This window comes from Neolamprologus brichardi, chromosome 1 (assembly GCF_056152115.1).
Source record: "Neolamprologus brichardi isolate AB-2024 chromosome 1, ASM5615211v1, whole genome shotgun sequence".
Taxonomy (NCBI): Eukaryota; Metazoa; Chordata; class Actinopteri; order Cichliformes; family Cichlidae; genus Neolamprologus; species Neolamprologus brichardi.
Window position 1 is genome coordinate 34,389,718 of NC_142104.1, and position 144,179 is coordinate 34,533,896.

General features: G+C 43.3%; 3 protein-coding genes and 1 pseudogene across 4 annotated transcripts; 1 reads left to right on the forward strand and 3 right to left on the reverse strand.

The window, feature by feature from the left end:
- Positions 1-4,754: 4,754 nt before the first annotated feature.
- LOC102785848 (ras-related protein Rab-11B pseudogene) lies at positions 4,755-5,254 on the reverse strand (annotated as a pseudogene).
- Positions 5,255-31,277: 26,023 nt separating this feature from the next.
- Positions 31,278-49,702, reverse strand: zbtb44 (zinc finger and BTB domain containing 44). Of its 2 annotated transcripts, XM_087841277.1 has the most exons (7): positions 49,648-49,702; positions 49,415-49,553; positions 42,076-43,175; positions 41,487-41,571; positions 40,888-41,039; positions 39,583-39,883; positions 31,278-35,177 (listed from the first exon to the last, which is right to left on the reverse strand). In XM_087841277.1, exons 3-7 carry the CDS (start codon positions 43,139-43,141, stop codon positions 34,772-34,774), a joined length of 2,010 nt encoding a protein of 669 aa, XP_087697403.1. In that variant the 5' UTR covers positions 43,142-43,175; positions 49,415-49,553; positions 49,648-49,702; the 3' UTR covers positions 31,278-34,771. The 2 variants fall into 2 exon arrangements, with proteins under 2 accessions (XP_087697403.1, XP_006807275.2); XM_006807212.2 differs by having other exon boundaries at positions 49,415-49,702.
- A 2,405-nt stretch (positions 49,703-52,107) lies between these two features.
- Positions 52,108-68,139, reverse strand: LOC102782404 (A disintegrin and metalloproteinase with thrombospondin motifs 8-like). Its single transcript, XM_006807214.3, has 9 exons — positions 67,071-68,139; positions 65,124-65,363; positions 61,019-61,151; positions 60,753-60,920; positions 59,670-59,962; positions 56,602-56,788; positions 54,481-54,653; positions 54,040-54,215; positions 52,108-53,688 (listed from the first exon to the last, which is right to left on the reverse strand). Exons 1-9 carry the CDS (start codon positions 67,785-67,787, stop codon positions 52,944-52,946), a joined length of 2,832 nt encoding a protein of 943 aa, XP_006807277.2. The 5' UTR covers positions 67,788-68,139; the 3' UTR covers positions 52,108-52,943.
- Positions 68,140-69,383: 1,244 nt separating this feature from the next.
- Positions 69,384-91,901, forward strand: LOC102786129 (A disintegrin and metalloproteinase with thrombospondin motifs 15-like). Its single transcript, XM_087841281.1, has 8 exons — positions 69,384-70,463; positions 75,322-75,454; positions 78,886-79,053; positions 86,648-86,931; positions 87,026-87,203; positions 88,613-88,788; positions 89,400-89,575; positions 90,008-91,901. The coding sequence occupies exons 1-8, from the start codon at positions 69,510-69,512 to the stop codon at positions 90,783-90,785; spliced, it is 2,847 nt and encodes a 948-aa protein (XP_087697407.1). The 5' UTR covers positions 69,384-69,509; the 3' UTR covers positions 90,786-91,901.
- The last annotated feature ends 52,278 nt before the right edge of the window (positions 91,902-144,179 follow it).

Sequence of the window (144,179 nt, forward strand, 5' to 3'; positions counted from 1 at the left end):
TATCTGAATCTTACAACAAAGGATTGATAGATTGATGCATATATACCATCAGAACAGTGAACATCACTGTCACAACAGCGTTTCTTTGCATTCAAAGGCTTTATGGTTTTTCCTATAATGGCCGGTCTCTGGTCAAAACGCGCGGGCCGATTTTTTGTCCCAGTCCAGCCCTGTATGCAGCTCATCTGCAGTCTGGTGTTACCTACATCTTCCTACTCAGAAGGCAGAATTTCTGAGTTCTGAGTACAATCAAAGCACCACGACTGCAGTTTTTGTGTTGGATGTAAAAAGCGCACATGATGCTGTGACGTAGGCTAGAATCATGGCGGCGGTCGACGACGGTCCAGGCGTGGGATTTCTCTCGTGGAAATATGCACATTATCTTTTCCTTTCTGTTGGTAGGTGGCACAGTGCACTGTGGCAGGATAGTGCTAACATGTAAACAAGCTAGAAGACTGGCAGTGCTGGGTATCCAGTTACAGAAGCAACACATTAACAAGAGAATTCTGAGTAAAACCAAAGTTACTTTCCCCGGAAACTAGTTACTTTGAAAGTAACAAGTAACCTGAAGTAAGTGAGTTACTTTTGATAGAAGTAACTAGTAATGTAACTAAGTTACTAATTTAAAGTAACTTACCCAACACTGGTAATAAACTGAAATAGGGGAAGCTGCCTAAGCAGTTAATCATTAGCTGTAATGATGGAGGCAGACGCAGTGACAGCTCCACAGTAAGTCGTCAGCAGCTCTGTGAATGTTTTTCTTTCTTTTTTATGCAGCACAGAAATCTAATGTGGAAAGCAATAATATATGAAGTGAGACCAAATCGATGTACAGCGTGTGGCCCATTTGTGAATCCTTTTGCTACGGGCACCTTCCTGATGTTGGCCAAGTTGATTTGCAGATGTGTCCTGACTTATGTAAGGTGAGGAGTCTGCACAGCCACTGGCTTCCAGCTTCAATGAAGTTCAAATGTTGGTTCAGTCCCAGTACAGACATTAAGCCTGTCTTTATTCACTGGTGGTGTGTGCGAGTATGAAAAACCACAAACACTCAATGTCTGTTTGCTTTCCCAGCTGACCTCATGAATGAGAACATATATCTCCCTAATGACTGTATTTCTTAACGTTTTGGCCGACAGAAGCAGGTCTGACAACTTCAATTCATTTGTCGTGCAAAAGCACAGAAAGGTGGGCCCGTCCATCGGCTTTCCTCTCTGCAAGAGCTGACACGAAGGATTAAGACAAAACAGAAGCCAGAGTTTGCCTAAATCACTCCTTTATGTGCAACGTCTTCCCTCAGGGCCCAAAAATGTGTGCTTGGTTTACTCACCTGTGTGGACCTGCGAGTGCGCCTCAACAGGTGCTTCTCTGGTCCAGGGTTGTGGTTGTGTATACAGCTGTTTACTTTAATAACAGTGTGGGTTAATCGGGTGTAGCTCCTTGGCACCTCAGCTCTCAGAGATGACATCACTGGTGCGTAGCTGAGATTAGAAGACACGGTACTTTCTTCAAATTCTGACTGAGCAAATGGGAATTAACTGTGCATTAAAATTACATGTTGGTGACTTTGTGAGTGGAAAAACTCACTGAATGAAAATTACTGACAGTTTTATTTACACAATGTCCAATCACAGCTGCCTCAAGAAGCTTTATATTGTAAGGTAGAGCCTACAGTAAAACAGCAGAAACACCAACAATCAAACAAGCACCTACAAGCAATCGCTTGGTGATAGTGGGAAGGAAGAACTCCTCTTAACAGGAAGAAACCTCCAGCAGAACCAGGCTCAGGGAGGGGCGGGGCCATCTGCTGTGATTGGTTGGGGTGAGAGAAGGAAGATGGGAATCCCCGGCAGCCTACGTCTATTGCAGCATAACTAAGGCAGGATTCAGGGTCACCTGGTCCAGCCCTAACTATATGCTTTAGCAAAAAGGAAAGTTTGAAGCCTAATCTTGAAAGTAGAGATAGTGTCTGTCTCCTGAATCCAAACTGGAAGCTGGTTCCACAGAAGAGGGGCCTGAAAACTGAAGGCTCTGCCTCCCATTCTACTTTTAAATACTCTAGGAACAACAAGTAGGCCTGCAGAGCGGGAGCGAAGTGCTCTAATAGGGTGATATGGTACTACAAGGTCATTAAGATAAGATGGGGCCTGATTATTTAAGACCTTGTATGTGAGGAGCAGGATTTTGAATTCTGGATTTAACAGGAAGCCAAAACAGGAGAAATATGCTCTCTCTTTCTAGTCCCTGTCAGGACTCTTGCTGCAGCATTTTGGATTAACTGAAGGCTTTTCAGTGAGTTTTTAGGACATCCTGATAATAATGAATTGCAGTCGTCCAGCCTGGAAGTAATAAATGCATGAACTAGTTTTTCAGTGTCACTCTGAGACAGGATATTTCTAACTTTAGAGATGTTGCGCAAATGGAAGAACGCAGTCTTACATATTTGTTTAATATGTGCGTTGAAGGACATATCCTGGTGTTACAGAAGGCCTCTTTTAATGCTGAACTCTTTTAAGAACATTTCATTTAAAAAGGCTTTCTGTTGAGTTTTATTGAATTATTATTATTGTTTTTATTTATATTGCCTATTATTATTTTTTGTGTACACCACTTGTTTGTCTATGAAAAACTCCTAATAAATAAACTTTACTGACTTTCCTTCAGTTTCAAGCACAACAGTTTTAAATGCAACACATCAGCATGTATAAAGTCACACATTCAAACCAAATTTAAGACCATTTCAGAAGTTTTAAGGCCTTTGAATTGTAAATGTTGATGGCACCATTAATCATCAATATATTGGGCTAATTGTTGGAGAACAGAAAGATCATTATTGTTAGTGTTAGCACAGCCTGGCGGCCTCCGGGGTCCTAAAGAACCATGGGAAAGGGAACTAGACCAGAAACAGCTGAAAATAATTTTCTTTGGATGGAAAAGAAAGTGTGAAGAGTGAAACACCACGTTTACAATAAACCACAAACACACATAAACATTACGGGTGTATGGATGAATCTTCATTGGCGTACAGTTCACTGGGAGTCTTCTTATAAGGAACAGCTCAGCTGTACAGCACAACCTGCCTGTTTCTAATCCAAGGCCACTCCTGACGTCAGCGCTTTTGGAGAGGAACCTGCACACATTCCTGAGATGAGTGGAGATCCACACCTCGGCCCTCAGCCCCATCCACCCACGCCCCTCCTCTGTAATCATCTGTGACAGCGAGCTGAGTCCTCTGCAGACGGGCTGATTGATCGATCAGTTTAACCAAACTTATGTGTGAAAATTATGTAAAACCTTTGCGCTGAGTATGCCTGTAAGACAGCTGTCCTGGCAATAAGAGTCGTTTTTTTCCACGTATCATCCATCTTTACTTGCTGTTTTTAGCCTTGATGTATTTGTGGAGTGCTTTTCTTCCACCTTTCCTCCACAAATCACTGGAAGGCTTCTGCTTTGACACAAAGGGGAAAAAAGTCGCTGTGTTGTTCTCTTAAAAACACCAATGCTCCACAGGTCCACAGAACATGTCCTGTCCTTTATGAAGGACAGAAACATTTTCTTTTGACAGTGAACACTGACACCAAAAGACGCACAGCAGGGACCCAGGTCAGCCTCTGCACTCCAACCATGGGGCATGTGGGGGCCTGCTCGCCCACTGAGCCGAGGCCTTACCCATGAAGGACATAAACATGCACTAAACAGACAAAAACAGCCCAACAGCTAGCTGTCGCATTTGTAGCTCAGACACGTTGCCAACAGTGCCCTCTGGTGGTAAAACGACATAACATCAACACTGATAACATGGCTGAGCGTGGGTCTCTCATCTTTTTAAAAAACTTAATTTATATTCATTGGCCGTTAAAAACAATGACTCTGACAGATGGTCCAATAACCACATTTTTGGGAGCATTTGCTCAGCTGCCAAGAAATATGACGACGAATGAATCGTTTTCTTTTTATTGATTCATGCATATATCATCAGTGAATGCGTCCTTTACAGGTATAGTGCCGAGAGTAATGTGTCTCATGTCAGATTTGATTTTGTGTGGGTGTTAATTCCACCAGTGATTCCACCATTACCGAGGTGCATGTAAAAGTTGCATCCATGTGCTGATTCAGGTGCATTTTTGTAGATCCAGTGAAGAGCTGGGAACTAGATTAGGGCGGCTTTCTGCTTTGGTGAACAATAAGCGTCTTCATGAAGAGCATGTTCCAGGCTAGTGGGCTGTTTGCTGTGACACTGATACACTATCTGTACATGTCTTCCCCTGCTACTCCAAATTTCAGCACTCTCTATAATTCCATTTACAAGTTTCCATGACAAAGTTTGATCCCAGCAAAGCTTTATGCTTGTGATAGATATGCGTACACTGCAGTGTGTGCCATGGGAAAGAAAGAGCACAACATGCACAGTGTGCTTTGCAAAATACTCCACAAGGTAAGGGTAGTGTGGCGGGGCGTGGTCTGGCGTGGGTGTGGTGCCGCTGCAGGGGAGATGGATGCACCTGCACGGTATCTGCCTCGCCGCCATAACAGGCTGTGTGTGTGTGTGTGTTGTTGGTAATGTGTGTGGCTGAGCTGGAAAGCTGCAGCCGTGAGGTGTGTGTTCAGCAACCGAGTGCAAAATAACGACTATGCTGAAAAACATGCAAACATCGTCGGGTCTGCTGCGGCATCGTTACAAGTTTCACATTTTGATTACTGAACATGATTCTATGTATTCAGACTCACGTGACTCTGGGGAAGCAGGTCGGGGGTCACAGGCTTTGGCAGTAGAGGAGTTTGTTGCCCCTCTGCCCATCCATTGTTGGGGGACACTTATGTCCACTACATTGTTGCCTGGAGAATCTTTGTGTGCAGATCTGTCTGATATTTGCTTCTGAGATACGATACGGTAAGTTTCTGTGAGGATGCTCTTGAATGCTTCTTCTACGTTAGTGGAGTCCAAGGCTGAAGTTTCAATAAATGAAAGACTGTTGTTTTCTGCAGATGCTCGGGCCTCGTCAGTGGGCACGGCCCTGACATGTCGAAGGTCGCTCTTGTTTCCAACCAGCATGATGACGACGTTGTTGTCAGCGTGGTCCCTCAGCTCCTTCAACCAGCGGTCCACATTCTTGTATGTCAGGTGCTTTGCAATATCGTAAACTAGGAGAGCCCCAACTGCACCCCGATAATACGCTGAGGTGATGGCTCTGTAGCACTCCTGCTCAGCTGTGTCCCAGATTTGAGCTTTTATCGTCCTGCCATCCACCTGAATGGATGGATACGGATGGGTATCGTTTAGGTTTTATCCAATACCAGTACCAAACCTGTACTTTTGAAACGGTGCCGGTGCTTAAACGGTGCTCAAACCGGTGCTTAAAGAATAGATAAAACACACTTTCTCCAAAAACCTCTCATGTTCAGCTGTTTTTTTTGTAAAAAGATAACAATGTTAGCCTTTTCTGCAGCTATGGGGCATATATGGTATCACTCTTGGCTGGAAGCAGCTTAAACAATGGAAAAAACACAAACTTTGTCCAAAAACTGTTTTCCACTTTTTCTTTGGTCATTTTAGCCTTTTTGGCCAGGGTGAAGGGAGTATCTGCCAAAGAACGTACGTACCTGGACCCGCCTACTACGCTCGCAAAGGTAAAATGATTGGCTAGACTCTAAAGTGTATGACATCTCAGGAAATAAAGCACCGAAATGTGCGCTGCTTTTCGGTCTGGTTACTACCGTTTATGTCAGAACCAGTGCCATCATGGCACCGGATACCAGTACCCATCCCTACTCCAGAGTCTCCAGTGAGTACAACTTTGTCAAGTAGTAGTATTCATCATCTGGAGCTCCCATTTTAGAAAACTTTAACACAAACAACAACAATAAGAACAACAAGCTTCTCCACCAGCAGGTAACAAGCAGCAGGCACCGCCTTCCAAGTGCTGAATTACCAGAAGATGGAGCATCTTTATTTGTGGGATTTTTGTTCTTATCAATATGAATATGGTGCCCTGAGAGAAGCAGCAGACATAGTTAGTGGGTGTTTTCACTGACAGATTCCTGTGGCAGTTACCTTTTGATGATATGTTTTAGTTTTGTTTTAATCAGGTGTGCTATCAGAATAGATCATTGTGAGGGTGTTCTTTTAATTTAAGGCATATTTAGCATTTGCCTTGATAAGTAAAAGAAAGATTCCTCATTGACCTGCTGGGTTGTGTTGTGTGCCACCTGATTCAGGTTTGTAGGTCTGAATTGCAAACTCTATTTACTGTGCTGGAATCTAAAAATCAGAAGAGTCGAGCTCAAGATCTTGGAGACTCCTACATCTGGTACGGCCACACTCCTGAAAGCAGCTCTGAATAATCAGGATCGTTGCTTTTCCTCAGTCGTGGTTTCTTAGCAGCTATTTGACCATAAAGCATCAGACACACAGACTGATACTGGAGCTCTGTGCAGCATCTATCTGGGCTCTGATCTGAGCTGCTGTTAACGATTTCTGAGGCTGGTGACTCGGGTGAATGTATCCTCAGCAGCAGAGGGACTCTTTCCTTTGCTGGGGCGTCCTCATGTGAGACAGTTTCATCGCAGTGCTTGATGCCATAATATGAACCAGTGATATCATTCTAACAGTTGTCAAACAGGCTGTCAGCTGTGAACCAACCCGACTTCTGCACAACACAACTGATGGTCCCAACCACATTTAGAAGGCAAGAAACCAATGAACCCTGGCAGGCTCACCTGTGAGGTGAACCCGTCTCAGGTGACGACCTCACTGAGAGAAGGTCGAGGGTTTGCAGCGCTGTCAGCAAAGAAAAGGTGCCTTTGAGGAATCTAAAATATAAAACATATTTAGAGTTATTTATCATTTTTTTCTTTGCTACATAAGTCATTGTAAACATCACACAGACCCGACTACATGTTTATACTGTTCAGCGTCTTTATTAAGTCCTTTCCTCACGGCTGCTGTTCACACTGTCATGGCTGCACCAGTACACACCAACAACGTCATCATAGTCCGGAGTTCGCTCTTATAGGTGGGCGGGGCTCAGGTGTGTCAGCCTCCCTGCAGATACAAATCAAATTTGACTTTACTTCTGATTTGAGGCTCTATTTTTCAGTATCCAGAGTCGCGTGTGTTCTCACAAGACTTCTGACCTCGTCAGCTATCAGTGTGCACTGTTTGTACTCAGTCCTGGAGCTGTTAGTAAGAAACAGACATGGTGACTCATTCTGAGCATGTTGCTTCAGGTGCACTTTTCACCACTTGTGTTGTTGCAGTTTCACCTTATGCAACAGTTTATCCTGTAAAGTTACACCATGCAGCAGTTTGCAGCTAACTGAGATTATATTGGTATTATATTGTGATGTGAATACAAGTGTGTATGTCCGTCCAGCATATGTGTGTTATATTATGCCCTAAAAATGTAGAAAAGAAGCTGTGTACTCCAGCAGTCCCCAAGCCCCGGGCCACAGACCGGTACCGGTCCGTGGTTTGGTACCGGGCCACGAGAGTCGAGGCTCGGGTGTGAAATTGATGATTTTCAGGGTTTTTAATCGTTAACACCTTAAAGGCCGGTCTGTGAAAATATTGTAAGACGTTAGCTGGTCCGTGGTGCAAAAAAGGTCGAGGACCTCTGCTGTACTCTACAGAAAAGCTTCTGCAATCAAGTTCATAACCCCAGAAGAACAGCCCGGCTCAGGCGTGTACACATGTGCCTTACTGTGATACACAAATAATGAAAATGTTTAACCACCTGTTTCTAAAACTCTCCCACTGCCTGTTTTAAACAAGCCAAATAAACTGAGAAGACATTTTATACCCAAACGTGAGCCGGCAGTTTAGGAATGCATGTAAATAACTGTGATTTAACATCTTAATGACATGCTTTATTATTTTGTCAGCTTTCTTTGTAAAAGTGTATAATTACCATAATTGCTTTTTAGTACTGAAGCAACACAAAGACCATTTTGATCCATGCTGGCAGATTAACCATTACAGGAGACATGACAGTGGTTATTACCAACACTGTTAATTATTGGCTAATAAATTAGTTTATTATGGTTGGAATAAGATAAGATAACCTGTGTTAGTCCCACGCGTGGGAAATTAGTTTTGTTAGAGCAGTGAACAGTGCGAAGTTGCACAGAAAAATTAGAGAAAAACACTGGAATAAGATGTCAATAAGATACTGTACACAATAGAATAACATAGAATACAAATGCTATATACAATATGAGTATAATACAATGATGTCAGAAAAAGAGTTTTGCACTTAGTCTTATTGCACATGTGTGGATGTGTTTGATCAGTTGGAGTCTTTGTTGTGGAGTCTGACAGCCGTGGAAACACCTGTGAAATCTCTCCGTCCCACACCGTGGGTGCTGCAGTCACTGAAGGAGCTGCTCAGTGCTGTCAGAGTCTCCTGCATGGGCTGGGAGATGTTGTCCAACAGGGATGACAGCTTAGCCACCATCCTGTCACTCACCACCTGCACTGGGTCCAGAGGGCAGAACAGAGCTGGCCCTGCGGATCAGCCTGTTCAGTCTCTTCCTGTCCCCAGCAGCACCAGCATAGGACTCACATATAGGGATGGGTACTGGTATCCAGTGCCATCATGGCACCAGTTCTGACATAAATGGTAGTAACCAGACAGAAAAGCAGCGCACATTTCGGTGTTTTTTTTTTCCTGAGCTGTGATACACTTTAGATTCTAGCCAATCATTTTACGTTTCCGAGGATAGTAGGCGGGTCCAGGTACGTACGTTCTTTTAGAGCAGAGCTACAGATTAAAAATGCCCAAGGTGAAGCGGTCAAAGTCTGGCTGTACTTCACAGCAAAAGATGCAAACTCAGCAGCTGCAACAAGTGCTTTAAGCTGATACTGTGATACTGTCAAAGGAGGTAACACCTCAAATCTGATGAAACACCTGGCGACGCATAGCGTTTTTTTTAAAAGCCGAGAAATGCGCCGTATTTGATAGCTTGCTACGAGACCTCACACCGAGCACATCTACTGCGGGTGTGGTGCCTGTTATCGGACCCGGAGTTAGCAACATCCCCCAAAAACCCGAAGAGGAGAGTCCTGGCCCCTAGCCCTGCCAGTGTAGCAGAAATGATGATGATGATGATGCAGCAGCAGCCGTTCTTCTCTGCGTGAGTAGCTTAATGTTGTTCGTGTGTAATTTACGTTGAGTAGGCTAACCACGTTATTACATTAATGCATGTAAGGTGAACTAGCAAACACCATCATAGCTACATGCGGCTGTCTTCTTGTTTGATGGCAGATACTCCCTTCACCCTGGACAAAAAGGCTAAAATGACCAAAGAAAAAGTGGAAAACAGTTAAACATGAGAGGTTTTTGGACAAAGTTTGTGTTTTTTCCATTGTTTAAGCTGCTTCCAGCCAAGAATGACACCATATATGCCCCATAGCTGCAGAAAAGGCTAACATTGTTATCTTTTTACAAAAAAACAGCTGAACATGAGAGGTTTTTGGACCAATTTTGTGTTCTCCATTCTTTAAGCACCAGTTTGAGCACCGTTTAAGCACCGGCACCGTTTCAAAAGTACCGGTTTGGCACCGGTATTGGATAAAACCTAAACGATACCCATCCCTACTCACATATGACCCATGCATGAAGCCTACGCTCTCAAGCGTGCAGCAGGGTTATGGTTTGAGTGTTTGAGTCTGAACTAACGATATGAGTGACTCCTTGTTCTGAGGTTACTCTATGATGAATGATGCTAATCTACAAAATAAATGCAGCCGTCACACTGACCTTCAGTATGCGTGGCTACATGTCGCACATTCTTACTAACATATTATGATTAAAACTAATTTCCTCCATGTTCATATGCAGGTTCTGCCATCCTAAACTTGGCCAGATGTGCTGGCTGACAACAGCACTGCTGGAAAATGTCAGAGGTGTCGTAGGCGCTTTACTGTCGCCGCCGTCAGGTCGGCTTTTCCACGATTTCCCTGAAATGCGATGGAAAGACTCTGTCATGACCGAATGGAAAAAAGTGCTGAGACCCTTTTCTGATGGTTGGTTGGTGGGTTGGACATCGCTGCATCGCTTCAGAAATCCCTCATGTGCTCCAAAAACTGGTCCTAATTGTCTGATATAAATTTCAGCCTTCATGTCAAAATGAAACAGAGTCGTCGCAGACAATGGCTAATGAGGAAAAAGTGAAAGTGTGCGTTTAAAGCCTGCAGCACGTGCCCTGTGTCGCAAATCTGTCATCTTAAGAGCCTCTTTTCAACACGTACGTGAGGAGGTGGAAACAGCTCGGGTCGCAGAGCGTGGCTGAAAGGACGAGCTCGCGCTGAACACACTGTCCAGGCAGCACCTTCTAGATCTCTGGGAAGATTATTAAAGAAGGTGAGAGCACTGTTTGACGTCAGGCTTCCTGTGAAGGAGAGATAGTGTCCTTAGCAACGCCTGAAAACAATGCATCACAAATGTGACAGCAGCCGGGATCATCCCAGCATTGTTACAGGAATAACACATACTTGGAAATGACTTTGAATAGCTCAGCTGTGAATCATCAACACACACACACACACACACACACCTACTGACATAATCTCCTCTGGATTTGGTGGAAGAATCATGTGATGCATCTGATTTCATAATCAACTCATTTGATCAACACAACAACAGGATGTCACAAATACCAAATGTAGCACATCTGTCATGTTTAATTTCCCAAAACTCGAACATTTTTCTTCAGAAACAACCGTGGAAGCATTTCCTCATCCCTGTTTACCAGCTGTCAGCTGTATCTGGGCACATTATGTGAATACTGATCTGCAGGGAAACGGAGTCCATTTTTAAGCGCCTACCACTTTAGTTTGCTAGCTAGCTTAAACTGCATCATGAGTGTTGCTCAGACGATCAGAGAGTGAAACTCGAGAGGGCAACGTGATGCAAAATGAGCAGATGTGTGAGTCAAAGGTTTTAAATGTGAACACATTTATGTTTGTGCTCCTGGTTTAGTCTGACAGCCTGTACCTATAATGTTAGACTCAAACATGCTGCTACAAATAACAACGGCCTCAGTCATTTACACTTATCGAAATCAGCCGCACAGCGCTGATTGTGGCTGTTCCTGTACAGCAAGCAGGCTTTGGGTTTAAATCACCCTCTGAGTCTGTTTTTTATCTGGACACTGGGGCTTCTGTGGGCGTACGGTTATAATAATTATGATAATGGGTGTGAACGGTCTTTATCCTGTCTATGGTCGTGTCCAAATTCATGGGCTGCTTCCTCCTGAGGCCACATTTGTAGATCGATTACGTCACAGCGACGCGCCGAAGGCTGTCCAAATACGTAGACTCCTCCGAATGCAGCCGACAAATGCGTCCTCCTTTTCCCCGAATTTGAAGGATGGGTCGGGCATGTCCTTCGTGGCCCACCATATCCCAGAATTCCTAGCGCGGCCCAGCCAAACTCCAGTTTCCAACAATGACGGCCGCTACTAAGTTTTAATATTACTCTTATTAATCTTTCTGGGTCACAAAATAAACTTTTAACATATTTTCAGGCGAGAAAGTAGCTGTGTAAACATCAAATATCTGCTCGGTTTATCAAGATATCGCATATTTGCAAAAGTGCTTCGACGTTTTCGGAGACGTCTGTTACCCACCAGCTCGATAGCTGACCGGGAGCTCGAGGGTCCTGTTATATTTTAGACAGCAAGGAGCAGACGGCCGAGTTTATTAAACTCCACCGAGACAGCGCTGACGCTAATCTGAAGGCTGGACCGTCCAATTTCACAGCCGTTTACTTCCGGCCTACCCGACCTTCTGAGGACCCGGCCCACGTAGACCGCGAAGGCCGGGTCCTCAGGAGGATGCAGCCCATGAATTTGGACACGACCTATCTCTCCCCAACCAATCACAGCAGATGGCCCCGCCCCTCCCTGAGCCTGGTTCTGCTGGAGGTTTCTTCCTGTTAAAAGGGAGTTTTTCCTTCCCACTGTCTCCAAAGTGCTGCTCATAGGGGGTCATATGATTGTTTTTCTCTGTATGTGTTATTGTAGGATCTACAGTGAAAAGTGATTTGAGGCGACTGTTGTTGTGATTCGGCGCTGAACTGAATCGGTCATGTGTCTCTTGAGGTAAACTTTCTTTACCTCACAGCAAAGCACGGTATGTGTCCAATAAGTCAATTAAATTCCTCCAAAAGCCACCAAAACTACAAACACAGCAGCTCAAACTCTGACGCAGCTTCTATTTGCAGGTCTAGTAACGTGTTAATGCTTTGTTAAAGTGGCCAAAGTTACAATTAATTAGTTAGAATTCGATTAACACAATACGATAAGGTCAGATATGAAATCTCCCTGTAGCCATCCAGGTGCTCGGTATGCTTCTGTCGTGCCAGCTCTCAGCATAACAATTCAATATATGTCGGGGAAAGCTCGCCGAAGCCTCAGCTGGTCCATCGAGCCTTCGGTCCCTGCGACGAGGTTTTATGTCTCTTGCGTGCTGTGTTCTCGTGACCGACTGAGCCGCTAAAGGATGTGAGATAGCAGCCGTGACAGACAGCTCGTCCCTCGGACACATCTCAACATTCATCTGACTGCAGACTGATGCAAAGTAGAAAATAACTTTACAGCTTGTAGTGGCTGCAAACCTTCAGGATGAGGTAATAGCTTTACTTATAATGACTGCAAATTTGTACTTTATATTTATCAGTGCAGCTGGAAATCTTAACACCTAGCCAAGCCAGCACCGAGTCCCTGGTGTCCAGATCAGAAACCCTCAGCAGAAATGCTACACAGCAGGAATGTGGGACTTATTGCCACTTAGAGACCATCCCAGCTATGGCAATGCAAATTGGTGGTGCACTGTTTGTGCTGAAAGCAGCCTCTCTGTTTTTGACATGTTCATATGTTTCCACGTGAGCTTGAAAGGGCACCAAGCTGAACACTGAAACTTTCATACCCCCCCATTGCCTACAGCCTTTCCTCTGCAGCTTATATAATTTTACGTTATTTGCTACCTCCTCACTCCCTTTGGAAAATTGTCTCCCCTCACTGCGTCTAACAGGATCCAAAACTGGATGAACACTTTCATTTCCTTAAGATTTGATTTTTGTTTTAAGCCCTTAATTTAATTTTGTATCTGGAGCCACGACTCATGGCAGACCAACAAAAACAAAGGGTCAGCGCTTTCTCCCAGTTACAGAATTAGCCCTTAAATGCTGAGCATCTCCAAAACAATTATGTTGTAGAGCACGCCAAAATAATACATTTCATTGCTTCTTCTTCTGCATAGCAAGCATGTGACTGAGAACATGAGATTTACGCTCACATGTGTAGACGCATGCCAGCTATCCCCCGTAGTGAAAACATCTGATTCATTTTCTCCAAAATTCACTGTTACGGCTGAGTGTTTGTAGTAGCCAAAGTCAAATAAAAGTTGCACATGTGTACGCCTGTCTCCTTTCACGTGGGTTTTCTTCCTCCAGCCCATCTATTCATCAAACACGCCTGATGTTCGCTCAGCCTTGATAACTGCGCTGCTGTTTATTGCATTCATGCATTCTTTCCATGACAAAAGTGCCAGAGTTTTAATCTCTCTTATGGCTTAAACTTCCTCGACTCCTCGGTGCATTCAGGAACATCAGTAAGAGAGAATGAGAGATCAAATTAGATTTAAAATGTGACCTCAATCTTTCCACATTTTTCCACTTCAGACAAATCTGTGGAGTAACCAGATGATTAAATGGGTAACAAACAAACTAATTCATCATTTGTTTGACACAAATATGTCCACGCCAGGGCCGACACCACCATATGACCTAAGCTGACTGCGGGTGTTTGCTGAATGCATGAACTGCAGGCTAGGGTTGCCAACTCCCTGAGGAATAAATAAGGGACACCTCGTGGCAGGGCCGGGCGACCCAGCTGTCGTCACCCTTCCCAGTGTGGTGAATTTTTTAGCTCTTTTTTGGTGTGTGAAATTTTTTTTTTTAACCATTTGATTTGAATTTGATTTAAGTAGATGCGTATTCTTTGTGATATCAACACAAAAATCATTTAGGCATTTATTTTTAGCTCAAAATGACAACATTAACACAATAAAACAGGTTTTTCTTAAACAGAAGCCTGTCATGCTTAACTTTTGAGAATAAAAGTAAATCTTTCTTTAAAAGAACTTAAAATTATATAAATTAATAGAAAACAATAGAAAGAAAATATTCTTGTAACAGTGCACATTTAGTGCATTTAGTGCAATTGGCTTCAGTAGAGGCATTATTTCAGCTTTTGCTCCCGTTTGTAAACCCACTTGTTCCCATGATTACGCATCATAACTCATCATCATTATTCATCTATGTATTACTTTTATGTATTACTCATCTATTTGTTGTAATCATCTATCCTTGCAGTTGTTTATTACACAAAATAAATTATATTATCACACTTCTGGCCACATAGCGCTGATATTCACTGCACATGCCCATTTTAACCTTAACCAGAGGGTTTAAAAACAAACAAACCAGTGTTTACATACATATCTGCTTCTGCCGTGGCCTGGTGGACAAAAATTGGTTAAGGGTTCCCCGAGCATGTTCTTCATGTACCCACCATTAGAAGCATGCCTATGGAAAAAGTGCGCTTTATAGGTGTTATCTGCACTTTTCCAGCCAGGTGTTTTCCTTTTCCCATTCCTTCCTGTACTTTTGCAGCCCTTTTTCTTTCTCTGAGAGGAACAAACATTGCTGGTCTAATGCCGGGCTCACACTGTGCGATTTGTGGCCCATTTTGAGCCGATTTTTGAGTCGTGCGACCGTTTTGGTGATCGGCCCGATTTTGGCCTTCATCGTGCATCGTGTAGTATACGTGGGGTGACGAGAAGCGATTAACACCTCACGACCAACTCCCGATCATCAATCGCTCGTGAGGGTGTCACCGCAGCCGCTCACACTGCTCACGCGCAAACACGTAAACGTCGGTGAAAAAGACGGACGGCTGTGCAGCGTGTGATCTGGACACAAGCGATGGAGGCACAACTTGTAGAACTTCTGAAAGCTCATCCGAGCCTTTTCGATGTGGCATCACCAAATTATCACGACCACAACAACCGTGAAAATAGTTGGATTTACATCGCTGCTCAATCACAGCTGATCATGTTTTTCATTAGCAATTTAGCAAAGTTGATGGTGGTGTGTGTCTGTGTGAGTGAAAGACAGAGAGGGAGAGCGAGCGACAGATTTTCTGTTATAACCTTCATTTTATGGAGGCACAGTGTGACTCAGGTCGCATCAGAGCATCGGGCGGTATAGTGTGAGACCCTACATCGTGACCTACGAACTTATAACCCCTGCGAGCCAATCGTGCAGTTTGAAAATCGCACAGTGTTTGCCAGCTTCGGGTGTACTGTTGTCTGAGACTTGCACCGCAGTGTCGGCGTTTGTTTCCCCGTTGGCCATGCTTTTTGTTGTGGTCATCTGTTGTCTTCCGGTATTTTCTCCGCAAGCGACCTTTCCTCAACCAATGAGATGAGCGGTAATCTGTAAGTGTGCTGTCAGCTCATTGGTCACAAAGCAGGAGCGGGGCTGGGAATTATGTTTTCAAACAAAGCGTTAATTACATTAAAACTTATAGACTACTTTTGATTCTCACTGTATTACGGGACAGTGCGTCCCTTTTCAGCTCAATACGGGACGTGTACTTTTGTTTCTAAATACGGGACGATTCCGTTTTTTAAGGGACGGTTGGCAACCCTACTGCAGGCTAATGGCTAGCTGTTTGGCTAGCCATTAGCCTGCTAGGCTGGACTGTAGGGTAATGGCTAGCTGTTAGGGTAATGGCTAGCTGCTAGGCTAATGGCTAGCTGTTTGGCTAGCCATTAGCCTGCAGTTGTAAATTTGAAAAGAGCTCAAAATGCATGAAGAAATTTAACAAGAACATTATTGACATAGTGACTCATGTGGCTCATGATCCACCACTATTCTGATCACTGTTTTCTGATCAGCTTTATTACACAAACTAATGGAATCAAAATTCAGTTTGAGTGACAAACGTGACTTTGAGGACAGTCTGAAGACTCAAACTGAAGACTAAGCTGTCACTGTGTTTGATTCAATCCTGAACAGTACAGCGGCCCCTTGTTTATCGCATCAGTTACTTTCTAAAAATTACCCGCAACAGGTGAAATCTGCCAACTTTATTTTTTACAATTATTTTAGATGTTTTAAGGCCATAAAACCCCCACACCACACACTTTATACACTTTTCTCAGACTTTTTCTCTTGTTTAAACACTCTAAAGTTCAACCCTTCGTAGAAAACAAGTCCAGTATTATAGAAGGATACCAAAGGCAACTGCAGGAGCCTTTGACGGTGCAAAATGTTTCATCGGCACTGTCGTGTTTGTTGGGGAGAAAACTTACAAACATACAGTCCAGCACTTCAGAGTCACGCTGATAGGGATCGAAGATTTATGTAAATTTGACAAGCTGAATGCATCCTGTACTGTACAGGAGACACAACACGAGATTGGTTGACAATGGTCTACAGCCAATCAGAACGCAGAACACAATACGCTGTAAAAAACAAACAAAAAAAAGCCATGGACAACTGTACACAAAACAATCTGCGAAACAGCGAGGCCGCGAAAGGTGAACCGCGTCATCGCGAGGGAGCACTGTAGCCTGAAGGATGATCTGATATCGTCGTGTTACAACATAGTAAATGTGATTGGTCACTTGATCAACATTGCAAGTGACCAATCACATTGTTGTGACGTTATTTTTTGGCGCACCAAGCCATTCGTGCATTTATGAAATTCCAATGTTGCACGGACAATATCAGTTCTGCTTAGCGTTTATTAAACGGTCAGGGTCCGTTGATCGGCGGACAGAGGCGGTTTCTCGCAGCTTAAGTACAGTTTTTTGTTTTACGGCGGTTTTTCCCGAAGTCTCAAAAGTATGACATCACAACATTCTGATTGGTCACTTGCAATGTTGATCCTGGAACAACACCAACACGATGATATCAGATCATGCTGAAACACATTCATGTTTCCCAACAACCAAACAAACAGGAATGTTGTGAAGAGCTCTCTAAAAATGAATGTCTGTGTGTTGGTAAAGACTATGGGAATCCCACAGGTGGTGCACATAGGACAGACTGGCTCCCTTCACCCTTACTTTCAGATACCTCTCAGAGTTTTAGCACTAATGGAATTCACTGCTGTGATACTGAGCAGTAGGTCGTAAAATGGCTCTTTATAAATGTCTAAACTCTGCACTTTAATCTAAGTGATACTGCAGAGTAGCCTGGGGGAGATTTACTGGGAAAGGCTCCTCTTACATGGTGGATATCAACACCATGCTGGGAGTATGGTGGTCCTCACAGCACACCAGTAAAACCAAACCATTTATTAGAAATGTATCGTCTCCTACACGTCACAATTATGATTGTTAAAAAAGTGCAGTTTGTATTGCACAATAAACAGTAACAACCATGTTCACAGGCCACAACACTCACCTTAGTCCAGGTCACAAAATAAAGTGGTCCAAGCAGAGAAGACCAAACTGGTTCCCAAGCAAACTGAGAGACAGTTGTCCAGAATGTCCTCTGTTTGTCTCAGTTGGACATGTCCCAGTCTGTTGTCTCCTTTGGATGCAAAGAGAATCAGCTACATGCAAAGTGCTTCGAGTGCTATGTTATAGCAGAGAAGTGCTATATAAGACCCAGTGTATCTATGCTAGGATGTTCTAGCTCTTCACCCAGTCTCTTCACACAAAGGTCTGTGATCTTATTCCACTGGCCAGTATCCACAGCTTATAGCCACATAGCTTTCCTTTACCACACCTGAGCCCTTACTTTTATACCGAGCCATCGGCACAGCAGCCGAGTCACAGCAGTCACTGCCCCAACCTGCCCACGAGTCTCATTTAACAGGACGACATGTATGAACCCTTTCTATCCATATGATGAACGGCCTGGTTCTTATACAGTGCTTTCCTGCTCTAGCTGAGCATTTAGAGCGCTTTACAGAACCTGCCTCAGTCACAGAAGCTTTTTGACATAACTGCTTTCTATATAACATCCACACACAGTCAGTGCAATTAATGCATCCAAGAGATATTTGGCATATGTGTGTTAGCAGGGTTTTAACTAGGGATGGGTACCGGTATCCGGTGCCATGATGGCACCGGTTCTGACATAAACGGTAGTAACCAGACCGAAAAGCAGCGCACATTTCGGTGCTTTTTTTTTCCTGAGCTGTGATACACTTTAGATTCTAGCCAATCATTTTACGTTTCCGAGGATAGTAGGCGGGTCCAGGTACGTACGTTCTTTTAGAGCAGAGCTACAGATTAAAAATGTCCAAGGCGAAGCGGTCAAAGTCTGGCTGTACTTCACAGCAAAAGATGCAAACTCAGCAGCTGCAACAAGTGCTTTAAGCTGATACTGTGATACTGTCAAAGGAGGTAACACCTCAAATCTGATGAAACACCTGGCGACGCATAGCGTTTTTTTAAAAGCCGAGAAATGCGCCGTATTTGATAGCTTGCTGCGAGACCTCACACCGAGCACATCTACTGCGGGTGTGGTGCCTGTTATCGACCCGGAGTTAGCAACATCGGTAGCTTAATGTTGTTCATGTGTAATTTACGTTGAGTAGGCTAACCACGTTATTACATTAATGCATGTAAGGTGAACTAGCAAACATCATCATAGCTACATGCAGCTGTCTTCTTGTTTGATGGCAGATACTCCCTTCACCCTGGCCAAAAAGGCTAAAATGACCAAAGAAAAAGTGGAAAACAGTTAAACATGAGAGGTTTTTGGACAAAGTTTGTGTTTTTTCCATTGTTTAAGCTGCTTCCAGCCAAGAGTGATACCATATATGCCCCATAGCTGCAGAAAAGGCTAACATTGTTATCTTTTTACAAAAAAACAGCTGAACATGAGAGGTTTTTGGACCAATTTTGTGTTCTCCATTCTTTAAGCACCAGTTTGAGCACCGTTTAAGCACCGGCACTGTTTCAAAAGTACCGGTTTGGCACCGGTATTGGATAAAACCTAAACGATACCCATCCCTAGTTTTAACACAATTTGACCTGTCGTTAGTCATCCGAACTTCAGTCAAACACTTTAACTCTGTTTCTATGGAGGCTCTCGCTGAGATGATCAATGCAATGAGGCCCTCATGTGCTCTGGAGAAGCTCCCCGTGAGATTCCTAAAAGAAGCTGCACATTCTGTTTGTAATGAATTCCTCACTCCTGACTGCTTCTGTTTATTTCAAATAAAAACAAGTGTGCGATCTCTTCTGAAAGAATATTCTCTGGATATTAAGTCCTTGGATGATTTTAGAACCTTTTCCAGACTTCCATTTCTCGGCAGGGTTTTAGAAAAGATGGTTGCCAGACAATCGATTGCTGTTTGAAATAGAAATGAACCACAGCACAGACAGAACTGTATTTCATTGCTTTTATCTTATCCCAAACCCCAACATGTCATCTGAAATCCACAACAGGAGTCCACTTTGTGTTTATGGTGGCTTCGGCTCGGGAGCAGAGGGGTCGTGCACCAGCACAAAGGTTAGTGGCTGGATCGTCGACGCATTTGTTGATGTGGGAGATTCTGTGACGTGAAAAGTTCAGTGTGCTTTCTATAGCGCTGTCACGGTGTGAGGATGTGGCTTTGAAGGGTAACGCTTTCTGACCACGACCTGCTATTCAGAGACTCACCCTCGGCACAGCCCCTCTTTTTGCTCACACCCTTTACAGCAGGTGCACACGTGAACACTAGTGAAGTTTGCCCAGGGTAACTCATACCCGCAGAAGCATTGTTGCACACCCTCGTGAGGAGACGCTCTGGCAAATGCCTGGTGACACTTTTGCAAATGAGCAGCCCGAGTCATCAAAACAGAGCGTCGTCTCCAGTTCAGCGTTTCCGAGCTGACTGTGTGCAGACGTCTGGAAATAACTGATAGATAGTGCCGTTATGCTGCAGCGTGCAGTCGCTCCCAGCTTTGCTGTGATGCTTTTGACTGCGTGGACTCCCTTTATGTGGAGCACAAAGTGAATCATCAGGCAGTCAGCCTGCATCCTGGTGATGACAGACCATATAAGGCAGCGGTCTAAAGGGAAATCCAGCCAGTTACCCAGGAGAAGCCCTACAACTTACCCCAGGATTCACACTTACACATTTTTCCGATAACGCTGCTGGCACTACTCGGACAAAAGAGGTTTGATTTCAAGCGTAATCCCGCTAACCAAATTATACAGCGTGACAGCCGACTGCTACATCGACACACGGAGTGCGAGGCCAAATACCTCATTGATAAATTAAGCTTATGTAAGTACGTATGAATGCCATCAGACAACCTCATGAAGCATGTCTTACTCCAAGATGCAAGAACATCACTGCAATGTTCCAAAGACGTCTGATACTTGAGAAGCTTCAGGTGCCCAGCAGCTGCAGAGCAAAGACGTGATGCAGCACCGCTGACGTACAGCGCTTCAGCGGAAGATGAAATCCACTCCACCACTGCTGTCACTGTCAGTTAGGAGTCACGCAGCAGAGAGGCCATTAACTCTGTGAAGAGAAAACAAGTCCGTGTTTACGTCCCTGACACATTTGTAACTAAGGTCATGGAAACTCGAGGTGCTCCTGACACATTTGCTAAACCTTCTATCAGGAACGTTGGGGCGACTTTTGCAGCTTTCACATTAAATCTCTGGTTTGTTCTCACTTTTAACACATCAAGAAATATTGCCAGATGATGTCACGCTCTGGTTTGGAAATTGTTATTGTTATTGTAAAATATTGTTATTTTTCACCACATCTGACTTTTGTAAATGGTAAATGGCCTGTATGTGTATAGCACTTTACTAGTCCCCCCTAGGGACCCCAAAGCGCTTTACACACCCAGTCATCCACCCATTCACTCACATTCACACACTGGTGGAGGCAGCTACAGTTGTAGCCACAGCTGCCCTGAGGCAGACTGACAGAAGCGAGGCTGCCATATCGCGCCATCGCCCCCTCTGACCACCACCAGTAGGCGTTAGGTGAAGCGTCTTGCCCAAGGACACAACGACCAGGACAGAGAGCCCGGGGCTCGAACCGGCAACCTTCCGATTGAAAGGCGAACTCCCAACTCTTGAGCCACGATCGCCCCTAATTGTAATTTATTGTTCACTTGTAAGTTTACATTATGATATCCAACAGGAGTCACTGTATGTTTAAACTGTATGCTACACATACAGGGGGAAAGGTCTCTTTTTCATTTTATGTTAGGCATTCAATTCAATTTTATTTACACAGCACCAAATCACAACAAAAGTCGCCTCAAGGCGCTTCATAGATACAGAGAAAAACCCAACAACCATATGACCCCCTATGAGCAGCACTTTGGCGACAGTGGGAAGGAAAAACTCCCTTTTAACAGGAAGAAACCTCCAGCAGAACCAGGCTCAGGGAGGGGCGGGGCCATCTGCTGTGATTGGTTGGGGTGAGAGAAGGAAGACAGGATAAAGACATGCTGTGGAAGAGAGACAGAGGTTAATAACAGACATGATTCAATACAGAGAGGTCTGTTAATACATAGTGAGTGAGAAAGGTGACTGGAAAGGAAAAACTCAATGCATCATGGGAATCCCCCGGCAGCCTACATCTATTGCAGCATAACTAAGGGAGGATTCAGGGTCACCTGGTCCAGCCCTAACTATATGCTTTAGCAAAAAGGAAAGTTTTAAGCCTAATCTTGAAAGTAGAGATAGTGTCTGTCTCCTGAATCCAAACTGGAAGCTGGTTCCACAGAAGAGGGGCCTGAAAACTGAAGGCTCTGCCTCCCATTCTACTTTTAAATACTCTAGGAACAACAAGTAGGCCTGCAGAGCGAGAGCGAAGTGCTCTGATAGGGTGATATGGTACTACAAGATCATTAAGGTAAGATGGACTATTTATTAAAAGACTAAAACCAGGTTATTGTTTCCTATTCCATAATTATGTGCTTTATAAACTTCTGGTAAAATAAGACTTAAACTATACATGTGGACACAGCTGTTCACAGCTCCACTGTACTGAGTGAAGCAGCCCAGATTCAGCGTCTCGCCTTCCACACGCTCATCGCCGCTACGTCACCCGTCATATGTCCAGTGTAATTTAAAGACGACTGCTTCTGCTTTTCCACATTTTGTCATGTATCTTCTGTTCCAGTCGTGGACGTTCACACTAAACATGAACTCCTTTTTAAGGAATGAAGTCGGCGTGTGTGTGGAAGTAAATGCTGTGAGCCAGTACTGTAGCTCAAGGTTCAGACTGCACTACACATCTGGCATACGGGCCAGTGTCAGCACTTTGTCACAGTACACAGATTTAATCTACATGTCCTAATATCAGGGCACAGGAAGTAATGAAACCTGACAATCTTTCCAGATTCTCTACCTCAGGACACGCAGTAAGTATATTTGTACATGTGCACGGCTGATAATGTATGGTAGGTCATACACTCACCGGTCCCTTCTTTCAGTTTGGACCCTTTTGCTTTCAGAACCGTGGCGCAGCTTAAACAAGGACCTGGAGACATTTCCTCCCAGATTTTGGTCCACAATGACGTGAAAGCCTTGCAGAGTCGCTGCAGATTTGTTGGCTGCACATGCGTGACGTTCTCCGCCGCATCCCAAAGCTGCTCCACTGCACTGAGATCTGGTGACGTTGAGGTCTTCTGACTGCTGTCTACCACATCAACTACTCATCGAACCAGGCGATGCTGGCCACTCTCCTTACGTCGTGAAACTGAGTTGTCACCGGAGTTCCCTGTTCTTACTCGAAATGTGTTTGGTGTGGTTCTTCTTCAGTGTGTAGCCCTCCTGTTTCACGTGTTGTGCATTCAGAGATGCTTGTCTGCATAGCTTGGTTGGTGTTGCGTTTCTGTCAGCTTGAAGCAGTCTGGTCTGTTCTGACACCAACAAAGCATTTTCCCCGGAGAAGTTTTCCCTTCTTCAGACCGTTCTATGGAAACCCTGGAGATGATCGTTCAGGAAAATCTCAGACTAGCTTGTGTGGCACCAACAACAACCACGCCATGTTCAAAGACACTCAAATCACTGAATTCAGGAATCTTAAAGTTTACATCATAAATACGTGCTTTTGAAATCATTTAGTTTGGTGCGCATATTTTCTAATGTCGCTCATCTTCAAACATGTTGAAAGCATTCAGCTTTCAACATGTTTCCTACTCTTGGGTCTATGGTGTTAAAGAGAGGAGCGCAGCCTCGCCTGTAAAGCCCCTCCCACTAGCAGCAAAAAGCTCCTGTCTCTGAGGCACAGCCAATCAGAAGGAATTAGTCGTAAATCAAGCTGCTACCCAAGAATTTAAAAAATGGAGCTGAAATTAGCATATTTAATTTAACGGTCATTTCTTTAAACATTTGTATTTGAGCCTCTGAGGGTCTGTGTAGAAATGTTTTTATTGTTTTATTGTCCAAATATTCTGTTTTCATTACGTCTGCTGGATGTGCCAATCACTAAATCTGTTGCATCTCAGTGTTTCTTGTGCTCTCTCTAAATCAGTAAACCATTAGTAACAACAGGTTCGAGGCTGCATCGTGCAGACAGATTTAAAAAGCTCCCGTTACAGATGGAAGTTATTTTCTGTCACCACATCCAACCGTCGGTGAAAGGACTCCTGTGCATCAGCTGTTATCAGCTGGGACACAGAGTTGGTGTGAATAACGCTGCTGCGAGCGCAGGCAGGCATTACTCAGCGGCACATGTCGTTAGCAGAGCTGAAGGTGAAGACTAACAGCTCCCGTCTACAAAGACTGATGTAAACACGTGGAACCATTTCCTGAAAAGAGCCACACAAAGACTCTCAGCATGACTCAATTACCCCAAAGTGTCCATGCAGAGCAGTTTCACACCGATTCTTCTAAAACAATAAATCTATTTCACATAACCTCAAACAGAAGTATGTAGCATGGCTACAGGCAGCAGCTGCTGCTTGGACAGCTCGGGCTTCTGATGGGAGATGAAACCATACGAGTCCCAGGTGGGCAGGACGCCACCTTCCCAGAGCTTGGATAAGAAGTCAGGACTGCCACTAGGCTGACCAGCCGTACAGTAAATCTTGACTTTATTATGTAACCCACCGGATGGTTTGCTGCTGGAAAATGTGCTCCTAGCCTGAGGATAGACAGGTGGGTGGATAATGTTGGGAAACAGTCACCGTCTGGAACATGTTCATATGAATAAATGTGTTTTACTACTTACTATCGCTCAGCAGTCAGCAAAAGCTTTCAAAGTGACGGCTGCAAATCCAAGCCATCTTCTCTTACCTGCTCCTGTGTGCTTCTGGTAGAACAAACAGAAGAACGTGAGCAGTTTGCATGTGTTACAGTTCACAGTGCGAGAGCAAGGGAGTGCTACACAGAGCTGTGCTGGACTAATGGAGTATCCATGCACTATAATGCTAACTGTGACACAGACAGGAGACAGGGAGAGGTAAGGATACTTCTTCCAGTTATATACCTCCATGAACACATGCTACGGCCTTATAATGGACTCGTGGATACAAAGAAACGTGTTTGAGATGCTCCCAGGCTCACAGAAACATACGATGCAGCCCGGCTAGCTAGCTGATCACATCAACAATATGAACTGTGATTCATTACAGCACTGCTATTTAATTTCTTTAAGCTTGAAGCTCCCGATCATCAGCACTGCATCTACAAATCAAAGCAGCTAGTTTCATCACAAGACGTTAAATTATTTGTCAGAATATTAAAATCTTGTCATACTGGTGGAATAGACCAAGATCATTCGCAGAGGTGACTGAGGGGGGGCCACAAGTGAAACAGGAAATATTTAATCACCTTTAATCACCTCTCTTCAAGAACAAGCACCAGCGTACATCATCGAACTTTTACAGCCCTCTGCCCCTAGTAGGTCCCTGAGGTCCTGTGATCAGGGCTACTTGTTATTCGGTATACAAGACTGAAAACCAAGGGTGATAGAGCTTTTGCTACTGTGGCCGCCAGACTGTGGAATTCTCTTCCTCAGAACTTAAGATCTGCAGACTCAGTGATTACTTTTAAAAAACAGCTAAAAACATCTTTTTAAAATTGCATTTTGTTAACTTTTGACTGTTTTTGTTTTTTTACCTTGTAAAGCACTTTGTGATCTTTTATCTAGAAATGTGCTATATAAATAAAATTTTACTTACTTACAAGTAAGTGTTGAAGTAGCTGGCGCTACTCCATGTCCTCTTTAGAAATCCCTCGGCCACTTCAGTGCCGCTAAGGAACGGTCACAAAATTCACCCACTCAAATACATTATCTGTCATGGCTAACGGAGGGGAGGGGAGGGGAGCGGCGATATATGAAGGATGACAGCAGGGCGAACACACGGTACGTTCACAGAGAGACCAGCGATCAGAACACGAGTTCACACGACTTAAATACATCCTGAAGGACACTGGGAGACACACAGCTGGACCTGATGAGCCTGACGAGACGGGGACCTTCAAAGTAAAACAGGAAACAAACAATTCACAAAGACGCAGACCCCCCCCCCCATTTGCTGTCCTGCACAACACCACTGTGACCTTCTCCAGGTAGACCTAGCATGCCACAAATCTGCCACAACTTTCCAGAGTCATAGGAGAGAAGCTTGGAGTGAAAAAGTAATCAAATAGTTTCACGCTTCGAACGCCAAAAACTCCAAGTTGGTCCATTCACTCTCTGGGAACTCTTAATGACTCATCTTATTGTGTGGCAACCAGTGTTGGTCAAGTTACTTGAAAAAAGTAATCAGTAACTAATTACCAATTACTTCCCCAAAAACTAATCCCGTTACTTTACTGATTACTTATTTTCAAAAGTAATTAATTACTTAGTTACTTAGTTACTTTTTAAAAACACGATTTACAACCTGAATAGGTGATAAAGTGATAGATCTTTCAGCCCAATTCTACTTTTTCTGCATAATCATCATACAAAATCTAATCAAATGGAAAAGTCTCTTTTTAAAACTTGTTTTATTAGTTTTAATCTTTTAACTTTATGCATCAAGCAAACATTTAATTATCTGCAACATTCTCTGACTGGAAGAAATTAGTTTAACATTTAAACCTATTTTCTGCACATTCCAGCACATAAAATAAAATATTTTGTGTGTTTACACTCAGTCTTTCAAATAGATGCAAGTAAAACACAGCAGAAAATAAATAAAGTCAAAGACTAGCGGTCCTGTTGCTCTATTTTCACCTGTAAAGCAGGAGTGCGGTAGGCGGAGGGTTACCCTGGTGCAGGTGTGCCGCGGTCAGTGGAAGAATCCGCGAGTTTCTCTGTGAGTTTCCCATTACGTCGTAGCTACTCGCTGCTTGTTTGGAAGTTTAGGGGTTTTTTCGCTGTAAAAAGAAGTTTTCTTCCCACGCACAACGGACACTAATGTTTTTGTCACTTTTTATGGAATCAAACTCAAAGTAAGGTCAGTACTTCCACGCTTTAAACGCTGCACGCTCATACTCTCTCTGCACTCGATATATGATCCATTGTTGATCTGCACACAGCTGTTGTCACGAACGTCGCACTCGCTTACGTCACTGTCATGAGACATTCTCGCAAAAAAATCACGGTTTTAGTAACGCAGTAACGCAGCGTTCCTACGGGAAAGTAACAGTAATCTAATTACTGTTTTTGCAATAGCAGTAATAATAGTCCCTTACTTTACTCGTTACCTGAAAAAAGTAATCAGATTACTAACGCATTACTGCCCATCTCTGATAGCAACTGCATGAGCCATGGGAGAAGTCACACTAAAGACGTGCTGATGAACTTTGCTAACATCTATCAGCATGTGGGGGCATCACACAAAGAGTTTGAGTCACTTTCTGTACACACAGCATGAAATTAGCTTTAATTTGGATCCTATGAGGTGTTGTTGGGACCAGAAGACAAGGCAACTCATTTTGATCAGTATTATATTATTATATTAACACAAGTGAAGGACAAAGCGTGCACAGCCTCCTGAACCGTGATCACAGTGGCCTTTAGAGGCAGCAAAATGATCAGATTGCTGATATGCTAATAGCAAAGGTTTTCTCTCCTACTACTACAGGATAGATCCATCGGTTCACTGCAACAGGCCCTTTAGGCGGCCATGTTTACCTCCCTTCCTCCGTCTATCCACAGCACTGTGTGCGACATCACGTGAGTTGAAGGAATTCACACTGGAATGAAGTGCCGGGTGCTCCGTGTCTGGCTTTAATGAGGTTTTTCCAACACTAGAGAGCACAATAAATTCTGAGCTGTAGTGGAAAGAATCAGACACTGAGTGAGCCTCTGAGAAGCTCATTAGAAATGAATGGAAATTGACATAATACAGTGGGCAGATGAAGCGATTTTCTTATTGCTTCTATTAGCAGGTATTTAGTGCAGTAGAGCTACTGGTGGACAGACACGAGTGCAGCTGTGGAAAAGGAAGAAATCATTGCGGTCCATCCTTCTCAGACAGCTGTCATCATGGTCCCTGAATCTTTGAACGTAATGGAACAAACCTTTTGCATAACTGCAAGATGTCAACTGCAATGATCACCGGTAACATTACCCAGATCCTCGGGTCGCTTGAAAGACAGAGTTATTATTTTCTGTGGATACAAAGGGCTAATGAATCTGGCAAGGTCAGGATTTGTGGAATATTCCATTGAATCCAACCATTGATTGGGAATGTATGACATGTGTATTAGTCATGCAGTGTGTTTTATTTTTCCTGGCACTGATGCGCGCCACAGCATTATCGCTCAGAAAGCTGCAGTATCCAGTGTGTCTGAGAACCCGCCTCGGGCCGATCGCGACCTGCAGATAAGCCCAGAATGTAAACAAGTCATAAATGCATCTGCAGTAAACGTTTACAAGTCTGAGCCCAGTATTATGCAATGGAAGCAATGCATGTGGGGTGGGAGTGAGCAACTGCTCCGTCACCCATTCATTCATATTCATCCACCTGTGTAATCCAAACGAGGTGTCGTTTATTTGGCAAAGAGAGAAGGATCATCTACTTTAACCCTTTAAGACCTACCATAGAACCAAGTCCGCCAGAGCTTATATTATATGTTTACATGCTGTGGAGCCATTTTTGGGAGCATTTCAAGTTGCTATACATCAATACAACCATTATAACCCAAATTTTAATAATATGTCTGCATTAAGTGCATAGTAATTACATAAATTGCAAAAAAGTGCAATAAACTACAAAAAAATTGAAAATCGTTTTTGTTTTTTTAACATATATTTCTAGTTAGAGAAATTTAAGAGGCTTATCCCTCAAAACTGTAAATACAAAAAAGTTGCACAAAATAGTTTCCCACCACAGGAAATTTATTTTGAGTGTCTTCATAGTTTTATTTTTGAAATACACCAATTTCTATACACTGCAGGAAAAACAAAAATAAATATTATAATGCAAATTTGCAAAAAAGCAGCATATGCATCAAAATAAACTATTTCCAGCAGTGCAATATGAGTCCTAAGCATCCCAGAAACCACACAGAAAGTCATAAAGTCAGAGATAAGTTTTAAAAACACCAGTATAGGCTCATGAGGCCCTGATGGTAAAAAACTACATTTCCGCAAAATGACGTCACTTCCGGTTTCGGGCAGGTCATGGCGGACATGCGATAGTTCGCGCTGATGTACGTAGGAAGTGTTACGAACAGCTGATTGGATCGGCAAAGCGTGTTTCTGGAATATTATGTTTTTGTTGCTGCAAGTGCTTTTTATGCAGTTTTTGCAAAGCTATATGTGGAAGGAAACTGTGACCGAGGACAAGCTGATGGCAGAAGATGTAAGTACATACAAGTTTTATATGCAAAAAAAATTTATTGCGCTAGCTTACGTGGTTGCAGAGCTACCGGGATTTAAAAATTAGTTACGCAAAACAGAGCGTGCTGCTCTGACCGGCTTTAAAGGGTTAACCTCCTAAGACCTGAACTCTTCCACAGCAGCATTTTTAATTTCTCTTTGATATTTGGGCTGATTGGGGCCCGATGAATGTGAAAACAAAGAATTACCAGATTTTTTTTTTTATTCTAATTTTTGTTTCTAAGAAAAATCAGAGCCACATATGAGGATATTCGCTTAAAATGTTGATAGAACAGTAGCAGTATAATGTTGAGTATTTTGGTCTAAATAACCCAAAATGTGATGTCCACACATGTGGACGCAGGTCCTGGGAGGTTAAATCATCCAATGTGCATCTTTAGAAAAACAAACAATTGTGTGTAAAACATTTTAAATATTTAGATCCAACATGAGCCGTGGGAAGAGAAGGACTTCCTGTGATGGGTCTACGATCAGCCAGACGTTCCCAAATGACTCCAGCTTAGCCAAATTTTCATCCACTGGTCATTTCTGCTCCGCTAAATATTCCTGGGAATGACTATGAAAGGCAACTTGTTACCAGAACCAGGGTTTGATATTAATATATATTCATTTCTGTTAAAGAAAAGGTTCTTTAAAAACACTCCAATATTCAGAGCTATGTATTAATGACTCAGTTTTCCCACCCAGTACCAGTACACCAGTCCTGATCATGAATTTTACTGTGACTGTCTACGATGCTGATGTTATGAAATATAAAATGTATGAACCTCTTCATGGTTCGGCTGCTGTTTGTTTGTTCTTCAGTTTTAATTCGACTTGATGAAAGCAGCTTGTAAACTGAGCAGGTTTAAGTTTGCAGCCCGTCAGAAATGAAACTTTCCACTGAAATTCTTTGTTCAAGGTTCAGGCAGCACGTTTGGTTAAAGGTGGAAATTTTGACTGTTTCTCGTCTCCCACAGCAGTAAACATCCATTAAGCTTCAGTATAGGTCCACACAAACAAGTGGTGCGCTCTTCTGCACAGGTGTGTAAACCCGGAGCACCGTGGGTTTGAAGCCAGTCAATCACTTCTACCCTAAAGGTTACTGCGGACGTCCTGCGACACGTGCACACTGGCGAGATGGAGCTGACGAGGTGGAACAACAATCCACTGAAATGTTTTCATTTTGCAGCATCTCGTCTGCCACACGGAGAACGACGCCTCCCACAGTTGTTGCCTTGACAGCAGCTGTGGCTTTTTGTTATAAATGAAACAAAAACACAGCACTGAGCTCTGGTGGCAACCGTCCTCCAGGCCGACAGTGGAAGATCTCACATTTCATCAACACAAATCAAAAGAATGAAACAGCAGATGAACGGCTCGCAGGCTGCTCGCTGTGACAGCGCACGATTAGTTTAAATATTTGGTTTTACCAAAGAGACGGCGATGCCATCACAGAATGACTTCTGTGGGGTCCTCTGAAGTGGGAAGTTTGTTTTTCTATATGTTTCGCAATAGCAGTTTAATAGGCTGGTTTCATTTCAGTTTCGTAAGTATTCTAAGGTCCTGGTTGGTATTTGTAGGCCCGACCAGAAGCACCACAAACAGGGTCTGTTCTCGAGGTAACGTCAGTAACGTGTTACCCTGAGCAGGAGGCAGAGCAGCAGCTGTTATTTAGGTTAGTGGTTTGACCCCTATTAGAGCGAAGTGCTCCAATAGGGTGATATGGGGGTGACTCTGCTGGGGGCTTCCCATGATGCACTGATGCACACACTGTTTCTTCTTCACTTCTCCACCTCTTTTCACTCAATAAGTGTTTACACACCACTCTGTATTTAATCATTAGTTATCATTAAGCTCTGGCTCTCTTCCTCCCCTCCGCCCATCGAGCAGCAGCAGGTGTGTGCTCCTCCCTGAGCCTCGGTCTGCTGGAGGTTTCCTCCTTCAGCTTCTTCATCTGACTGTTGGGATTTTCTCTGTATTGTTGCAGCGTCTTATAATGTAAAGAAGATTGAAGTGACTGCTGTTGTGATTTGGCGCAAAATAAAACTGAGTTGAACCGAATTGTCAAATTTGTAGTTAGACTGAGCCTCCGTCTCAGTTAAGGCTTCATCTGTTCTTCACTATGAGACTGTTGCACAGCCGCAGCTAAAACTGTCACATAAAAAGATGAAATTAATGGAAGAAACTGTAATCAGTCAGATTGTGGTTTTGCTGGTCTGTTTTTAAGTGGGTTCAACTTTAAAAACATGAAGTGGTTTCATTGTCTTTATATTTTCCTAACACTGTCTTATCTGTACTTGTACTTGTCTGCATCTGTGACTGCTTGATAACAGAAAAATGTTCGTATGTTGTATAAATGTTCGGGGTCCAGGTTAAGTGGACGGAGCCTGGCAGGGCCAACAACCCTCGCCTGTTACTCCACACACTCCGAAATAAACCCTCAAAGTTCAGTGACAATCTTTCTGACTTTGATTTTTTTATTTACATTTTAAACTTTTACAAAACAACTATTTTTAAGAACAACAGGACTGCAAAGCCAGAACACTAGCAAAGATTGAGAACAACCATAAACTCTTAAATACAGAGTGGTCTCGTCAGTTTTTAACAGCCAACCGTGGAACATGATCCAGTTAAAACACTCAACACCACCACAAACGTCAGTTCCCCAGATACAGTGTGTGCAGGTTGCATTACTATCTGGGATGTTTTTGTACAGGTTCTCCAAACTACAGTTTAAATACAATATCAAAGACACAAAGTACAACAATCTGTCTCAAAGCAGGTTGTAATCAGGTTGCCTACAGTATAAAGAATATGCAACATAGCATGAGTGTATATCCTGGATATTTATATATATACACACACATTGCAGACAGTCACAAAGTGAAGACTACCGAGGCCCCGCCCACTCCCAGGCTAAGCTGTTCTATTCACATTTAACAAGAATATCCAAAGATGCCATGAAACAGCAACCAGAATAGAAAAATCACCAAAAATATATATATATGCCATTATGAAGAGCTACCAGTTTGGGGGGTACTTTTTGTTTTTTATTATTTTCATCCTTTTAAATAAATGGTATGGACTGGAAAACATATACAACATCAAGTGTACTCGTATAATCAAGATATCTTTTGAAACATTGCACATAAAAAAGGGATAACGTACAGAAAGGAAGAGGGCATGCTGAACAACAGATCGATGAAGAGTCGGCTACAAAATAAGGCCTTGACAGAACATACCACCAGCTCAGCACATGCTCTCTTTCACTTCACGGGACGACACGAACATGCAACCTTCCCAACAAACACAGCTGAACACAACCAGTCGTTTCATGTCAAAGCTCACAGATGTTCACAGATCAAACGGGCTCGCGCCTGCTTTCATTCAGTCACATTAGATTGAAACAAAATGATACATTCTTATCTTCTTTTTCATATATTTATATTTTATATATATATATGTATATTTTTAAAAACGAAAACCTTTAAAACGACACCGGTCCATTTATTGCACACCATTGGTTCACAAAAATATTTTGGGCACTTTGCGTTTCGACAAACAGCAGCATTTCATTATAAAAAAGGTGATCTGAATACACACACCAACACAACAGATGAAAAGCGTGACACACACGTGGAGAATAGAAAACTCTGTCTTTTTTTTTTTCAATTCTGAAATTGTGCAACTAGAGTTAATAGGTCCACTTACTAAGGCTAGCCTCTTCAACGCACATCATACAGTGTTGTAAAGGGCAGAACAGCAGGACCCCTCAGCTAAATAACATGGACCGCTTTCAATGATTATCTCTTTCTTTTAATATGTGCAAGTACTGATTGCCACGGCAAATCCCCAATAAGAGAGAGAACATTTGGTCCTGGAGGAAAAAGCTCAGTTTGCACCCAGAGAAAAAGGGCAAATGGCACGACATTTAAAAAAGGGCTGAACGGATGGCACGGGGCGACGCCGCTGCTTCCTAAGACGGCTCTGATTGGATTCTCAGCAGTATTCAACCTCACGTTTACAATCGAGCTCGTGCTGGAGTGAGCGCGAGAAGGAGCTGTTTGTACGACTTTTGGGGGGCGCACGGTGAACCTAAGCACAACCCAGCTGCAGTCAGTAGCATTCGACTCAAAGTTCAGGCGCAACAAATACAGAATCACAAGCCTGTTGGCACGATGCGGGTAACAGGAAGTCTGACCCGAAAATCCACATTTAAAATAATCAGTAACACGAAGAGCGGCCTGCGTGGGTAACGAAGGTTCAACTCACAGTATTTGCTGTGTTCACACGTTAGCAGGCTGGTTACTTCAAAACAACATGATCACACTCGACAGCCTCGTGATCACACGGATGACTGTCACACTGGGTCACTGGGCTACAGTAACTGTACACTCACTGAGCAGTTTAACCGTTAAGGTAAAAATACTCCTCGTTATTGTGACGTCACATATTAGCTTTAGAGTCTCGACGTTAGCCAGCACAATGCTACTGATGAGGGTGAAGAGCTAATTATCAACTGTTTCTGATAAAACCCTGAAACACGAGCTTCTTTGGCACACAGCCTGTCATGTTGGTCACATACAAATTAATTTAACGCACCAAGGTCAACACCTATATATGTAACAAGCTTCCACAGTCGCCCCCTGTGGCCGTTAGAGGAACTGCAGTTTTTAGCATTGCCACCTGCAGGTTACCGCTCGGTGTAATTCACTGCCAAGCTGTTGTTACAAAGCTTATACATGGTCGTTGTTACAGGGATGTAGTGGATGTGTGCCAGTGGCAAGAATGCAAAAGTTGAATTTATAGCAGAGCTGCTGCGTTCAAAGCAAACGTGTTCCCAGTAAACTGCTCAGTGAGTGTTACTGGTAGTCAGGGAATCGTCCCCTTTGTAAGCTCAGAGTCCCACAGAGCCGCAAAGAAACGCTGTCAGTGTAACGTCGCTCCAAGAGTCAGCTGCTGGCGAGCCACATGAACGTCTATCCAATGAACTGCCTTTGGAAAGAAGGCCGGGATGCTACATTGCCATATCACATTTGGGAATATATAATACTGCAGTCGTTGACGACAATGTAACCATGTGATTTTTTCAGTCTCAATTTGTATCCATTTCGTTGGATTACAAAATAAAAGCTCTAGTGCCGCTCCAATCTTGAGATATTTGACGTCACTAAACAGGAAAATCGTATACTGCACAGATGTGTTCGGGAATACTTTGTCAAGTAGTTTCAAAAAATGAAATGTGTTCATACTGATCAAAGAAATGCACATACACACACCTGACATATCATTTCACAACAACCAACATTCACAGCATTCGAATAGTAAAACTACAGTACAAGCTATTGCAATATAGATAATATTGACATTTAACAGTTTGCCTATAGCAACGGCACTAAAGGAATAACACAGTCTCTGCCAATACAAACTAGCATCAGCACTACAAATGAATACAAACATTTTTGACTTGATTTGTCACTGTTGGCAAAGCAAAGACCTTTTCTTTCTCTACACGGTACTTTGTTAAAACGGAAACTCTCAGGCACTTTCCAAAAGTAGAGCAAGGCTTCGATTGAACAGACCTCGAATTGGCTAAGACAGAAATGACTTTAGCTTGTGCTGCATTCACGTCATATGGGAAAACAACCTTCCTCCTTTAAGTGACTCATAAAAAACTTCTCCTTGGATTTCGAGCGAGATCTTCTGACCCGCTGAAATCTCACATCAACGGTGAAAGTTTATGAAATATTATATTTGAAACAAAAACAACAACAACAACAGCTGACATTGAGTTGCTGGGTTTGGTGTTCAGCATCTGTGTAGAGAAACGCCAGTCGGTCAAAGTATCCTGACAGTTTCACACGATGAGGCGTCAACATCCAGTCGTCCCAACCGATATTCCCATATGACATGACTGCAAAATAAGACATAATGGGCAAGTAGAAGACTCGAATCACTTTATGGTAATGGAAGCCACCTCCTTGGCCTGAGCATGTTGCTGCTGCTCTTCTTCAAACACCTCTGGGGAACTGCCACCCACGCTGTTGTCCATCTTGGTCTCCTCTGTCATGGGCGCCGTGTCGTCGGCGTCCATCTTCGGGGAGGCTGGGGCTTCCAGGGGATCCAGGGGCTCAGGTGACAGGAAGCCAGAGGAACTCTCACAATTCTGGGTGGAGGAGGAGACCTGGGAGATGACGGGCATCTGCACTGAGGAGGAGGACGAGGCGGGGGTGGTGGTGGAAGCGGAGGTGCTGCCCGGGTAGACCGGATGATGCTGGGTCTCCTCCAGCTCGTACTGGACTCCCAGCGCCTCCTCCTCCTCCTGTACCTGGCTCAGGTAGTCGGGCACGAGGAAATCACTGCGTGGACCAAGAGAACACGTTAAGTCACCCGACAGTAACTGCACATGTGCACACAAACACACTGTAACATACTTTTATATACATAAACTGTAACACACAGAACACATGTCCACGTGTCTCCCCATGGAGATGAGTCACTGTGACCACCAAAAATGTACCGATGACACTGCGGCTACTTTAGGGATGAGGTTTGGGTATTTATAGACCCAACGGTAACAGCGAGCCAACAGAGGAGACTATCGAGGGGCAGTGGGTCTGCAGCCAGCAGGGAATGAGCTGAAAAACCTGAAACTAATCTCCAACCAGTTCTATTAATATTTAAGTTCAATATTTATCCCACTGTGCTGCAGTTAGTCCTCTATCTGGAACAAGACTCCCTCTTCTGATTGGTGGCTCTTCGTAAACAGACGAGAGAGAGCCGTGTGCCTGAGATGAGCACGTTAGGGTTGGGGATTGTCTGTGTAACAGCACAAACAGCTCGGTTTAAAACCCGTCTGTGATGTGAAGCCTGAGCTTTGGAGTACTGTGCAGAAGTCTTGAGCCACCCTCAGGCTGACTTTTTTCTGTGACGCTTCTTTTGCTTCTTATTGAGCTGAATCGTCTTGATGCATCTCAATCGTCCAGGAAAATAAATCTCCAAAAGTTGATTCTGTTCATCTGGACGTAGCGTTTTCTGGGAGAAACGATTCGTCATCATCCAAGACTTCTTCAGTTTCAACAGGACATTTGCATAATCATTATGCAAATGTCCTGTTTATAAGATTGGTCCAGATGAACAGAATCAACTTTTGGAGATTGAGCTGAATCATTCCAGCGTTAAAAGGCCCAAACTCAACAGATGACTCAGTGCTAACACCCAGGGTTTAGGTACTTATAGATCAGTAAAGCAGTCAGTGGTGTTGAGCAGTTTGCCATAATTGATGGAACCATGAATGCAGCACCATCAGATTTTATCCAGCATGTGGAAAGCCTCTGCTCGGCAGCAGCGTCATTCTTCAGCATGACAGTGATCCTGCAGGAAAAGCAAACCTGCTTAGACAAACCACACCGAGGACCAGTGAGGCCCAGAGCTCTGTGAAGCAGTGTGGGGTCATCTTCAGAGAGAAGGGAACAAAATGCAGAGCTTTGGGATGTCCTTCCAGAAGAATGGAGAAATGTTCCTGAAGCTCAGCAAGTCACTGTAACAATCTCCTATTTTCCCAGCAGAAAATATATATAAAGGAATCCGCTCAAGACTTTTGCACAGTACATCAAACTCCTTCTTTGAAACTTTGTCCACCTTCAGCATCCAGATAACCAGGAAACTCAAAATCGGGCCGCTAAAAGCTAAAAGCTAAAAGCTAGAAGCTAGAAGCTAAAAGCTAAAAGCTAGAAGCTAAAAGCTAGAAGCTAGAAGCTAAAAGCTAAAAGCTAGAAGCTAAAAGCTAAAAGCTAAAAGCTACTCCACATTTTCCATTGTCAGGGTCACACCTGTAAGGTTTGTTGCTTTCTTTCACATGGTAGCAGATTGAAAACGTCTTCAGGGGTAACTTTCAGTATTTTACAACTGAAAGAAAAACATCGTAAACTGCTGCAGCTCCTGAGCGTTTGGAAACAGACGGCGTCATTGCCCTCTCTTTAGGTAAACGTGGGCGTGATTGGCTCTCCCTCATAAACACTGGGTTTAAACAGCGGCGGTGTGCCTGAGACGACCATATTTACTGACATCATACTGAGCCAAAAGTGGAAAAACTGTCAGAAACTAAATGTTTAGAGCAACCCAAAGCCTGAGGCTTCAGCTTAATTGTACAATCATGGTACAGTAAATATAAAGCAGGCCTTCTATGACAGCACGCTCTATCAGAAATGAGTCAGGACGGGGAAACATGAGTGTTTTTCTGTAATTACAGTTTAAATTTGTTAATAAATTCATCATCTTTGTGATGCACCTTCATCTGCCTCAGTCATTAGTGTAACTGCACTGATTCAGTGTGTGGGATTGGTGGTTCATGCTTTACATGAACATTTGGTACAGGCAAACATACGAGTGCTGTAAACTATCCAAATTCATCAGATACAGAAACTGCTGCCTGAGCCAAAGTGATGCTGAGCTTTCATCACATGGTTTCCATGGATGTTCAAATGTGTCAGTGCCGTCGATCCTGCAGCTGCACGTGTGCAGACTGTCAAACTACGGCTGCCGCAAATTATTATTTTGATAGTCGACTAATCAGATCGTGCATCCATTGGATGTTAAAACTACAGCTGACTGCACCAGCAGCATCTGCTCTAACTGTCATCAGCTTACAGCTGGAAGAGTTTAAGGTGCTCACTAACAATAAAAACAAGATGATCGTTTATTAACTTTAAATGAAATTTAACTTTAATCTCAGCCAAACCGATTTACTCAGGAACAAATAAAATACTAAATAAAAACCAAACAATAACATTTTTAAGTTATCTAAGTGACTTATATATCATGTTTAACCTGAGTAGCGAAAGACGGCGGTGATCTGAAAATTTTCCGTTCTCGCTGGCTTGAGTGACCCTTGACCTCACGGCTAGCTATCGAGCTAGTGGCTAACAGACGTCTCCGAAAACGTCGGCGCGCTTTTGAAAATATGTGGTGTCTTGATAAACTGAGCAGATATTTGAGGTCTACACAGCTACATTCTCGCCTGAAAATATGTTAAACGTTTATTTTGTGACCCAGAAAGAATAATAAGAGTAATATTAAAACTAACTAGCTGAAATGATGAAAACAAATAACCTCCTAGATTTAAAGAAGCAGAGATGACAAAGGCACACACACAGTACCTGCTACAGCACGCTACAGTTCCTCAGGCGTGCTTATTACTACGAGTTATAATTTGGACGGTTAATCTGTGTGTTAAGGAAGCTCTTGTTTGTACTCTCGATACTTCACTTCATCCTCTTACTTCTGGAAATCTTTCAGTCAGAGCTGAAACTAATTTGAGGTATTTGTAATTTCCTCTCAGTGGTAAATGTTAAAGGAACAGTTTGACATTTTGGGAAATGTCTCCACTCACTTTCTTTACTGACACTTAAAAGTTTGAGACCATTCGTGTCTGTGCAGTAAATGCAACGCTACAGCCACGAACTGTTTGCTTAGTGTGGCGTAAGCTGGGCCAGTCGAACGGTAACTAAACTACCAGCAGCAAAGTGAGCTGGTGATGAACTCCAACCGCAGCCTGCAGCAGCTGGGGGACTGGTTCCTCTGCTGCTACACCCAGCTCACATGCTACTATTATTAGCATCCCACCTAGGGCTGCCACGATTAGTCGACTATCAAAATCGTTGATTTAAGAGTGTAATAACGGACTGAAACAGAAGGTGGCAGCACTGCATCTACAAGGACGCCAGCTGCCGTTAAACACCAAAGAAGAAGAAGCTGTGTCCGGTATTGTAGCTGTGTCCAAATTCGAAGACTCCCCCAAATGCGGCTGACAAATGGCAGAATTCACAGCGCAGCTCAGCCAATCCCAGTTTCCAATAATGGCGGCAGCTACTTAGTTTTAATATTACTCTTATTATGAATGTTGTTGTTTGGCTTTCTCAGTGTTTTATTTGTTCCTGAGTAAATCGGTTTGGCTGAGATTAAAGTTATAGTTTTTACACAGCTGAATAAACGTCAAGCAGACAGCTGATTATCAGAAGTGTGAGATGCTCGAGAATTTACTCCGGTGTCCTGTTATATTTTAGATAGCAAGGAGTTTATTAAACTTCACCGAAACAATCTGCAAATTTCATTAAAAGTTAATAAACGATCATCTGTTTTTATTGTTAGTGAGCACCTTAAACTCTTCCAGCTGTAAGCTAATGACAGTTAGAGCAGATGCTGCTGGTGCAGTCAGCTGTACGCTTTACGTCCGATGGATCTGATTAGTCGACTATCAGAATAATAATGTGTGGCAGCCCCATCTACAAGCATATGCATGTAATTGAATGACTGTTGTTTATTCAAAGAGAAACTTAAAATGATATTTTCTGTTTTATTTCATTGCTGGGACCAGTTACGGGGCACGACTCCCAGTTTTCCCATGTTTTGAATCATGTGGCTGCGTTACACAGCAGTGACCGAAACACACAGACAGGCCAAAGTGCTGTGGACGAGGCCTTATGAGGTATTATCAGTATTCACATTTACACCACAGTTATCAGAGCGGTCATGACGTTTTCATTCATCACCTTATTCCCAAAATATAAAACAATTGTGTCAAAGCAGTTAAAGTTCCCCAGTAAACACAGACACACTTGATCTAAGCATTCAAATCATCTGATAAACAGTTGTACAAAGCCAAAGTCACGACAACGAGCCTTCTGTTAGAATCTAAACTCGACTTTTTTCTCATCCAGGTGAGATCTGAGTAAATGATGGGGGCGGCGCCCCCTGACTCCTCACCTGCTCTGGAAGTAGTTTGCTAGTTCGGATGCCTCATGGTTCAGACTCCTCAGGTGTACAATTAAATTGCCAGAGTTGGTGAACATGGCGCCGCACGTTTTGCACTCATAAATCCGCGGCTTGCGGATTATGTGTCGGGAGACCCTCATGTGGTGCTTATATTCACCGAAGGACGTGAATGTGGCGCTACAAATCTGGCACCGGAAACAGCGTTTACCTTCGTGCTTCAGCCGATGCATCTTTAGGGAGTAGGCCCGTGTGAACTTTTTCCCACAGCGGTCACACTGGAAAGGTTTAATGCCTGGAAAAAGAGACAAAACCACGCTTGCTGATCTGTACATTAGCATAACACAAGTGTTTGTGTCCACGCGTGTGAGATGTTAAGCTTTTTTAAATCAGTCTCCTTGAAAGTCTCTTTGTTTCCTGAGGCATTTACAAGAGCAGCAGCTTGTATCGTTTAACCTTTTTATTAGGGATGCACCGATACCGATACTGTAAAATGTGTGTGTACTCATACTCGTAAAAGTTAACCGATACCATGAACCGATACCAACTTATTTCATTAATCAGAGGGTGGCTTGTCATTTCTGTTGTAGTTTTTAGATTGGCCACTAGGGGGCCGATTATTATTTTATTTATTATTTATTTTATAATAATTATTTTGTTTGTTTGTTTATAATATGGACACTCTGCAATAATTTAAACGTTTATTTTATTCTCAAACCTACTCTGTATTTATTTTATTCCAAACAGAAGTGTTTATTTATTATTCTGAAAGCTCGAGACAGTGCCAATAGTTCAGTGATATTCTGTTAAATTACAATGTGGAGCAGAAGTGCTTATTTTTCACTTGAAATTTTTTTGTGGTCATTTTTATTAAGATTTTATTTTTCATCAGCAGAGAATATAATAAAACCTGTCTTCCAATTCATTGTATTTGTGTGTGTGTGTGTGTGTGTGTGTGTGTGTGTGTGTGTGTGTGTGTGTGTGTGTGTGTGTGGTAGAAGTATCATTTTTTGTACTCTGTATCGGCAAGTACTCAGATCCAAGTATCGGTATCGTATCGGTTTGAAAAAATTGGTATCGTTGCATCCCTACTTTTTATTAAAATCTTCATTAGCAACTTCACAACCAAGAAATGTATTGACCCAGTTGTTCTTCTTGTCTCCAAGTAAAAAGACAACAATGTCTCAGAAAAATGTCTCAGAAAACAAAGGCTGCAACATTTTTGTTTACTTCAAAGGGCCGTGGTGCTGTGCATATATGAAGGATCTTGTGATGCACTTGCGTTCATATTTCACCTACCGGAGTGTATGAGCATGTGCTGTTTCAGGTTTTGAATGCGTGTGAACCGGACTCCGCAGGTCGGACACTGAAAGGGCCGGTCAGGGCCGTTGGCGCCAGGCCGTGTAGAAGGACTGATGTAGAGATGGTACGGATACTGAATACCTTCCAACCTGAAACACAAACAGAGGACTAGTCATTGATGCAGTCCAGTCCCAGTCTACAGCCCTCTCTGCCCTTCTTTTATTTTAACAGTGCTGACATCGGATCAGGGTAACAACTCGACAAAAGTGTGCATGAACAAACATGTGCGTGCACCTACACATACCGTTGTTGCATCTGCTGGTTATAATATCAGGAGCTAACAGAAAGCACAGCCCTAACCAAGCATATATGTGTTTATATGTGTGGTGTGATTAGTGACGACAGCGATGTGCGCCACACTGAGGAACGTACTAACACACATCACACAACGACCATTCTTTAGATTAGCGTGAATCATTTAAACACGACGTCTTTATTATCCAACCAGGTGTGGCCCAGACGTTCAGTCTACGACGTCTATATGTTCTTTCCTACTTTATGATTGGTTCACAGCGAGTTTCAACAAATCACGATACCTCTCATCATCTTCCGCATGTCCTCCAGCGTTAGAGGTGCTCTGCATTGACGGTAAGCCCTCTGACACGCCCTCATCCATCGAGCCTGGGAAGAAGGAGGGAAGAAAATGACTCACGGTAGCTGTCGACTGACAATAAAGCCTAAAGACATCTTGGACACGGTTAGACTAACGCACTCTTTGAAGGCTAATCCGCTGCTTCGGGATTGATGCTGCTGGATAACAAAGCACTGTGCCACTGAACAGTTTAGGAAAAAATGACGAATGTTTCCATTTCCTTTTTTTATTTATGGAAAGGCAGAAAAGGCTTTCAAGCTGAATTTGGACCAGTGGACAATAAAACTTTCCACTGAGACAATACAAATAAAAATGCAGTGGGTGGAGGCAGCTCTGGGAGCAGGGCGAGGCAGGTTCGACTGCACACTTTGCAAAGCAGCGCCGTCTTAAGTGGGTCAGGACACAGCCCCGTTACACCAGTGAGAAACACAACATGCACATCGAGGTTTGATCTAAACCGAACGTTTTAACCAAATATAATCGTGCACATGTGATGCAACAATGCACCGTGCAGGTAGGACGAAGACGGTCACCTATGGAGGAGGACTGTGGACTGATGAGGAGCTCCTCTTGGACCTGTTCGCTCCCCGGCACCGTCTGCTGGTCACTCAGCGAGCTCTGAGAGGCACTGACTGGCTGTGACGACGCTTCCTGGACCTCTTCGTCACTGAGACGCTCCACCTTCACCCTTACATCCTCCTCCTCCGCTGCGACAGGTGAAGACACCGTCTTTGAGCTCTCGCACGTTAGGTAGTCGCTGAGCCGACGGCCAACCACTACCTCCGAGGTCCCCGGGGTTCCCTGCTCCAAACAGCGAGGGCTCTCCGGCAGCTTCGATTTGTCCGAGTGAAACCGCCGGTCGATGCCGAAAGGGAAAGTCCAGGGGAAGGCCAGGGAGGACTCCACGGGCTGGGCCGCGCTGTCTGAGAACGAGGGCGAAGGGTTGGGGATCTGAGGGGAGGTGGTGACCATCTGTGTAGTGCATTTGAGCGGACTCTCGGGGGAAGCCATCGACACGAAGCTTTTGCGTTTCCTTCGCGATTCGCGGCAGATGGGAACATTTCTTTCCATCACGCTGCAGTCGGAAGACACCGGCGACACGCTGCCGTCCAGCGGTGTCAGGGCACAGTTCGACGAGGCGCTCTCCGGTGCCGATTCGTGAGGTTTATCCGCTCCCATGTTGTTGTTGTTATTGTTGTTACCCGGAGTCCACAGAATACTTGACTTCATGAACTCTGAACACGTACTAGCCACGGCAAACATCTGCATGTAGCTGGCAGCTGCCAGGACGTCGATGATATTCTCCGTGCTGATGGAAAGAGTCGACGTGTAGGCGTACTCCAGCAGGGGCGCGAAACCGCTAACCGTCACGTGGTGAAGGTCCAACACAAACTTGTCCTCCTCCTCAGGCCGGCCCACCAGCTTGGAGCGGAAGAATTCACTGCAGCAGGCCAGAACCACTTTGTGGGCCAGGAAGAGCTTGTCTTGGACTCGGATGGTGACATCGCATAAATGACCCTCGTTGCGCAAAGCGTTGAGCTTCTCGAGCATCTCCTGGCTGTGCGAGGTCGAGCTGTGGGTGAAGGTTTTCACCCCCATGTTGGAAGTCCTCTTTATCCAAAGGATGCGTGTCCTGCAGAGACAAGAAGTCATAAATAAATGCTTCAGTTTGGAAAAGAGTAGTATTGCCGCGCCAGTCCTTTCTACTGGTAACAGAAACAGATCGCTGTGAATATACTTTGGATATTCTCCAAGATCCTTTTAAACCTGAACCAAACAATGTAAAAATGATACACCGTGTAGCTGCTGGTCAGGTGCACGACTAATTAGACATATTTATACATACATATGTCACATATTCACACACTCCAGTCAACGCATGAGGAGAAACTCTGGTTCTGTATCAGCACGAGGACACTGACGAGCAGACTGGGAGGTCAGGGATCAAACCAGCGACCTCCTGAGCCACAGAGAAAATAGAAAAACACTCATGAAAAGATTCACCTTTCTTGTATTCACTTCTTGAGCTGTTGTTTATTATAAATCAGTCATAACTCAATCGCACCTCATTCCCTCACAGCAGTCTGTCCTCGTAAGCTCAAATTACATCACTGTTGAGTTCAGCTCAGGCCGAGACGCCTAAAACTGATCTTCTTTCTACAAGCTGTTGCATTTGGTCTGGGTCGGAGACCAGTTAGACTCTTCTGTGCTGCGTAACGGTTGGCTGTTAGCTTCAGCAGGTGTAGCTGTGAGCTCGCTGCCGCCCGTCTCCGCCTGCTCTGTATTCACAGACATCCTTCGGTGGAGGTTCAGTACTGTAGGTGTGCAGGGATTAGCTTTCCTTCCAACACAGATCAGACCCAGCGAGAGTCGGGGCTTATCTCGCCTCCGTGCTCACTGCCCTCCTCCCCAACTGTGTGACACGTATCTGGTTTTCACTTCACTTAAATCAGCAATCAACAGGAAAACACTGTAAACAGACACATTTAGGAGCTGAGGAAGTGTAACCTCAATCAAATGAGGTTAGATTACAGCACTGACCAAAATATCACCCTCCTCATGTAGCTGCTGTTATACTATAAACCATACTTGATTGTTGCAGCAGTATGTCGTTACTCATGGCTATGATGACTACTGAACAGTTTATATGTAGTCATCAGGCTGTCTCTGACGCTGCTGTTACACTTCCAAAGGACTAGGCTGGGTTTTAATAATCGATTCTGGCTTGGATAACGTGATATCTATTCATTAAAATCCTGAATCTATTTTTTTATATAAATGTATTTTGCCCAAAATGCCAGAATCTCAGGTGAAACCTCACAACATTTCAACAACCACCAAACAGCTAAGACAGTAAATGAGAGCAGGAACACGGATTCTGCACAGAGACATAAACACAAAGCTCGACCCGCCGACGCATCAGAATCAGTGAGATGTGACTTTCTCACCGACGGCACGGACACGGTCGGGGCTGAAAGCCGACAGCTCGCTGATTCTGATGCGTCGGCGTGTCGGCGCTTTATGTTTACGTCCTTTTTGCGCTGATTCTAAAGCTGTTAGTTTGATGTCTCTCCAAACAATATTGACTGAACCAGCAGCAAAAGACGATCCAAACTAAACTTCACATAAACATCGTCATGAATTCACTCTGACTTTTACTGTTTTGCTTCCACCACGATGAAATCACACTTCATGCACAGCTCTCTCTCTCTCTCTGTACTTCAAGAACAGTTTCCCGTCTAAAAATCTGTTTTCTTCATTATTCTCTTGCTTGTTACGCACCAGTCTACGTTGTTTACAGGCTGTCGGCCGCTGTTTTTTTCCTTTTACTTACTTCCAAAAAGAAAACCTCATTTCTGCTGTTAAATACTGAACAAATTTAAACTAAAATTATACAAAATGCAAAACACTGTGTCTCTAATAAAACTGCTGTAACTTCAGAGGTGATGTTCATGTGTTGATTAATGGTTTTCTTTCGTTTTTGATCTACTGCAGAATATTTTTATAAAATCCCAGAACAGAAAAATCACCTTCATGTTTTTCTGTGTTTATCTTCAGCTGCTTTGACACAAAGGCCTCTGCTGTGAGCTCACACCTTTGATAAAGTCTGGAAAGTGTCAGCTTCATTTTTATAGATACAAAAATATGTAAATGTACTGATCTGAATTATAATATTTCTGACTGTATGAGGCAAAATTTCCCAGATTTAAATCGAAGCGATTCTAGAAATCAGTGGCGATACCAGCCCTACGAAGGACCAGTAGAAGATCATGTGTGTGTCTCACCACATCACTATGTCTTAAAATGACAGTGTATGTGACGACCAAAGAAGAACGACGCCGAGTGAGTAATGTGACAACTTCAAAAAGTAATCGCACTTCGATTTGAACACCAAGAAGCAATAGGACATTGAAGACATTTTAAGAGCCTGTTTTGTCTTTATTTGAGTTTGAGACTTTTCTACTGACCCAAACTTTACATGATTCTTCTTTAAATCATTGTCAATGTGTCAAATCCAGGCCGAGCTGTCAAAGACTCGGGTGTGGAATCACTGACTTACTCAACAATCAAAAGTACAGAAACAAAACGACATGACGTCGAGAGCAGAGACAGAGGGGACAGGCAAGTGCTCGATGTTCAGAGGACAGTGGATAAAGGTAGACAGGAATATAAAGAGGTGCTTTCTGAGGGGAAGGTGAAGGGGGGCTGAAAGCAGGCAGGGGTAGGAACGCAGAGGACCAAATGCCAAGTTATGTAACAACAATCAAAGCAGATGCGCGGCGATGCGAGCCAGACCCATGTGGAGGCCAGCGCACTACAGGACGCTCAAGCAGCTGTCTGCGAGACGTGGATTCTCTGAGGCATGAGATTTTCCATCAAACAAAAGCTCGAGTGAAGGGGCTCTCACAGGGAGAGCGCACTCTCCTTCACACGGCCTCACCAAAGGAAAATACTCTTGGGCCATGTTGGCCCAGTAAAGGCAAAGTGAATTATAGATTGGGGCTGCGGTGGTGCAACAGGAGTCTGAACCAGCAAACAGAGCATATTAGAAAACGAGCTTTATTCCACCACCAGGTTAGACTCCTGTCAGAAGAAGAGATTCCTATTAACCTGTTCAAATCAATGTTCTTCACCATGAAACTGAGATGGCAAACAGACATTTCTAAAGAAAAAAGTCTGTGCTGAGGGAATCATGGAGCTCCAGAGTGCCTCTGCTTCTCTTTATATATTTATATTTGCATTGCTGTGCATTTACCTACGAAGTCAGACGACACAAATCCTTAAGAGTGAATTCAAAATACCCGACAATATTTTTTTCATTCAGACGCAGAAACATAAAATGTTTGTTACGCGCTCTTATTTATTTACCGTCTGCGTGACGTGAATCCGCTGGTTGTTCTCTTTGTAGCATTCACAGTACGTGTTTTCAACAGCGACGCTGCACAATCCTCTTTGGTGGGCAAACTAGGCAATTTGGACACCACAGCCTGGTTGAAGGGTGTCTCTACATTTTAAATTCTTCATTCAACTGTTGTTATAAATGCCAATCTAGCAGTAAATAGTAGGGGTGGGAAAAAATGGATACTGTGTAGCATGGTGATATTTTGTTTGCTAATAATGTATGGATACAGGGACAGCAGAAATCGATATTTTGTTACAAAAAGGTTTTTGTGCTCTGACTTCAGAGCATGTTGATCCTTTTTCTGAGCAAGAATCCTGACATTCCTTCACTGTCCAAATATGTTTAACTTGTTTTTGGCAGCAATAAACATGACAGTTTACTTATTTTAATTTAAGACATGTTTTATTTTAATTAAGTTTAAAACTTTTTATTTAATGTAAAATTATATTTTGTTTTAATTTACTTTCAAATTCTTCAGTTGCTGAAGGGGCTGCATAGTTTTCATAAACTGCATAGTTCAGAATAGCTATAATTGTACCAGATGGTTGATTCAGTTAAGTTGGACTAGACTGTAATACAAACCGTTCAGTTTGTCAACAATCAAACTGAAATGAGAGAAAGACTGAGTGTGAGACTTTGATATTAGAGAAAATGAATATTGATAAAGTTTACCTTTATGTACAGAATCTGAATATCGCAACATATTTTTAAAAAATGCAATAATATCGTATCGTGGGATGCGTGGTGATTCCCACCTCTAGTAAATAGCTAATATTGGCAAATAATGTCAGCAATAAATTGGTCAGGTTTCACAACAGGCATGTCTTAAATCTGTGCAATGTTGCTAAAATGAGAAATATCCTGTTTCAGATTTTCAGGTTCTTCTAAAAACTCCCTGAAAGTCTTGACTTCATCCAAAATGCTGCAGCCAGGTTGGTTCAATCCAGAATTCAGGGTAAAATCCTTCTTCTCTCAAATTTATGAACGATCAGGCGCCGTCCTGTCTTAAACGTCTCTATGGTTTCTCAATAGAGCACTACGCTCTCAGTTGTTTCTAAAAGTAGAACGTGAGGCAGAGCCCGTGGATTCACAAGACAGGCCTGTGATTGGAAGTCATTAGCCAATGATCAAGTGGAAAACACCACAGCTGACCAACGCTTATAAAACAGGCTTCATTTGTTATTTAGTGTGATGTCACTCATAATGGGTGACGAACATAATGAGACAATGAACTCAACAGCAGAGAGCTAAGAAAGCTCTCACCCCGACACACTTCTGTGTGGGAGTCTCTGAACAATCACACCTGTTGCCACCTGGTGGCCTTCAGATTGCAGGATGGTGGAAGCTATGTCCGTCTTTCTTACCGTCGAGATAAAAAACAAGAGAGAAGATATATTTGAAGAAAATAAATAATTGCATCGACTATTCAACTTTCCAAAACGTGTGCAGAAAAATCAATAACAAATGTTATTCCTGCACATATGCAGCATCTGCCCGGTGTGCTAACCCACGATATTACCCGCCTCGTTGAACTTTCCTCTGACAGAGACACTGAAAGAATTTTGAAGTGAAATTCATGGGAGAATCCTGTAATACCATCGATGGCAGACTGTAACGTCCAGAGGAACAAAGTGCTACTACGGGCACTTGGTAAACTTCTGGCTGCTCGCTTATTCACAAGAGATTTTTTTTCTTTACACCAGGAGCTCTTCCTCACTTTGTGTCCTCCTGTGATCAGACCAAGGCCCTTTCACTCATCAGAGGACTATTTAAATCACTGCACTATGGAGGCACTCTAAAGTTAATTTAGAGAACATTTCAAAATGACTTGTTGAACACGCCACAATAACGTTGATCCTCATGTTAAGTTCAAACATTTGGTTTGACACTCTGAAAGAGATTTTTATTTTTAACTCAAATTCTGGAGGAAACATGCATAAATATACTTCTTTGTAACAGCTACTTAAAAGTGAGCATGATTGTTTCCCACATTAGACTCTGGATTTGTTTTGATGCTGTTTATTAGTTTATTAGCAGGTGAATAATAAGACCAATAAGCTTGCATGCAACTAATTAAACGATGACTATATGACAGACGATAGGGTCGAGGGGGCGTGGCCTTCATCCTGTACTTATACTAATTGCATTGCATACAACCAAAGTGAGCAAAAGTGCAGAACTATAACAGCAGAAAGCTGAGAATGTGGATAAAACAAACAAACAAAGAACGACTGTGTGTGTGTGTGTGTGTGTGTGTGTGTGTGTGTGTGTGCATCTCAGTTTCAAGTGGACAAGATGCTCCGCGAACACGATTGCAACAACAATCACAGTTTAGCAAACACTAGCTAACGGTGTCAAACACACGCCGAGTTTGCCAGGAGGCGATTTGAATTTTCAAAATAAAAGCCAAACGAACCTGACAAATCATTTGAAGCAAATGGGGCACGTTAATGTGTGACAGTTACTGGTGTCGTTCAACGGGTTTAAAACACAGTTGTTACCTACAACTTGCACGACGTAAAGTGATTATTTCTATTATATGACTGTAATAGCCATTTATACTAGTCATCATTCATATTCATGTGTTATTCACAACTATTGCTGGTAGACCTGTGGTGTTTTCTTTTAAGTTAGCTTTCTGAACTGCACTGCAGTCTGAGATTTTACCAATCTGCATAAATACTAAGACAGAAATATACAAAATAAGAGAACATTTTTAATTGACTTCATTTATTTTGAAGCCGACGTATTCCCATTTCCGTTTTGACCGCAGACTAGCCGCTGCACTTTGACGCAGCTGCTCCACGGGAGCTAACTGGCATTAGCTGCCAAGCTAGCGATAGCTGAGACAACACGGCGCTCTTAGCTGGTTTGTTTGTCGTTTTCAGTGTCGAGAAAGCAACACAACCAGACAGGAATATACACACCACGGTTAGCGTTATCAGACACAGCGGACGGAGGTAGTTTACCTTCTCGGGTGAGGCCTGTGATAACGGATGGGCCTCGGGTCGCAAACAGCTCAGCTGACAAAGCAGTTGGAGACAGCGGTGTGCCCTGCCGCTCTTCTCCGCTCCCTTCACATTCCTCGCTCTTCTAGCAGTTGTCAGCCTGCCAGCCGCCAAAAGTCGCGCTTTAATTAAAGCTCACATGAATTCACATTACAGCAGGCTGGTGTTAAAAGTTGCCGAGGTGCAGTTTTTACCCCTTTGTGCTCCCCGCTGTCCTTTCTGCGCTGTATTTGTACCCCCACAATGCAACGCGCATCTCCCACTGTACTGTACAGTACTGTCAGAAACAGGAAGTCTCACATTAAGCTGTATACGCACACCTCGGGGCAGCTCGGGGGTCCCCACTGTTTGTATGCATTTGTGTGAAGTTTATATTTTCTCTATGGAGATGTTCATAGAATCACAGCATGTGCAAATCTGCTGTATTTGTACATTTTCTCGTCTTTATATTATCACATCTATTATTTAAAGTAATTTGATAATCTTTTACTTACAATCTGTGATTTTGATTTTTGGAAATTCTGGTTTTAACTATTCTAAATCCTTTTATATTACAACATCCTGTGTTTCTTGATGCCTCTATTTATTGTAACTTTTAAATAAAATGATGGTGTGCAGTTCAGGAGCTCCTGTTAACCATGGAAACCTCAGACTTTCAGTATAACTCGGGCTAATGCCACCTGCAGAAATACTCTTAATGAATCTGCAGTGGTTGGACATTAGTGATGGGCAGGAGTATTGCAGTGGATGATTATATGGAGTCGGAGAAAAGTCTTCTGTATCTGAATAAGACTAGAGATGAAGTAAGAGGACAGCTGCACAACTGGTGAATATCTTGGGACCGGATGTTGATGTGGTGGAAGAGTACATAGACCAACAACAGGCTAAACTCCGAGGAAGCTGAGGTGCTTCTGTCTGTGCAGCACAGTACAGGAGATTTTCTATCAGTCACTTGTGGCTAGTTCAGTATACTTTGCTGGGGGGGAGATGGTGAAGAGCACTGGATCATCTGAGCTCTGGTGAAGAGGATAATCCTGACCACCTTCTGCAATGCAATATAGCATTTTGGCTCAGGTCCATTTTCCCAGAAAAAAAAGCAGAAATAATAATAATAATAATAATAATAATAATAAATCATTTGAACTGGTGTAAGAAGATAATTAAATGATTAACTAAACAAGATGACGACAACCATCATTATGGATGGACTGTAACATATGAACAGCCCCCAACACTCCTACACAGGAGAAAGATTGAACAGGAAGCTTAACAGTTATTTTTTGGTCATCCTTTGACTGAAGTTCAAAAAAGTTTCTCGTTCTTTTAAATAGCTTTCATTTCAGACTTTGAATTTCTTCAGCGTGATAAAGCTCTACGGTCTGCTGAAACATTACAAACCAACTGAAAGTCAAACTGAACTGTGGATAACGTGATTATGGTCATGCTGGTATTTTTGAACTATTATGATGTTAACATCAACCAAGCTCAGAATATAGAACAACAGGCGTTAAAACAGGATGTTGTTAAGTGGCTGGGTTCCTCCCTGACCACAGCTACTGAATATATTCTCATATGGCTGTCTTTGAAATATTTGAGCGGAGAAGTTATTCCAGCGTGGGAGGATTTTTACAGAACTTTGGAAAAGGTTTCGGTTTGTAAAACTTGCCTCACCCAACTTTTCAAAGCTACCAGGCCACCTAAAAGAATTCCACACATCTGTGGCGAGTTTTAGTGTCGTTCAGCCTAAAAATGAACCCTGGAGTATGGAAGCCCACAAAAAAAAGGATCCATAACTCGAAATTTCAAATTATTTTCTCGAAATTTCAAGTTATTAACTGGACATTTTGAGAAAAGTAACTCAAATACTTTTCTCAAAATTTTGAGTTAATAACTTGAAATTTCGAGTTATGGATACTTGTTTTTTTGTTTGTTCTTTTAGTGGCAGAAACGGGCTTCCATACTGGAGATCTTACCTGAAATATTTTGTGAAATTTATGGGTCCTTATCGCTAATGTTCACTCGAAACTTCTATGCGTAGTTAATAGTGCCACTTTCATATGTTTTTAGTGATGTGTTGTGGAGGGTCACTCACAGTACAAGAGATCAACGCATCGACATAAATGTGTTTATTTGACCATTTTATAGACAATTATCTCAAAGACAGCAGCGTCTGCCATGTTACTTACATGTCCAAGGTAAAAACTTTACAAAAATAAATAGCTTAAAAAGGAAGCTGTAATAATAGCATATTCCTTCACTGAAGGGATACAGGCCCAATCCTCCATCTCCTTTATAACATACTGTAAATTAACAACAGGAATGAAGAAATCAAATATACACACATGAGTCTGAAACATCTGTGAACATTTGCATATGATGCATGAACTAAAGGGAAAATGAATAAAATTACTGTTGTTTTTTCATATACATGATAGATAATATGCTTATCACTTAACTTAGTAATAACACCTCCAAAATAAGATAGTGCAGACTGGTTGTACTGCTGTTTTGCTCAACTACACTGTGATGCACGTGGACATGGAACAAGGCTACAGTTACTTTACGGGGTCGAGCGGTCTGTCGTTGGGTTGTCCGATCAGAAAGACCCGACATGATCGAGGCTAATACATGTACAAAGTGTGGGAAATGCTTTTGATGTTGGCTCCAGCAGCCAGTAAATATAGTGAGAGCTATGGGTTTGCTCAACAATGCTAACTCTCCAGATAAAACCATGACGTCCTCGTCACACAAATTTAACACAAATTACATTAATGTGTGTTTGAGAAGACGAAGCAATCACACACAAGTGCCTTGATCGTACGGCCGTACCTTATTTAAGGGCAAGTGGCTCGATCAAAGCTCTATAGGGGCTTGATTCTGTGAATCACAGCTGGAGGAGGTATATTTACACTGTGCTGGTGTCTGACAGCAGGTTCATTGCTCTAGCCCCACCGAACTGCTGTTTATAGCAGACGGCCTCCAAAAACAATCTTTTAATCTGGACTAAATTTCTCATTCTGGAGGAAACACACACACTGCGCCTTCTCTTAGTGACTCTGCATAGCATCACATGTACATCCTGAGGTAGATTTCCATTGTTTCAATAGTGGTTGTCAAATGTCAACAGAGTGACAAAGTAATATTCAGCTAAAAGCCTTTGATGTGATTTGATGCAACCAGTTGATAAGATGGATGGATTATGAGGCAATGGGCCCTGGGATGTAGACGTTTAACCCCCACCCACCACCACTGCCACTCTGCGTAACAACGAGACCCTCCAGATTGAAAGAGGCATAAAAACATCTTGCAGGTGAAAACGAATGGTTATAATTATCATTTCTTTGGTTTTGTGGATCGCTCTGTGTGTTTGTAGTCATACTGTCCCTGATCTAATGGACCCCAGCATTACTCTCGGTGCGTCCGCCTGTTCAGTAATCCATCCATTGTTCATAAGTGCACTATGACCATGAGTCCGCTGTACTCGTGTTCTTCACAAGCAGTCCTGGTTGAAACATTCCCCAGACTCCGGCTCCGGGATCTTTCTTGGATCGCACTGTTCTGCTTCAACAGTCTTGCCAGTGTAGTCTATGCAGAAAACGCTGCGGTGGCGCTCCCCCTGACCACAAGTTCGTGAGCAGGCAGACCAAGGTCCCATCTGCCATATGGGACAGGGCAGATCTGCACAGGGCCTGATGTCCATGGGCTTTAGGTCTTTGTCACACTGACTGGAGAGGAAGCCTTCGTCGTCCATGCATTCAACATTTCTCCTGGACCACCCGGATCCACAGGTCTTGGAGCACGGAGACCACTCGCCCAGCACCCATTCAGGCACGCCAAACGGATGAATCATGTGCAAAGACAGGGACGAGCCCTTCTTCTCCTTGGGTTTGTTCAAAGTCACATCTTTAGGGATGAAAAAAGTATATTTGACCTTGGGAGGGCTACCATCTCCTGCAGTGGCGAGGAGCTGGATGGTGATGGCCTCCTTGAGCTGCCTGAAGCTCTGGATCCTCTCGAGCGTCGTGGAAGAGCCGCTGTACTTCAGTACTGCGCCCAGCACCGGAATGTCCTGCTCGACCGTGGACACGGAGAAGTTACCATTAAGGATGTAACCGCCACTCTCTCTCTTTACAGCCAGGTAGTAGCCGTCGTGCTTGATTCCTCGGTGGCTCCGCTGCTTGATGTCAATGTTAGTAGCGCCAGTGGGAACTGTGACAATGTCACTGTATCCATAGCTGATGGAGAAGAAACAGAACAGATAACAGTTAATATAGAATATCTGTATTGATTAGAACTTCCAGGTGAAAGGAGATGAACTTGGTTTGAAACAGAAGATCAGAATAAATCAGAATACCACAAATGGCCAAAAGTTATGAAGAACCTAAATTGATATTTGGGGTGAATAAATTCTTGTGAATGGGCCTCAAGTACAACATAAGCTTTGTATAATAATGTATTATAACAACACAATCAATTAATCAACTAATCAATTAGTCACAACTACAGTAGAAGGAAAGACTTCCATATATTTGTCCAAGCCTTTCAGTGCTTTATCGTTTTTATTATCGTCGATCCGATCGGCTTACGTTGCTTTGTTGCACGAGCCTGTGATCTTTCTACAGGTGAGCCCACTTCCTCCACACACGCCACACTTGTCCACTCTCTTGTTGGATCCTATCACCTGGTCGCAGCCTGCCTTCACACACTGTCCTTGGACACACACAGATGTGGTGTCAGGGCCACAGGGGGTCCCGTCGATCACCTGCAGGGATGGAGCAAGCATCGGTGGGTCACACATGTCCCATTCAACTTTTGAATATAGCTCAACATCATGTCAGGGTGTTCATCAGTGGATGGAGGTCACGGTTATGATGTTGGAGCTGGTTATAACACTGGCGATGAAGCAGAGCTGGGACTTCAGGAAAAACTACAATGATGATTTTATCTGATCTGATTTTAAAAAACTGAACCAGTGCTTCAGACTTCTGGCTTTCCTTTCATTGAGATTTGCTGTGACGTTATTGTACCTTGGATTCGAACACCTTGAATTCACTGCTGCCCCGGGCCCTGCAGAACAGCTTGCACCTGTCTCTGGGAGAAACACCGGCGTACTTTGGTATCCACTGTTTCACGTTCCCGTTGTGGTCCAGGTAGTTGGGGCTGTTGTACTTCTCACACTGCTCCTCCCTGAAACTTTTACCTAACATGAAGAAACAATAAATGAAGACTTTACCAAAACAATTTTTATAATCCGATCACCTGATCAACTGTACTTTTATATTCAGTAGAGCAATGCAGAAAAATAGATGAACACCAGCAGAGTCTGGTGGACAACAATTAATTATGTAGCATCAAAACATAAAACCTGATTAGAAAACACAACATGGACAAACGTGCTGGGCCAGCTGCACATCACACCTACAGGAGCTCAGCCACGCTCGAAGCTCGCAGTGTTTGTGGCGATGGAGGATGCTTCATGGCCGAGTTGGGGAGATTTCTACAAGCTTCCCCTTTGCAACATTCACGCTCACAGTTAATCTCGTGATATCTAGAAGGGAGGACGTTTCATGAACTGACTTGTTGCAGTGGTGCCATCCTATTACAGCACCACACTGGAATTCAGCGAGCGCTTTGGAACGACCCATTCTTCTACTAATGTTTCTACAGGCAGGCTACACTCAAAGGTTAGGAGGCGTGGCCTGATACATTGGTGCATATAGTGTGTTTTTGCAGTTCTTTTATTGGTTACAGTGATACATTAGTGACTCCTCTGGTCTGCCCTCAGTGAACATGTTTCATTGGAGTCTTTAGTTTCATTAATTTGTAAATCAGAGTCCACACTAGTGTCACTGACATGTCCCTGCTGCATGGGTGGTCGTTTCCGCACTCCCATCCCCCCATCCCTGCTTACAAGATGGCTCAAACCACAGCATCTACATCTGTTTTTATATGCAGGCTGTGGGTCAGTCTAGAAAATGCTGTTTTTCGATTGAGCGTCCCCCTGTTGCCTTCAGTGCCGTCTCCCTGTCGGCCTGTGATTGTCTGAGTGCAAACAGCTGTTCTGGAGTCCGAGCAGATCTGTGCCAGCTGTGCCTCATCACAACAATCAAGCTCTCTGCAAATATCCAACTCTGCCACTACCAGCCTGCCGCGTGCTTATGCAAGTTCTTATTCTGTTGTTACTCGTTACAGACTCCCGACCCTCGTCTCCTCTCGCCTGCAGCTCCATCGGTAATGTCTGCAGCGTCAGACTTTTAGCTTCCAGCTCGTCACCCCTGCCCCCATCCGAGCTTTGCGGCTCAAGTCGGAATATCACAAGTTTTAATCCAAGCCTGCTCTGCTGTCCCCGCTCATTATCTACAATGAATTGTCTTTTCTCTACAACTCTGTAGAGAAAAGACAGTTGAAGCTGGAACGAGTCAAAACCGCAAAACTACAAAGTTGGATCTGCTGACATCAGAGGTCGGTAGATGTCTATAAGCACCTGTTTTGTTCTCCTGCTCATGATTTTACATAAAATCTCCCAGACCTGAAATGCAGTGTGGTTCAACAACACTGGTGCACTTTGGCAGGAAAGAGGTTCTAGATAGAACCTTTAATTACACAGTTTCTTGCAGAGTTTGTGGAGTGGTTTGAACACGAGCTAACAAGTAGTTTTTTGTTTTTTTCTTCATAAAAATGTTTGTTGCAAAGCTTAATTTTCATTTCTAAAGACATGGTGGAGCTGGGGAAGAACAGAGCAGGTTTAGAGTTTTTCATAACGTTGCGATGTAGATCTTGGGTTTTGGCAGAGGCACTCGGGGATCACATCCTGTGGCCTAATGTTCCTGTGGCTTATGGCGAGGGTTGGGTTTGGAAACAGTGGCCAAAACATCATAAGGTGGGGTCAACGTGCCGTGGGGCCAACCCTCGCCCAAATATGCCAACACACATAACATCTGGCCTGCATAAAGCGGATCTACAGCAGGTCTGTGGCAGCCAGACTCACCCCGGCTCAATGCTGCCAGTCAAATGCAGGACAATGGAAAGTGCAGATGTGGGACAAACATTTGCTGCTGTGTCTGATGTTTTCAGTGGGGGACAAACGATATAAGAAGCTGTTTCTTTGTTCATTTGAAAGCTGAAAGCTGTATTACGTTGACCCTTACCTTCATTGTTGTCACATGGCTGTATGTTGCAGGACTGGTACTGGACCCTCTGTCCTTCACAGTACTTCCCTCCATTGTGAGGCACTGGGTTAGTGCACTCCCTGTAGGAGAACTCCACCCCACCTCCACACGTCCTAGAGCACTGCTGCCACGGTCCCCACGAGCTCCAGCCGCCGTCCACAACCATCTGCGGTAAAACACACAGGAAAAAAAGAGCAGAGTAGTCGGTTAGTGCTCTGAGCCAAAGGCAATGTCAGCTGTGCAGCCTAAACCACAGTCTGGGCTTCTGGGTTTGAGGCCGCACAGCGTGTTGGCATGCCGCGCCTCGAGGCTAAATCTGTGTTGAAGTTCGGCACGCGCCTGCTGTCTGACTCTACCCACATTCCTGCCACATGTGTCACTCACTGCTAGTGGAACCTGCCGTGCTCCAAGTTTGTACGTGGAGTGAGTATGTGCGCATGTGCATGTGTGTTTGCTAGCAAGGTTGTTCTTTCCAGAGGTTTTATAAGCTTGAACCACATCCCAACGGCCAGCATGTCTGGATTCATAAACAGATGTGTATTCAGAACACAAGGAGAAGGAATCAAGGCGACGACCTTAAATAAGATGCTGAGGTGTTCCTACAGGAAATCTAAAAAGGTATCGTGAAGGATCTGCAGTTCAACTCGCCAAAGTCAGACACAGCTCAGTTTATGATGCGTTCTCTGAGCCCTTTAATGTCTGTACTTCAAGTCTCAGGTCTCAGCTAATGCAACACTTTCTGCAAACATGCAGAGTTTTGTATTATGGAAGCAGTGAGTTTCTCCACCACAGGGAATATGTTGGCCTTGCTGACTCTCATCACTCGTCTGTTGTTAGCGTATTAGCTTTGCTATCTGCTATCATCTCTCTGCTATCATTGTGGGTTTGAATCCACAGTTTGGGGCGGAGCTTGATGGTTCTTACCAGAGAGCGTGGGCTCTCTGTGGGTATTCCAGCTTCCGCCCACTCCAAAGACATGCAGTTAGTGCATTTATGTTAACTGAACATCAGATTAAGAATAATTGTGCATTATCCACAGCTTATCTAACGCAGCATGAGCTAAACCTCCAAAATGTGCTGAGGATGCCTCATTAGAGCTTTATGACTACAAACCTGGTTACTCTGTTGACTCATCAGACACTGTGAACATTCTTTGGTGGTGAAATAAACAATGTCAGCGTGCAACATGCAAGAAGATGGGAAGAGGGTCCAAAGACTGTAATTTACTGAAAAAACACGTGCTTCAGAAAACAGCTTGGAAAACCAAGGATTTTGACTAGGGTGGGTTTGGATAATCGATTTATTGATTAAAATCGATTCTGGCTTGGATAACGTGATATCGATTCATTAAAATCCTGAATTGATTTTTTAATATAAATTTATTTTACCCGAAACGCCAGAATCTCAGGTGAAACCTCACAACATTTCAACAACCAAACAGTAAAACAGTAAATGAGAGCAGGAACACGGATTCTGCACAGAGACGTAAACACAAAGCGCCGACGGATCAGAATCAGTGAGATGTGACTTTCTCTCACCGACGGCACGGACACGGTCGGGGCTGAAAGCCGACAGCTCGCTGATTCTGATGTTTTGGCGGGTCGAGCTTTGTGTTCACGCCCTTTTTGCGCTGATTCTGAAGCTGTTAGTTTGATCTCCCTCCAAACAATATTGACTGAACCAGCAGCAAAAGAAGATCCAAACTAAGCTTCACATAAACATCGTCAAGGATTCACTCTGACTTTTACTGATTTGCTTCCAACACACTTCATGCACAGCTCTCTCTCTCTCTCTCTCTCTCTCTCTCATCTAAAAATCTGTTTTCTTCATTATTCTCTTGCTTGTTACGCACAAGTCTACAGTTGTTTACAGGCTGTCGGCCGCTGTTTTTTTTTTCCTTTTACTTACTTCCGAAAACAAAACCTAATTTCTGCCTTTCAGCGGGCTTCTGAACAAATTTAAACCTTTTCAAATTATGCAAAATGCAAAACGCCGTGTCTCTAATAAAACTGCTGTAACTTCAGAGGTGATGTTCATATGTTGATTAATGATTTTCTTTCATTTTTGATGTACTGCAGAATATTTTTATAAAATCCCAGAACAGGAAAATCACCTTCATGTTTTTCTGTTTTATCTTCAGTTACTTTAACACAAAGGCCTCTGCTGTGAGCTCACACCTTTGATAAAGTCTGGAAAGTGTCAGCTTCCTTTTTATAGATACAAAAATATGTAAATGTACTGATCTGAATTATAATATTTCTGACTGTTTGAGGCAAAATTTCCCCGATTTCGAATTGAATTGAATTGAATCGTGAATCGAATCGATTCTAGAAATCAGTGGCGATACCCGGCCCTAATTTTAGGGTAAAATTGCCCTAATTTTGACCCTCGTGTGAAAATCTTTGGTCTCAAAGCTGCACTGATATTTCTTTTCTTCCAAAAGCACTCGTGACCTTATGTTGTCGCCACAGCCACTACAAGCCTAATCACCTCATGGTCTTACAAGGATGGTGTGGCTCAAGTGTTGGGAAACAGCTGAACGAACAAACGTCAGCCTCACTTTTTGTTTTTTACCGACTGACGACTGACGAGCTCACTAGCACGGCGGCACAAAGGCAGCAGGTGCGCTGATGTGAAACAGGCATGCACGAGGTGCATTTCTGCACATCTACCTACAAACTGTGTCCCTTTCTTAGTTGTGTTTCACGGTGAACTTCTCCACAGTACTTTGCAAGCATATCTTTCAATGTACACACTGATCATGTGTGAGCACTCAATAAGAGCTGCAAGTCTGGATGCAGTATTTGTGTCGTGAGATAAAATTCCTGCAATACTTCCAATATTTGAGCAATAACACAATAAAAAGGTCAAAGTTTAAAATAAAAGGCGTCGTGTGGGAGGGGCACTGACACAGCTGACACTGCGAGCTAATGCTGGCGTTCATAGCTGGTAGCTGAGATACTTCGGTCCCTGTTCATGAAAGGATTTTACTGCCATCAAAATTTTGTAAGATGTCTTTTAAAAACAGGGAACAGACTCGGGCTTACCAGTGGCTTCATCGCCTCATCGCCTGGCACGCAGACGCCATGAAGGCAGGTTCCATTGGCACCGCAGGGGGTGCCATCAGCCCAGGGCAGGCTCCCATTCTTGGTAGAGCATTGCAGCGTCCCCTCCTCCTGACACCACAGCTGGCTGCAGGTATCGCTGTCGGAGGTGTTGGGGCAGTGGACGAACTCCTCTCCAAAAATCTGCTGGCACTGCTGGTCCACGCTGTACTTGGAGCCTGGCAGCTCCTTCGGCAGAGGCATGGCGCTCTCTGGGACGTCGAGCAGGCAGTCCCCTGTGGTTACAGCACAAAACAAGTCCGTATGAGGCTGGTTATATCGGCATTTGTGGAGACTGTGGAGACTGTGCGGCACAGCGACAATCGTAAATATGCTGCGTGTGGCATGACAACAGTGGGAAAGTATTCAGTGCAAGCTGTGTCCTGACTATAAAACGGAACAATTTCACTTTAACTAATGTAGTGCATGTTTATAGGCAGCCTAATGCTCTGAATCTGGACGTCTGACAGGTCATCCAACTCTGATTGTTTTCCATTATTCCTCTAATGATCTTTATTGCATTCAATAAGCTTTTGTCTGGAGCTGTCAGTGACATCTGCGGTTCGGTATGAACATTCTCAGCCACTTGAGTTTTTGTTGGAAACATTTTCCAACTGATAAAGAACACATTCTGCTGACACCAGCTGTTGCTTTTGGCCAAGGAGGTGGGGAACAGGAAGAAGTCCATATTATGACTCAGTGGAAAAGAAGGTTCACTGACAGATCGAGCAAGGATACAAACAATACAGGATGCACAACAAGGCAGGGGGAGAGGGAGCAGCAGAGGTAAGGCAAAAGAAAGAGCAGGATGTGGAAACCTCGGGCGAAATAAATCGAGCGTCCAACCCGTAATTTAAGGGGAGCGGCACGTTTAAGCAGGAAAGCCTCGGTTCACGAGAGGATGAGAGGAAGCGTATGTTTTATACATCTCTGAGTGACTAATAACAGAGTCGCAGTGTGGCAGGCAGCCACACTGGCACAAGATAACGACATTAATGTAGAGCAACAAGCTGCAGTGTGCCTCACCGTGCCCGTTGTCAAAGAATTCGGTGACGTAGAGCGCGCTGCAGGGCGACCAAGGCAGGGTTTTGTTGAGGCTGACGAACAGCGGCGCCATCAGGTGATGACCTCCCAGATCCCCAAAGAGTCTCTCACACGTCTTGGAGTCATCGTGAGGCATGCTCAGCACGTGACCTGCAGGAGGTGACAGTTTAGGAACGACTGAAAACTCTCGATCTAAGAAGCTTTTCCATAAAGCCGAGGATCGCGTCAGCCCCCCCGTGTGACCTCACCGAGCTCGTGTGCGGCTGTGAAGGCAGCTTGCAGGCCGTTGTCCTCGATAACGGAGCAGCTTCTCTTGGGATCGCACATCGTCCCGACGTCGGCCACGCCCAGCGTGTCGCAGCTCTTCTGACCGCAGATGTCCTGAAACACAAACACAGAACAAAAATGTCAGATTTGAATAAACTGGAAAAAGAGCTACTTTGTTTCTGCATAATTACATGTTCGTAGTTTCACTTTGGTGGCTTCTCCTCACACCAGCATCTCGGACGTTCTGGGCTTTTCAAATACACGAGGGGAACGTGTTCTCCAGATAAAGCTGGAATTCAGTGAAGTTCCATGAACTTCAAACTCCAGCAGGAAGAAAGAATAAAAAGGACGATCGGAGCCTCTCCGGCTTCTGCTGCAACGTTCAGAGTTTGATGTAAACAACATGGAAGAATGGATCCGTCCTGCCTCGTGTTAGCAGTTTGTCCTATTACATCACCGGTGAGCAGGTATGTTTCTGACCACTGCAGCCCTTTATGTGCACGTCTGCTGATGACGGCACGAAGCTTCAGTTATATCAAACTGCTTTGTTGAACACAACAATGAGTTCACTGTACTCTCAGTTCAACACCTTTGGGATGTTGTCGAATCACAGACTCACATCACGGAAGTGTAGCAGACAAACCTGCAGCACTTGTGTGATGTTATTGTGTAACAACAAAATCGCTGAGGAACGTTTCGTGTTTGTGCCACGAAGAATTAAAACAGTTCTGAAGACAAAAAGGGTCCAAATCCAAACAAAGTGTCCCGTGAGCACAGCTAGGTCAGCTGTTTGATCACTTTAAACTCTCCGTTCTACCTTTCAGCCGTTTCGTTTTTGCTAAATTGCTTATTTATTCTAGTCTGTTTATAATTAATCACTGGTTCAACTTTTCATCAGTGGCTGCTCGTTACAATATTCGGTTCACAGGGTGAAGCCAGCACAATCAGTCCTCTCACAGTAAAGGTATGTACAGAAGTCTCTAAATAATGTGCATTATGCTTAAGTAAACAAGCAGCAATTTTAAGATTGTTAAAAAGAGCGAGTGTGACGTGGAGCTGGGGAGCCGAGTTTCATCCTCTGCAGTAGAAAGCCTGATTGTGTTGACCTGCTTGGACTGTCTGACTAGTTTTCATGCACACTCAGTAACAGCTGAGGTGTTACAACCACCTCCTGTGTGCATATAGTTTGGTGGCTAGCTGCATATTAACATAGCGAGTGCAGCTTTGCATAAAGTTGTACAGTATGTGACAAGAAGCAGTACACACTGGAGGGAAGTGGCAGTGGCCAGCAAAGGTGATGGAACAGCTGCTAAAACTGCGTTTCACTCAAACTAAACTGAAAGAGCGACTCAGAAAGATTCAAACTGAAACGTCCGAATATTTTTACATCCCAAATCTTTGCCTGATAGCTTGTGGATTTAAGGCACTGCAGGCTGCACTGTTAAAGGCTTTATTCTGTCAAATAGTAAATACAGTAAATATATTAGCAGCTCTTGATGACTGTTATATAACCTTCACCATCTATTTAAAAATCAAAAGCATGTTACTCAGAGTTTCCATCATTAAGCAAAAGCAAATAAATATCCGCAGCTGTGGGAGAAGTGACCGTGAGTTATATCAGACATCTTATTTCTGTGCAGCATGGACAGACGCATCCACGGCCTCGCCTTCTCTAAAAAACACGAGGCTTCTGTGATTGGAAAGACATCTGGACCTGGAGACAGGGACTGAATGCAGCTCAGTCTGTGTTTGCGCACCTTGTTCCACAACAGCAAAAGATGCTTTTCATGCAGATGCAAACTCGACGTGTGGGTCAGAGCTCAAACCGCAATGTTGCACAAACACACACGCGGTGAGACCGCAAAGATGCACGAGTGAAACGTTTCCAATGCACGCAACTTTGCGTGTTACGCAGCGTCAGTCTTCTCTTTGACTGCGGCTTGCACGGCACGCATTTGCGACCCCGAGCAGGCCACATAGTAAAGCTCGACCATTAGTAGGGGCACTAAAGTCAGCTCATCCACGAGGAGCCTTCTGTCCTCTGCATTTCTGCGGAAATGGAAAAACAAACAGAAACCCGGGTTTGCGTGAATGATGGTTTCCCCCAAAGAAAAGCCGCTCCAACAATCCAGCACAAAGCCATATGTTCTCTCCATTATTCCTCAGATCCGGGGTCAGATTTACACGCTAACGTCATTCTGTAGGCGGATAAATGCCAAGCCTGTCATCAAATCGAGCCGCAAACCAGGGCACTTAGCTATAAAACTTTAATAATAGAGAAGTTCCTCGCCTAATGTATTGTCTGCTAACACCTTGTCAACACGCACATACCAGATGGAAGAAGGCAGCCAAATACAGCGGAACAAGCCAATCGCAACTCAAACCCCGAGGACTTGTGAACTTATTTCCTGTCATCCATAAAGAACAGTTTGTTTGCTTTGCTTCGACATTTCCCCAGCTTGGAAAAGATTATTCCATCTCTGCAGGCTGCTTTCCTTAAGTGACAGCTCGAAAGTTTTTCTTTTCTATGGGCTGTTAAAAAATAACGTATGACAACGGCTGGTTTAAAGCGAGGCACAGTTTCAGCTGGGAGACCTCCACATGTCACTACAGCTGCTCTAAAGTGCACCTGTGTCACTGTGGGCCACTTTGGCTCAGATGATAGCTGGGCGGCTTTGCTGCCTGTGGAACCGCATTGTGCTCCCACAGCTGGCGGGGCACTGAATTCCACCAGAGATTATTTTCGGACTCATTCTCGCTGCTTGTCTTCTGAACGGAAACTAAATCTGCCAGAACGTGATGGTGAGAGGACGTCCATCCTCTGTGACGCAAAACCGCACTTTGACTGCTGTAACCTACCGTGGTGACTGACTCTGTGTCAACAGTCACACACACACACACACACACACACACACACACACACACACACACACACACACACTACATGAACTGCTAAACACGTCCAGCTGAGGGCACATAACATATTCTGTATCACTTGTGTTACTTCAAAGGATCCGAACATTAAACATGATGAAAGTTTCAAATAGTAACAAATAATCCATCTGAGGTCAAATCTGACTTTCTTACTTCAAACTATTTTTTTCTACTTTTGGATCTGTATGATGTCACTGTGAGCAGAGATCCCTGACACACTCATCTCTGTTACACGTCTGTTGCTGTGAGTGTACAAGCCCCACCCACTTGGTGGGTTTTATTTATGAAGAGCAGCCAATCAGAAGAAACTTGGCTTAAAAGGCGGGAGAGGGGCGCTGGGATGGCTGCTATAAACTTGGAGTTCATTTAGTCCCATTACCACATAAATACGACGCAGAAGTGCTTTAATAATATAATGTAGCTGTAATAATAAATCCCCTTTAAAAGCATTAGCCTTAGCTGTGTTTTAGAGAATCATACATTAATTCTCCTTCTTAGCTGTTTTTAACTTCCTTTATTGCTTTGGTTGCTAGCAGGTGGCAGTTTATGTGAACATGAGAATCCACCTTCAGCAGTGGAGAGAAATACATGCACCTTTTACAGGACACAGGGGAATTTGTTCAATAAAACATTAAAAAAATAGATTTTATTTGTTAGCATTTACATTTTTGCTTCATGACTAAATCACTTCCCATTGTTGAACCTTTCCATGAAACCTGAAATACTGCGGTGTTCCTCAAGGATCAGTTCTCAGGCCACTGCTGTTTGCAAATTATGACTTAATGAACACTTCACAGTAACTCTTCATTTTGCCTTTAGGTTTTAATTGTGTCTCAGTTACTAAATGGCTGAGTACTCATTTGCACAGTCCAGATTTCATCGCGCGATCTTAGAATTTCAATTGCACGATACTAAACAATCCCTTTATTCAGGGGTAATGATGGCATTTCTCTGAACTTGTGCAGTTAAAGCTATAAAAAGTGTAGTTAATGACTTCTTGTTAAGATGTTCATCTTGTTTAAAAGATAAATGTTTAAAGCCTTATTTGCAGATGATGCTGTGTTTTATTTCAAAGAGCTAAACAGCTTTAAATAAAACAAAAAAGGAGAAAAATAACAAAATCAGATGTATGCTCGTCGGCTGGCTCCTCACCTCTCTGGTGAACAGCATGGCAGTGTCGTAGTGCTCGGGATGCCTCTGGCTCGGTGGGTTGAAGCGCTGCTGCCAGGAGCAGAAGTTCCTCAGAGCCACACCTCCATTGCTGGAGACCTCCGGTCCAATTTCCTCGTCTTCCACCAGCAGCATCTCCACCACCACCATGTTCACAGAGTTCTTTATGCTGGGGTGCTTATAAAGCTGGGCGGCCATGGACATGAGGGTGAGGATGTAGTGCTGTGGAGGAGAGGATATTTATGATTCAGCCTACAGATGTGTTTGGACCAGGCTGGCTAAACAAGCTAAACATGCACGTGATGGTAATGAGAAGTTTTTAATGAAATCTGGAGAAGAAAGCGTGTGTGCGTACATTACTCCAGGGGACTTTAATGATGTTTTGAGTCTGCGGGACAAGCTTCATTATAAAATTTTGGGCAGATTGCAAACACATTTTTGCCTTTTCTTACTTAGTAGATGTGCATGTGTAATGGTGTAGAGGGGCCAGTGTGTTGGTTAGTTCTAACGTGCCTCGTTTGATGCCTTCAAATGGAAAAGAGACTTTTTCCAAATGCAGTAATTGCACAAAAATAAAAGCATAAACACTATAAAGTGCTGAGCACATGTGTGTTCTGCAATGGAAATTAAACTGGCTGATATGTGGAGCTGTGCTGGACTGTCTGTTACTGCTGCAGCAACCAAAGAAAAGGACGCCAACATCATACAAGGTGGCCAAAGCTGTAGGCAGACAAACCCACACCTGTTACTTGTCCCGTGACACAATCATGAGGCGACTGTGGCTCAGGGGTTCGAAGCTCATCTGTAACCGGAAGGTTGCCGGTTCGATCCCCCTGCTCTCTCTGTCCTGGTCGTTGTGTCCTTGGGCAAGACACTTTACCCTACCGCTGATGGCGCGATATGGCTACAACTGCAGCTGCCTCCACTAGTGTGTGAATGAATAGTGGAATTATTATTATCATTAAAGGAGACGCGTCAGGGATTTCCACAGAGCTGCTGTGTCACCGTGTTTCAGAGCTGCCAAAGCACAGACAGTGAGCAGCTTTGCCGTGATGTGTATTCTCGGTGAAATCATTTTTTCTAGGGTGGGTTGATAGTCCCACATTGAAAGGTTTTCCACCCACGGAGCCACATGTTGATTTTTGTCTGGGGCAACCAAATCACTGAAACGGCCCCTATTTGTAGAAAACTGCATAGAAATAAAAAGGAATGTGTGATTTGGAAAATCCACTGTGAGCCAAGTTTATCAGTGCAACCTTCCTCCTCACCTTGTGTCTGGTTGCCGGGGGATACTATGGAGACTTTGGCAGCTGAGGACTTAAACACAAACAGATTAGGATTTGGCTGGTGCGGACTTTGGCACAGTCCTACTTATTACTGGTTCGGCTTTGGTTGGAACCAGCACTGATTTTAGATTGGAAGGAGGACGTAATAAACATTTACTTTAACACTGAAGGTTTTATGCAGCAGAGCAGGGCTGATTTAAAGAATCACGGAGAAAAGACAGAATGGAAAAGCTATTGTAAGCGCTGGGAGTCTTCCTGGTGATGCTGAGGCTTTGCTGCCAAATGGTGACCAAGTCCGTAGGAATGTGCTCGAGCATTTCTTGCATTTCTTTGGCCTGACATCTTTCTGTGGAAAACAGGGAGCTCATCGATTTCCTCCCATCGTCCCTCACTGACAAAACATGTTTTATGCAGCCGGAGAGAAAAACATATGCCTGCCTTTATATTTTCGAGTGTGTCAATCCTGACTTTGCAGACAGGATGGGAAAATAAAAAGGGGGGGGGGGGGGGGGGGGTAATGGAATGATGTCTACAACAGCGGCCTGTTTATGGAAGCGTCTAAGCCAAGAAATTAAAGGCGAGCTTTGTTTGGGCGCCTAGTAAGTGTGTGCGTGCAGGAAAGAATGAGTTCATGGCGTCTGACCTTTATTTCATCTCCATAGAAGTGGGTCATGCTTGAGTCTGCTACCACCAGCGTCTCTATGAACCGTGGCGCGGAGACAAAGCGTCTCCGGCGTGGTTCCCTCCTTGCGTCACCGTCGCCGTGCGTAAATCTTTCCCCATTGTGCTGCTCCGCGGCCGCGTGATCAAACGGGAGGGAAACACCGTTGCTCTCGTTGAATGTTCTCCTCCTGATGACGTGCGGCTCCTCGGCAGAGGCTGGCCCGGGGCCGCCGTGGAGTTTGGGCTCAATCAAATACTCTTTGCCCTCCGTTACAAAGGAGCCAAAGATGCCCGAGCACAGACTGACAGCCACGAGTGAGTTCTGATCTCGATCCACGTTCCCGGAGTAAAAGCAGCTCCTCAGGTGGCCCTCGCTCTCCTCTGACCTGTTCATAAGCTTCTGGGGGGCGGCTCGGGCCCCTGGAGCGCTGCGTAAAGTTCCAACGTCTCTGGCTTTGACGCGCTGGATGGTGAAGGAAGGCGCGATGAAGCTGGTGTCCGGGACGAGGTTTAGAGTAAAGTCTTTGCCAAACGCACTGAGGACAAACCTCGGCTGCTCCTCGCTTCTCTTCCAGAAGCGCCCGCTGGTTCTTGCGTTTATCCGAACAGGTACAACATCCTCTGATTCAAACGAAGAGGCAAGTGCCGCGTCGACTACGCACAGCAGCGAAAAGAGCAAACACGCAGTGGCACACATCGTCTGCAGACAGAAACGCGCTGAAGAGTGGATCAAAAATAAAGACTAACAAAGATGATGTCCTCTCTCTTCTGCGGTCGCAATAACGTCTCTTCTGAAATGAAAGCGAGCTCAGAGTGTGCTGCTCAGCTTCGACCAGCTATCATTCCCTGCTCTGCCGCTCACCAGCACCGCTGCAGTCTGGACACATCGGGGGTATTTATACTTTCCCTTCTTCTCTGGACATGAGGGGGTTTATTTTTGATATCCTCCGTTGCTGGAAATTCTCCTCCCACTCACACTTCATGAGAAACTCGAGGATAAAACGGGTCCAATAAGAATGGGCCGACACTCCCCCCTTCTGAAACAGCTTGACAACCGCGCTCCTATTATTAACCCAGCGTGCTGTATGGCAGCGACAGGACATCTATACTACGCATAGCTGGGAGTCCGCTACGCGAGTTATTTCGGAGGTGTGTGAGTGGCAGGCCCCCACAGGGCCCGGAGCCCCCCACCCCGCCCCTCTCCAAATCCGGCCTGCTTCATCCCCCGCACAAAAGAGCAAGACGAAGAAAGGCGCCGAGTTTGCTTGGAACTGACCCCGGACACTGGGAAACGTCTAATCGCGTTAGTGACGATTTTGGATGAACGTTATTCTTCTCATATCTCCAACATGTGACGTTTGAAGAAGCTTCTTTTTAAATACTAAAATAAAGCAACATTTTACACACAGTGAATAAAAAACTGCATTTGAACTGAATGTTAAACTCATCAAATAATCCAAAACAAATGCCAAAAAATTCCTGCACCCCAAACAGATGTACAGGTCACGACATCTACCAGCAGAGGGCGCCAAAGCACAAGGACCGAGCGTTTGTGCCCACTCTTCGTTAGACACTAGGTGTCGTTGTTTGCCCAGAAATCAAGTTTCTGTTTTCACTTGTTCCCCGTTTTCTTTGGTAGAAGCTGGAGACGTGTCTCTGTAATGTTGACCATTCAATAATATTAGTCTTTACTTTCATGATGGCAACACTTGATTCTAGGAGGGTTTTGGTCTTGTTCCCAAATCATTCAATCTCTGTTACGTTTTCATCTGTTTTTGCCGAACAGAACAGAGGGCAGCGGCTGGAGCCCATCCTCCCTACCCCAACTTTGTACATTCACTGCTGTACTTTATTAAATTACAGATTTAATGTACTGATCCAGCAGCACTCAAATCACCTCCAGCTGCAACATTAAAGTGACATACACGTTATTACCTGATCCAGTGATATCATGTAAATGATTCTGCTGATGTTTTGATGAAATTGAAATTCATGACCAACGTTTATCAGTGTATCTGTTTCTGATCAAGTGATGCTCTGTGTGCTCGTCTGAAACATGTCTGATTCAGTCTGAGCAGACTGCGTGGGGATGATGCTCATGTCGCTCATGCTGTACGGCAACAATAATATTTGGAGAGCTACAAGTGGCTGCGCTCTGCAGCACAAAGCGGGCAGCCTGGCCAATGAGCTGCGTCCTGCACACGCACTCAGATTTCTGTTTGACAGCGATGCTCGAGTTTAGCGCGACTTTAAAACTGAGCAGCTCAGAGAAGTTCGCGTGCAGACAGGAAACGGTGCGAGATGGGAAAGCAGCAGGGTGGACGCGCGAGTGCATAGGCTTTTAAAAGACGCATGGGCTGAGCTTGGTGCCATTGCGCACAACTTCTTGAACGGCGGACTGTCCCGAGTGGGAGCAGAGATGGCGATGCCGAGCAGTTCTTTCGTTCTTTTTACGCAGTTCTTGCTTTATCTGAAGGTGACACATTGCATGGAGGTCGATTTCTGCAGACCTGTTCGCCTGAGTCAGAAAAAGCCCGGAGTGTCTTTGCACCGGCGCGCCGAGCAGATGAATGAAGATGAGATCGTGTTCAGACTTCGTGCATTCAGAGAGGATTTTTACCTCCATCTGTCTCCAGATCCGAGTTTCATTGCAGCTGGGAGTGTTTCAGCACCCGACACCTTCGCAGGCTCTGAATTCAGGGAATGCTTCTACTCCGGCGATGTCAACGCAGACCCCGACTCCTTTGCCGCGCTGAGTCTGTGCAAAGGCCTGCAGGGGGGATTCTTCTATAACGGCGTGGAATATTTTATTAGCCAGACCGAGACTGAAGACGCAGGGGCCGCTTCTGTGCGTGGAAACTCCTTCGACAGGACGCATATCATTCGCCGCCGCGGACGCGCACCGCACTCGGCTGGAAACTTCACCAGCAGGTGTGAAGTTCCACCTGACACCAACTTCACCGTCTCCCTGGAGAGATACAAGTACATGAGAGAACTGCAGGCGGACGGCTTGACCGAGACTGTGCTCAATTCCTTGGGGAGGTCTAAGAGGTTCGCCGCCGTCCCCAGGTTTGTGGAGGTGCTGGTTGTGGCAGATGAATCTATGGCTAAATTTCACGGGGATGGCCTAAAGCATTACGTTCTGACCCTCATGTCAGTAGCAGCCAGGCTTTACAAGCACCCCAGCATCCTCAACTCCATAAACATAGTGGTGGTGGGCTTCATGGTGATAAACGACGACGACAAGGGACCGAAGGTTTCCAGTAACGCTGCTCTGACTCTGCGCAACTTCTGCTCCTGGCAGAAGAAGTTAAATAAACACAGTGACAAGCACCCCGAGTACTGGGACACAGCCATTCTGTTCACTAAACAGGTAGGTCACAGAGCCAGAGCTGCATTAGAGATGCTTGTGTGGTGCTGCAGAGAGCAGAACTACTGCACTCATGGACGGATGATCAGAGCCTGCAGCCTGGGGCACAAACACATACAGGGCCCCCTGTCCACTTAGACACCAAGACTAAAACACAGCTGTAGCTGAAGTAGATGCATTGTGTCACCCAGGGGTCTCAAACTCGCGGCCCGGGGGCCACTTGCGGCCCACGTCAGCCCTACTTGCTGACATGAAGAAATAACGCAGTTTGTCCCTTGAAGTGACTTCAAGTCTTTAAAAAGCCGAAAATGATTTAATATGAAGACGACATGAGCAGAGAGCACAAACACGCTGAGACTGTGTTACTCAGTGACAGACTCACACTCATGTCTGCATTTGTTAAACACGAACACAACGACAGCAGCAGTGCTGCCACGTGTGCACAGAGAGGACCAGTGTGTTTGTTTGTTCAATGAAAGTTTGCAGTTTGGTCTTTTTATACAGTATTTGACATTTTAAAAACAAACAAACAAAACATTTTAGGAAATATTTGTGGGTGTTTTCTTGTTTATTTGTTTGTTTTTGCACTACTTGAACATAAAGTGTGCGTCCAATGAGACGACAGAGCCAGCAGTGGCCCACAGCTCATGTAAGTTTGAGACCATTGATGTAATCGTTGTGTGTCTGTCTCAGGTTGTTTAGCATGTGTTTGTGGTTGATTAATGTTTTGATTGTCTCTTTGTGTGTTTGCGTCTGTTCACGTCACACAGTGAGTCTTTGTTGGGCCTCATCGCTGTTCTTCTGGGCATCATGTTGGTTTGTGTTTTGTAGTATCTTTCGTAGTACTTTGCTCCCCTTTGCAGTTGTTGTTGTTGATTGAGGTCGTTTCCTGTCTCTGTTTTATCGACACTACGTCTCTGTGTCTTTTTTCTTTGCATTGCTGTTTGAAACTGTCTCTTTGCAGGGATTTAGTGTTTCTCCACCTCCTTGTAATTGTTTCACAGCTTTTTTGAGCTGTTTTGCATTTCTGTGTCTTTAGTGGCTGGTATAAATAGACGAGGGGCCCTGAGTTTGTAACCAGTAGTTTGATGCTGACTTTCCAGCATTGCAGGGTTTCAAACACCCATTTCACACGACCACAGCTAATTAAGGTTGTCGTGTTTATCACCTCAGTTTTAAAAGGTGGCTTACTTGTTGCTTCGAGGTTTGATTGTTAGAGTGTAGAGCAAGCCTGACGATGCAAACTCCCAGAGACCTTAAGAGTAATCCCCAGCAGCAGCAGCAGTGCTTGTCTGTGACTCTGTGTCACAGGCTATCATTATCAGGATGTGATAATAACACAAATGGCCAGTGTCACTGTGGAGACTTGTCATAATTCAAGCACAGCTGCCACATTTACCCATCACCAGCGATCAGGAGGCTCAGGATAGGTGCAGCTACATCCCAGGACTTGCACAGCTCTGCGAGTCCCCTTTTCTGTTGGCTGCTGCAGTGCGTCAGTGGAAAAGACCAGCTGAGCCAGTTCTTTCCATGAAAGACCTCACCTCTATCTGCCTCAGCCCAATAAGAACTGGATCACTACCTGCCTGTAGTGGCCATCTTCATACTATCAGAAACTCTGCAAGAATCCAGCTAGAATTCCAACGACTCCCTCGTTTATTCAAGCTGATGTAAGTTGGCACCGTCTGAAGAGTTCAGCCTGTTCACAGCTGTCAGATAATCCCATGTGGTCACCAGAGCCGTAAACATTAGCTGGTAATTCTTACTTCTCCGTCTCTCCCTCTTCAGTGCCTGCTCATTATCGGGGGTCATTTTTCCATTAGGTCCACTTTGGCTGATCGTCTGATACACGTCGATGATAACATGTAGCAACATACAGAAACATTTACGTCAAAGAGAATGAAAACTTGTTGGGAACCCTCAATCACACTGTACACTGTTGTATATAGGAAAGTCCAGGTCCAGTGCTGCTGTCCTTGTAGGGCACAGTGACTCCAGCTGCTGCATTGGAAAAAATAATGCAATAGGTTATGAAGTCTAAGATGTGTGGAGTACACATGGCTGGCAGTGTGTTTACAGCCTTACTGGGCCAACACTGGGTTAACACGTTCATTTTCAGCTGTCTTCATATTTACTTGGAACACACAGGTACACGAGCCACTTGGCCACAAAATCATTCCTGACTTGACATAATGAAGCAGAGACACAAAGAAACCTTTTCAGTGAGCTTTGCTACAAAATTACTGATAATCGTTGAATTGTGGCCATTAGTCCAAGAAGAAGTTCAGTTTGCTGTAATGTTGAACAGCAAGCATGTGCAGCGATGCTAAAGTCAAAGACTGATGTGGATGTAAGCAGTGACTCATTCACTAGTCTATTTGTATTTGTTAGTGTCACTTAGTGTTCATAGTGAGTTGTTACATTACAATCTGTTAATCATGTTACTAAGTTATCAAAAATAAACAGTGTTAGCGTGGACACAGAGTGTTAGCCTATTGGCTAATGTAGCTCTGGCTGTGCTAGCTCTATCAGGTTTGTATTAGGTAAATGTGGTTACCACGACACCATAGCCACAACAAATAACCAGCAACAAGCTTGGTAACATCTCTCAGAGGGACAGTTTTAGTTGAAACCTCGCTAGTGTGGTTTCTGAGCTGTGGTGGTGGCCCAGCCATGGGGCCAGAACTGTGGTACACTGCTGACTCTGAGGCTCGCTTTGCTGGCAGCGGGGAAAGACCAGCTAACGGTCAGCTAGGAACCTCTGTGGATTATGATGTTTGAATCTGTAGTGAGAAAAGGAAGCAGATGGAAGATAGCATGGGGAAATGGAGGAATGCTGTGCAGAGAAGATGAATGAAAGCAGAAGTAAGACGGTGCTGGCAGGGTGGAGTCGGTGGGGCGAGTGTCAGCGTTGATTTGTAAAGGGAAGGTTTACATTATGCTCGTGAGACTTTGTGATGTGTGACAGAAGTGTTTGTAGGCAAAGAGAGGCAAAGCTGAGATGGACAAGTGCAGAGGACGCATCGCAGGTGTGTTCAACGAAGCATGTTGATTGTAGAGCTGCAAGGAAGCTCCACATTTTGTAGTGAGTAAAAGAGAAAGAAGAGTTTTATAGAAAAGGTGAAGGAGGACATGCAAAGGGTTGGTGTGAGAGAGGAGGATGCTGGGATATCATGGTGACACCTACAGAGAGCAGCCAGAAGAACAGCAACGCTGCCATCAAAAGGTGTCATTATCACAAAATCTGAAGCACATGCCAGCCCACGAAGATTAATGCAGATCACTCCAAAATGCACAGTCCAACCTGTCTGCTGCCTCGCTAGCTAACTTCAACATGCTCGCTGACACAGCTGTAAGTCTGGAGACATCTTGCTCAGCAGCTGCATCCCACTGAGGCAGAGGGAGAACGATATTTCCAAATCCTTAAGGGACTTTGTAACGCTGACATTTGTTAACAACAAGTGCAGTATACACCTGAGGCTGATGGGAACGCCAGTTTTATATGAACACAGCCATAAATCAAAGCAACGACCATTTCCAGAATTTGATCCACTGGTGGTTATAGCAAGGCCAGCACCTGATGAAGCAACACACCATTGTTCTTCTGGAAGGAACATAAACACCTCTGATACTCGATGTTCAATCTGATTTAGGAGACGACTGAAACCCAAAGGAGAGCTCCTCTGGGGGCCCTCAGAGTCACACATGGAAACCAACCCAACACTTGTTGAAATGTTTCAGTTTGGACAAAATCACAAGTGTCCTCCTTGTTCTCAAACTACATTAACAGCATAGCCAGAAGATAATACCACAGCTGTAAATGTGGGCACAGGTGGAGAATCCTGGTTTTGGAAGTTTTTGTCTTGAAGTTTTGAGTACAGACGACTCCTCTGTACAACTTACGACTGTGTTCAGTTGTGGTGCAGCAGACTGTGGAGTTTTACTCTGAATACCACTTTGAAGGAGTGCTGTGAAGTTTACATCAACTGTAGGTTAAAGTGCTGTCTGTATTTTGGGGGGAAACCTGTATTTGGTGGCGTTTGGGTGCTCTGAAACTACAGGTTTTCTCTAAAATGTGTCACGGTCTGCGGAGACAGGCCTCAATGCAGTGAACAAAGAACACCAGACTCTTTCAAAATAAAACAGGAAACCCAGAGACATGAAGATAAATCATGACATGAACTTAACATAACCACACAGACATGAAACATGACAGGTAGACGCATGAATCAGGGAGACTGAGTACAGGGGGAGATGACAGAAACAACTAAGAAATAAAGGACTAAATAGCCACCTAGAAATTAACTCGATCAAACATGGATACAAAAATACATAAAACTCAAACACTGGGTCACACGACCCAGCCCATGACAAATTGTTGTACAGAGGGTACAACAGGACATATCAGGACAAATATATATTTAATAAAGATGCTCAGACAACAAATAAAACAACAGACTGATTCTTATCAATATAAAAACATCAGATGTTCAAATAAAACCAACAATTTACTTTGAACTGTTCTGTAAATTAAGAATGGGTGAATGTAAGCAGAGAGGGAACAGACGTAAGATGAACACAGTCAGATTCCTGTGGATTTATTCCACTCTGGAGTGGACGTATATTCTTACCTCTGTGCAGAAACACAAAGAGGAAATCTGTGGCAGCCCATCTCCCCCGACCCTCTGCTTCAATATATTTTAAGAACACTCCCACATGCTTTGAATTAGTTCCTTTCATGGTCTGGTGTGCTGCTCAGGGCCCAGCCACACACAGCATGTTTGAACATGGCCCGAGTCCAATCTGATTTTCAGGCTTCCAATGAGAATAAAGAAGCACACATTTGTCTCTGTGTCACCAGGATCTTTGTGGAGCCACGACCTGCGACACGCTGGGGATGGCTGATGTTGGGACCATGTGCGACCCGAAGAGGAGCTGCTCCGTCATCGAGGATGACGGCTTACCCTCGGCTTTCACAACTGCTCATGAACTTGGTCAGAAGTTTTCTCACATTATGCATCTCATGCTAAACCAACACGACCACAGAATGACTTTTTTATTTGGGGTTTGACTAACTTGTATGTGCATAATCAGTGCGCAGACTAGCCCGGCCTGTGGGACTTATTATTTTCATGATGAATTGTATGGTTGCGGTTCTTGGTCTTGATCCTGGGGGACTGGTGGGTTTACATCTGTCAAATGATTTAATTGCCTTCATCTGATGCTGTGTTTGAAAATCAGCATCATTACGATCAAAAGCAGCGCTCAGTGTTTCACCGAGCAGCCACACCATGTAACTTTGTCTTCTGGCAGCTGTGAAAATCTCAACTATTTCATTTGATATCATAAAGCAACATCTTTAACAGTCTGTGGAAAGGAAAAGGGCAACGAAAGCACAGGAAATATCACTGGTATGTCCAGCAGTGGCTGCTAATTGTAAACGACATACATAAACTATTGTTCAGGGATATCTCCGAAGATTTGGGGTGGAAGTGAGTGACACGGAAATCTCCTGGAGTGACATGAGCAGATTCATGCTACTGTCGCGTCTGTGAGTTAGCTATTAGCTAGAGCAAGCAATTTAGCATAAAGGTCTGAAGATGCTGGGAACGGCTCGCCTGCTTCATCCAAACTCTACTAAGCACTGTAACAAAGTACACTTTGGACAAACAGCTCGCTCTTAGCCCCGCCCCCAGTGCTTTTCTTTGTTAGACTGGCTGTAGCCAGGTTAGCCTCATTAGCTTAGCCTCTTAGCCTCTGCTCTGTTGCAGCGGGGTGCGCCGGTGTATTCGGAAATAAGACCCAAAAGCAGATGCTGACAGAGGGATTGGGTTTTAATGAACAGCGAGCCTTTGTTTGCCTGGTGGCAGGAGTTAAACATAAAAACTAAACAAACTGAGAAACACTGTGACTGTGGCTGTGGGGGGGATAACAGACGACCTGACAATAACTAAACAGAAAAGCACAAATACACACAAGGGTGATTAGGGGAATGAAAACACATGACACAGCTGATACACATGAACCTAATGACGCTACTGGGAAGTGAAACTAAAGCTGTGTCCCAAAACGTCGGCTGCATCCTTCGGAGGACCCGGCCTTCGCGGTCTACGTGGGCCGGGTCCTTCAAAGACCGAGAAGGCTGGAAGTGCGAGGCTGTGAAATGTGGCGGTCTAGCCTTCAGATTTGCGTCACCGCTGTCTCGGTGGAGTTGAATAAACTCGGCCGTCTGCTCCTTGCTGACTAAAATATAACAGGACACTGGAGTAAACTCTCAACTGTCTCACACTTCTGTTTAATCAGTTTTCTGTTTGACGTTTAGTCAGCTGTGTGAAAATCCCGGAGGAACCCGATGGATTAATAAAGTTTTATTTTATCTAATAACTTTGATCTCAGCCAAACCGATTTACTCCGGAACAAATAAAACACAGAAAAAGCCAAACAATAACATTTTAAATTATCCGAGTGACTTATATATTAGGTTTAACCTGAGTAGCGAAAGAGCGGGGGTCTGAAAACGATGAAGCCGGGAGTCCGCTGCTCTCGCCGGCTCGAGTGGCCATTGAACCCCCGGCTTGCTATCGAGCTGGTGGGTAACAGACGTCTCCAAAAACGTCGAAGCACTTTTGCAAATATGCGATATCTTGATAAACCGAGCAGATATTTGATGTTTACACAGCTACTTTCTCGCCTGAAAATATGTTAAAAGTTTATCTTGTGACCCAGAAAGAATAATAAGACTAATTTTAAAACTCAGTAGCGGCCGCCATTGTTGGCAGCTGAAATTTGGCTGGGCCGCGCTATGAATTCTGGGATATGGTAGGCCACGAAGGACACACCGACCCATCCTTCAAATTCAGGGAAATGAAGGACGCATTTGAAGGAGTCGACGAATTGGGACAGCCTTTCATCGCCTGGCTGTGACGTAATCGGCCTTCAAATGCGGCCTCTGAAGGATGCAGCCGCTGTTTTGGGACACAGCGGCTGTATCCCAACTCAGGGTCTGCAGCCTTAAAGGCCGCATTTTAAGGCCGATTACATCACAGCGACGCGACGAAGGCTGTCCCAATTCGAAGGCTGCTCGAAATGCGGCCCTCAAATGCGTCCTTCATTTCCCTGAATTTTAAGGACGTGGCAGTGTAGACTTCGTGGCCCAACATATCCCAGAATGCATAGCGCGGCGGTGGGTGTGGATAATTTTGCTGAAAAAAACGGCGGATGAGGGGCGCCGAAGAGTAAACTTTAAGTAAGTACTGAATATTATGTCACTTATTTATGTGCAAATGTTTAATAACGAAGAACATTAAAACATTCCTGTTGGCCACATGTCGGCAAAGTCATGTGACATTAGTGACGTTTGTACTAACTTGGTTTTAAAGCCTTTACTTTAAAATATACGCCGTTCAATAGCTGAGCTTAATCAGAGAATGATCAAAGCTCATGTAGAAACAAACAAATGAACAAAAGAGTTTCTCCTTCATTTCTGTCAAACAAAGCCGTATGAAACGTTTCCAGCTGTCAGTATCATGGTTGCTAGGCAACCTGGGCAGCGCAACGGAGGCTAGACCGTCCCATTTCACAAGCCTCGCACTTCCGGCCTTAGCGGTCTTTGAGTACGCGGCCCTTGAGGATCGTTGAGGCTGCAGACCCTGAATTGGGATACAGCCAGCTTGTATACAATGACCAAAGAACTCAACACTCTTTCAAAATAAGACGGGAAACATGGAGAAAAATACAGTAATCAATGAAATAAAACTAAAATACACACAACACTGGGTCACAGACCCAGAGCCATGACATACTCTGGATAATGTACCAGGTTATATGAAATTCTAGTTTCAATGTATTACGGTGATTGTGCACCATAATAAATTCATTTTGTAAAATTCTTCAGTATTTGTGAAGAGCCTATTAGCTCGCTAAATTACCAGCATAAATCTGTGACTCCTAATGAAAACATAAACAGGTCATTCTTCTCCGCCTGCTGCCTTAATGTTTAGTAATAGATAGCATTAAACTGCACAAACTTGTAAAAACTCCTGAGCCTGAGTGGCCGCTGAGGAACCTGCTGAACAACAGAGGGCTTTAGCCTGAAACCAGATGCACGAGTAACCCGAGAGGCCCGGGAGAGGCATTGGTTTACACTGTCCTCATATATGTTAAGTAATTACACAAGTTCTCATTAAAACCACAGTTTATGTTTCTTTTTATTTTGGAAAGCACTGCTTGTATTTAGGGGATGTAATGATTTCCTTTGGTGCTTTGTTCCTGACATCAGCTTGAGATGACTGAGCAGAGCTGCTGTGTGTATGTGAACGATTTCTCTTTGCATTAATATGTTCGCATCTTTATCTCTGCATGAACTCATTGTGCTCGTGTTTTACTGAAAACAGAACCTCCTCCTCTCCCCACTGTTTCCCCTCAGGCCACGTTTTCAACATGCCCCACGACAATGTGAAGGCATGTGAGGAGGTATTTGGGAAACTAGAGGACAACCACATGATGTCTCCCACGCTGATTCAGATAGACAGGAGCCGACCCTGGTCTGTGTGCAGCGCAGCCATCGTTACGGAGTTCCTGGACAGAGGTCATGGTTAGTAAACACTTCCTGCTTATGTTTCTGGACTCTGATTAACCTCTAATTATGTCCGGGCTTCGTCATCCAGCTCTCAGCTGGTAGCAATCTGACTGTACCCACAAAATCGTTTTCTTGTTGATAAGCCTGTAATTTCTGCCTGATTTCATGCCAAATGATATTTCTGTTTAACATGTTTTCAATCACTTGGATTCAGTTATTGAACTGTGCCTCACAATCATATTGTTTTATTTTAAAAAGCAATTAATCTGAAGCAAGTTTATCACTGGAGCGTTTAGTTAGAACCAGGCCACGTTTAAAAGGTGCACACGTAGTAATTAGTCACATGACTAATAAAGATGTTGGTTATAGAGAATTTTATAGAAATACTATTTGTTGCAGGGGCAACATTTTAGTGGTTTTTGACGGAGGCCCCCCTAATGTGATCGAGGTGAAAAACTGAACTCACCTGTCGTCAGCAGAACGCTGATGCTGAGGCTTGATGTAGACCAACTGGTCACATAGTTGTTTTACGTGACTGATAAACAGCCGACGCCACAGCATTTCATTCATATATGACGTTAAGTTGTCACAAGTTCAGATTTGATAATAAAGTTGTTCTTAACTGGTAAACGTGAAAGGAAAATTCTGGATCCTTGTCCAGAAATCTTGTTTTTCTGACGGATCACTCGTTTCTTCATTTCTAGCCAAGAGCAAATTTCTGAAAGACAAGTTAACGGAGTGATTAGTGTTATCTGCCGGTCAGACGTCAGTAAGAGACACGGTGGACGTCCCATCTGGAGTCTGTTGGTTTTCAGTCTGGGTTCTGTTTCCTGTGAGTTTGTTTTTTTACTACATGTTAGAGTTTGAGCCAGAATCAGACAAAACCACTGACTGTATGCAAACGATGTACATACACCTCATGACATCACCTGTTTGTTGTTGGGGGCTGCAATGTTCACCCCTCCTCTTCTCCTTATGTGGCCTGAACGATACGCCAGCGATCAATCATGAGGTGAAAGGTGCAGCCTGTGCCATGTAGCCTCACCACTAGGTGCACGTCTGTGGACAGTGGGGAGATGCCAGAGTACCTGGAGAGGACCCACGCAGGTAGAGGAGAACACGCAGGTAGAGGAGAACACGCAGGTAGAGGAGAACACGCAGGTAGAGGACAACACGCAGGGAGAGGAGAACACGCAGGTAGAGGAGAACACGCAGGTAGAGGACCCACGCAGGTAGAGGAGAACACGCAGGTAGAGGAGAACACGCAGGTAGAGGAGAACACGCAGGTAGAGGAGAACACGCAGGTAGAGGAGAACATGCAGGTAGAGGAGAACACGCAGGTAGAGGACCCACGCAGGTAGAGGAGAACACGCAGGTAGAGGACCCATGCAGGTAGAGGAGAACATGCAGGTAGAGGAGAACACGCAGGTAGAGGAGAACATGCAGGTAGAGGAGAACATGCAGGTAGAGGAGAACACGCAGGTAGAGGAGAACACGCAGGTAGAGGAGAACACGCAGGTAGAGGAGAACACGCAGGTAGAGGAGAACACGCAGGTAGAGGAGAACACGCAGGTAAAGGGGAACACGCAGGTAGAGGAGAACACGCAGGTAAAGGGGAACACGCAGGTAGAGGAGAACATGCAGGTAGAGGAGAACATGCAGGTAGAGGACCCATGCAGGTAGAGGAGAACACGCAGGTAGAGGAGAACATGCAGGTAGAGGAGAACATGCAGGTAGAGGAGAACACGCAGGTAGAGGACCCATGCAGGTAGAGGAGAACACGCAGGTAGAGGAGCACACGCAGGTAGAGGAGAACACGCAGGTAGAGGAGAACATGCAGGTAGAGGACCCATGCAGGTAGAGGAGAACACGCAGGTAGAGGACCCATGCAGGTAGAGGAGAACATGCAGGTAGAGGACCCATGCAGGTAAAGGAGAACATGCAGGTAGAGGAGAACACGCAGGTAGAGGAGAACATGCAGGTAGAGGAGAACACGCAGGTAGAGGAGAACACGCAGGTAGAGGAGAACACGCAGGTAGAGGGGAACACGCAGGTAGAGGAGAACACGCAGGTAGAGGGGAACAGGCAGGTAGAGGACCCATGCAGGTAGAGGAGAACACGCAGGTAGAGGGGAACAGGCAGGTAGAGGACCCATGCAGGTAGAGGACCCATGCAGGTAGAGGGGAACACGTAGGTAGAGGAGAACACGCAGGTAGAGGACCCATGCAGGTAGAGGACCCATGCAGGTAGAGGGGAACACGTAGGTAGAGGAGAACACGCAGGTAGAGGGGAACACGCAGGTAGAGGAGAACACGCAGGTAGAGGAGAACACGCAGGTAGAGGGGAACAGGCAGGTAGAGGAGAACACGCAGGTAGAGGAGAACACGCAGGTAGAGGGGAACAGGCAGGTAGAGGACCCATGCAGGTAGAGGAGAACACGCAGGTAGAGGGGAACAGGCAGGTAGAGGACCCATGCAGGTAGAGGAGAACACGCAGGTAGAGGAGAACACGCAGGTAGAGGGGAACAGGCAGGTAGAGGACCCATGCAGGTAGAGGAGAACACGCAGGTAGAGGAGAACACGCAGGTAGAGGAGAACACGCAGGTAGAGGAGAACACGCAGGTAGAGGGGAACAGGCAGGTAGAGGACCCATGCAGGTAGAGGAGAACATGCAGGTAGAGGGGAACACGCAGGTAGAGGGGAACAGGCAGGTAGAGGACCCATGCAGGTAGAGGACCCATGCAGGTAGAGGGGAACACGTAGGTAGAGGAGAACACGCAGGTAGAGGACCCATGCAGGTAGAGGACCCATGCAGGTAGAGGGGAACACGCAGGTAGAGGAGAACACGCAGGTAGAGGGGAACAGGCAGGTAGAGGACCCATGCAGGTAGAGGACCCATGCAGGTAGAGGAGAACACGCAGGTAGAGGGGAACAGGCAGGTAGAGGACCCATGCAGGTAGAGGACCCATGCAGGTAGAGGAGAACACGCAGGTAGAGGGGAACAGGCAGGTAGAGGACCCATGCAGGTAGAGGACCCATGCAGGTAGAGGACCCATGCAGGTAGAGGAGAACACGCAGGTAGAGGAGAACACGCAGGTAGAGGGGAACAGACAGGTAGAGGACCCATGCAGGTAGAGGAGAACACGCAGGTAGAGGGGAACAGGCAGGTAGAGGACCCATGCAGGTAGAGGACCCATGCAGGTAGAGGGGAACACGTAGGTAGAGGAGAACACGCAGGTAGAGGACCCATGCAGGTAGAGGACCCATGCAGGTAGAGGGGAACACGTAGGTAGAGGAGAACACGCAGGTAGAGGACCCATGCAGGTAGAGGGGAAACACGCAGGTAGAGGAGAACACGCAGGTAGAGGAGAACATGCAGGTAGAGGAGAACACGCAGGTAGAGGACCCATGCAGGTAGAGGACCCATGCAGGTAGAGGAGAACACGCAGGTAGAGGGGAACAGGCAGGTAGAGGACCCATGCAGGTAGAGGACCCATGCAGGTAGAGGAGAACACGCAGGTAGAGGGGAACAGGCAGGTAGAGGACCCATGCAGGTAGAGGACCCATGCAGGTAGAGGACCCATGCAGGTAGAGGAGAACACGCAGGTAGAGGAGAATACGCAGGTAGAGGACCCATGCAGGTAGAGGACCCATGCAGGTAGAGGGGAACACGCAGGTGTTGGATTTGAAGACCTTAAATTAGTGATTGAGACCATAAAGTCATCATGAAGAGTTCTCCGGTGAGGATCAAGAGAGCCGAGGACGTTTCTCATATGTTATGGAATAAATGATGGTTCCAAGTTTACCTTCATGTAGCAATAACTGTCACGGACACGAGAAGTATGATATAGATGCTTTTATTATGGAATATTAGTTGATATTAGAGAACACAGGTGGGCGTTCTTGCGTCAGCAGCTGTTCACTTCTGAAGTTGTAACCTCGCACACGGTTTCATAAACTTCCTCCTACGCTCTCTGGATAAGGAAACTCATTATGTCTATCTACAGCTGCCGGCTGTCCTCCAGCCAAAACACGCAGTGCTGTCAGCGGACTGAGGTCATTGTAGCCCTACAAGCTCCAATGAGACTAACCTTCTCTCAGGCCTGAACAGTGAAGCAGCATCTGACAGACTCGTGCTGTCACAATAACCTGGACCTAACAGGAAACAGTGGAGTTTGAAACTCAAAGCGCTGAGCTCTCGGTCCTCTGCCTGCACAGAGAGGAAGGGAATATGTGGTGTGAGTATCTTCACAACAGATCGTCACATTTAAATCCATCGTCTGTATCAACACCTGCTGACTCAACTTCTCTCAGGCTGCGTCCACGCTGGCCAGGATAGATTTGAAAACAGCGTTTTTGTCTGAAAACGCTCGGCGTCCACGCTATCGTTTTCTGTCGTTTTCACAGAGTTGTGCGTCCACATTGAAACGGCCGAAAACGCCTACGTTCCAGACCTGCGCATGTGTGAAACGCAGGAAGATTCAACCTGCCTCATTTCTGTCTGCCGCTAATTTACTTTCCGGCTCTTTGAAACGTCGCAGCAAGATGTCGAGGAAAAGCAGCGAGTTTGTTAAATGGACTCACAATGAGGTGGAGTTGTTGCTGCAAGTAACACAAAAGAACAAAGGTCCAAAAGCGAGTGAGAATACAGGGCTGACAAAACTGAGAACAAACAAAACAACTGTTGTATAACGTCCTCCGCTATCTTAGCTTAATTGGCCACGTGACTGCATCACATGACTAAAATGCATCATCGTCTTTGAAAGGCTCTGTTTTCGCCGTCCACACTGCGACGCCAAAGCACCGTCTTCAAATGTTTTCGTTTTCAAGAGCGTTTTCTAAACGCTGCATTTTCCTTCGGGGAAAACGGCGTCTCAGTGTGGACGGGCGGCCAAAAATGATGCGTTTTCAAAGGAAAGCGCGTTAGTGTGGACGTAGCCTCAGTCCTCAACACTCCTGGCCTGCTGCCTGTGCTGAGGTTGACCAGCTGCTTACTGGGAACAACAAGAATCCACAGCAGGTGGTGACGGCGTCACAGCTCCCCACTGACTCCAGCTGTTTTACAAAGGACCCCACTCACTGTGACCATCACCTGTTCTTTCCTCCTGACTTCTTGGAGGACGTACAGCTCACACATTAAAAATACAGATTCTATATTATGTTATTGTTTTATAATAAAATTATTTGTACCTGTGTTTACTTTTCTCTCAGCTTATTTTATACGTCCTGACGTACAGTAGAGAAGCAGAACACTCTGTTATATACACATTTGTTCTATTCTGGATTATAAATACACAAACAGAGTGATTAACCATCCTGAGGGTGACTGTAAGTGAAGTCATTAAATGTACTAATTTATTATATCACCCCTAATCTCCAGCTACCATCGACTGTTGTTCCTAAAACAAGCTAATGAACAGTACTGAGTCATTAGCTTAAACTAAACACGACCAGGCGTCTGCACCGTCTCATGCAGAGCACACTCTGCTTCTTCACACATTATTTTTAAGTTCAAGCAGTGCCTGTTTCCGTAGGCTTTGATGCTGCAGGTTTAAGTCAGTAACCAATGTTAAACGTGCATCATTGTTTATCTCTCTGCCAGGACCTTACACTAACTTACCTAAATGCACCTCAGCGTCAGTGTCATATACAACAAATCAAGATGAATGCATGAGGCGAACGTACACTGGTTACAGTTTCAATTAAATTTCCACTGACTGATGAAGCTCAGTGACCTCGAATGAGTTTTCACACGTTCAGGTGACAGGAAGCATCATCCCGATGTCCCGTCCACAGCTATGTTATGACGCCAAAAACTGAACTCGATGTTTCGGAGAATAAAGGTCGCGTCAGACCATCACATGCAAAGGGAGAAATATCGACGAGGTTTTTGCAAAGAAAGACAAATACGGATAATAACGGCTGTGAACAGGAGCCCAAAGAACAGCGTGAGCGTGCAGGCAGACTGGCTTTGCCTGTTTCCTGTTTTTAAACACGTTTGGGCCCCATACAGTTTTAAACTGTGTTTCTTTAGTGACACAGTGAACACGTCAGACTCTTATCCTCCGTGACATTCATTCAACTTTCACGTCGCAGCTGTTTTTCAATTATGACCAGACTCTGAGAAAAGAGGACCGGCAACATTCAATGCTGAAAGGTTTGAATTTATTGACAGCCAAGCTTCTTTCCACCTGATAAACACAAGTGCACAATTTACATTTCTTTCATCTGTTCTGTGTTTGCTCTCGTCACCGCCTCACATCCTCATCCCATTTTTAGCTGCAAAGTGTTCGTCTGCTAGCTGCAGACTTTGGTACTGGGTAGGTGATGGAGTGTAGTGCAAACATTTCCTGCTGCACAAAACGATGAGAGTAAAGAGACTGAACCAAAACATTCAAGGGTGTAAGAAACAGTGAGCTCAGTGAACAGCTACAAACACTTGTTAGTGCATAGATAAACTACATAACAGGTTTTTCTCAATCAGCACCACCTACATGCAAATAAGGCATTTCTCCTGTTGTAATAATATTGTTTAGTGTAGCTATTTAAAGAAACTGATCACCAGTGTTGGTCAAGTTACTTGAAAAAAGTAATCAGTAACTAATTACTGATTACTTCCCCCAAAAAGTAATCCCGTTACTTTACTGATTACTTATTTTCAAAAGTAATTAATTACTTAGTTACTTTTTAAAAACACGATTTACAACCTGAATAGGTGATAAAGTGATAGATCTTTCAGCCCAATTCTACTTTTTCTACATAATCCATCATACAAAATGTAATCAAATGGAAAAGTCTCTTTTTAAAACTTGTTTTATTTGTTTTAATCTTTTAACTTTATGCATCAAGCAAACATTTAATTATCTGCAACATTCTCTGACTGGAAGAAATTAGTTTAACATTTAAACCTATTTTCTGCACATTCCAGCACATAAAATAAAATATTTTGTGTGTTTACACTCAGTCTTTCAAATAGATGCAAGTAAAACACAGCAGAAAATAAATAAAGTCAAAGACTAGCGGTCCTGTTGCTCTATTTTCACCTGTAAAGCAGGAGTGGGGTAGGCGGAGGGTTACCCTGGTGCAGGTGTGCAGCGGTCAGTGGAAGAATCCGCGAGTTTCTCTGTGAGTTTCCCATTACGTCGTAGCTACTCGGTGCTTGTTTGGAAGTTTAGGGGTTTTTTTCGCTGTAAAAAGAAGTTTTCTTCCCACGCACAACGGACACTAATGTTTTTGTCACTTTTTATGGAATCAAACTCAAAGTAAGGTCAGTACTTCCACGCTTTAAACGCTGCACGCTCATACTCTCTCTGCACTCGATATATGATCCATTGTTGATCTGCACACAGCTGTTGTCACAAACGTCGCACTCGCTTACGTCACTGTCATGAGACATTCTCACAAAAAATCACGGTTTTAGTAACGCAGTAACGCAGCGTTCCTACGGGAAAGTAACGGTAATCTAATTACCGTTTTTGCAATAGTAATCCCTTACTTTACTCGTTACTTGAAAAAAGTAATGGATTACAGTAACGCGTTACGCGTTACTGCCCATCTCTGCTGATCACTCCACGAATAAAGCTTTGCTGTTACTCTCGGTGTGTTTCTAGGAGACTGTCTGCTGGACCAGCCTCAGAAGCAGCTGACGCTGCCCGACAGCCTGCCCGGCTCCAGCTACAGCCTGCACCGTCAGTGCGAGCTTGCATTTGGCCCCGGCTCCAAACCCTGCCCTTACATGCAGCCCTGCTCCAAGCTGTGGTGCACGGGAAAGGCCCGAGGACAGCTGGTCTGCCAAACTCGACATTTCCCCTGGGCCGACGGCACAAGCTGTGGCGACGGCAAGGTTTGCTACCAGGGGGCTTGCTCTGTGAAGAACAGCACCGAGCACATCAAGGTGAGACGGGGCGTGGAAAGAAAGCAGCATCCCAGCCTGCTCCAGCATCTTTGTCACAGACTAGTGAACAGCTTTGATCGTTCTTTTGTCTCAGGTCGATGGTCGGTGGGGGAAGTGGGGTTCATTTGGTGACTGTTCCAGAAGTTGTGGAGGGGGAGTTCAGCTGGCCAGAAGACAGTGCAACAACCCTGTCCCTGAAAACGGAGGCAAATACTGCTACGGCCTTCGTGTCAAGTACCGTTCCTGTAACCTCAGCCCTTGTCCTGACACAGGTACGTGATCCTCGGACCATTCACCATAAAAATAAACCTTAGCAACCATAACTGAGTATTTTGTCCAGTGATGGCAAGTAATTCAAACAGACGGTGGCAAAATCCTGCAATAAATCCCCCAAGGAGGGCTCCTTAAGGCTATATCCAAGTATTAGATTAGCATGAGATGAAAATGCAAACATGTGTTCAGTATTTTTAACATTTTCTTCAGTTTTAGCCAGAAAAATAAAACAGTCAGGGAGGTGTATAAATACCTCGTAGACTTTGCTTGGTTATTTTCCTGTTAGCTTACTTGCTAACAGTTTTCATAAGCACAGAAACAGCAGCATTAACGGGACTAGCTAGTGCTAACCTGGTACGACAGTTTCTGCTCTGTGTTCGAAGAAATTAAGTCATCTCAGCATTAGGATTATTTAATTAATGAAAAGTTAGTTGGTTCTTAAGTAAAACGGCACTGCTGCAAACTAACAGCTGGCTAGCTTAGAGCTCATTCACTCAGGCCTAGAGGCTGGTCGAGGACCCTTTCTCATTTACTCTGGACCTGTTGCTGTCACCAGGTGGAATCAGTCACACAACCTCCAAACTTTAGTTTCCATAAAACATGCCACGATGTCAGATATTAACCACAGAGCAGCAGTGAAACTTGAAAACGTGCTACAAATCGGAAATGGAGAATGTTTGCTTTCAAAGTAAAAGTGCCTTACCACTAAATCCAGCAAAACAGTCAACTTTTAATTTGAAGGCAGATTAAATGTCTGAATTGTATCCCACTCTTCACAGTTTCACTGCTGCTTAGCCAACAGGTCAACCAGTTTTACACAGCAACAGCAGCAAACACCAGCAATGCTAACTGTCCTTTTGTAGTGTGTGGCTGCGGCTCCAGCAATCAGTTATAGAGGCTGCCAATGACTGCCTCCAACCAGTTGGCGAATACTGATTTTTCCCTAGCAACTGGTGGTTGTCAGGTGGTCTCCAACTAGTCTTTAGGCCAGTGTGACACTGACCTTGACAGCCTACAGTGGTAATCAAACTCTGTGTTGCTTTAGGCTGAGACCTAATTAGTGTCACAGATTGCATAAAATAAAAATGAATATGTTCTTCAAGGTCTGTGCTGAAACATTTTGTCTGTTTTTGCAGTTTATAGTCCAGCAACCCAAGTCAAAGTTACCCCAGAAAGCTTTTTACCAAACACCTTAATCCCCATCCTGACTCATCCCAACTGAAAATGCTGAAAATACCAAAAACAGAACCTGTTTAAAAAGCTGATGTAGCCAGAATGGCACGACCCCATGAGCTCAGGCTCTGCAAAAGACACGTTGTAGAGTAAAGTCAGGGCTAACAAAATTGCAGGACCAAACTTTCAGTGTTGTAGTTGTCCATCTAATTTGAGGCTGTCGCTTCATTTCCAGATAAAAGCTTCCGCGAGGAGCAATGCGAGGCCTTCAACGGCCTAAACCTGAACACCAATCGGCTGGGCTCGTCTGTGGTTTGGGTTCCTAAATACTCAGGCATCTCTCCCAAGGACAAATGCAAGCTCATCTGCCGCGCCAATGGGACCGGATACTTCTACGTCCTTGCTCCAAAGGTATGCATCTGATTTTCAGCCGTTCCACTCAGGAAACAAGTCTGATTGTATCTGTTTCTCTTTATTAACACACTGAAAAACATGTTCAAGAACACAAATTCTGTTCATTAAATGAAAGATAAGTGATGGCTGTACACAAAGATCAGCACTGCTAGCTTTCATTACGCTGCAGTTCATTTCAAAATGAAAGTCCTGCCACACATCTGTGTAACGAGCTCAGACATGACACCGGCCTATCAACTATTATGCTTCATAATGAATCTGAACTCCTCAGTATTTAACACTTCAGAAGTCAGGAGTCAAAACCTGAAGCATTGAGTTAGAAAGGTCACTGCTTGGCCTTATTCACAGTTTGGGAGATGATGGTTACGTCCATCACTTTTAAAGTGACAGGTGATGTTTTGGTGGCAGCAGAGCATCAATAGAGTCAAAGATGGAGAATCACTGCACAGCTGAAATCAGCAGAAATACAAGCCAACGTCTCACTGACATGTGTGGCAGTCAGTCTGGGGAAACTTCCTGGTTTGTGGTGATTTATGGCTCTGCTTTATTTAATGTAAAGGCTGGTAGCTCTCTGATGTGTGCATTTATGCATGATGTGAATGTGGCAGGTTGTGGATGGCACACCCTGCTCCCCGGACACTACGTCTGTGTGCGTTCAGGGAAAATGCATCAAGGCAGGCTGTGACGGCAAGCTGGACTCTAACAGGAAGTTTGATAAGTGTGGTGTATGTGGTGGGGACAACCAAGGCTGCAAGAAGGTCTCAGGATTGTTCACCAAGCCAGTGTAAGTAATCCCCACATACACATGTTACCTAGTACATTACAGTTTGTGACAGAATGTTTCTAAATTCAGTACATCAGCAAAGTGGAATCAAATCGTAAAGATAAAGTATCGATTTTGATAAAACGCTTCAAACAAAGACACAAATATTACATTTCCATATTAAATCTGAAAGACTCGCTGAACACAAACACAATTCACCTCCTAAATAAGAAGTTTTGCTATACTTGACACCCGAGTAGTTGGCTGAAGATGTACTGGTAAGACTGGTTCTGGTAGAAATGGCACATGGTCTTATTCTGGATTCTGTCATTGTGCTAAGGTTAGTTGTTTGCATTGTGCACTAACACACGGCACCTAGTTAGTTTGTATTAATGATGTAATTTAAACCACTCGATTGGACATCATCAGTGTTTGACACCTTTTCATTTGCAGCCACGGCTACAACTTTGTGGTGATGCTGCCCGTTGGGGCGTCCAACATTGACATCCGTCAACGGGGCTACCGAGGAATGGTCAGCGATGAAAACTACTTAGCCGTGAAGAACCGCCACGGCAAGTACCTCCTGAACGGCAACTACGTGGTGTCAGCTGTTGAGCGTGACCTGCTGGTGAAGGGCAGCCTGTTGCGCTACAGCGGTACCTCCACATCTGTGGAGATCCTTCAGGCCACCAGACCCCTGGTGGAGCCTCTGACTGTGGAGGTGCTCTCTGTGGGGAAGATGACTCCTCCCAGAGTACGCTACTCCTTCTACATCGCTAAGGAGAGCAAGGAGGAGAAGACTCTGTGGAAAGAAGGAAAAAGTCATAAATCACAGAACAGCGTCTTGGCTGATAACAACAAAATTGAGTCTAAGAAGCAGGTGATGGGGAAGAGACCCGTGAGTCACTGGGTGACAGGTGGATGGGATTCGTGCACAGTGACGTGTGGGAGTGGTCTGCAGAAGAGGCTGGTGCAGTGCCAGAGTGTGGATGGACGTCCGGCTGTGGACTGTGATGGTGCTGACCGGCCCGTGTCGGTAAGAGCATGCGGGGATCCGTGTCCCATGTGGGATGTTGGGACTTGGTCCCACTGCTCCAAGTCATGTGGGCGGGGCTTTAAAAGGCGGCTGGTGCGCTGCATTACCGAGAACGGCCTGAATCTGCCCAGAGAGCACTGCTCTGGTAAAAGGAAGCCTCAGGAGCTGGACCTGTGCACTCTGAAGCAATGCTAGAGCTGAGCAGCCTGGGGGGCTACCTTTGGCAGTCAAGTGAACCTTTAGCCCTAATCAGCATGATGATGACTCATTTGCTGTGTCAGGTGACTGTTACTGTGACTGAAGGGGCTACACCAGAGAGGGCCATGGTCAGGACAGACATTTATTCCCTAAGAGGAAGGAAGGAGACCGCCCCCTCCCAAACTGTCAAACCTGCAGTGGGAGGTTTGACTCGTGGTTTGTCTACCTCTTCCAGGACCGATGACGTGATGCCTGCATATACAACAGACCTTCTAAGACTTAGAGCTGCTGCATCCTCACAGCTTTATCCAGACGTGGAAAGACCGTTACTGAAAGTTTCTGCACATAAAGACTTTTAATCGCTGTCGGAAACGTTCAAAAGACTCGTAAAGACAGCGATCACAAACTTCTTGGTGTACCTACACAGGGTGAGATCAAAGCAAGGAAATTAAAGTTTGTAAGATTCGATCTCAAAACCATTGCTGTGCTGTGATGATGCCTGTGTACTGGACTGATGAAAATGTGAAACATGGTACTGTATATGTCACATTTAAGGCCTCCTTGATCCATGAAGTTTTCCTTTTAGTTACTGGTTTGTGCGATGGGCTGTTGTCTGATCTGGACAAATGAAACACAACTCAGCTTTATATGTCTCCAAAAACAGATCCAGGTCATTAGTGACTCTTTAGGGTTAGCGACGGGTTTTGGTTTAAATAGCACAGAAACTCAGAAAATGTAAGGGTGACATCGTGGTGGTGTGGTGGATCCTGATTGGTTCAAATCCAGTCTGGTCTGTGTGGATTTTGGGTGTGTTTCCTGTGTCTGTGCGATGGACACACAGGTTAACTGGCGATTCTAAATCAACCGTGTGTTTGTCTGTCTCTGTGTACGACCCTGTCACAGAGGGAAATTTTGCGTTTACTCTGGATGGCTCACAGGTGACCTGGTGGATGATGAGAGGTTAGCTAAAAATCAAAGAATTCCTGAATTAATGACCAAAGTATTCGTAAGTTTAGAGCTGAGATTATATTCTATACAGTGAATGTAGTCGGTCAGTATGATGCTGTTTCTAATGTGTGTGTCTTTTGTGCTTAGAGCAACAACACATGTTCAGCTGCTATGTTGCCAAAGACCTGTAAGCTAGTCAAAGCCTTAGCACAGTGAAGCACAGCTCTCTGCAGGAGCTGCTCACAGTGATCTTCATATCTGTCCTCAGCCTGAAGCTGGCTTGGTACCGACAAACCCTGACCTCCAGGAGGCTTTAGATCAGGTAAAAACTTGAAATGGTGGATTGATAAATTCATGAACTGATGTTCACCCCACTCACCCTCAGAAATAGAGTTTGTCTTCCTTTAGGTAACCCCTGCATGAGTATACAAACTAGGACCTCCAGGTAACTTTGTGTGTCTTTTAAAGTACATATATGTTCTTATACATGAAAGCATACATGGTTGCACGGCTTACTGCAGTACTGGGACACAGTGTGTGGACACATTCAGTAAAACCTTCAAATCGAAGATTAAAACGATTATTTTACAGGTTTCCTTATTTTGTTAAGATTGAACACATTCTGACTTCAGAAGGTGATGGTCGGCCAACGTTGACTTTTCTGTAGATGCACTCGTGTCCTCCCAATTAGTCAGTATTAGCATGCACTAAATGTACACCTAATTAACAGGCTATAGCTCACCTGGTTAAGCAGACAACCCATATCAAAATGTGCCTGTGTTTGAATCGGCCGCAGGACCAGACACTCCATAAAGCACAAACCACAAAAGAAACAATCACCTTTAAATGTACAATAATCTACTTCATTTTCTAAGTGAATTTATCATTTTGACTGGTTTACCAGACAAAACTAGTGACGTGAAACCACTGCCTTATGTTTGCCTGCATTTTACAGACCAAACAATAGACGTTTGTAGTTTGCTTCCTTCCTCAGTAAAGCTTCTAAAGATTATGGAAATTAATCCGTTATTGTAAAAAGAAATCATAACTGTCTTGCTATGTTATCACTACGTCTAAACCAGTTATGAGAGCGATGTAATTCCTAAAAAATGCTTCAGTGACTTTGTGGGAAGAACCATCAAGCTGCTGCTTCCAGTTGCTCTTCGAGGATTCGTGAATCTGAACTCAACAGAAAGGTTAAGTGGTAAAAGCAGCAGAAATCCCTCCAAGTCAAAATAAGCCCTGAATGCACTGTGAGAATCTCCTGAAAGCACTTTGTGTATGAAAAACAAAACACTTGTGCAACTGCTTAACAACATGGGGCCAAGAATGTGGAATATAACACAAGCATCTTTCGACATGGTGTCCAGTTTAGTTCGCTGTGCCTGCAGACACTGACAGATGGGCCATGCTGTACATTCATCTGTGGACATGATGCATTTGTCTTTAGTGCCCTGGGAAAATTCCTGGGATGAAAATCTAGCAGGATAGATATATTTCTACTGACAATCCACATCCTCGACTCCTGACACAGAATGAGTAAGCTCAGAGACGATGGCAGGACAATGGAGCACTAAAACTGCACGCAAAAACAAGTCAATAATAATATTTGTAATAAATTTATATAGATAAAATATAAATAAGACTCCCAATCAGAGAATTTACTTACAGAGCATTAAATGCCAGCAGCAGAAATAGTCAAAGGTAACCTCAGTAGATACAAACTGCAGTTTTTAATTGACAGTTTCACTCATTAAGAAAAACGTTATCCAAACTTGTGTGAGAAATCACTCTGATTAACCACAAAGTGTCAGGTTTGTAAAAGAGAGCCACAGTGTGAGCCATTATCCATGATGGGAGGAAACCTGCACCAGTGATCAACCTTCCCAGCAGTGGCCAGTTCACCACAACTAAGAGTGTGTCAGTGAGTCAGAACAACATTAACGACCTGCAGGCCTCAGTTAGCTCATGATCCGAGCATATGAAAGAGGCCAAAGGAGAAAAGCACTGAGCAAAAAGAACAGATAGGATGGTCTCACATTGTCCAGAAACATCTCGATGATCCCCGAGACTTGTGTGGACTGATGAGACAAAAGTCTCAGTGTTTGGTGTCAAACTAACAGCCTTTGAGAAAAGGAAAAGTCTTGGTGTTGGGATGTGTCTGGGCTGCTTTGCCAACACTGATGGAAATCTGCTGAAATCCTGAAGGTGAATGTCCGGCTGTCAGATGGTCCCTCAAAGTCCACTTGACCCAAAATGACCTGAAACGCAGGACGTCAGAGTCTGGACCTGAATCAGCTGAGATGCTGCGTCATGACCTTAAACAGGATGTAGATTCTCCAGTGTAGCTGAATGAAAACAAAGAACTGATGAGTGGGCCAAAACTCCTCCACAACAATGTCAAACACTCTTTGTTAGTTTGTGCAAACACTTGATTCCAGTTTTTGCTGCCAAGTGTGGCCCAACCAACATTTAGGCTTTTCACAAGAGGCCAGGTAGCTTTTGTAATAAATCAAATCATTATTGAAACTGCATTTTCTATTTACGGTTATCTTTGTCTGCTTTTTGTTGTTGTTTTTTGCTCATCTATTATATCTGCCTACATTTATAACACAACATTTTGGACGGTTTCCTCCAGTGTTCAATTTTATTCTTTGTGGTTTACAAAAAGAAAAATGTGTTTTCCTGATGAAGCTCATGGAAACAAACGAATCATCAAGCAGCTCCTGTTGTTTTTCCTCCCTGCTGTAGCTTTAATATGTGTTGTTGAACAGAGAGTAGATCCACGGCGTGCTGGTTATCCTCGCAATATTCACCAGACCACTAGCAAACCATTTACGGTGTTACAGAACTATAGTTTCCCCTTCACATTAAATCCTTACATGCATTTTTCTTCTATTACAAATTGAAACGTCTGTATGTTGAATGTGTGAAAATCCCAATCAAATACGTAGATGCTAAGACGTTAACCCTCTGGAGTCTGATTGGTGATTAGTAGTGACCCCAGCTCCAACCCAAACCCCAACCCGAGACAATGACAACATGGAAATGTTCATTTTATTACGTTGGTCTCACAGGTCTGTCCAATCAGATAAGGAGGAAAATAATAACCTAAACTGACTCACATCAAAGACTGTTCACGTCTTTCTTCCAAAACTGGCTGTTTTGTCTTTAAATTAAATATTTAAAGTATAAGATTCGTCTGAAGTCGTGTCGAGTCGCCACCTCTGATTGCTGAGGCCGAGGGTTCAGCTGTTGTACTGCGCTCTACTTTGAATCATAAACTCATGCATTATGATCAAACGTTGGGTTTCTTGGAAGTTTGCATTGATCGACTCTGTCCTTAGAGGGACCATTACACCATCTAAAAGGTGGTAATGTTATTTTTATTATTCATGCACATATAATATTGTTTTAACTGTTGTATTGTATACTATGTATACATTCATCTAGCTGAATAAAATAAAGTATTGAGATATTCAGATATTCCACATTCACATGTTGACTGGATGTTTGTTACATCATATTGCTGCTGTGCCAAGCCTTCTTCCACCACACGAGACAGTCTTGATACTTAAGCCCTTCCTCAACTGAAGCATGACTACAGATAAAAACACATTCATTCATCTACTTTGGTATTCTGCTGATTTAAGCTCCCTCGTCTCGACTGTGCTGTAATAACACACCCGGCCCGGCGAGTGAGCCTGACGCATTGTTGGGCAGACACCATCATTCCAATCATCTGAGGACTTATTAGTCATAATATTCAACATTTTTTAGAAGGTGTGGTTAGCTAAAGCAGGCTGTCACGGGGAATCACACACAGGTGTGTGCATTTCATTTCTACCTAGGATCAGGTTGATGTGTCTGCTTGGATTTGAAAGGTGAAAACTTGTGACAATATTTAAGGAAAATGGTCCTGGACTCAGTGACAGCACAAAGGAAAATGATCGTCCTAACACACGTGTGCTAAACACTGAGCTGCTCTCCTGTGTAGGGTCCACAGCACATGTGCATTTGTGTGTCTCACCCACAACTTACATAATAAACACATTGTGATTACCTAACACAAATAAAAGTCCTGTTTTAGGCACTGAGAAAAATGTACTAATGTGACGCTTTCATCCTTTTTATACTGACCATGTTTCCAGCTGTGGGTAACCCCTCAAATATCCCACTGCAGTCCTTTTGGCCCAGAGGGTTTTTATCTCTTTTGTCAACCTCATAAGTGAACACTGGAAAGAGCTAGCAGCTCGCTGTGGTCCTTTGTTTAGGTCTCTCAACAGTAATGACGTGTTTACAGGGTCAGATTCACCCTAAAACATTGCGCTCTGATTATGATGCTAAGGTCAAAGTCAGGCTCACTTTTAGTGAGCCTCAGAGCCACACCTGGAGGAGGTCAGGTGTGTGCATATGTCAAGGAAACACTCGACTTAAACACAAAGTTTCCTTCTTCTTAAAGAGACATTTGTTATAAACCACTTCTAAATATAGCATCCAGTAACCAGGTAATCCTGTCTGGCTTTATCATCGTATTTCATTTTTTTATCCATCCACTTTCCTAATGTGTAGCTTTAATACACTTTTCCATTGTGGGTTATTCTATTTTCTTTTTCTATTGACAATTATCTGTGTGATAAGCAGTGTTGGTCAAGTTACTTGAAAAAAGTAATCAGTAACTAATTACTGATTACTTCCCCAAAAAGTAACCCCGTTACTTTACTGATTACTTATTTTCAAAAGTAATTAGTTACTTAGTTACTTAGTTACTTTTTAAAAACACGATTTACAACCTGAATAGGTGATAAAGCGATAGATCTTTCAGCCCAATTCTACTTTTTCTACTTTTTTTCTACTATTTTTAAAACTTGTTTTATTAGTTTTAATCTTTTAACTTTATGCATCAAGCAAACATTTAATTATCTGCAACATTCTCTGACTGGAAGAAATTAGTTTAATATTTAAACTTATTTTCTGCACATTCCAGCACATAAAATAAAATATTTATTTATGTTTACACTCACTCTTTCAAATAGATGCAAGTAAAACACAGCAGAAAATAAATAAAGTCAAAGACTAGCGGTCCTGTTGCTCTATTTTCACCTGTAAAGCAGGAGTGGGGTAGGCGGAGGGTTACCCTGGTGCAGGTGTGCAGCGGTCAGTGGAAGAATCCGCGAGTTTCTCTGTGAGTTTCCCATTACGTCGTAGCTACTCGCTGCTTGTTCGGAAGTTTAGGGTTTTTTTCGCTGTAAAAATAAGTTTTCTTCCCACGCACAACGGACACTAATGTTTTTGTCACTTTTTATGGAATCAAACTCAAAGTAAGGTCAGTACTTCCACGCTTTAAACGCTGCACGCTCATACTCTCTCCCGCACTCGATATATGATCCATTGTTGATCTGCACACAGCTGTTGTCACGAACGTCGCACTCGCTTACGTCACTGTCATGAGACATTCTCGCAAAATTTCACGGTTTTAGTAACGCAGTAACGCAGCGTTCCTACGGGAAAGTAATGGTAATCTAATTAGCGTTTTTGCAATAGTATAGTAATCCCTTACTTTACTCGTTACTTGAAAAAAGTAATCGGATTACAGTAACGCGTTACTGCCCATCTCTGGTGATGAGTCAATAATTAGAATCACATTAATATCCTTCATTAGGTATGTTAAAATATATATAAATATTAATGCTGTCAGCATTAATCTCATTAAAATGACGTTAACACCATAACCAGCGTTAGCTCGCTAACACGGATCGCTCCATGCGTGGGGCTGCACAGCGCTAACACGTTCAACGAGCTAACCCCAAAACTCACCTCATGACTCTTAGAAACTAAAAGGACATTTTTCTGCTGACTTGAAGCATGGGGGGGGGGGGGTGTGCAGATGCTGAGTGCACACAGTTAATGCTCCGGTGAAGAAAGACCACTCTGCAGGCGAGAGACTCACTAACCTGGAGACTCCTGCTTTCCTCTGCAGTGAATGACATGCTCTGCACTTCTATACCTGTGGATAGATTTACCTGTGAGTGAAACACTGGAAAATTCTGAACAGCAAAGTGACTTGAACCAAATTTCCCCATTTTAAGTTGGTTGGACCGTGTGGACTACTGCCGACCTGAAGCTTACAGGGTTGACAGGAAGTTCATGAGAAAACGACCTTTGAATTTATGCACTTTTGAATGTGTTCCTGCGAGAGCTGAGAGCTTACGAGGAGGATGCTGCGCAGGGTTAAATTCGATTGCTTCGCTAGAATTGCTGCAGTTGATTTGGTCATACAGGATTAAACAGCAAACTCTGTGGTAACTGAGTGGATGACTGGTGTTGTGACTCGGTTGCTCTCTGTGGTGGGTGCTGCCCTGGACTTGGTGGTGCTCCAGGACGTTGCCATTGCAGACCCTACACCCTCCTGTGGCAGGTGTGGGAGGTGCTTACTGAGCTGTTTCCTCTCTCCTTCTGAGGGTAGCATCTACCTCCCAGTCTGAAATGCATCAGCTTCATTTGGATGCCTGAAGTTCACGATCAGCATGTCAGTCTGTAAAGGACTAAAGCAGGCATTGTTCAGCCAAAAGTCCTTCCTCTGTAAATGTGCAGCTAAACCAAATATGTTACTGATATGTTTCAAACTCCTTTCGATCTCCATGGGTAAAAGTCTGAGCCAGTAAACCAGATGTTCTCGTTTGCTTTTATAGATAAGACGTGACGAAGAGTGTTCAGTCTGTGCCAGAGCATCGTCTGACATCAGTTCCCTAAAGGTTGACTTGTAAAGTTGCACAAGGCCACATGAATCTACTGTTGGCCTGAATCACACTAAGTCAAATATGTGGACTTGCAAAGATCAAACTAGATGCACTTCACCCACAGACGGTGTTCAGTTCTTGAGAAGAAAACAAACTATAGTGAGATTGTAATATATTACTAATGTGTTTTACTTTGGGCGCAGAGCATTGCAGACCGGCTGGGTTGGTGAGCGTCCATGTGCAGACTGAATGTTACGTCTTGAACTTCTGCTCGGGCGATAAAAAGAATCTGCAGGATGGTGAGATTACGTTACCTGATGATGTGAGTGGGCTGGTTGAACCAGCAATGAAAGAGTAAAGTTTGATGTAATTTAGGTTTAGTTTCTCTTGAAAAGCCTGCATACCTAAACAACAAAATACAGTCAGCGTCGTCAGTACTTCATGTTTGGCCATTTTATCTTATATACAGAAGGTTTGTTTGTTTGTTTGTTAGATTTGCTGCCGTAGTTTTAAATAAAAAGCAATATGGACTGTTGGAACAGTACTGAAGACTATCGGACAACTGCAGAGCCCAGCAATGGTTGTCTCGGCATTCCTGTCTGACACCATTCATGTTAACTATAGTAATTAGATTAATATTAAAATATTGATGAGTGAAACACAATCGTCTGTGCGCTCAGGTTACACTGTTGCTGTGAGTCTGCCTGTGAGGCCGTGCAGTCACAGATGCAGCTCGTAGAAGCATCTTTACAGGTAATAACTTGGAGTCGACTTGCATGACTTTCACTGTGGCCCACTCTTCTCTACAGTTTGTTGGCTTTCACCTTTGCAAAGCTCTCTTAAGATCCCACTAAAGCATTTCAGTCAGGTGAGACTGGACCCTGTTATATGAGCCAATGTTGGCCAAGCTTTAGATGTTGGACATATGGCTTCAAATGTGACTCTAGATGCATGCAGAGATGCATGGGCAACTCATCGAGTCCTGTGGCTGCAAAACGGCCCAAATCATCCTCCCATCACTGTTTGAACAGCTGTGTGATGAAGGCCAAACATCTCTGCAAATCTCTAAACACAAATACCTGCTGAGATTATTTAAAGCAGAACACCAAATTTGATTCAGAAGATTTGTTTCTTTTGGTTGTGTTACTCACGTAGTTTAACAGTACCATTATCACATCATAAAATACACAAAAAGCTTCTCAGCACTTTACAGTTGTGCACAGTTGTTTTTTAACACAAAAACACTGAATGCAGTTTATAATTATTAAGGGTGAAAAGGCCAGGCTGGGTTGCAGCACCCTTAGCAGCAAAGCTGCAATCGAGCATTTGCAACAACTGGCACTGAGTCTTTTACAGCACTGTGGAGGAATTTTGGCTCACTCATCTTTGCAGAATTGTTGTAATTCAGCCACATTGGAGGGTTTTCAAGCATGAACCTTTTAAGGTCATGCTACAGCATTTTAATCAGATTCAGGTCTTCAGTCGGTTTTTCTTTCCGAGGTGGACTGGCTGGTGTGTTTGGGATCATTATCCTGCTGCAGGGACCAAGTGTGCTTGAACCAAGAAGATTTGTCTTTGGGATCATCAAGATGTTTTTAGCAAATTTGACACAAGCCTTTGTGTTCTTTTCTGTCAACAGTGGTTTTCTCCTTGGACTCTCCCGTGGATGCCGATCTCTGTCTTTTTGTTGAATCCTGGACTCTGGATTGATTGACTGATGGCTCTCACTGTGGTTCACTGGTCACTGAGCCTTAGAAATGGCTTTGTAAGCCTTTCTAGACTGATAGATGTCAGTGACCTTGTTTCTCGGGTGTTTCTTTAGATCGCCACGTGATGTGCTGCTCTGTCAGATCTTTAGTCTGCTTTTAAATCATTTCTTGATTGGACTGGTCTGCTAGTCGTCAGGCTCGAGTGTATTTAGTGAAACTGAATTCAGCTTTCAAACGTGTCAGTTCATGATTTAATAAGAGCGGCTTTTCCACACAGGGCCAGTTAGGTTTGGATAACCTTTGTCTCTTAATCAATGAAATCATCTTTTCTATTTACTCAGTCTTTCTTTTCCTAATATTACAAGTAGTTGGATGAGGGTCAGACATTTTTCACAATACTGTACACACAGAGCTACAAAATAAACCACATCTGAGAATCCAAAAGAAAAGATCGTGAGCTGTGTCACAGGACTGTGACAGCTGGCCACTCTTGGAAAGACTGGCATCGTGTTAATGCACAGCTGAATGTTCAACACTGGCAAACTGTCAGAACATCTGCTCACATAGAGCTGTTCAGACCTGCTCGAGTGCATCTGGTTTGCAGCACTTGGAGGCTGTTTACCCTGACGATTCCTATGGCAGCAGTGATAGTGCATGCAGTTTTTCACCTGCACAGCGTCCTGTGAACCTGCTTTTCTGTGTCGTGGGCTGCAGACATTATCTTCAGGTCAAATGCAGAAGTTGGACAGTGTAGATGTCGGGGAGGCGGATTTTATTCTGCTCAAGTTCTTAATTGTTAGTTTGAAGTTTTCTTTGACACAGTGACGTATGTTTATGTTCAGACATCATCATTACATTAATCAGAGTAAAGCAGACAGACTGAGACATGCCTGTATAAACTGGGCCTTTTTTACTCACCACCAATCAAGCACACAACATATTTTCATCGTTACACCGGGGGAAGTACAAAAATAATGAATTTTAATAAACATTTTCATTCATTTTTAGGTTATTTAGTTATTTATTTGCCATTTCCTGAATGTTACACACAGGTTCATGGAGCTGAACAGCAGAACATAATGATGGGATGTGACAGAGTCCAGCATAATACAAAGAGCCGTGATTCATGCAAGTGGTTTGAATTAGCATTAATAATAAAAACAATTGCTGTACAAGCTGGCCGACTCTACCACGAGGGATTGGGAATACATTCCTGTGTGACGCTGCAATAATATCATTCCTAATTTGACTGTGTGTGTGGAAATTAGATCAGCCATTACTCTCCCGTTCCACTGGCTGACACAGCTCCTCCGCCCATCTCATCACCTCGTATCACCCTGTGCTCAAAAATAAAGGAGTGCTGTGCGAGCTCTTCGCCACTTTAATGGAGCCGGCTGTAGCATCCTGAATGGCTCAGGATCCTATTGAACGTCAGCTTAAGTCCAGTGTATTTAGAAAATCTCCCTCTTGGAGCTCATCTTAAGGAGTTTTACCTCACAGTGGGCGCTGCTGCAGAGACGTGTGAAGAGAGCTCGTCCGGAAATCACATTATCTGCTTTACACAACAACACAGCAGTTGACACGGGCCTCAGCCAAGAATCAGGCGCATTTTGATTGAACTTCCCCCTCCTCCTCTCAAAGTGGAGGCCTGTCCATCTATTCAGGCCCCACTCACAAGGCTAATGAGCATGAGGGGCTGATGTTTCCCAGTTCATGGGAACCTGCGAGGCTTTAAGTCGCCCTTTCTTTACATTGACTGAACCACAGCGTCAGAATGACCAGCGTTGCAGAATTAAATGCATGTGGAGTGCTGTAAACAGCTGGCTGTGAAGTTCCTTTGCTGAGCCAAGAAGTGCATGCAGAGCACCTCTGATTTCAGTCTTTGTACAGTCAGTCAGTCGCTGACATGTAATAACCCAGGCTCAGCTCTTCAGTCACATAAAGTCATAAAACCCATACGAGACAATCTGCAGTGGATCCAGATACTTTTCCAACAACACAATGACCATCTTTATGCTATATTGCAATGTTAGAAATAAATGTCCTGATCTTAAGAGTGTGTCTCTGGTTCCATAACAGAAGAACCAGCTGAAGGCTGAAGGAACCAGAGGGCCAAATATTGTCCCTGTTTCCAGTCCCAGTTAGCTCTCTTGCTTCAGTGCTCTGGATCAGCTGAAAGGGAACTGTAGAGCAGCATGACATTAATGAGTTTCAGTAGACCAGCCTAGAAGGAATTAATGCACAAACAAGCTTGAACTTAAAAACTGCTTTTGGGGAAAAAAAGGTTGAACACCGTCACCGTCACAGCTCTGTTGTCTGGCCGAGGTTCCTCCCTGTTCAACTATGTGTCTCAATAACTGCAGATTTACTGTGGATAGTAATAAGTGGCTTGCATAAGCACCTGTTACAGTTTTAATGTTGCCACAAAAGACGCACTTTGGGCACTGTGGCAAAAACTACAGAAACTACAGAAACTCATGGTTGTTTGGTTTTTAACACCAAGGGACCAGGGTGGGTCAGATCTGATTAACAATAATGATCAAACCAAGGAGCTGCTGGTAGAAACATCCTCCACTGCAACCACTGAACATCCAAAGTATGGACATCGAGGCTGTGGACAGCTACAGGTACCTTTCTGTTCATCTGAACAATAAACTGGACTCATAACTCAGACGCCCTCTACAGGACAGGGCAGAGCAGGCGGTACCTGCTGCAGAGACTCAGGTCGTTTGCAGTGAAGGGCCCACTCCTGAAGACCTTCTATGACTCTGTGGTGGCCTCAGCCATCTTTCACGGAGTGGTCTGCTGGGGCGGCAGCATCTCTGCTGGGGACAGGAAGAGACTGAACAGGCTGATCAGGGCCAGCTCTGTTCTGCCCTCTGGACCCAGTGGAGGTGGTGAGTGACAGGAGAATGGAGGCTAAGCTGTCATCCCTGTTGGACAACATCTCCCACCATGCAGGAGACTCTGAGCACTGAGCAGCTCCTTCAGTGGCTGCAGCACCCACGGTGTGGGACGGAGAGATTTCACAGGTCTTTCCTCCCCACTGCTGTCAGACTCCACAACAAAGACTTTAAAAGGCTTTAACTGATCAAACACATCCACACATGTGCAATAAGACTAAGTGCAACACTCTTTTCTGACAAAGCTGTATTTTTACTCAGTTGTACAAAGAATTTGTATTCTATTTTTATCCTATTGTATATTTTATTCTACTATATATAGTTGTGTACAATATTTATTCTTATTGTATTCTAATTTTTGCTGTATAACTTTTGCACTGTCCACTTCCTGCTGTGACAAAACAAATTTCCCACGTGTGGGACTAATAAAGGTTCTTATCTTATCTTATTATCAAAACATGCTAAAGAAGTATCATTTAGAAGAGTCAGAAACTTAAAGACGTTAAATTTCAGATACACACTACCAGTTGGGATGGCTGTAGCAGTAGAGCAGGTCGTCTACTGATCGGGAGGTTGGTTGTTTGATTCCTGGCTTCCTCTAGTTTGCATGTCAAATATCCTTGGGTAAGATACTAACCCCAAATTGCTCTCCGATGCATCCATCGGAGTGTGAATGTGTGTGTGAATGTTAGAAAGTATTAAGAAAAATGGAGTGAATGGGTGAATGCACAAGTTGTGTAAAGCGCTTTGAGTGCTCAGAAGAGTAGAAAAGAACCAGTCCATATTTATTCCAGTTCAAGTTGTTCAACTCCAGTGGTTGAAATGGTGCAAAGGTAAGTGGTGAACTGCCAGAGGTTAAAAAAGGTAAGTTTACCAAAAACTGTAGAATAATGTACAAAAAGGCCTTTTTTAGGGAAAACAACATGGGTTAACAAGCTGTTCTGCAGGAACGGAGTTTGGTCGACATTACTTGTAACAAGTACAGTACTTGTAATAAGTACAGTACTTAGTGCGCGTTACTGCCCATCTCTGGTGATGGCGGCTCACAGGACAACAGCTTCAAGCAGCTTAATAGTGGTCGCAGTGATCAAGTCTCAGTTTCAGCTGTGAGGAGAAACTTCGAGCTGCAGGTTTGACAGGACGAGCTGCAGCAAGAAAGAAGACGTCAGAATAAGACAAAGAGGCTCGTCTGGGCCATGAAACATTGGACTACTGAAGACTGGAAGAAGGTTTCATGGACTGATGAATCAAAACTGTTTGGTTCATCACGCAGGATCTTCGTCGAGTAGGTGAAAGGATGGATCCACAGTGTGTGGCATCAACTGTCAAACATGGAGGAGGAAGTGTGATTGTCTGGGGCTGTTTGCTGATCCAGGGTCGGTGATTTGAAGAGTGGGAGGCTCCCTGAACCAGAACAGCTACCACAGCAGTCAGCAGCACCATGCAGCACCCTCTGCTCAGTCAGAGGTTCATCCTACAGCAAGATAATGATCCCAAAGTCCAAGCTCTGCCAGAACTACCTCAGGAAAACAGAACAAGATGGTGAGCTTGAAAACTCGGAGGTCCAGCACATCTCCAGACTGAAACTCCATCGAGCTGGTTTGAACTGGACAGAAGAGTGAAAGCAAAGCAGCTACAAGGTCCACGTTTATGGGAACTTCTGCTCCAGATATGGGAAAACTGATTTTATCTGCCAAAGGTGGCTACATGGATGAGTTTAGGTCATGGTGTTGCAGTATGGGATATTTTAATACTACACTATACTAGGCTCTGCACAGTGTTTCAGTCTTTCTCAGCAATTTATAACCTTTGACACACTTTATGACTAAAAGTCCTTTAATATATGGGCCTGTTCTTAAAATACATAAAACAATATAATCAGGAAATAAACACTACGAATATATATATTCCTTAACACAGGTCATTAAAATATAGTGGAACCTTGTCATTCAGTATTTTGTATGTGAAGTTGATCAGTATTTCACAAAGGACGTCCACGACATGTGAACTTGAATCTGTCACCAGTGCAGTTTATTTCTTTAATATGCAGTTGCTGTAGTGAAAGGTGTCACCAGCTGATGTGCTGAGAGGGACAAACACAGACTGTCATGGTCCTGGATCATTTTGACCCAGTGTTCTTAGTTTTCCTGTGGTTTTGTATTTTGTTCCTTATGTTCATTGGATTGTTTGGTATTTGGATTCCTCCTGTGTCCATGCTGTTATTGTGGTGTTTGTTCTGGTACCGTGTTCCCATCCTTTGGGTTCTGTGTTCTCCTCATCCCCTCGTATATTCATCCTTGTTCTCTGCCTCTTTCTCCGTGTACTGTGTTGTGTTTAAGGTCCACATCTTGGTGTCAGTATTTTCAGTTTCGTGTCCTCCCCGCTCAGTCATGAGTAAGTGTCCTCAGCTGTGTTCCCCGTGTGTTCCCACTTCCCTCATTACCTTCTGTGTATTTATGTCAGAGTGTCCCTTTGTTCCTTGTTGTGTCGTCCCTCTAGGTTGTGTGCGTTCCCCCGTGTCTTCCCAGCGCCTCAGCTTTAGTTTCTCCCAGTATAGTTTTGTATGACTTCTTATGTTCCTATTAATAAAGACCTGCCTTTGAGTTTATCCCCGTGTGTCTTGAGCCGCCGCATGACAGAGACAGTCCACTGTCAGGGGCTTAAGGAGGCCGGCAGCATAAAAGGTGAGGAATGTTTAACTCATGGTTTAATTTGCAGATCTTTGAAGCCTGTGATTTACAGCCTATTGGTCACATTTAAAATTGAAACATTAATTAACGACATCTTCAGCATCATTCCTGCCACGCTGTTGAAATCTGAACCTAAAACAGGTTGCTGGTCACATGGTGGACATTACAGAGTTAATAATGTGTGATGGTTAACGTGTTGTGACAGGTCAGTTGTGTCAGAGTAAATGATGTTTGGTCTTTCCTGATCTCGGGGACTTCTGCCTGGTTGTTGTTGTCATGAACACGTCTCAGGTTAACTGCAGTTTATTTACAGTGTGCGTTAATCAGACTTACACGGCGCTGACGATCCCAGGCTCCCACAGACACGCGGGGCTCTCCGACATTTCCAAAAACTAGAAGGCAAGAATCTAGGTGAGGTCCCGGCATTGCACAAAACCCAGCGCACCGTACACACACATACACAGAGAGACAGTAAATGGCAGGTCCACACAGTGACGACTGAGGGATGACGACAGCTGTACTGACTTTTTTCCCACCGACGGTTTCAAGCATGCGTTCCCCTCCTCTCCTCAAAGCTGCGTAGCTGATCCCAGACGTTCTCCCAACATCATTTTAGGTTAAGCAGCTACGACTCAAAGAGAAACCCTGAGCTGACGTATGATCCTGTTGTTTCTCAGGACCTACAGTCAGCAGCTCCCCTGCCTTAAAGGCAGTCCATTATGGCAGTGGGAGACAGATTTTTCCATGCTGGGAGTGGGAATAATGATGCTTGGTGCTTTCAGGAGCTTTCAAGATAATGTGTTATTCTGACGAATGGAAGTCTGCAAAGTGCAGCACATGTGAGGTTAGTCCTATAGTGCACTGAGAAAGCTAATGACCAGTCACTAACACACACACACACACACACACACACACACACACACACACACTGTGTGTCTCAGCTGTCCAGAGAACAAATGATCCTTCTTCTTCTTTTTTCCCAGAACACAGAGTCGAGTCCGACACAGAGGCTGGTGCTTAAAAACAAGACAGCACATCCTGCTACAAGCTATATGATATATTTTTAGATACAGACGACCTTTTGAACTGGCAGAAAGATTAGTGTACCATATCATTCATCTTACTTTATCATCTCTTTAGATCATGTCTTGAGAGCTCCAGAGGACAGCTACCAAATGAAAGATCAACACTTGGAATCAACTCCAGATCTTCAATCTGCTTAATTTGTCTTAAAATGTGGAAGTGGCTTCATCGGGCCACAAACTGCTTGTCAGTCAATTATCCAGTTACTGTTGAACATCTTTCTCCCGTACTGGCTGTACTTCATTGGCTTCTTGTTAAATCCTGAATTTAAAATCATTCAAGGTCTTGAATAATCAGGCCTCATCTCATCTTAAAGACCCCACAGTATAGTATCAAGCCGGGAAAGCACTTCGCTCTCGCTCTGCAGGCCTACTTGTTGTTCCTAGAGTATTTAAAAGTAGAATGGGAGGCAGAGCCTTCAGTTTTCAGGCCCCTCTTCTGTGGAACCAGCTTCCAGTTTGGATTCAGGAGACAGACACTATCTCTACTTTCAAGATTAGGCTTCAAACTTTCCTTTTTGCTAAAGCATATAGTTAGGGCTGGACCAGGTGACCCTGAATCCTCCCTTAGTTATGCTGCAATAGATGTAGGCTGCCGGGATTCCCATGATGCTCTGGGTGTTTCTTCTTCACTCACTATGTGTTTATACACCATTCTTTAATCATTAGTTGTTATTAATCTCTGTCTTCCACAGCCGGTCTTTTGTCCCGTCTTCAGATGGCTGCCTCTCCCTGAGCCTGGCTCTGCTGGAGGTTGTTTGCTGTTAAAAGGGTTTTTGAAGAACAGGAGCAGGTCTGGCACCACTCACAGCTTCAGTCTTCAGCTTTTGGGACATGAAAACAGCAACAAATTGTCAATAAAAACTAGTCTTTGCCATCTTATTACAGTAGCTGTTGGTTTGTAACTGAATTAGATTAAGTTTGTCAAAATGTGACAATAAACTGTGATAAACAACTTCAGTTGCAGATATGTTGTTGTCTGCATACACAGACATTCACATTCTTATATTGAGCCAGAACCTCATGTTCTTAAAACAGAATTTCCTCCACAAACAGTAACATGTTGCACAGCTGCAGGATGACGCAGGTATTTTCAAACCTTGGCCCACCTGTCTGAGAATACCTGTCTAGTGTTGGACACTATTTGTCTCTGTAGATATATGAAGCATGGACGATGTGCTTTAAACCTGCATTGTATCTGCCAGTAGCTGTGGTTGACCTCTGGTTCTGTAGATGGGAAAGCTGCTCTCTGTCCTGACCTCTGTCAATAATTTCCTGCTTAGTTTCTGGGCTTGGTCCCTCGTTTTGAACACAAACTGAAGTCTGTGGTGTAAATATCGGTCCTTCCCTTTATCTGGCTCACAAACTGTCAGTCATTAGTAATTAATAAGCGTGTAGTTTCACAGTCAGACCCAACTTATCACATCTGTTTTTTAACCTAGATTGTGAGAAAAGCAGCTCAATCCATCTGTTATACTGTTGGTCATTTCATCTTGAAGAACAGCTCACCAACGAACTATGAGGAACTTACTGAGGAACACCCATCTGTGGGTTTCATTTATAAAGCTGTAGTTCTTTCTCACTGTACGCAGTCCTGCATGTGTCTTTTTACCTTGACAGGTGTAACCTATGGGCTGACAGAAGCTCACAGGTGATGATTGCTCTCTCACACACCTGAAGCTGTTCTTTGAATGACTTGGACATTCTGCCTGTAACGATGTTTGAAAGTTTGCTGTGATTGATCTCTGCTTATTGGATACAGGAGAGCTCACAGCTGACTCAGCACAAACAGCTTCAGCTGAACTCACTGGCGCCTGCTTCGTATTGTTTCGGGTTAGACAGAAGCCCTCCCTCTAAAGGAAGCGAGAGCGTGGTTTGAATCAATCTGAAGGATGCGAGCTGTGACTGTGAGGTTAACAGTCTCGTTTGTTCGCTTGTTTCAGAGTGAAGCACTGAAGGGCTGAACTAGAGCCGAGAGCACAGCGACATGTGTGATTTCAGCATCGTGTGTTTTTAATTAAACCTTTACAGGATGCATTCAGCAGCACTTATTTACAGTGAATGTATTTATATTTATGTTTTTCAACATATTTAAAACAAACTCTTGATCCTGTTTGAACCAGTTTGCACAAATAAAGATGATAATCCAGAAATGCTCATCTTCACATCCTTCACTCAAACTATTTTCAGATGTTTTTCTGTGGAAAAAGCACGCACAGTGTAATCTGTCCAGCAGTCTTTGAAATCAGACGTGCTGTTGACCAACTTTAATCGCTTATCAAACACAACACCAGAGTTGTGTTAAATGTTCAACAAAAGGCCTTTCATGATCTTCAAAGGCTATTTAATAGGATGGACAGTTAACTGTCTATTAATCACTTGTCATCTCCAAAGCAGGTTCTGGTTAGTGCCTCATTCTTATTTGAGTTCTAATAAATGCAGGAGTGCACATACTTTATTGATCTGTAATAATTGTAGTGAGACGCTCCATCCCAGCAAAAACGGATGAAATACTGTTATTTTCCTGTTTTCTCAAACCACACAAACAAAATAACACGAGAACATTTTTGTCCACCACATCGGTGTGTGATTCAGCACAGCTCTGATTATGAAGCTATCATCAAACACAGCCGTCCAACGTCTGTGGACGTTGTATATAACTTTATTATTTTGGTTTGTTTGGTTTGCTTTGAATTGATAAAAAAGGTAGCGTGAAAGAATTGCAGAGTGACACGCAGCATGTCATCATGTCATCATGTCACCGCAAAAAGTTCAATTTGGAAATATCTATGAAATACCAAGTATATGTGTGTAATAGGCCAACAGTCAGTAGTTAGTTAACATCACAATGTTTTAGACAGTGATGCAAATAAATACTCCATCAAAAAGCTGCCAAGCTCGAGGGGGCCGAGGGACCCGAGGGGCCTGAGGGGCTGGCAGGGCACTCTGGCACACCTGCAACTGGTGCAAAATGCTGCGGCACGCTTTTTAACTGGTAAAAGAAAATTTGAGCAGTTATTCATGTTCTGTCCTCCTTGCACTGGTTTCCAATTGAATTTAGGATCTATTTTGAGATCCTTTTACTGGTTTTTAAATCCTTAAATGGTCTGGCACCTGTATATTCGCCCTACGCCCCCCCTCGTTCTCTCCGGTCAGCTGAGCTTGCTCTCAGTCCCTAAATCACGGCTGAAACTTCACACTAGGCCGTCTACATCTACGTTTTTATTCACTGGCCTTTCACTCAGTGGGTATTTTATTGTTATTTGTTTATTGTATTTATTATTCCTATTGTTAATATTTCTGCTGTGCGGCACTTTGGCCACGTGTTGTTTGTAAAAATGATTTTCTTTTTTCATCATTTGAAAATGATGTTCTTATTATTTTGACATGTCCAGATCCAACGTCCAGACAAATCATTCAAATAGCACTAATTATTAATCTAATAAAATAATAGAATTTTTCTCTACTTTACTGCTTGGATGTGCTGCATCACACAGCATGTGGTAACATCTGGCTCACACTCTGTGGTTAGTGTTGAGGCCAAGTAGACAGCTCGTTATCGTGGGACAACAATCAGCCAGGATCTCCACACCCCAGAGTTATGAAAAACAAAAGATGCAGTTTTCGTACCATATTATAAATATACTGATCAGATGATGAGCTCTTAAAATGGGCATTTTAATTGGGTTAAAACTGTTGCATTTAATCTAACTGTTTTTTGGCTTTTTTTTTATGTATATATAAATATATTTATATATATATATTTATATATATATAAATATATATATAAAAGGCTTTGTTTCAAACTTGTTGTCATTGCTTATAATAGCACACAATAGTGCATATTGTTTTGTGTACTGTATATATATATATATACAAGTACAGTTGTCCTGTTTTGGGTGAGACTCGGTACTTTAATCTTTTATTTAACACCAGACTAAACATGTAAAGGCTGAAGAAGAAAACACGTAACTGTTCAAACACTGTTGCTTTCATATGTTTTACACTCAGCTTCATTCCTAATCACAAGTGACAGCTGGCAACTGCTGCCAGCGTCTCACACTGACACACGATTAAGTGTAATTCAGTGTGAGCAGAAACAACATGCACACTATCGAACACCATATCTGACATAAGGAGGCACTAGTCTCTCACTTCTTCCCCTTTGTTGTTCCCCTCAGAGAAAAAAAAATGGTACGGTCTGAATTGGGGTTTTTCCAGTGCCTACATAGATTTACGTTGCCATGGAGATGGTACAAAATAAGGGCCGGGTTAGTTACCCTCTCCTCCAATGTTTCAACAATCATCTGGGCTGTAACGAAAAGCAGAGAGCAAAGAGAGGAACGAGTGTCACCGGCTCTTTGTAGCGTCTGTCATCCTGTAATAACAGTTTAGCAAACGTGTTTGCACCCTGACATGTGCACAGGTCACGTGACTTGATGAATTTAGCAAGCTTTTCCAAAGCACAGATTGTGCTAAAGCTGTAAACTCAGAAGTGACACACTGAATGCTGCACCAGCCAGAAGAGGTCAAGTTAATGAAAAACAGAGCAGCACCTTTGAGATGCAGCCTGCTGTCCCACTCAAGACACCAACAATGACTAATTCACTTCCACTCTGAGACCTTGCACATTTTGAATGCTTGCTTGCCTCTCGAAACTAAACTGTCTTTTGTGATGTGAAGGAGACGGGACCGATGGATGGCAAGAATCTGCCGAAGCTGCCAGCGGGCGTTGATCCTGCGGAGCGGCCTCCACGCTGGCTGACGGCCAGACCAGAAACAAACTGTGCCGAGGGAAAAGTTTGCAATGAAGAAAAAAGGAGAAAAGCAACAACAAGAGGAGCCGATAGTGGAGACATTCCCCAGCTGCCGCGATGCCGACTGCTATGCTCCAAGTCGCATATCGCGCTTCACCGAGACAGCGTGAGTTTAATCATAACACGCTGTGTTTGCTTAACACGTTTACACCAGAGCCGTTCACCTCAGCCCACGCTGATGAGTCTTTCTGAGGGGAGGCAACGTTTCACAGTGACTCAGTCAGCCAGAGAACAAGCAATCTGCAGGACGTGCAACACGTGTGCAAATACACACAGACACACAGAATAACAGTAAACTCATGCTTTTGTTCACTCACGTCACGGGAAACCAACTGCAGTTCCAGTAATGGCCTCTTGAGGCGACGCAGTCCTCAGAGACTCCCATTAATCAGGATGTTTGTAGCAGGGTACAAAAAATAAGATCAGCTAAACAAGTCCAAGAAACAGCAGCCGGGAACATCTGGCTGTGATCTTTGCAGGAACCCGATGTTTTTTAGCAAACAGCCCATTCCATCTCAAATAACAGCAGATTTTATCCGCTGTCACTGGCAGTGTTGGGAAGGTTACTTTTCAAATGTATTCCATTACAGATTACAGAATACATGCCCCAAAATGTATTCTGTAACGTATTCCGTTACGTTACTCAATGAGAGTAACGTATTCTGAATACTTTGGATTACTTAATATATTATCATGCTGTTTACAACTACATGAATGTACTATTGCTGTGATTTATTACTGTTACTGAAGGTCCGCGGCTCCGAACCGTAGTAAAGGGACCTCTGACTAATACGGTGGGTTCGTGTCGGCTCGTAGCTGAAAACTAGCTTTACTTTGTTGTCTGGGTCAACTTTGCTAGCAGAGACAGAGAGAGGCGTTGAAAGGCTGCTCCAACAGAACTTATTGTTTCAGAGGAAAACACGAACACGGTGTACAGTCGAGTCTTAATAGCTTACTTACAGCTGGGCTCGTCAGGCTCTCTTCTTGGCTGCAGTGGTTATTATTATATTTACATGCTTCCAGCTCCCGTTTCTGCTCGATGACAGCTCGTACTTTTCCTTTTTCTCCCTCCCTCGCTCACAGACACATAACGGGTATGGCAGTCCATTCTCCCTGCAGCACGGACTACACTGCCCATGATGCTACATTCTTTAGAGCTATACCTGTAGCATTCTGCCTGTTAGCTTAGCACAACAACAACAAAAAGGCCTCTCTCACTCAGGAAACACGCAGAGAGAGAGCGTCACCCTGTAACCATGGCAACCGTAACGCTGCCGCCTGGAACAACAGAACATAGCTGTCAAACAAAACCCAAACAGTCCTGACCCGCCACAATATGAAACAGGGAAGTACCGCCGTGTAATCCATTTATTTCAACAAAGTAACTGTATTCTAAATACCACCTTTTTAAACGGTAACTGTAACGGAATACAGTTACTCATATTTTGTATTTTAAATACGTAACGGCGGTACATGTATTCCGTTACTCCCCAACACTGAATATAGTATAATTAAACAGTTTTCATGCTACCTGTGCAGCGGCCTGGTCCATCAACCCAAACACCAGATGTGTTTTGTTTTATCCGGGTCTAAATCTCTACTTCAAAAACGTCACATGTGAGCTAACAGCTAGCTGTAGTTTCAGGTGCTGTTACAGTTTTCATCAGTCATCTTTACAGTGGCTGCCCCTGCCACGCTGTGCCAAGATGACATTTTCATATGAGTCCCTGGTTTGATCTCGAGCACCTCTATCTAATCACAGGGTTGACTTATGTTACATAATGCATCCATTTTTTCACCTGCAGGAACTGTGCATGTATAGTTCACTCATACCATGAAACTGTGTGTGTGTGTGTGTGTGTGTGTGTGTGTGTGTGTGTGTGTGTGTGTGTGTGTGTGTGTGTCACAGCATTTTAACAACAGTGCTGTAAGGAAAACATGCAGTCGAGCGCACACACACAGTAAAAAGGCTCCTTTCATGCGTCTGTTTTCAATGCGACAGCACAGATCAAAGACCGTCGCATTATAACAAATGAAACATTACACGATGATGGCAGTGACACGATCCTCATCGTCTGAAAGGTATCAGGTGTCACGCTGGAGAGAGCAAGAGAGACGCAGGGAGTGACGTAACAGCACAGCAGAACACTTTCACACAGACATTAATCACTGACGTCTTCAAAGCCGTCACCACACACTGGACCACTTTAGCTCCACTGATGGGAACTGAATGTGGTCCAAAGTAAAACCATATACAGCACTGTTGGCTCATTCATGTTGTTTGTCTTATTGTGCAGTTTCTGATGCACGAGCTGAAAATAACCCTGTGAGAGGAAACCCTGCATTCAGCACAGCCACGCACACCTGGGGGGACCACCGGGCCGGTGCACCCTCAGTGGTGACGTTTCTGTCTTTGACCTGTGACGCTGTGTGGACGTTTAATGCTTTACAAAAGAGTCTTTGTCCATTTGCTGATCACAATAATTGAAAGAACAGTTGGATCAATAAAACCTATTTCTGCTGCTAAGAGTTTAGCAAAAAATAAAATGTGACATTTCTGGACTTTAGTCTTGTATTGAATGTTGCATCTAGACGGGTTCTTATACAACACTTTTCTACTCAAAGCACTTTATACTACATGTGTCATCCCCATATCTAAGTGCTCTCTGTCCAAACCAGTAAACCTTTCAGAGACAACCCCTGGTTGAACCTGATGTCAGACCCAACCATCTGATTGGTGGATGACTTGCTGTGCTTCCCAGCCACTCACACATGTGTTCTTTTCTTTGTCTCATCAAACATCGCTCTTCTGTCAAAAACCTGCCCTGAGGAGAGTCTGACATTGTGGTCTGGTCAAAGAAAGAAACAGCAATCATGTAACTGCATTAACAAACTCCAGAGTGTGCGTCAGCTCATTTCATTGTGAAGTAAATGCGATCAGACAGTCGCGCTCGAAGTAATCCAGCTGCTTTTATCAAACACCCCATTTCTAAATATAAACAATGTTTTTATGTCATTTACATAAATCTAGTCTTAAATTCTCTGTTATCAATAGTCTGTGTTTACAGATCTTCCTTCCTTCATAATAAAAACCAGGAATAGCAAAGCATCTGTCCAAAGTTACGAGACCCACAACAATCACAATATGTCAAAGTTCTTTAACAACAACACAACTGTGTTTTTATTTCTACACATGAACACAGATGATGTGATGTTTGTGGCACGTGTTGATGAAGCTGATTCTTTGATTTGCTAATATTGGAACGTTTCAGTGGACGATGTTGTTCAACCATTTAAGGTCGTATTTTATGAATAAAACGTCTTTCTTTCTTCTTTTTTTACCATATTTTGTGGTAAAATGTGCAAACACTTTAGGAACACGAAGACCTTGTGAGCTGCAACCTGTTTTGGGGCCCACAGGTACTGGAACCAATAAGTAGGCTCTTTCTTTTATGTGGGCTTTTCTGTTTAAAGCTTCTTGGCTCCTGGGACTCTACCCAGTGTTTCGGCCTACACTGCACATGTGAACTGCCAGACTGTATCAGGAGAGCGAGCGCTGAGTGTTCATGTGTGAAGAAACAGGGAGGTTGAAAAGCATCTGGATCCACTCCACTATGATCAACAAATAACTGATCAAAGCCAAACAATCAGAGGCGCTTGTGTCATATAAGAACATTTGAATTCTCAGAATAATTAAATGAAGCTTTAGAGGAAAGCTCGTGTGATCTTGGGCGCAGCTCAATATGGACACGGTTTGTGGATTTTTAGCACACTGACAACAAATTTCAGCAGCGGTGTGATTGATGCGGTCATGGATTTGTGGTCAGGGATTGTGGCGAGCCACTGAGGCAACTTCTGAGGCAAATAACCCTGAAACAAGTGGTTCTGGCAGTGAAGGAGGAACGAACAGTTGGGGGTCCTGTGCCCACTGCAGGGATCAGATTTCATATGAAGGATTCTTACAGCAATAATCTTTGAGTTGGTTTTGAAGTTTGGGGAAATCCACTTTCAGGCCCTTTGAGGATTCAGGTTCTCAATTTTAAAAATGGAAACACAGTGTTTGTTGTATTTTTGTCTTTCCTTCTTCTGCATTACTCAAAAAGTATTTTTCAATCTCTGTGTTTTTGAGCTACTAATAATCAGCACCAGACTTTGTGACTTCAGCGTAGTTTTATTAAACAATATTTTTATTGCTTTTTGCAACAGCATACAAAGGTTTCACAGTAATATGCTGCAATAATAAGAACACCCCCCCCCCACCTCCCACCCTGCTCTCTCCCAAACCTACATCAAATAAAAACACATGAAATATGCATACATCAGTACAATATGTGGCATTTATACATATTGAATGAAACAAAAAAGGAAAAAAAAGCACAGACTAAACAATTTCCCCCTCATCCACACTTCTGCAGGAGTTGTCTGATGTTTACTTCTTTTATAAAGTTTTTAAATGGCTTCTAAATATCATCAAAATATGTTGACTTGTCTTTGAGAAAACACGTTGTCCTTTCCAGTGCCATACACTGTGCCAAAGGATTTATCCAAGCACCAACAGCAGGAGGATCTGAGTTTTTCCAGTTTAAAGCACTAATGTACAATAATCCATAAACTTAATTTGATGGGCTGTTAGTTTAAGATTCTTAGGGTACATATGTAGGAGCAACATTTCTGCATCTAAAGCAATCTTTGTATTTAAAATTTGGTTTATTTTGTTCATCACCTCCTGCCAAAATGCACGGATGATTCTGCCATATACAGTGGAAAAATGTCCCACGGGCTTCTCCACATTTAAAACATGTATCTGGAATTCTGTTATTATATTTGTTCAATTTCACCGGTGTTACATATGTTTGCATGATCCAGTTGTATTGTAATAGCTTCATTAATCGATTGTTTTTGTGATTTTAAGTAAATTGACTTCCATGTCTCCTCAGAAATATTAATATTTAGGTCCTTTCTCCAAGATTCTAACTGATGTTTCTGCAGAGGCAGATCCAGTTATAGAACGATACGTAATATCGATCGGTCTCTGGTTCAAACTGCTTGGTTTAAGTTGATGTTTTTAGGACATTTAAATTTAATAATTAATCAAAAAGTTAGCAAATGTTCTGTTGATGATGCTGATCAGTGTTGGGCAAGTTACTTTGAAAAAGTAATTAATTATAGTTACTAGTTACTTGTTCAAAAAAGTAACTAGTTACAAGATTTTAAAAGTAATTAATTACTTGAAAAGTAACTGTTGCTTTTGTTGTGGAGGTTTTCCATTAAATAAAGCCTGCAGACGAGCGGTGAGCGGTGCTAACACTCTTTAATCCAAACACACAAAGAACAGAAAACCAAGCTTGTGGAGTCCCTGCATGACCGCGGGACAGACGGTCAGCAGAGTCTCTCTGAGCTTAGCATGGCTCTCAGTTAAACACCTTCTCCAGGAACAAAAGGCAGTACACAGCTGTTTCACACCTTAAGGTTCACACTCCCTTGCTACCTCCCAGAGTCCTCGAAGAGACAAAAGACTCTTCCAGTGGAGTTGTCTGCTTCCCCCACCTTCCTTAAAAGACCCCCAACATTTGTCTTAACGTATGAGTGTGAGACATTAAAATCCAATGGCTCCAAGGCATCATACAATAAAATAATGTGATTAATACAGAAGTAAAAGAAATTCCTATACACGTTACTTTAAAAAACAAAGTTTAACCCTCTGGGGTCGAGGTCATAATCGGCCATTTTTAACTACTTTTGATGTTTCCTCCACATTTCACCTTTAAAAACTATTTAGTTTGTCTTGTTTGGTATCATCAGCACAACCTCACAGGTCTGAATTTACAGTCATGTTTTCATCTTGACAAACTGTATTGATTGAACAATTGATCTAAAATCAGACAAAAAACATAAAATCCGAGTAGAAAAAGTTATTTTTTACTGTAACAACCACAAACATGTTTAATGATCATATTTCATAACTTTAAATGCAAATATAAATAGTCAATTTGAAAATCATATGGACAAGTTTTGCAAACAAAGTTATTTGCATCCATTTAATTTTACCTTGATTTTTAAAATAACCATTTCAAACTGTTTACAGAACAATCAGCTGTTCTTCAATAAGACGCCACAAATTATTTGTGCCACTGCAAATATTTCTGTCCACTATAAAGGAAACATCACAGCCTGATACCTGCAGGTGTGTCACTCCTGTTTCTACCTGGAGACAGCAGTCGCCTCATTGCTCTGACACACAACACAAAACTATCCACAACACTACACACTAACTACACAAGACAACACATTAACTACACCAAACATGCTAAACGTCACAAATCTGTCACATCTCAAAACTCGCTCTCTCTCTTTTTCTCTCTCGCCGTCACCCCTAAAACTTCCCCCTCTTCCTAAACAACCAAATGTCATGTTGCCATATCATTTTTTGATTGGTCGACATGGTGCATTTTCCCACCAACAGGAAAGGGCTGATTTTTGTTTGGTTTTGTTTGTTTTTGTATTTTTTGGTCATAAGCAGAGAGCGCTCGCTGCGCTGTAAACGTGACAAAACTATTGAGGAAAAACATGTGTATATATTGTTTATCATGACTCTGGTTTTACGGCCTATCAACACAATTTAAAAACTGGCACCTTGTTGCTTTGTCATCTTGAAGTGGTCATGTGATTGGCTTACCACGACTACTTTATTCAGCCAAACAGCAGCACTCATGCGATTGTTTTGCCCCCTTAGCAACAGGTGTTGTGCCAAAAAGTGATCGTCGGGCAGAAAGTGTGGCGTTATTTTTGTGCCACTATTCTGAGCGCACGTAAAAAAAAAGTTTGCAGGTGCAAGTGTTGCATTTTGAGGAGAAATTTATTTTGAGCAAAGAAAAGCTGAATTTGAGTGAAAAAAATTCATTCCTGCGTGCAAAAACTGTATTTCAGTGTTTGCTGTTATCCACACACACACACACACACAGACACAGACACACACACACAGACACAGACACACACACACACACACACAACAGCAGCCTCTCTCGCTCAGTTTTTGCATCTGCGCTCGCTCACAATGTGTTGCTCGCGCTCTCAACATTTCCACCCGTGTGCGCTCAACTCTTTCTCTACACCGTTATATTTGTGCCACAAAACCAGCCAATCACAGACTTGGATGCACAAAAATCTGATTGGCTGTTTTGGTCTCCAATCAGCTCGAAATGACGAAATGCAATATCCCAGAATGCATTTCATCCAAAACTCAAACGAGGCAGTGGCGGAGTGCAAACTTTTTTTACGTGCGCTCAGAAGAAAGTGACCGCCGTCTGTGGGAGCGCACAGCTGCTTAAAGCATCCAGATTACTTACAGCTACTTCCTGCAACTGACATAAGATGCGATAAGCTGAACACAGCTTCAACCGTCTGTTTGTTGAAAAGTAGTAACGGACCACATTTCCTTGTTAGTAACCGTAACGGCGTTGTAACGATAGAAATAGTAATTAGTTAGATTACTTGTTACTGAAAAAAGTAACGGCGTTATTCCCATCACTGGTAATGACTCACATAACACTCATCACTGTAGATAATTCATATATTACCATCCCAGTAGAGACATTGGGCAACAGTCTGTGTACTGGGAAAGGAGGAGATTATGATAAGAGCCCCTCCCCCACTTCAGCACAGTTCATCACTACATATCCGTCCCAGCCCCGGCCTGGCGTTAAACATGGAGGTAGTCCAGGAGTTTATATGTGTGTATGTGAAAATATTGTGCACAGGAACCACAGCTTGTCTCAGGTTTCCCTCCTCATCATTCCATCGCATTCTGTAATGCATCACTGTCATGTTGCCCCATTCCAAATAGTTTAGTCTGACAGGACCCACTTGGAGATGATAGCATGAACCTGTGTGTAACACACTTAAGCTTTCCACTCTGAGAGCTCCACTGTTGAAATGCTTATGTAGAAAATGTGTTTTTTCGGATTCAAAGCTAGATGTTTGTTGTTTTCATTCCTCTGCATGTTTTAGACTTTTGTATCAACAATAAATCACATCACTTATTTTTATGGATAACATTAACAGACACATACACTAATGCAACATGTAACTCTGGCCGGTAATGACTAATGCATTTCCAATGAACAGCTGCTGCTGCACATTTTCATAACAAAACTGCGAGCAGTATGTTCTGCACTATTTCATCCAACCTAAACAATTATTGTTGCAAAAGCTGCAAAATGGGCTGTTGCGTACACTTTCATAGCAAGCTTGAATTCTCAAATTATCCCACATGTCTGTATTTGGCCTGGCAACTTTTTACTCACAGCAACCCCTGTTTGCATTCCATCTTAGGCATTGTCTCATCATCGATGGGAGTCAGCTGACCCCTGAGCTGTCCAACATTTACTTAAAATTCCAGGGAGGTAATTTTGGACAAGAATCAACTCATATATAACTGAAGCCTGCTTCACACACCTCGGTATCGTCTTACTTGAGTTAACATTCTTGACTCTTGAGCTCTTCTACACAACCCTGAATCATCATTGCATGCTGAGCTGATCCGTACACGTGTATTCATACTTTTTGTACTACAAAGGTGCTTCACTTACAAAGCCATGGTAAATCACGCTGTGAACCTACCTTGGTTTGGATGAGGTTATGTGTCAGAGTAAAGATCAACAAGTTCGTAGACAATAAAGGCTCTGCAGTGGAGATTACTTACAGTCGGGCACTTTGGACAACAGTGTGATGTGCAAACTGCTTCCAGGACACAAAGGACTGTGCAACATTGCTAACACAACTTTGACTCTTTGCAGGCAGCATGCTAACACCAAGCTAGCAAAGCAGAGTGATGATAAAACTGAGTGCGCATGTGTTAGCCTCAGGTTTATGTTGTTAAATGGTAATTAGGAGACAATACATAATGTAACGGATAATGTAACAAATTACTTTCTCTGCTGAGTAATTAAGTAACTACTCCATTGTTTTAAGGCATTACTTTTTTTAAGAACACTGGATATGACAGAGCAGCTATTTTACTCCCTGACCTTGTATCATATCTGTTTTTAACTTTACTTGTTCTCAGACTGTTAAACACCACTGGGGCTGCAGCCTCTAAAGTATCTCAGTGATAGAGATATGATACTGATAAATCTGTTAACTTATATTTTTGCAAGCTTTCTTTCTTTCAGAGATGCTTCAACCGGGTGTTGTGGCAGGACGTGTGGATGTTTCTAGGTTTGCTTCAGATGGACAGTGACAGAATTAACAAGTGTCTTAATTTCAAGCAGACCAATGAAATTAGGGGTTAGTTTCATGGAATATTTTTGGAAAACAGTTAACTTTCTAACTTGATGAGTGGTTGGGGGTCAGTGGAGGTGAGGCTTTTTATTCTGTTCCTGGGTTCTTAGTAGGGCAGCCCTAGTGATCCTACAGAGGTGATGACAGCATTGGAGGTGATGCTGGACAGGTCAGCTCGCTCTCTTGGGCTGGGAGGAGCAGATAGCAAGGTGAGAGGCCAGTGGCAGAGCTGTGAACTCCCGGTGGACTGGAGTGCACCACATATTGCACTGATTTGTTGTCTGTCCATTTGCCTGTGGGTAAAAAGAGCAGACACTTAGCTGTGTCCAGAATCGGGAACTGAACTGTGAAGCCAAAAGACACGATCTGTGTGGAGCTCCACCGTCTCTAGGGGGAGCTTGGAGAGATGTGCTTTGCTTTGGAGACCCAGCACTGGTCAAACTGGTTGCATTACCTGCTTTTGAATTTCTGTTCACAGTTCTGTGGCAGTCTAAACAGTAGCTGTTAAACAGAATGGTCTGTCCTGCTGGTGGTGGTAGAGGAACATTGGTAGGATCATTAAAGTCGCAAATGCGCAACCACTTGATACCAAGAATGCCTGTAAATTTTGGACAATTTATAATAAAGTTTGGTATTCACACACACTGCACTGCTAAAGTATTCATTCACCTGTTCAAATCATCAAATTCACTGATTACTTTCACAATAGATAGACCTTCCTGTTCCAGCATGACTGCACACCAGTGCACAAAGTCCACAAAGACATGGATGAGCGAGTTTGGTGTGGAAGAACTTGACTGGCCTGCGCAGAGTGCATGACCTGAGGAAGGTGAAGTTTCATTCCCAGATCGGACCTCATCTCCCATGATGTTGCTGACCCTTCCTGGTCTTCTTGGAGGATGAAGGCTTCTCTCCCTCCCTGATGAACTAGATGGATAGCATTGGTCTTGCCCAAACTTGATGTTTTCTCCATTGCTGCTGCTCCAAAATGTCGGCCAACACTCTGGGACCTTGTCATGACTAGGGATGGGTACCGGTATCCGGTGCCATGATGGCACCAGTTCTGACATAAACGGTAGTAACCAGACGGAAAAGCAGTGCACATTTCGGTGCTTTATTTCCCCTGAGCTGTGATACACTTTAGATTCTAGCCAATCATTTTACCTTTGCAAGCGTAGTAGGCGGGCCCAGGTACGTACGTTCTTTTAGAGCAGAGCTACAGATTAAAAACGGCCAAGGCGAAGTGGTCAAAAGTCTGGCTGTACTTCACAGCAAAAGATGCAAACTCAGCAGCTGCAACAAGTGCTTTAAGCTGATACTGTGATACTGTCAAAGGAGGTAACACCTCAAATCTGATGAAACACCTGGCGACGCATAGCGTTTTTTTTTTAAAGCCGAGAAATGCGCCGTATTTGATAGCTTGCTGCGAGACCTCACACCGAGCACATCTACTGCGGGTGTGGTGCCTGTTATCGACCCGGAGTTAGCAACATCCCCCAAAAACCCGAAGAGGAGAGTCCTGGCCCCTAGCCCTGCCAGTGTAGCAGAAATGATGAGGATGATGATGCAGCAGCAGCCGTTCTTCTCTGCGTGAGTAGCTTAATGTTGTTCGTGTGTAATTTACGTTGAGTAGGCTAACCACGTTATTACATTAATGCATGTAAGGTGAACTAGCAAACATCATCATAGCTACATGCGGCTGTCTTCTTGTTTGATGGCAGATACTCCCTTCACCCTGGACAAAAAGGCTAAAATGACCAAAGAAAAAGTGGAAAACAGTTAAACATGAGAGGTTTTTGGACAAAGTTTGTGTTTTTTCCATTGTTTAAGCACTGCTTCCAGCCAAGAGTGATACCATATATGCCCCATAGCTGCAGAAAAGACTAACATTGTTATCTTTTTACAAAAAAACAGCTGAACATGAGAGGTTTTTGGGCCAATTTTGTGTTCTCCATTCTTTAAGCAGCGGTTTGAGCACCGTTTAAGCACCGGCACTGTTTCAAAAGTACCGGTTTGGTACTGGTATCGGATAAAACCTAAACGATACCCATCCCTAGTCATGACACCATTCGTATCTTCCCTGTCTAAGAGCAGTCTTCCATCCTGCTCCAAAATGTGCACCATGGTTCCTCTCCCCACATAACCTGCGCTGTGAGACCTCCCTCATTCCCCACCTATGCAGATTTGCAGGAGTGTTTCCAGTTTCAGACTGACAGTGTCTCAGCAATCAATGCAATAATGACTAGTTTGAATATATGCAATTTAAAGGGTCTAGTTTAACCATTTAAAGTCACATGAAATCCATTAGGCCAGCTAGCCTTTAGTTCAATATAACAGCCTTTCCCCATATTTCCCCATTTTTTTCTCCTGTCAGCTTTCTCTTGGCTGTCACAGATGGATTTGGACATTAACACTTTTCTCATCTGCCTCTCAGTTATGAGAAGCCGAATGTCTTTGGAACAAACCATGAGAATCAAACTTCCTCCAGTCAGCAAAGAAGGGAGAGGACACGGTCTGAAAATATCTTTCACACCCAGATCCTGACACTTCGTCCATCATTGTATACTGTTCACCAATCTGACACAAGTGGAAACAACTGTGCCATAAATGTCTGTTTTATTAAAGACGGTGTTGAAATGCTTAATATAAACATGTTGGACTCAACTACCCAAGTAAGAAAACAAAGAAGAAAAAGGGTTCGAGCATGAAGTGTTTCTCAGGGCTTTCATCCAAAATACCTCACAGATCTGTGAGTAAATTTCTTTACAAAATAGGGGCTGCCAACAGAAATGAAACACCCTCTTTCATGCTGAAATCGATGATCTAGCCGCTCAATTATGTGAGAAATAAAAAGGAGAGGATATTAGAGGATCTTAGAACAAGTCTCTGGAGTACTGCCACACAGGTAAAAGTGGCCTACGCTTTGATGCCTGTGAAAAGGCAGAGATGGGATGGGGATATTAAAAAGCCACCTCTCACCCGCCTCAGCACTCAGGACAAAAGCCAGACCTGGTCCATTATTTGTTCTGTGTGAAGTAAGCCACAGAAATGCCTGTCCAAATGCCATGTGAAACATCTGCTGCAGCCTGCTTTATGATATCATCCACCAGTCATCCACATAAGAAAAAACCCACACAGCCCTGTTAAAAAGGCAGGCAACAACAAAATGTAGCACAGCTCATTACCATGAGTCACTGGGCCTCTCCTCGACAGGATACGTGCACCAAAACATCATCTACAGTGGGTGCTTTTTCCAACAGTGGTTTGTTTTGTTTACAGGTTTGCAGCATCATTTCCAACGTGTGACAGAGAAAACGACCCTTTTCTATCCTGTACGATACCTAATGAAAGAACAGATCAAAACAAAGCCACACGACACAGCCACAGGTCGTTAGCTAACTAAGACCATTACATTCAATATGAGGCACAAAAAAGATGAAATGGTAACGATCCTACATAACGGAGCCTGCTGGTGGCATCCAGTAACTCGAATATGCAGAATTCACAGCAGATGCTGGAAGCTGGAGCTGCTCAGCAGATCGCCTGCCAACTTTACAGGAGAGAGGGACTGCCGCTGTTTCAGCTCCGAATTATCTGAGGGACCAGAGCGAACAAGGACCTCCAGCTCAGTCTCAGAGTTACAGTCAGAGTAGGTTAGCTTGGGAACATACAGTTCAGTCCTTGGGGAGTTAAATCAGCAGCACAACAGTCTCTGAATAGGAACAACAATAAGCTCGGCACAGATACAGGACACATAAACTTCACAGTCCACCCACAAACACCAAGTGCAGCTTTCAGCAGGAAACTAAAAATCAGAGCGTGGCTCAGAAATAGAAACACCAGGTAATATTTGACTGCTGTCTGTCTCTGACACGACAAGGTTTCACCAACAGTTCTTTAAACAACAAACTCTGTTTTTATGTCAAAGACAATAACACAGTTTATAAACTTTCAGCGGTAAAAACAAACTTTTTCACTCTGTATTTCTGAATCAGATTTAACCTTGGATGATCTTGTGATATTTAGTCCACTAAAACTAAATCTAACTCTGCACTCAAACCTTCCCTACCAGTGTTTTGTGAAAATAATGCTGTTTGATGACATGGTATGACCGCACCACCATATTATTTATCAGATATTTCAATGAAATATGTTAGAAAACACACCGACACCCCAAATACAATGGAGAGATTTACTCATGTTTGTGGAGTTTAATGAAGCCTCATTTTCTGCTCAGCCAGCGTCGGCACACCTGTCAAATATCCATGCCTCTAACTTTACAGAATCTGAATGCATGAAAGAAATCACCATCTGCACAGCTGGGATAACAATTCATGTCAACTTTATTTACACAGCGCCAAATCACAACAACAGTCGCCTCAAGGTGCTTTATACTGTAAGGTCGACCCTACAATAATACATACAGAGAAAAGCCCAACAATCATATGACCCCCTATGAGCAGCACTTTGGCGACAGTGGGAAGGAAAAACTCCCTTTTAACAGGAAGAAACCTCCAGCAGAACCAGGCTCAGGGAGGGGCGGCCATCTGCTGTGATTGGTTGGGGTGAGAGAAGGAAGACAGAAACACTCAATGCATCATGGGAATCCCCCAGCAGCTTACACCTATTGCAGCATAACTAAGCATTCAGGGTCACTTTATCAAAAAGGAAATTTTAACAGGGGATAATATTATAAAAACCATCGGTTCTCTTCTGCTTAGCCTTGCTAGTTAACCCAACCCCACTATGGGAGGAAGCCAGAGTACCCAGAGAGAACATGAATGACCCTGATGCTGGAATTGAAATGAGGACCTTATTGGTGTGAGGCAACAGTGCTGACCACTGTGCTAGTTTTATGCTCTTCCACCAATTTAAAAACAAAATATTATTTTTTGTACCATCACAGCAAATTCAAAAGTGTTAAATGTTTTGGTGTCAGTAGTCTTCTTGCAAAAGTAGAGTTAATTTTACTCTAAGTAGAGTCACATTCTTTTAATGTAACTCTGAGGTGTAAAATGATAGTAGTTAAAACCGAGTGTTAAAAATGAGTGTTTCTATGTCAAATCTGGAGGTGTTACAATGGAAACATTAACTCTTGACCTCTTAACTTCTACAGGGGCTATGACACTAATAGAGTAAATTCACAGACTCCGCCCCCAGCACCATAGGCTCCAATCGAAGCTGAAGTGAAGCCGTTTCAGAACATTTTGCTCTACATATTTGAGTTATTTGCCATGCTTGGTAAGTCATTTTTTCAAAGATTGTTTCAATTATTATTATTAGCTTTTACTTCTGTGGCTCTTTGGAGTTGAGACAAAGCTGTGTGAAAGGCATTAGCCATGTTGCTCATGATAGCATAATATTCTGTTTTAGCTAGCTGAAAGGCATTAGCCATGTTGCTCGCTGATAGCATAATATTCTGTTTTAGCTAGCTGAAAGGTATTGTTTGCGGGTAAATAACACAGAAAAAAAGCTTGCAGGTGAATTTTCAGTCAAACCTAAAACAATGTCTAGAATGTGAAATGTTGGTATAATGGTGCTACTTGAAGCCTGAAAACGATCTCCCATTAAAAAACGAGCAAACAGCAGTAGCAGACGTCCTGACTGGTTCTACGTTAGCATTTAGATCCCTCCAGAGTTTTGTGCACACGGTTTAGGTAAAAATGAAAAAGGTTGAGGTTTTACATTTAGTCCAGTATTACCTGTTGCCTGTGTCCTTGTCTTTTGGGAAAATACTTTACACAAGTAATGGCTCAAAAATGATTCCTTTTGTTTTTTTACTGTGCTGCAATTGATTTGTGCCATTAATTAGTGTCAGCTAATTTTTATTCAATCTCCACAGAGGATATGCTTGTGAAGATGGGATATGGGGGAGAGCAGAAGTGCGTTGCAGTTCCACAAAGTGATGAATGAAGGACATGCATATTGTATTGAAGAAATAAGTGATGTTATTTGCATTTACCAGCTCACCTATGTCAGACCTTTTGATAAACGAAATTCTAATGAAAGTGAGAACATGTACACTGTTACATCTTTCAGAAAATGTTTTGAAATTGTGGTGCACAGTTCAGAATAAATGTTTTTCAAAAACCATTGCATCTTTTTAGTAAATGTTTATTTCCAAGAGAAATTTCTAGAAGTTCAGAACAGTAAAATTCCCGCTTTTTAGAATTAATTAGAAGATAACTCTTATGTAGTTAAACTAAAATACTCTTTGAGAGTTAATATATAAACTCTTAACACCTAGTTAGCATTAGTAATGTTAAATTATCAACTCCAGACAGATTTGGTGTTTAACACTAAATCAGAGTTAACGTACCAACTCTCCAAAAAGAGTTAAATTAACACTCTGGTGTGGACCCATATAGACACTTTAATAGTGTTGAAATCAAATCTGACAGTGTTAATTTGGACATGCTGGATTAGCTGTGATGCTACCATAGCATGACTTCATTGCTGAAGCTGGTTATTTTAGTACGTGAGGTTTTTTTGCAGGACCCTCAAACGGCTGTTAGAAAAACTGCAGTTTTTAACACTTCAGCGTTGGAAGTTTCCTCTTGATTTTCTGATTATATCCAGTTTCCAGTGTTAAGAGCATTTATCAATCCTCTGACTATCAGCTGCAACACTCACACCTCACCAGTCATTATTGATTCTAGATCATTATTTGCATTTTCCAGACTAGGACCTTACTTGAAGGACGCCGTTCTATCAGACCACCCTCACCGACCTCTTCTGCTGTCCAGTGAATCCTCTTTCATGGACTGTACACTGGAAGGATCATCATGGAGAAACTGGAAAGAGTAATCTTACATTATTGTTGTAAAGGCTGTCTCATAGTAACAGGCAAGTTATAATATTAATAGCAATGGGAATTCGCTTTTTTTGCTTTAATGACTGAAAACTGAATTTTAGTGCAGAAAGAAAAAGCTGCTCTTATTTAGGGCGGCTTAAATTCAAGAGGAGGATCTGTGGTCTCACATGTGTCCGCTCCCAGGTGCTTCCAGCTAAATCTAAACTTTATACGCAGTCAAGCTCTTTGTGACATCACTGGTCTAGTCCAATCACCTTCACCCGGCCTTCTCCAGGCCAATCAGCATTCATGCCACGTACTTTAAATATGTGCATCTGTCTCAGATGCCATTGTGCAACCCACCTCCTCCCCATCTCCACCTCTCATCACTCAAGCTCCATTCAAGCCTCCTTTATCTCCGCCACCAGCGTCGAGGCTCCAGGGGCTCTAATCCCTTTCACAACCAGGATGGGCTAACCGCCAAACATCAATCTGTATCTGTTCATCAATAACTCAGGTTCAGTCTTTCTAATGATCTGTCTTTACTGAAGTATATTTAGTGGGGGGGGGGTTTACAAACAATGTGGCTATAATGTCTTTATCAGCTAACGTTCAACCTTCTCTCCTTCACAGACCATTAAATACTGTGATTTAACAAAGCCTATGGCATCTTAGTCGTACATGTTCAGTAGTTTAGAGAAATGCAATAAACTGAAATATACGGTGGCCCTGAGAGGCCAAACGGACTGCAACTTCAGAAAACACTCGCTATCATGGTTGCTAGGCGACCGTCCCATTTCAGACCCTGAATTGGGAAACAGTCCCTGAATTGCTGCATCCCAATTCAGGGTCTGCAGCCTTAAAGTACGCAGCCTCAACGGTCCTCAAGGGCCGCGTACTCAAAGACCGCTAAGGCCGGAAGTGCGAGGCTTGTGTAATGGGACGGTCTAGCCTCCGTCGCGCTGCCCAGGTTGCCTAGCAACCATGATAGCGGGAAACGTGTGGTTGACAGAAATGAAGGAGAACATATTTTGTTCGTTCGTTTGTTTCTACACGAGCTTTGTGATTTAATAAGTATCTGAGGCTGAGACCACAGGACTGTAAAACATGATTGTTGGGCTTCATTTCTGTACTGAACAGTTATTTAAGATTAGTTAGTAAATAACAATTAGCTAATGTTGTTCATGAGACTAAAGTCAGTGTAAATATGAGATGGCCAATATTATAGTTATTATATTAATCATTATCAGTTATTACAGCAGTGAGTTTGAACTCTCAAATCAAATCACTTCTATTGTCACATCACATGTGCAGGTACACTGGTACAGCACATGTGAGTGAACTCTGTGTCAAACACTGAGCTTCAGTAAAGATTCAAGTTGCATTTATTTATATTTCCTATCACCTTAAATCTTCCCTTAAAGACACTCAAGTATCTGTGACAGTGCATATATAGATGTATCATATATAAGAGACAAATATTGTTCGTGTGTTGGCATTATTACATTTGGCTCAATGCTTACATATATGTGTAAAAAGCAAATGTACGAGCTGTGATAACTGTGTCTGATAGAATGAAGAGTAGACTGATATATTGAATATTCCTTTATTGGGTGAGAAAATCAGACCATGTCATAACTGCTTTAAGTCACACAGAATAGATATCAGAGCCTTAAACAGGCTGACTTCTGTTAAATGGGTCAAACTGGGCAGAAAGTCTACAAACACATAACATCCTTATAGAATATGATGTAACACTATAGATCAACTTAGCTCAGAATATATAAAGCATATAAACAATTACAGCATTATGATGCAACAAACACAGCAGTGCTACTGATCCAAAATACTCAAAGCTTCATAGAACTGAAACAAACATTTATTTTTAGCTCCATTCTGCTGCTGATACATACTTTAGGTTTCTGAACATTAAACTTGCTGCTGCCTTTCATAGTGTGTAACTTGAAGGCCCTGAGTACTTTCTCCCACACTGAAAACACTGGATGATAACATTATTTGAACATTACCTAATAAGACTGATTCAGGACAGACAGTTAGTGATGTTAAACTTTCCTAGCAGTCCTTCACAAACAGGGAACAGTCTGTCTATTCTCTCCATCTGTCAGCTGCTGCTGGCTCTTCCTCCTCCTCTTCCTCACACACTGCTGAGTTTGTCCTGGTGGATCATCAGGGGTGCAAAGCCTCACAGATGATGTGCAGCAGTGGGTCCCTCAGTCTGTCCTCACTCTGGACACTTGCAGTCGTCACACATGGAAATCAAATGTGTGATAAGCTGCAGGATTCAAACACAAGTGTAACTTATAAACACATGTTCATACTTTTATTCCACAATCAGAGAGAAAGAAACAGAGAGAGAGTGCAGGACAGACACACAGGTGACAGTCTCAGGTGTACACACTGCTACAAACAGGAGGATTTAGTGTTTGTGTTATTACGAGTGCTAAACAAGAAGAGTTCCCAGATGGTACAGTGAACACATGTGTGACTGCTGTGATTAAAGCATCTTTCTTTCAGCTTAATGAGTGTAGGAACCATAATTAAATGTATTGAATTTTTTGATGATCACTGGGTTTTCATTTGTTTGGTTGCTATGGTGATGTGTAATGGGAGTCACGTGGGTGCTAGCGGTGACATTAAGAGGGCGTTGTCAGTCTGTCATTCACTGGTTTTGATTTTGACAGAGAGGAGGGCTGGGTAGCCGTAGTTTTTGTTGACCGCTGCACAACATGTTTCGTCTTGTTACATCTCGAGATGACATTACTCTGTAAACACTTTAATAAACAAGCAAACAATTCCACCTCTCGCATTATTGCTAAAGTTGACAGCGCGTCAGGCAAATAGGCGGGCTCCATCCCCGGGCTCTAGCAACTGTGGAAGTCGCTACAATGAGTGAACCGTCAGCTCATTCAAACACACGTTAAAGTCCGTTTGGCTCAACACCACCGAACAGAGGCAGCAATATAACATAGTTAACATTAACAGTGCAGTGAATCCTGCTTGTGCCGTGATATTCAGGACTGCAAACCGAGCAGCATCACTGACTTTCAGCCTGTTGTGTTTGTGGATATATGACTGACTTTAATTATCCACAAAATCATCACATTCTCTGTAAGATTAAGGTCGACTATCTAACGGCGTATAAAGTAAAGACTTTAAAACAAAGTAAACGCTGAAAGTACAAACATCGCTAATGTCACATAACTTTGCCGGCATGTGGCCAACAGTAATGTTTTAATGTTCCTCATTATTAAACATTTGCACATAAATAAGTGACATAATATTCAGAACTTACTTTTGGAAGTTTACTCTTTGGCCGCTCTGCTTCCACTTCGTTGAAGTGTCTCCCAGTCCCAGTGCACTTGTTAGCATGTTTTGGTCAACTGGTCCGTCCGATTATTGTCTCCCCAGAAACATTTCCGTTGTGTTTTTTCCTATTTCCGTTGTGTTGTGTGTGCTTTTGCAGCGCTTTTCTTTTTGCAGCGCTTTTTGTTTTTGCAAGTGTTTTTCTTTTTGCAGCGCTTTTTGTTTTTGCAAGTGTTTTTCTTTTTGCAGGTGTTTTTCTTTTTGCAGCATTTTTCTTTTTGCAGCATTTTTCTTTTTGCAAGTGTTTTCTGAAGTTGCAGTCCGTTTGGCCTCTCAGGGCCACCGTAGAAATAAAATAATCATAATAGAAAAAAAAAGAATGAAATGATGCTGCGTACAAACTAAAATAAAATAAAAAATACACAGAAAACATCTTTGTCAGTGTGGTCAACGCAAACATAAATGAACTCTGACGCAGATTGTTATGAACACAGGGACGGCTCTTTAATGTTGTGCTTGAGAAACATCCGCCACATAAACCAGCCTGAAATGAATAAAATGAAATTAAAAGTAAACATTTACAAAACGCAATAAATAAATAAAACTGAATTTAAAGAAATCAAAATGAAATAATAACTGTTGAACTGTTTGTTTTGTTTGGAGTTATTTGATAGTTGCACACAGTAAGATGTAAGGAGTGTTAATGGCTCTCCCTTTCAGGTGTGTTTGTTTTTTCCATACATCATTACATGGACACGTTTTATTTGGCGACGTCCTAAAAGCCATTGTTGCAGATGTTTAAAGTGCTGCATGAACCGCGGTGCTCAATGTGAACTGCTTAAAACGTCCTTTCCCTCTGATTCAAGTTTCTCAGGCTCCTACTTTGTTTAAAAAGCTGGTGAGGCTCATCCACAGAAACTCTGATGCAAACATGCAGAGATCCACGTTTTGTACAAACTGGTCTGTCAGAAACTGCCCCAGAGGTGAAATTTGTGGGAAGTTGAGCACACAGAAACATACAACATGACAAGACATTGAACTGCATATTCTTCCTGTGCCTGTTTGGTTCCCTCCAGCTAACATAGACACATATTAGACTGATTGGTCTAAATTGGTAACAGTGGTAGATATGAGATTCAATTCAAATTTATTAATACAGCGCCAAATCACAACAAAAGTCGCCTCAAGGCGCTTTATATTGTACAGTAGATCGCACAATAATAAATACAGAGAAAACCCAACAATCATATGACCCCCTATGAGCAGCACTTTGGCGACAGTGGGAAGGAAAAACTCCCTTTTAACAGGAAGAAACCTCCAACAGAACCAGGCTCAGGGAGGGGCGGGGCCATCTGCTGTGATTGGTTGGGGTGAGAGAAGGAAGACAGGATAAAGACATGCTGTGGAAGAGAGACAGAGGTTAATAACAGATATGATTCAATACAGAGAGGTCTGTTAACACATAGTGAGAAAGGTGACCTAATATATAATAATCCACATTTCACTGTTTTACTCTTTGGGTCAGATGTGGATACTGTATTGTTCTTTCTTTGTAAATGTTTAAGTTGTTTGTTGCTGGTTTTTAGTTTGTTTTTTGTCTTTTTGGAAGCAGACACAGTCTCTATGGAGATGGGTTTTTGGGGGGGTAGCAGGAGGAGAGAAGCTGCAGAGAGGCGTGTAAGACTGCAACTCTGCTTCCTGGTCCCAACTCTGGATAGTCATATTTTGGGGGGTTTAATAAATTTGTCCATATTTCTAGAAATGAGAGCTGCTCCATCCAAAGTGGGAAGAATAAAGTGCTTTTAATGTAGACAACAGAGTGCTGTTTTAATATGTTGCTTTGCACATAAAGTTCATTGAATGGTCAGTAAGACTATCAAAGTACTAAATACCTGCAACTTTATTTTTGAACAAATCAGTCAGAGGAAGCTACGATGATGACCTCGGACTATGTCAGGTATCCAGTGTGTTAAAATAATACCAGAATTTGTCCTTTCAGGGTGTGCAAATATTAAAGAAACCAAAATGTGTAAAACAGTGTGTGACAGTGATGTTAACTTACTGTTAACACCAGCAGTTCCTGCTTTTGTATGTTATAGATTTTACAGTGACTTTTACAGGCTTTTAAATTGTAGCCATGTACATCCAAATATCAGCAAACGTAAAACTCAAAGTTTAAACAGTACAAAGAAAAAGCCAGTGTGACCCAGCTTTAAAGACTTTAACGACAGAAAGCAGCGGTGCGATGATGCTACGAGGAGCAGAGATAAAGAAGTGTGGGCGTGACGAGGGTGTTTTCCTAACAGGTTCCAGCTCCATTCATCATTCTCGGATTCCTTGTGTAAGACGTGCTAGCTGCAGGCAGGACAGGGAGAAGAAGAGAGGCCCGTTCTGACAGCTTTTGATGGATGACCTGCATATTTCACCATTTCTTATTAAATCTACTCAAAAATTTAAAAAAAAAACAGGGTCTTTCTTTTTTGAAAAGTTTTTAGCTGTATTTGTGTTCAGTCCGTGGGTAATCAGGAAAGTCTGCACATTGCTCTGACAACATTTTGGAAATATGTGTGATTATGAATGTTTTTTCTACCAAACTTCAACCTTGCAAGAAAAAAAAAAACAAACAGTTGTCCAGAGAGCAAAGCTGGATGATTTCTTAGCTCGTCATAAGACAGAGCTATCTGTTCCTCAGTTGTCTCCTTTCCCCTCAGTAATGAAGAAGTGTGTACAATGTGTGAGAGTAGCAGAAGCATAGCTTTTTACATAACTGAAAGAATTCAAAGTACAGTAATTAACAGGCTCAAGGGGTGTGGCAGGGTACCAGGTAGGTTAAATACTACACATTTAGCAGTAATTTCAAATCAAATACCAGTACGTGATTTGTCAGTGCACTTTAGAGCAGCGGTCCCCAACCCCCGGGCCTCGGACTGGTACCGGTCCGTGAGTCGTTTGGTACCGGGCCGCGAGAGTTGAGGCTCAGGTGTGAAATGTATAGTTTTCAGGGTTTTTATCGGTTTTCAGCGTTATTTTGCTATCGTTTTGATCGTGTGTTATGAATAAATTTTCTTTTTTTTCGGTACCGGTACTAGTTTTATTTTGTTGTATTTATCCGCCACACCTTAAAGGCCGGTCTGTGAAAATATTGTTGGGCATAAACCGGTCCGTGGTGCAAAAAAGGTTTGGGACCGCTGCTTTAGAACCACCATCCTTTGTCTCCACAAGTCGGGTTAGGGACAAAGTCTTGGCTGGATGTAGAGAAGGGTTGGTAATTAAAATGGCCAGAAATGAGAAGGATCATGTTTCCCTATGTGGACTCTTTCCCTTTAAAATAAGGATCCATAACTTTAACTTTTAAAAGAAACCCTTCTATAACCACCACCAAGGCAGCAAAGTAGTGGCATGCACTTTCCAGTCATTGGGTGGCCTAGCCGGTCTGCAGACCTCAGTCCTATAGAAAATACATGGAGGAAGCTGAAGTTTGAGGTACAAAGCAGCAACAAGACACTGAAAGGATTCAGAGTTCCAGTAAAGAAGAGTGGACCAAAATCCCTCCTGAGGTGTGTGCATACCCGGTGACCAGCGACAACAACCCTCTTACCACCGTGCTTTCTCCACCAAAAGCCATGTTTTGGTTGGGGATCAAATACTTATTTTGCTCAGTGACATGTAAGTCAATTAATAATTTTCATGTAATGTTGTTGGAATGTTCATTTCTTTGTAAGTGAGCAAACTTAAACCCTAGCAGTGGATCAAACAATTCTTTCCTCCACTTTAAACTGAACAGTGTGGAACGTTAAAGGATCACAGGGATTTTTCTTTGCTTCAAATTATTGATTTATGTCGTCTGGCTTGGATTGTGCTCGTTGCCACTTTGGTTTGGATCTGAAGGAAGCTCTTTGCGAGTATCTACAGGCCAGTTTGAAAATGTTGCAATATTTTGTGTTGTTTTTTTCACTCCAGTTGTTTGAAAAGAAATTGCCTTCTGCTGCATCAACAGAATGAAGAGCTAGTTTACACAGCATAAGCCCAGTTAAGTCTCCTTTTATATATTTTTTCATATACTAACAAATAAATAACTATGAGCATCTGTATAACAACAAAAACACCTTCCATTAATAAACAATTACTCATCTCTATACAACTAAATAAACAAGAGATATTTGAACTCATTGCACTCATCCTAAAATTAAATAAATTAAACAACTATCAATTAAAGTCAGTTCACTAATTCTCTGTAAAGATCTACTGTGACCTACCATCCAACCATGCAAGTGGAAATATTAGTCAAATTAATCTTTGCAAATAATCCTATTCACAAAGATCTCCATGCTTGTGTTGAATCTTGAACAGCTTAATCTGGATTTAAGGAGGGTAACAAAACAAACATACCAATGAAGTGACTTTTAATAAGCTTACCTAAAAAGAAACAAAGTTTCTCTTGTCTGTGATAATGACAGAGGTGTTATTACTGAGGAAAACATCTCTTATTCACAATCATTCAATTACAAGCAGCAGAGGAAGGAAAGCCGCATGTACAGGTGGTGTGTTGGTACCTACACACATTGACTCGCCCGTCCAATCCCTGTAATCAAGTGTTCCAGTCACTGTGATGGGCACAGCTGCATAAAATCAAGGCAAGCAGACTGCTTCTACATACGTTTGTGAAAGAATGGGTCGCTCTTAGGAGCTCAGTGTAGTGCAGTGTGGTACCATGATAGGATATCACCTGTGTAACAAATCCAGCTGTGAAATTTCCTCACTACTAAATATTACACAGTCAACTTTTATCGTTACATAGAAGTGACTGAATGGCAGAAACTCAGCTGAGAAGTGGTAGATCACTTAAAATCAGAGAGAGGAACATGAGTGCACAGAGGTCACCAACTTTCTGCAGATTCAATTGCTACAGCTGAACGGCCCAATCAGAGAGCTCCTTACATCCCACGGTGTGGCTAATTTGAATAGCCGCAGAATTTTTAAAATGAAGTTGTTAATCCAGCAGCTAATCCAAAAATTAATCCCTGAGCGAACAGGAAAGGGAAATGGATTTTGAAATGTAGTTTATTAAATTGGAATTCAAAAATGAATTTACAAACGGAGAATTTATTCTACAATTCATTATTTTATCCCTTTAAGACCGAGCTTATATTATATGTTTACATGCTGTGGAGCCATTTTTGGGAGCATTTCAAGTTGCTATACATCAATACAACCATTACAGCCCAGATTTTAATAATATGTCTGCATTAAGTGCATAGTAATTACATAAATTGCAAAAAAGTGCAATAAACTACAAAAAAATTGAAAATCGTTTTTGTTTTTTTAACATATATTTCTAGTTAGAGAAATTTAAGAGGCTTATCCCTCAAAACTGTAAATACAAAAAAGTTGCACAAAATAGTTTCCCACCACAGGAAATTTATTTTGAGTGTCTTCATAGTTTTATTTTTGAAATACACCAATTTTTATACACTGCAGGAAAAACGAAAATAAATATTATAATGCAAATTTGCAAAAAAGCAGCATATGCATCAAAATAAACTATTTCCAGCAGTGCAATATGAGTCCTAAGCATCCCAGAAACCACACAGAAAGTCATAAAGTCAAACATAACTTTTAAAAACACCAGTATAGGCTCATGAGGCCCTGATGGTAAAAAACTACATTTCTGCAAAATGACGTCACTTCTGGTTTCGGGCAGGTCATGGCGGACATGCGATAGTTCGCGCTGATGGACGTAGGAAGTGTTACAAACAGCTGATCGGATCGGCAAAGCGTGTTTCTGGAATATTATGTTTTTGTTGCTGCAAGTGCTTTTTATGCAGTTTTTGCAAAACTATATGTGGAAGGAAACTGTGACCGAGGACAAGCTGATGGCATAAGATGTAAGTACAACTCCTCCGGTTTCATATGCAAAAACAATTATTGTGCTATCTCACGTGGTTGCAGAGCTACCGGGATTTAAAAATAGTTACGCAAAACGGAGCGTGCTGCTCTGACCGGTTTTAAAGGGTTAAGCACAGAATTCTTTATTTCGATGCGCGTGGCTCTTGTGGTCCTCCATACATTTCATCCTCCCAGCTTTGTGAGAACAGGTTGGGGATAGACCTTCCTGTTCCATGCCTGTGCACCAGTGTACAAAGCAATGTCCACAAAGATATGATTGAGTGAGTTTGGTGTGGAAGAACTTGACTGGCCTGCACAGAGTCCTGACCTCGACTCAACACCTTTGGGATGAATTAGAGTGCAGACTGCAAGCCAGGCCTTCTCGTCCAACATCAGTCTCGGAGATTCTCAGGATCTCAGAAACACACTACTAAACCTTATGGAAAGCCCCCCAAGAAGTGTTGAAGCTGCAAAGGGTAGGCCTATGGAATAAGAATTGGATATCACTTAAGTTCATATGAAGGCAGACAAATGAATACTTTTGGCAATGTAGTCTAACTAACGTACAGAGGCCTTCATTTATTTACTGACATCATCACAATAATATGAAAGTGCTGGGTGTTTTGCCCTTCTTCTGTTATAGTATTATTAATTCATTAAAGTTACGATGAATTCCCACTCTTATTCATTCAACTAAAACGTTTTGTTTAGTCCTGATAAATTGCAATACAACTAAACAGAGAGATTTATTTTCTGTTTGTTTTTACTGAATTTCCTTTGTTTAAATATTACCTTTGCTGTCGAAGTTAATAAAGGTGTATGTTCCAGAAATCACCTAGAACAACTGATTGTGTTTCACAGGGTTTTTACCTGTTTTACCCGTCAACAGACAAAACACATCCTCCTCTTTTTTTAATTGATGCCACGTCATGCACCTCTATGTTTTCTCTGTTCACCCCCCACCCCCCCGTCATTTTCCTCTTTCTCAGACAAACTTTCCCCTCCTCATCTCTCTCTCCCATCTGTCCCAGTGTGTCTGTTATGTTGTGGTTTATTGTGTTTGAGTCACCCCATAAGACATGAGGCGTTATAGCTGTGAGGGGGTGAGAGCCCAGCTGGTGCAGGCCTCGTGGCTGTCAGGAACACACAACAAGACTTTGTGTTTCAAAGGAAACAATGGCACATATCTCTAAAAAATGGCACCTGTAATATTTTAATGATATTGTAAGTGTTCTTCAAATTCTCAATCTTTGTTTGTTTTCCATTACAGTATTCCACTCCAACATTTCAGCTTTAATGATGATATTGAAATAATTTTCACGTGCATTATCTTGATGCATGCTCCATCATCCAGGTAAGGAAATCCTAGGTGATTCCGTTCATCTGGATGTAGCGTTTTCAGTGGGACCAACGTTTCGTCACCATCCAAGCGACTCCCATTACTGTTGGAAAAAAAGAATTGGGTTTGTTTGAGGTTTTCTCTAATCCAAACAGTATCCATATCAGCCATATAATCTCAAATACATACAGGCACTTCAATCTTTTAACAGGTGGGGCTGAAGGTTCTATGATGTTTTTCTTTACAGGGATCATTTCTTTAACTTTTCATCTTAATTTGTTTGACCACACTCCTCGGATTGGCCAATGTTTACAACAATAGGAGGGTCCAAGAACTGTAGAAATCATCAGTTCAACATTATAATTATAAAAAGTTATTGAGGTGGGTCACCATTTTGGCGAGGTCTGGAAGAAGATCCAAACTATCGCACCCAAATGAAACAAAACTGAGTAGGATGTTCAGGAACAACCACGGTTCAAACCTGCCATGAACTGGTGGAACACCAGCATCAAGGCTCACAGTGAAGCAAGCTTTACATCGCCATGGGCCCCTACTCCAAAATCAGCACCATCAAGCTTGACTGAGATCTGCAGCCGTCCATTCAAATGTCCCCTGAAGCCAAACTTTTCCCTTGCTCTCTCGCTCTCTCTCTGTCTCGTCTCCGTTAACTGTTCCTGCGTCCCCCTCGTTATCTCCTCCCATTATCTCTCTAATCCATCTCATTTCCTCTCAGTTCTCGTGTCATGTTGTGACTTAGTCTGCATCTTAGTGTTTCCTGTTTTATTTTGCACTCCATGTTCAGTGTGTTTAGTTTTGCTTCTTCTGTCTCGTCGTGTCTAATTTGTCTCACTAGGAGAGTCCTGGTGGTTCCAAACTTCTTCTTCATTTCTTCATTTATGGATGATGGAGGCCACTGTGCTCAATGGGACCATTAAAGCTGCAGAAATGTTTCTTCCCCAGATCTGTGCTCGTTACAATCCTATTCCCGTGGTCTATAGACAATTACATGGACTACAAGGCTTTGTTTGTGCTTGATTACACTGCCAACTATACAGAGACAGGTGTGTGCCTTTCCAAATAATGTCCATTTGACTGAATTTACCTCATGTGGATTCCAGTCAAGTTGTAGAAACACATGATGGATGATCAGTGGAAACATGAAGCACCTGAAGCCAGCCACACCCGCTGACAGTCATACTGGTGATCGTTGTCACTGGCTCACTATTTAACAGAGTGGCTGAGCTTCAGTCAACACTAGATTGTTGAGTGACATGTATCGCAGGGCATGCACTGTATTTGTCCAAAATGACAAGAGGTATCTTTGCATGACTAAAAGTGACGATTTCCAGCGATGCAGTGGTGCCTCATGCATCTGACTGTGTTACTGGTATTTTGCACAAAGTGGACGTAATAATGAGGGAGGATTGGCTCTGAATTCTTCAGCTTCACCACTGCCAACGTGTCCAGCAGAGGTGCAGTTTGGAAAACTAAACCAAATGTCAGCAGCAATATATGTATGCATTTGAGCCTGTATACTTCTGACCCTTTAAAAATGAAAATAAATGAATTCAAACTTGTGTCCTCAGTTCTTGTATTTTAAGGTCGTTAAATGTAACGTGTATGTTATAAACATTCGAGCTTGGAAAAAGAACAGTTCACAGAAAGTATTAAAACCCTAAAATTACTTTGACATTTATTCCCATGGTACGAATGTAAACATGTAAGAATCTGATCACAACTAAAAGTCCCAAGAGTCACATAGCAGAGGTATACACTGGTCCAAGGATTGTTTCTTATGTTTTATCTCTAATCTTACAGATAAGAGGCTTTAAATCAAAATGATATATTGCTGAAAGAAAAAAGCTTCCTTATAATAACAGTAGTTTCTTACATGTTTTGTTGACATGCACAGTGTTGAAGATAAACAAACAAGAGACTGAACAGTATGTGTTGATGTTGGCCGTAGCTACAGCTTCCTGGAAAAGAAGAAACCCAAGAGCTCAAACTCTAAAGGCCTCAGTTACCATATGAAATATTAACTTTCATGACAATACAAAAAAGACAAAGATGACTAGTTTAGAAAGGCTGCCAGGAGAAAGCTGCTTATTTCTAAAATCACCATGGCGTATAGGAAAAAAGCTCTACATAAGAACCTGTCCATTCACCATTTACAGGACCAAAGTGGATTCAAAGTTTTATCTGAAAGTTAGAAGCAGGACACTAGAGTTAGAGGTCTTTATATATTTCAAAGATTCCTGATAAGAGAGGTTGGAGGTTGGCCTATAATTAGCTAAGACAGCTGGTTTTTAAGTAATGGTGTAATTACTTAAAGGCCTGAAGAACAAAGTTCAATAATTGAGAGATCACATTTAAGACCATTCAGTGTTAATTAATGGTATTAATGGACAGTAACACATCTTAAAGCCTAATAGCATGATACAATCATCTTATTCCAGTTTGTTTCAGCTGTATCTGTGCAGACCAGTTTTCATTAGACTCACAGGGACCCTGTGGAGCACGTTTTACAGATAAAGTGAAAAATGACCATTTACACTGTGTTAAATTGAGCCAGTTAATTATACTGTGCCTTGTAAATCTTTAAAAAATGATTGTGAGAGTGTAACTTCCTCTAAATGTGGTCTGGGATAAAAAGGAACTCTTTGTGCCTGGACTTTGTGTGTGTGTGGGTGTGTGTGTGTGTGCGCGCACGAGTGTTATGGTGTAATGTCCCTTAAATAATATGTTAATGGTGTGAATGGTGTGCAGGGCAGGACTGTTTATTCTAAGCACAACTTCGCATGGATGGCAGCACCTGGTAGAGATTACCTGTTGTAGGGCCGAGGAGTGCCGATGTTCAATTAGCACTAGACTCACACCCAGCCTGGCCTGCAGGGCTAGTAAACAGCAGGGGGGAGCTTAGCAGTTGGGTTTTACAACTAACACCTGCTCCTCAGAGGCCAGCGGTAGACTGCTCTACAACCGAACCATTAACCTGAAGAATGAGTGCCTACTTGGAGCACTGCTATAACTGATTCCTGCATTCTTCTTACATTTTGTCAGAGCAGCTCGTGATTATGCTTACAATCATTTTCACCTTGGGAGATGATGTAATATAAATGTTAGCTGTTGTGCTTTTATGGGATGTAATAAGATCACACATTTGCCTTCCATTTGGAGGTCATTTTTGCTCATTTGTGTATTTATCCTACATGTCACATTTTGCACAAAAAGCAAACAAATCTAGTTTGTCCTTGTGTTTGACATTACCAACATTCAGTGATAAGTTTATGCTTTTTCGATTGATCAGCACTCAGGATTAGCTACTGCAACAAATCAAGTATCATTAAAAAAGTGGCACATAAATGGAGAAGAATAACTAAGCTTAAATCCAGCTACACAAGTCCACTGTTGTGTGCTACAGACTATTTTAAAAGCATATTGTAATGTAGTTAACAAGTACAAACTCAAAATTAGGGGTAGAGTACAAGTACATTTTTGTTCCTGAGGGTACCAGTGTGCCATCTAGGGCTAATTATTGGACCTCACAGTAACTATGTGCACCTTTTCACAAGCCAAAAAGGTCTGCACGTGTTCCAAAGCAGTGACAGGTTCATATTTGCAACATGGTTAGCAATACCAAAATATCATGTGTTCATTCAGCATGCAAAGTGTAATCACTCAGGGTAAAAACACAGTACAAAGTACAGCAATGTACATGTTTAATTTTCTACTTTCTAAAACAATTTCAATTCAATTCAGTTTTATTTATATAGCGCCAAATCACAACAAAAGTCGCCTCAAGGCGCTTCATAGATACAGAGAAAAACCCAACAATCATATGACCCCCTATGAGCAGCACTTTGGTGACAGTGGGAAGGAAAAACTCCCTTTTAACAGGAAGAAACCTCCAGCAGAACCAGGCTCAGGGAGGGGCGGCCATCTGCTGTGATTGGTTGGTGAGAGAAGGAAGACAGGATAAAGACATGCTGTGGAAGAGAGACAGAGGTTAATAACAGATATGATTCAATACAGAGAGGTCTGTTAACACATAGTGAGTGAGAAAGGTGACTGGAAAGGAAAAGCTCAATGCATCATGGGAATCCCCGGCAGCCTACATCTATTGCAGCATAACTAAGGGAGGATTCAGGGTCACCTGGTCCAGCCCTAACTATATGCTTTAGCAAAAAGGAAAGTTTGAAGCCTAATCTTGAAAGTAGAGATAGTGTCTGTGTCCCACTCACAGTGTCACAAACAAGTGACACTGCTCATCTGAAGAAGTCATTTACACTGGTGACAGTAGCAATACATGGACCGTATGACTGTTAAGTCTGGCAACATAATTTATAAATGAGGCCCAAGTAGCAAAGCACAGGTTTAGTCTTCATAAGCTGGTTACATATAAAAAGGTCACAAAGCATCGTTTAGTTTCACCTGTGATGGTTTAAAACTACTGCAGGAGATTGTTTGCGGATAAGTTTGTTTGATGAAAATCTCCTCTTTTCTGTCTCAAGTCAATCATCAGTGATGGGTGTTTGGAGAGGTGGGCTCAATCGATGACAGTCAGCAACCCCAAACAGACCGAAGTCTCCTCAGAAACAAGCAGAAGCAACGTTGCAACAGTCAATCAGTTACTCACATAGCAAAATTGGTATGGCCTGGATCTGGCCCACACAATGTGCTTACACACGGCCCCGCAAAGAATGACGGCCCTTTGGTGGCCCAGATCTGGTTAGCCAGAGGAGGCCCACACATGGGCCAGCACAAGGTAGAGACACTGGTGGCCCTGTGCTGGCCCAGAACAGTTTCAGCTCTGGCCCCAGATGTCAGCCTCATGTGCACCTTAAATAAGTAATAACAACATGTGCCAGAACGTAATAGTGCAAAAGTAACATGACAAAACTCTGTTCGGACAGTGAATGGACTGATTCTTATATAACGCTTTTCTACTCTCCCAGATTACTCAAAGTGCTCTATACAACATGACACATTCACACACTTTTGCTAAACTGAGTGCTTCCTAACTACACTCACACTCTTGACATGCAGACTGGAGGACTCAGGGATCGAACCACTAACCTACTGATCAGTAGGTGACCTGCTCTCCCTCCTGAGCTTCAGCCACCCAGTGGTAAACATGAGTAAATCGTCACTAGGTTTTGGATAAAGTGTCCACTCACAAACCTGTCAAACCTGCATTTGAAACGTTGGCTACCATAGCAGTATAGTATTGCAACATGGCATTTGGGTCTTCTAACTAAAATAGGAAAATAGGAACATAAATAGTGTATCATTGCCAGACCTGGCCCACATCTGGTTGACATACACCCTGCCATGACACCAGTCAGTCAGAAGTGCCAGCTTGATGCCGGATCTGGGCCAGACCTGTTTTCTATGAGCCTGGGCCACAAACTAAACCACAATTGGGCCAGATGTGGCATGCCATCACATAGACAGTGCCATCTGCGCCAGGCCTGGCCCATATCTGGATGACATACCACTTATCATGCCAGAAGTCAGCCAGCAGTGCCGGCTTGACACCAGACCTGTCTGCTATGTGGGTATTGGCTAACTGTTCACAGTATTAACATGTTTGTGTCCAGGTCACCTGTGTTAATGACATTTTAAACCTCAGTGAGTTTTTCTTAGGAAGATAAATGTCTAATAAATAACATGTTTATGTCTATAAGAAAATATTGAAAAGTTACAAAAAAGGTTCAAAAAATAAAATAACCAGGTAAATGTGAGGATTTTATACTGTTGTATCTTCAGCTGTTCTCCAGTCCAGAAGAAAAGGTAGGTCTATGAATGAAGTGGGCTGGGATTTGATGTCTCTCCTTCTGGTAGAAACGTTTTGACTTGTTGAGACGAGAGAAAAGAGGAG

Excerpts from the sequence above, each read along its gene's own strand:
- LOC102786129 (XM_087841281.1), top strand. The coding sequence starts at position 69,510 with ATGGCGATGCCGAGCAGTTCTTTCGTTCTTTTTACGCAGTTCTTGCTT. Across the intron at positions 70,464-75,321 it reads CCATTCTGTTCACTAAACAG|GATCTTTGTGGAGCCACGAC; the intron begins GTAGGTCACAGA and ends CTGTGTCACCAG. Across the intron at positions 89,576-90,007 it reads GGATTGTTCACCAAGCCAGT|CCACGGCTACAACTTTGTGG; the intron begins GTAAGTAATCCC and ends TTTCATTTGCAG.
- zbtb44 (XM_087841277.1), bottom strand. The coding sequence starts at position 43,141 with ATGGGGGTGAAAACCTTCACCCACAGCTCGACCTCGCACAGCCAGGAG. Across the intron at positions 41,040-41,486 it reads CATGCGGAAGATGATGAGAG|GTTGGAAGGTATTCAGTATC; the intron begins GTATCGTGATTT and ends TTTGTGTTTCAG. Across the intron at positions 35,178-39,582 it reads GCAAACTACTTCCAGAGCAG|TGATTTCCTCGTGCCCGACT; the intron begins GTGAGGAGTCAG and ends TGGTCCACGCAG.
- LOC102782404 (XM_006807214.3), bottom strand. The coding sequence starts at position 67,787 with ATGTGTGCCACTGCGTGTTTGCTCTTTTCGCTGCTGTGCGTAGTCGAC. Across the intron at positions 61,152-65,123 it reads CCATGCTGTTCACCAGAGAG|GACATCTGCGGTCAGAAGAG; the intron begins GTGAGGAGCCAG and ends TTTGTGTTTCAG. Across the intron at positions 54,216-54,480 it reads TCAAGGTGTTCGAATCCAAG|GTGATCGACGGGACCCCCTG; the intron begins GTACAATAACGT and ends CCATCCCTGCAG.